Source organism: Salvia miltiorrhiza, chromosome 7 (assembly GCF_028751815.1).
Source record: "Salvia miltiorrhiza cultivar Shanhuang (shh) chromosome 7, IMPLAD_Smil_shh, whole genome shotgun sequence".
In the NCBI taxonomy this organism is placed as follows: Eukaryota; Viridiplantae; Streptophyta; class Magnoliopsida; order Lamiales; family Lamiaceae; genus Salvia; species Salvia miltiorrhiza.
In genome coordinates, this window is record NC_080393.1 from 60,137,736 (window position 1) to 60,278,228 (window position 140,493).

Consider the following 140,493-nt stretch of genomic DNA (forward strand, 5'->3'; position numbering starts at 1 on the left):
AGATGTCAAAACCGCTTTCCTCCATGGAGATTTGGAGGAAACCATTTATATGACCCAACCAGAAGGGTTCATGCTGCCTGAAAATGCTGATAAAGTTTGTTTACTAAAAAGATCCCTTTATGGATTAAAACAAGCTTCAAGGCAGTGGTATCTTAAGTTTGATAGTTATATGATGGAATTGGGATTTACAAGATCACAATATGATTCTTGTGTATACATCAGAAAAGCAGAAAATGGCAGCTACACATATTTACTCTTGTATGTGGATGATATGTTAGTAGCTGGGAAGGATCTTGCAGAGATAGAAAAGCTAAAACTGGAGTTAAATGATAAGTTTGAAATGAAGGATCTTGGATGTGCAAGGAGGATACTTGGTATGGATATCAAGAGAGACAGAAAAAGGGGCTATCTGTGGTTAAATCAGGAGGATTACATTCTGAAAATCTTGAGGAGATATCATCTACATGAATCCAGAGCAGTCTCAGTTCCTTTGGGCTCACATTTCAAATTGGAGAAGAAGCAAAGGCCATCAAACAATTCAGAGAAAGAAGAGATGAGCAGAATTCCATATGCTAATATGGTGGGGAGTGTAATGTATACTATGGTGTGCACTCGGCCTGATATTGCTCACTCAATCAGTGTAGTTAGCAGGTATATGGCTGATCCTGGTAAAGAACATTGGTTGGCTCTGAAATGGCTGTTCAAATATCTAAAAGGAAATGCAGCATTGGGGATTATGTTTAAAAAATCTACTTTTGAAAGGGATGATGTTTTGGTTGGCTTTGTTGACTCTGATTATGCAGGGAATATGGACTCCAGAAAATTACAATATGGATATGTTTTCAATTTATTTGGCACTGCTGTGAGTTGGAAGTCAAGTTTGCAGTCAGTTGTAGCCTTATCCACGACATGAGGCAGAATATATGGGGCTGACAGAAGCAGTGAAGGAAGCCATTTGGCTTAAAGGGATCGTTTCTGAATTTGGAGTAGAGCTGGGAAAGGTCAGTGTGCTCTGTGATAATCAGAGTGCTCTGCATTTAGCAAAGCACCAAGTTTTCCATGAACGATCAAAGCACATAGATGTGCGTTTGCATTTTATCAGAGACATCATAAACAAGAAGATTGTTGAGGTGTTGAAGGTGTCAACAGATGAGAACGCTGCAGACATGCTAACTAAAGCTTTATCTGGTGAAAAGTTCAGATATTGCTGCAAGTTAGTGAATTTACTCTCTTGTTAAGTTTTCTTTCAGGGGAGCTCTGTAGTGGGGCTCAAAGATTGAGGGGAATCTGGTTTTGGTGTATATTGTTTGTTGCATATTATTGTATGCAAGGTGGAGATTTGTGAATGGGGGTGCCTACACAAATATGCAAAGTCGAAGGTCTCACATGCAATTTGATTAAATGCATGCATGCAGCTGTTGTGTACGTTCAGTTGGATCCGTTATGATTCAGTTGAGAGCAGCATCTGTGCAGCGTAGCAGATTTTTCCCTTTTGTCATATTTGATGTGTATTTCTTTCCTCTTCACATATTCCAGTAGATAGAGTGAGAGCACGTTGTGTGCATGACTTGAGAGGAAAGAAAAGGAGAGTTACAAAAGAAGAGAGTTAGGGCTTGAAGCTTGGTTGTTGCTTCTTTGATTGATTCTCGTTTTTGTACTTGTATTCTTGATCTCGAGTTGAATAATATACATCGCCGTTAACCCTCCGTGGATGTAAGCCGTAAGGCTGAACCACGTAATTCTCCGTGTCTACTTTTCTTGGTTTCATTCTTGTGTGTTGATCGCGTTTGTCTTTGAGGATCGAGAAGCTGCGATTGCATCTTGTTCCTAACATATACCTCAAAAACTCGAAACTGCATAGAAAGATATATCTGAATTAGGTGGATTGCTCTGGGAAAATTGCTCACCCAGAAGCATGTTCAGTATAGAACTATAGATACATACAATACATACACATTTGTCACAACAGAGGCTGGCACACACAGTTTTCCAAAAGATATATATATATTCCTTTTGTTTCTTAATTATGAGCGTTTTTCTTGTATGAAGGCTGCAAATACTATGGAAAGTTGAAAAATAAATAAGTCAAATGATGGAGTTGATTGACGAAATTGGATGCATAGTAATTTATTTGACTTGTTGTTATGAGCGTTTTACTTGGATGAAGGCTGCAAATATTATAGAAAGTTTAAAAATAAATAAGCGAAATCGGATGCATAACATGAGTTGGGGATATATAATTCCTGGAGTTGCAAAAATGAATCATTAATATCTTTATATAATATTTAATACATCAAACCAAACATAAACTATATTTTTATTAATATTTTAATACATACTACCAAACTTAATATTAATATAACATATAATAAAAGACATTCTAATAAAATAAATCACACCTTATCACATATTGCGTATTAAACGAATCCAATGGTGAAATATTTTGTGTCTTCAACTTTCAATGTTTTTCAGATGATATCCTCAACTTTTGTTTTCCAATTCATTAAAATCCTGCAACTTAAAACGTTTTCTAAAAAAATGTGCTGTTATACAAAATTCAGCAACAAAATAATGAGTACTTTACTGGATTTTTAAGTTGAGTGATGTCGTTTTATTGGGCGAGGTTGAAAAAAAATCCACCTAAAATTCTTAAAGTTCAGCGAGATGACTCGTCATTTTTGTCTGTCAGATTTTATATGGCGCGATACTTTTTTTGCAAATGCTGAAAGTTTGAATTTTTTTGAATAGAGAGCAAAATTTGAGGACATCATTCTTAAAAACTTTGAAAGTTGGAGTTTTTTTTACCATGATTAACTCTATATAATTGTACATGGCTTACTTTAACGTGCAATGCGACACTAAGATCATAAAATTTCTCAAGAAAAGGCCTTGAGTCTTAGTATGGCGATGATGAACTATACTACAAGACTCCTTTGCTTCCTTGTGTTTGTTTGCCATGTTCAAAAAGGTACGACACACAAACACAAATATACAAATATAGTAGTATTAATTTTCAAATATGAGTTTATGTTGTTACATCTTAACTTCATAGTGGATAAGTTTCTCTGGACGAGGCTCCCCAGACGTAGGTGTTCTATTACTGAACTGAGTTATCATTTTTGGTGTTCATTTCGGATACTGTGTTTGTTACTATACTTGTTACCTGCTTCGTTACAGTATCTGCATAAATTCACATTGGTTATTACAACACATCTCACCACATGTTTTATGAACTAGTTATTCTTTCGCATAATTACAGGTTGCAGTCAGTCAGAGGATTGCCCTACGACGGCGTTGTTTGTGAATCAGACAGCAACGGGGAGAGAGATCGAGTTGAAGAAGGAATGCATGGAACGTCACCATCAGACACATCTGCGTTACATGCTTACTCTCCGAAGTGAATGTCACGTACGTGTCCGAATCTTGAGAAATCCCTTGCAAAGGTCAACACAGCCGTCATCTCCAAAACCGCAAATGGCCATTGTCAACTCATTGGCGGCAAACAGTTTGATACCTACGCCAACTTCGATTTTACGTATGTTTGGGACCGCATCGATTTTCAACCCCTTGAATTCTTCACAATCTGTTATTAGTGATTTTTTTCGATTACACACATCACATATGTTTGGTATTTGTTACCATGTCAAATAAAAATAAAAAATGTGGCTTAATAATTGGTTATTGCACAAAAAAAGAAGACAAATTTCGAATAAATGGTGCTATTATTGAACTGCTTATTGGGTATTATTAGAAAGTTATTGATTGGACGGAATTGAGATTGAGAAATTTAAAGTTGGATTTTTGGTCGGAATGAAACTTGGAAATTGGAATCCTCTATCTTATTTTTGATGTTCTATTTTCGATTTTTTATAGTTTTTAATTATTCTTTTCTTATGTTTTAGTAGTATAATATTTAGATAATTATAGTGGTTATAAAGTACTCCGTTTATAGTGGTTATATTTAGATAATTAATTTTTTCTTATGTTTATATATATATATATATATATAGGGAGTGGTTTAATTGAGAAGCTATATATTGTTGAGAAGTTGAGAAGCAATCTAATATATATATATATATATATATATATATATATATATATATATATATAGGGTTAGGTTCAATGAAAAAGGCCTAAATGTAAGAGAGAAGAGAGAAGAAATCTCATCCGTTGATCTTATATAATCTAACGGACATGATTTATTCACGCCATGTTCAACAGATGTTTTCGTTGAACACTCATGAACATATACAATATTTTTGGGGGTTCTGGGGTTCGACCCCCCATACGTTCAACAGAAAAATCCGTTGAACATGACGTGAATAAATCATGTCCGTTAGATTAGATAAGATCAACGGATGAGATTACTTCTCTCTTCTTTCTTACATTTAGGCCTTCTTCATTGAACCTTGGCCTATATATATATATATATATATATATATATATATATATATATAGGGTGCGGTTATTCAATAAACCACCCTTATTTTAAGAATTACGAACCAGAAAAAATGCATGAATTTTATGTATAACCCGCATGAATAAACTGTATAAAGGTATGAATATCAAAAAAATAATTTTTTGCTACCTTTGGGATTCGAACTCATGACCATGAATATATCCAACAAGGTAATGAATCAACCGTAGATCTTGATGATCTAAGGGCTGAAAATGGTTCTTAATTTATATTTTAATAAGCGTTCTTATTTTAGCCTTCCCCTATATATATATATATATATATATATATATATATATATATATATATATATACGAGAGCGCTCCAATTATACCCCTTATTTTTATTGAGACCTGAAACATGATCTCTTGTGTTTATTTCATCAATCATATGATTGATATTGTATCTAGTTCAATTTGTATCATCCCCTGTCCTAATTCACAAATATTTAAAAATTTGTATGGTAACACTCATAAATCATACGAGCTAAAATGCTTCCACGGGGAACCTTAGCTTTTCTATTTGGTTGGATAAGGATAATTCTCATACAAAAATGAAGATGCGTTCAAACGATAGAAATATGTATTGTAAAATTTGCACGATAAAAACACAAAATATGAAACCAAAAATAAAAGTTATGATCGTGGAAATTTATTCAAACCAAGAAAACGAAATGCCTAATTTGTATCAAATTGAACATTATTAAGTGTGAGGCCCTCTGCTTCCACCATTGCCATGAAGCACTCCACTTCATCATCATCATGTGTGTGGCAAATTTGGATTTGAAGGTCATCATTGCCCTGACACTCGAGCTGCTCCTCTTTTATTTTGATAGCTGAAATCGCGGCAGAGTTACTACAACAGACCACATCAATAAGTTTGAGTGTTGGTATGTCACCAATACCCCATGGGATCTCTTCCAACTCTTCTATGCCAAAAAGAATAAGCTTCTCCAGAATTGGGAAATGACAACTATCTGCATTCCAACATCTCAGCTCACAGCCATCAATTTTCAAGAACTTGAGGCGTTGAAATTGCCCATCAACAGGACTCCACGTGCTGCCATTCCGGTTAAATTTTATCTGGAGAACTTCCAGTATGGGCAGCGAACCAATCATTGTCAGATCATCCCATTCAAAATTGATCATTTCCAAAGCCAACTTGTTTAGAGATCTGGGAAACGAGAGCATCTCATTCAGCTGGCAAAACAAGGCGCATTCCAGTTTGAGTGATTCAAGTTTATGCAAGCGATCAATATTACACAAACACTCAATCAAACTATCATCCCATCCTTGCAAGTCATCATTATATTCAAGATTCAATTTCTTGATGTTGGGAATGATGTTGCACACATCCTCACTCAACCTCAAATTCACTGCTCTCCTAAGCGTCTGAAGATTATCCAAGATTAACAACTCATCTTGCCCGTCGGGATGAGGAAGATGAATTCGATAACACTGCATATGCCTAAGTTGTCGCATCTTCCAAATTTCAATTGGTGCAACAAATTGAAAACGGTAGGTGAAAGATATGTCAAAGATTAAAACATGCAGATTCCATACCAAGGATAATAAACTGGTAAGCTCCAACGCAGACAGGTAACCAAGTTCCCTCACAGCAAGGTAGCGCAAGTTAACACGCCCATTTAATGATTCTTCAACTGACCCGTCACTGTTTACATCCAAAACTCTCAGCAATCTATGTTTACGAAACTCCTCCTTCTGAAATTTAGAGTTCATGATAGAGCGTGCAAGTTGGGGTTTGGAAGTTTGCCTCCGCCGCCAGGAGACCTTCTGGGTATCATTGTGATATACGAGGCGACGTTCTGTGCCTACTACATGACCTTGAGAGATCACATGAAAAAACCCTTGTTGATCTGCTACTTTTAAGCATAGGTCTCTTAAAAGATCATGAATATCACAACGTTTCATCTTCCCATTTTTACTTCGCCTGCCGACCAATATCAGATTTCTATCAACAAGTTCCTTTACGTAATCCTCTGCAATCTCTTCCAAAACTTGGCCTCCTTTTGATTTCAAAAATCCCTCAGCAACCCAAAGTTGGATGATACTCAAGATATCGAGGTTTGCATAATTAATACTCTTAAGAACTCCAATATGAAGAAAGCAAGGCTTTAGATGAGGAGGCAAGTGGTTATAACTTGAAAACAATACATCTAAGCTTTCTTCTTTCTCTTTTGAATTGGGACTTGATTCTATATCTTTGGCAACACTCTTCCAATATCCAACTGTCCTAGGAGACTTTTGAAGACTCCCACTAATCACAACAATAGACAATGCTAGTCCTTTGCATAATCTAACAATCTCCTTTCCAACCTCCTCAAGTTCACTTGGGCAATCTTCATTTTGGAATGCCTTCTTACAGAATAATTCCCAACTTTCATTCTCATCTAGAAGATTCTTTGAAAAACAAGAAGAGCCACAATCGTTAGCCACATCTGACAACCTAGTAGTTAGAAGAATCCGGCTTCCATTTCCGTTTTCGGGAAAGAAACGCCTCACTTCATCCCAAGCTTCAACACTCCATATGTCATCTAATATGATCAAATATCTCCTACCAAATAAAGTTTTATGTAACTGTTCTCCTAATTTATCTACATCTTTATCGGAGGAGTTATCTTTGTCAGAAAGAAGTTGTTGAAGAATTTGTTTAGCATTGTAATGCTGAGATACGGTAGCCCAAGCATGAATATCAAAGCGTTCGATGATGAGTTGATGAGCATAAATATTTTTGGCAAGAGTAGTCTTACCCATGCCGCCCATACCCACGATTGAGATGGTATGCAGATTGGATCGTTGACCGGTGAGCTCGTCAAGAAGCTGAATCAACTCATCACGAAACCCCACCATAGCAGTTTCTTCTCCGGTCTGAGTATACTGAGGTGTTGAATGCGTGGGAGGTTGGTCCTCTCTCACTCTCTGTTTCTCCATCAACTCATTGGCCTTTCCGATGATAGCATCCATGTCTTCAATTATCTGCCGCAGATACTCCAAGCAGCTGAGGTCTGCTTGGTGCATTTTTCTCTCCAATTGCCCCTTTTTTCTCTCCAATTGATTCTTAATGAGCTGCATGAAATTGATCCAGCATCCATCTCCAGATACAGGTGTAATTTTCTCTTCAATTGCCCTTTTCTTCTGTAGATACAAGGAGAAACTCAAAGCTGCATCGCGATCATCAGCTGAAAGAGGAAGGAGTTGATTGACGATGTGAGATTCAATCATATCTTCGGCTGTATGAGCAGCAGATGTGATTAGGCTTTCGAGATCTTGTGCTTCTTCGCTAACTCCACCATAATTAAAGGTCTCTATGAAATCGAGCAACAAATCAGCCTTCTCCTGAAGGGATTGGATCTGATTAATGTTGTGGAAAGAAGTGGAAAGGGTAGGATGGGTCATCATCTGCTGAATGGTATTCAAGAGAGAAGCGAGAGCTGCATAAGCTGCCATCTCGATTAAACTACAGATTGCAAAATGAAAATTGGTCAACGGAAGTGTTGTTGGAGACGAAAGAGTGTGTTTGGTTGGTAGCAATATTATTAGGAAGATAGATTTCTTTTAGATATTTAATATTAAATAGAGGTTTTTTATAAAAGAAAAAGTAAAAAGAATCCCTTGAGAGCACAAAACGCAGACTAAGGGCACGAAACTCGAAAAGAGATCGTTAAACAAAGAAACCTGAAGACACTAGCGATCCCATAAATCAGGATAGTCGTCCATCTCATCTGACCAACATCTATGAACTATGTTATTCATTGCATTCATGCTATCACTATTGCTATAATCAACCACAAAGTTCCTCGGATTGTAGCCTATTTCCCCCGCACTCCTGAGGCGACCTTTTATGCTACCTTCCGGAACTGCTTGCATGGGCTCACTTCCCATTCCCTTTCCCGTGCCCTTTGGACGGCCACGTCCCCGCTTGGTCGTCTTGTCCGAGAGTAATTGCATCCCCTGACTAACCTGCTCATCTAACCGACTAATGCGACTAGTAATATTGTCCGGCCCAAGAGCGGACAAATCCTTGTTACCTTCATGCGAAACACCCCCGCTTTTGTCCAAAGTTGGGTCATGTTCGAGAGCAACAGCAGTTTCGTCAATAATCGGTTTGTTCAAACCCGTGCCATCCGGAGCCTCCATCTCCAAAGTTTCCTCCACATCAGAGTCCTCCTCGTTAATGACCAAGTCACTATCTTTAATCACATCTTTATTCCCCTGAATCGGAACCAGTATTTTGTCCAACAAATCCGGCTCAGATAAATGAACCCCGAAAGACGGTCCAGAAATAGGATCCACGCCCGTATCCAAACAAGTCTCCGCATTATTCTCCAAGTCCAGAGCCTGAAATGCATTTCGTGTCTCGACCGCCTCTTTCTGAAGAACCGGAACAACAATCTGTTTTTTTACCGCCTGTTCGGCAATCTTTGACCAAGCCGCAGCAGGTTTAGCTGCCGATTCCGTCGGAGCAACCTGCTGCTGCTTCTTCAAAGTGGCAGCCTCCTGCATATTTGCAGCCTGTTCATTTGAGGTAATCGCCGCCTGCCAATGCGGCCCATTGTTAGCCTTGTCATTGACAGTGTCATTCTGCTCACTCATCCCCCCAAACTTCGACTTGCGGCATCTATCGGGGGAGTGTCCCGTAATCTTGCAACGACCACAATAAAGAGGGAGATTTTCGAAAACAAACTCAATATGAAAAGAAAAATCCTCCATATCAATAAGAAGAGTATTAGGAAGAGGGTGAGACATATCTATTTCAACAAGAATACGGGCGAAATGTCCAAAATCTCTACCTGCCGAAGCACCATCGATCTTTAGAGGATGGCCCAAGTAACGACCAATTCCAGAGATAATTTGTGGATTCCAATACTCGATAGGAAGAAAATGAATTCGCACCCAAACATTAGCCAAGTGAGAGTTTTCTTTGAATGGATCAAAGTTGCGAGTCCACTCTCGGAGCCGAAGAAGACCCTTTGACAACTCCCAGATCACCTTTGCCTTTGCCGTAGCTTTATCAGTTGCTGTAGTAAAACGGAGCGTGTAAAATCCCTTTCCCAGCGGAATCAGTTGCCAGTCAGAATTTATACCCCAAATCTGTTGAAGCTCCGATTTCAACTCCATAGTTGAACGTGGCTTATCGCCTTTCCCCAGCAGAAGTCGTCCTGTTAGTGCATGCTCAAAAGCTTGGACCTCCTTTAAATATAAAGCCTTAGGAATTTTGAGAGAGAATTGATCTCCTTCCTTTGTTGGACGCAAATCATGAAAAACATGAGCAGCTAAATCTTGCCGTTTAACGGGCCGCTTAACAGTAGCACTGGCATAAGAAATCCTAGCGTTATCGGCCACGCTAGGATTTACAGAATTCATATCAACTGCCGTGCAATCGGCATCACAAGGTTTTGTGGCCGATGTCTTCCCAGCGGCATCCTGGGCCTCTGTAGTCTTCACCGCGCTGTTACCAACCGTGACAGATATAGATCGAGCAGAAGAAGATGAATGTTTAGGGTGTTCAAAATTCGCAGAAACAGAGGGGAGATTTAGGAATCCCTTATCTTGAGTTCCGGCTGACGAGGTGGCCCGAGTAGCCGAATGAGTCATGGAGTTAAAGCTTGATGGAGGAGTTCTTGAAGCTCCCTTATCATGAGCTCCGGCCGGCGAGGCTGCCGGAGCAGCAGGATGATGATCCAGTCCGGTGGCGGCTAGGGTCGGCGCTGATGCTCGTTGGCGGCGGAGCTCAAGGAGGTGCGCAGCCGCCTCGCTCAGGAGCAGCCCGTCGTCCGTACGTCGCTTCTCAGGATGGTGCGCGGCTGCCCCATCTGCTGCTGCTCGGTCCAACCGGCGAAGATGCTGAACGGCGAGCTCTCTCGGCGATGAGGCGGAGCGGCGACTGCTGCTGGATCGGCGAGCGGATCGGCGATGAATCTCGACTCTTCCACTACTGCTGCTGGATCTCTCTCCAGCCTCTCCGGCACGCCGATCTTGATGGAGGCGCTGTGGAGGAGCTGGAGGCGCTGCTCTCGTCAAGTCAGAGATGAACAGTGCAGATTGCGAATGAAAAAGATGGATGAACAGTAGAGCGCTGCTCTCGTCTGACTTTATTGGAGCGGGAGATTTCTTTTAGATATGAACAACCATTTCTCGACCCAAAATCTAAAGTGGTGGTGGGACACTGTTCGCTATTATTTTCACCACGCCGCAAGTATACGGTGTAGTTGCAACATAGGGAAGCAAGGTCGTATTCCACAAGGATTAGTAGTCAAATTCTAGTGATTACCTTAAGTCATTATGCTATAGCTATTTAGACTAAACGATGGAGTGATTGGTTTGATTATCTACTAATTACTTAACAAGTGCAAAGACAAATAAAACCAAATAAGCAAGTGGATTAATAAGATGATTAAGGCGATTTAGGGACTAGGCATCGATGATTAAGCAAAAGACTTCAATTATAGCTCAATATTAATCTTGACAATCCTAATTATCTAGAGTGATCTCCCAACTAGTTCTAGCCCCCTTCCGGACGACTAGAGCGGTAGATTACGGGTCATAGTTGCCGTCCCCGGTCAACTTCTAACCTATAACTCCCAAAAGCACACAAAGATCGACATACTCTCACCCAACTCTCAACCTCCCGGTTATCGAATTGATATGTTTCAAACACCTTATCTATTGCAATTATCCTCTCCCGATTCAAAGTGCAAATTAGAAATGCATAGAATGTGGCCAACAATCCATACAAGAAATAAATCAAGGGTTTGAAAAGATAATGTGCAAATGAACAAACAAGATTTATATTGAGCATAAATAATCAATCCATTACAATAATCATCTAGCCTAATCCCCAAATCAAAGAGAAATTTAGCCTAACATGTTCAAACACAACAAACCAAAATCAAAGAAATACATAAATGAAAGAGAGAGTAAGAAGTGACAAATCCTATTAATGAGCTTTCTTCAATCTTCTCTCCTCTTCAATGCCTTCAATCTTGGTAAAAGATGTGGTAATGGAGGCTAGGGTTTGGTGTGAATGAATTGGGGAAGATGGAAATGGGTGAGTATGAGGTTGGGGATGATGAATAATGTGAGGAAAAGGGGGAGAAATGGGTTTAAGGGCTGAAAAACGCGACTCCGCTCTTTTCCCGCGGTCATGGCCCGCGCCCGTGGTGCTCAAACGTGGGCAAAACTCAGGGAACCCGCGGTCCCGCCCCGCGGCCGCGGGTGGTGACCGCGGTACACCCCTGGAATTGGGAACAGCTGACCCGCGGTCCCACCCCGCGGCCGCGGGTGGTGACCGCGGGGTACTGGGCGTATTGCGCAGTCCGCTCGTTTTGCTCCGTTCTCCCTCGTCCGGACTCGGATTTGGTCGCCGTTTGCGCTCACGGATTCCTCTCGAGACGTACTTCAATCTCATATCTTCAAAATCCTCCAATGAATCATTGAGGTTTCCTGAAATTGCTCCAAAACTACACCAAGATATCAAATCTTTATAAAACTAAATATTCGGGCACAAACAAGCATTCACAAGCAAAACATGAAGGGAAATGACAACAAAACATGTGGAATTGAGGTACGAAAACCATGTTTGTCAACCCCCCAAACTTAAAGTGTTGTTTGTCCCCAAACGACGAAGAGAAGAGAAATAAAAGTAAACAAACATGTGAGCATGAATTGGTGTCATTTCAAGGGCTTCAAATTTTACAAAAAATCTTTCAAAAGTGCATCACAAGTAGAAATGCATTCCAAGAAGTCACAAGTGATAATGAGTTCAATATTATAACCTCCAAGCTTGAATCCTAACAAAGTGGATGTTTCAATGACGCACTCAACTCTCAAGTGTTTAGAATGGACGTGTTTGCACTCAAATTGAAACAAGTATGCAATCTACCATAAGCTTGCCATTTATCCTAACTCTCTATACTTCAATGTGTTATAAATAAAGATCAACAAGGGCTTTTCTTTAGGTTGCAATGAGAGCTCTTTGGTGAGGTGAGGTGTTTATAGGCAAAGTGACTCATATCCCATACAATTTCCAAATTGAATAAGTCATATTCACCATTGTTCTTTTCTAATCAATCAACCAATATCCCCACATTTCTTCTTTTTCACCCTATGAATACTTATCAAGACCATGATTCAAAAGGCAAATCAATCCCCTTTATACTTCTTTTATTCAACATTTCTTTTTGCTTTTCTTTTTCTTTTCTTTTCTTTTGGAGCTCATAGGGGACTAGTGATTTTCACTCAATCAAAGTTAGACAAGTAATTTCAATCATTTCTCATACATTTTCATCAAAGTAACCACTAACAATCTAAGTTCTACCCATCATTGGTTAATTCAAAGAAAGGCTATAAGGCACAAAGATGGTAAACTAGGATCGCATGAGAATTTGGACACAATTTAAGTCAAGTGGCTAACAAGGATGGCCTTAAATCACTTCAATATTAACAACACATCTACTTTTATTTTCAAGAGAGGACTCATGGCAAGTTCTAGAGATCAACACACATGCTCAAATGATTTACACTCAAGAACAAAATGAGATTGTAAATGTATGACAATCAAAGGCTCAATTCTCACAAGCTCATTTTCTTTTTCAAGTTCTTGGAGGTACAACATTTAGCTCACTTGTCACAAGTTCAAACTTTTCATGCATAATCCACAAGTGATACACACAATTTTTCCAAAAAACGATTCATATCATAAGCCCAATGACATTCAATCAGCATCACAAAGTTTGATACAATTATCCCAAGCAAAACAAAAACAAAAATATCAACCCAACTAACTCTCAAGCTTTCATTTATTCAACAATAACAAAAACAAGACAACAATACTAAAACAAACAAAAACAAGTAAAGCTTAAGATAGATGAGACAACTAATCCATCTCTCCCCTCCCCCCAAACTTATTTCACACAAAGTGAAAATGAGTTTGGAAGAAAAGAGAAGGAGAAGTTGTCTCGGACTCACAAAAAAAAACTAACATATAAAAAAAAAAAAAATAATAAACCATACAAAAATTAAAGGGTACCTTGTTGGGGTGCCTCCCAACTAGCGCTTAGTTTAACGTCATGAGCTAGACGTCTCCATGATGGTGTTATGGCTCGGGGGTGGTTCCAACGAACACTTCAACTTTTGGTTTCAAGGGCAAAAATGCCTTGATTCTTTCCTTCTCAACCACAAAGGTTCTTTCATCCTTCTTTCTCAATTCAATTGCTCCATTGTTGAAAACCTTGTTGATTTTGAAAGGACCCGTCCATTTTGATCTTGGCTTTTCCGGAGGTAGTGATTGACGGAAGGTGAGGAGAAGGACTTCATCATCGGGTGCAAACTCCCGTTTTTGCATCATTTCGTCATTAGCACTTGTTATCCTCTCCTTGTAGAGGCTTGACTTCTCAAATGCGTGATACTCATCTAACTCTTTGAGTTGGAGTACACGGTCTTGCCCCATTGGATGTATCTCATTCTCACCAAAGAATGCATACTTCAAGTGTGTGGGGAGAAGCTTCAACTCCAAGCCTTGGGCTTCCTCCTCTTTCCTTTCTCCCTTCAATTTTTCTTTCATGTTGATGCAAGGTTCAATCACTTGCATCAATTTGCATTCCTCCACTCTCATTCTTTCTTCCCCATCTTTGTGCTTGGGAGCTTTGTGGATTGAGAAGGTAACACTCTCATCATTCACTCTCAATGTGAGCTTGCCCTTTGCAACATCAATTAGGGCCCTCCCCGTCGCCAAGAATGGACGTCCAAGGATCAAAGGTACATCCTTGTCCTCAACCATATCCAACACCACAAAATCCACCGGAAAAATGAATTTGTCAACCCTCACCAAGACATCCTCCACTATCCCTTTTGGATATGAAACGGAACGGTCCGCCATTTGCAAAGCAATCGTGGTTGGCTTAATGGTTCCTATTTCAAGCTTGTTGAAGATGGAGAGAGGCATCAAATTTATGCTTGCTCCCAAATCACACAAGGCCTTTCCAAAACGACCATTTCCAACATCACATGGGATAGTAAAGCTCCCGGGATCCTTGATCTTGATGGGTAGCTTCTTTTGAAGAATGGCACAACATTCTTCGGTGAGGTTGACCGTCTCAAATTCTTCTAATTTCTTCTTCTTGGATAGAACTTCCTTGAGAAATTTTGCATACTTGGGCATTTGTTGCAAAGCTTCAACAAGGGGGATGTTGATGTGTACTTTCCGAAATATCTCAAGGAATTTAGAGAACTCACTCTCCACATTTTTCTTTTGAAGTCTTTGAGGGAATGGAATTGGTGGGCAATAAGGTGGTGGTGCCTTGTACACATCTTTCTCCTTCTCCTTATCGCCTTGCATTTTTGAGGAAATGTTCTCATCATTGTTCTTGACTTCCGGAGGTATCTTGGACTCTTCAAGTATCTTCCCACTTCTTATAGTGATAGCCTTGCAATGTTCTTTTGGATTCACAACGGTGTTACTCGGAAATTGCCCCTTTTGATGTTGGTTGCTTAAGGATTCAGCAATTTGTCCCACTTTCATCTCAAGCATTTTCAATTGGGTTGCTTGAGCCTCTAACCTTTCGTCGGTTCTTGTCATGTGGGCTTGAGTGGCCGTCATGAATTTCATTAAGATCTCTTCAAGGTTGAGCTTCTTCTCTTCCTTGATCATGCCATCACTCACCGCAAATCCGGGCGGTGGTTGCAAGAAGTTATTGGGATTACCATAGGCAAGATTTGGGTGGCGATTTGTTTGAAATCCTTGATTGTATTGCCCTTGCCCTTGGCCTTGATAACCACCTTGATGTGAAGGCCGGAAATTCCCTTGGCCTCGGTTGTTGTTGTTGTTGATGTAGTTCACATCCTCGAAGCTAGTTTGTTCTTCAACCACGGGCTCTACCCTTGATATTGACATAGCATCAATCTTGTTATTCATGGCGGTCAATTGAGCTGTCAAAAGAGCTATCGGATCCGAGCTTGTTGTAGCCGCCACCTTCTTCAAAATAGTCCTCTCCCCCGGAAATTGGTAGCTATTGGCGGCCAAGTTTTCTATGATGTGGGTGGCCTCCTCGTGGCTCTTCTCCAACAATGCTCCATTGGCCGATGCATTCATGTCTCTTTGCATCTCACCACTACACCCGGTATAGAATGAGCAAATAATGGTGTTTTGATCCAAACCATGGTTGGGACACTTCCTTATCATCTCTTTGAATCTCTCCCAAGCTTCATAGAAGGTCTCTCCATCGAATTGATGAAATTGGACAATGTCCTTCTTCATCTTCATTGTCTTACTTGGAGGGAAGAACTTGATAAGGAACCTTTGAGCCATTTTCTCCCATGTAGTGATGGAACCAATCTCTAAAGATTGATACCATGTCTTGGCCATGCCCCTTAGTGAGAAGGGAAAGAGTCGGAGTCGAATGGCATCCTCCGGAACTCCATTTATCTTGATAGTATCGCATATCTCCAAGAAATTGCCGAGATGTCCATTCGGGTCATCTTGAGAAAGACCGGCGAATTGATTTTGTTGCACCATGTTGATGAGGGCCGGCTTGAGCTCAAAATTATTGGCATTGATTCTCGGGGCATGCACTCCCACTTGTTGGACCACGGGTTGGAACATATTGCTAATAGGTGGTGGTGGTGGTGCATTCCTTTGAGCCTCTTGCTCATTGATTTGCCCTTGCATGTCCTCCAATTGCCTTTGGAGTTGACGGATTAAATCGAAATTTTCCGCCATAGCTTCCTCCAACTCTCTATCTCTTCTTGTTCTTGCTTTGTTGTGTCGGCAAAAAGCTTCAACCTCAAGGTCTATAGGTATAAGAGGTGCACCTTTAGACCTTGTATTCATACACTACCTATCAACCAACAAGAACAAAGAGTCAAATCACAATCTTAAAATAGAAAACAAAAATTAAAGCAAGTAAAATGTCTAAAGTAGTTAAGCACAATGAAGCAAAATATCACAAGCAAAGAAACTAAACTAATCCCCGGCAACGGCGCCAAAAACTTGTTCGCTATTATTTTCACCACGCCGCAAGTATACGGTGTAGTTGCAACATAGGGAAGCAAGGTCGTATTCCACAAGGATTAGTAGTCAAATTCTAGTGATTACCTTAAGTCATTATGCTATAGCTATTTAGACTAAACGATGGAGTGATTGGTTTGATTATCTACTAATTACTTAACAAGTGCAAAGACAAATAAAACCAAATAAGCAAGTGGATTAATAAGATGATTAAGGCGATTTAGGGACTAGGCATCGATGATTAAGCAAAAGACTTCAATTATAGCTCAATATTAATCTTGACAATCCTAATTATCTAGAGTGATCTCCCAACTAGTTCTAGCCCCCTTCCGGACGACTAGAGCGGTAGATTACGGGTCATAGTTGCCGTCCCCGGTCAACTTCTAACCTATAACTCCCAAAAGCACACAAAGATCGACATACTCTCACCCAACTCTCAACCTCCCGGTTATCGAATTGATATGTTTCAAACACCTTATCTATTGCAATTATCCTCTCCCGATTCAAAGTGCAAATTAGAAATGCATAGAATGTGGCCAACAATCCATACAAGAAATAAATCAAGGGTTTGAAAAGATAATGTGCAAATGAACAAACAAGATTTATATTGAGCATAAATAATCAATCCATTACAATAATCATCTAGCCTAATCCCCAAATCAAAGAGAAATTTAGCCTAACATGTTCAAACACAACAAACCAAAATCAAAGAAATACATAAATGAAAGAGAGAGTAAGAAGTGACAAATCCTATTAATGAGCTTTCTTCAATCTTCTCTCCTCTTCAATGCCTTCAATCTTGGTAAAAGATGTGGTAATGGAGGCTAGGGTTTGGTGTGAATGAATTGGGGAAGATGGAAATGGGTGAGTATGAGGTTGGGGATGATGAATAATGTGAGGAAAAGGGGGAGAAATGGGTTTAAGGGCTGAAAAACGCGACTCCGCTCTTTTCCCGCGGTCATGGCCCGCGCCCGTGGTGCTCAAACGTGGGCAAAACTCAGGGAACCCGCGGTCCCGCCCCGCGGCCGCGGGTGGTGACCGCGGTACACCCCTGGAATTGGGAACAGCTGACCCGCGGTCCCACCCCGCGGCCGCGGGTGGTGACCGCGGGGTACTGGGCGTATTGCGCAGTCCGCTCGTTTTGCTCCGTTCTCCCTCGTCCGGACTCGGATTTGGTCGCCGTTTGCGCTCACGGATTCCTCTCGAGACGTACTTCAATCTCATATCTTCAAAATCCTCCAATGAATCATTGAGGTTTCCTGAAATTGCTCCAAAACTACACCAAGATATCAAATCTTTATAAAACTAAATATTCGGGCACAAACAAGCATTCACAAGCAAAACATGAAGGGAAATGACAACAAAACATGTGGAATTGAGGTACGAAAACCATGTTTGTCAGACACCCAAAAAATCTATACATATATAAAACGAGAAGTAAATGTAAATAAATTCAATTGCAAGGATATAATTGGAAATTTTGAAAAACAAATCCTACAAAACCGCCGACATTTTGTTTCCTACAAAATTAGAATTGTTGTTTGATCTTAATCTCTAAACCAAATTAACTCATTATTAATAATTAACCGTTTAAGAAAATATTGACTAATAACAATATTAATGATGGTTAAAAAAAATTAATGATTGCCATTTTTTCCAAACAATATTAAAAGCCGTTTCTTTTAAAATTATTATATTGCAAAATATTTATTGATATTTTTAAAAAATGTAAATTATTTTATAACTTTTTTACCATTATTTTTAATTTATTATTTCCTCTCATTTATTGCATAATTTTTTCTTCCTTTCTGCAGTTGTGTAATTTTGTCTAGGAGACTAGGACAAAGTATACATTATGCATCTTATAAAACACGAGATCATATAGAGACCTTTAATTTGATACTTATATGATAAAAATAATGAATTTAGAATAACCAAGTTATGACAATTTAAATTTTATATATTTAATATTTTAATCTTTTATTGTATTTTTTATAGCTAAGACCATTGACATGCTTAACGTCTTTGTAATTTTTACTTTAGTTTCCCTTTCTCTATTTAATTAATGACATTTCGACTTTTAGGGGGGTGTATTCGTTGTGGATTTCCACAGACTTTAAAAAGTCTATGGATTTTAAATTCCATGGAATTCACATAGATTCCAGACGACTTTCAAAGAATTCGTGGTTGGATTTCACCCCGATTTTCACAGATTTTCGAAGAATTTGGGGGATAATTCTTGAATTGAAATCCATGATGCCAACGCACGCTGAAACCCAGCACCGCTGGAAACCCAGCGAGCGCTGGGACCAAATAAATGCTATATAAAGGGCCAGCGAGCGCTGATGCCCTAATTTCATTCTTCTCCTCTCCAGAGCCGCTCCAAAACCTCCCCCCCCAAAAATCACCTTCAACTACAATTTTTCCATACCAGTACCCTCTAAAATCACCTTCAACGATATAATGGTCCGAACGAAGAACGTAAACGTCGTAGAGGGGAGCTTACTTTGAGCCAAAGGTATGAATGTCCATTTGAATTGCAAAGCGAATTAGAGGGAGAAATATTTAAGAAATTTAACGAGAACTATATTACTCATCCGCATTACTTTGATTGGGAGTTGATTACTGATTTGAATCTTGAGGAGCAAGTTGAGTTGTATTTGCAAAATCTAGGGATGAAAGAATATACTAAAAATATTGATTTTTCTGGGTATGATCCTTTATGTTATGAGTTCATGACTACTGTGGAAATGGCTGGTGATATGAAATGGATTAAAGCTAGGATGTATGAGCGAGAGTATCGCATTAGTTTGGCTAGAATGAAAGCTGTTTTTGGTTTCAGTATTGGTGGATTATCTGATAAAACTCGGGGATGGAATGTTAATCAAGCGTGGAATCGATTGACTGACTGTGATAAACTCCTCTATGAGCGGACCTCTACTTTCATCAACTCCTATTGTCCTAGCATCAGTAGCACTGCCCACTCCAATTGCGTTTCTTCCTACAGCTACACCGTTTCCAACAGCAAGCCTCAATTCATCATAATCCGAAAAACTCCCAGTGCGTAAGTATGCATCTTTTGGGTGAGCCTAAAAACATAAATAAGAAAATTATTAATTAACTATATTATTTAAATTAAATTGTGTTTAAAAAATAATTGATAACAAATTTACCTCTATATACGCATCCCATACTTCATCTGGGGCCGTGAATTTTTTGGTGTCGTTGTCATAACCAAAACCAGAGTTAAACTTCAACAGTGTTGAATACGCATTCCAACGGCTCTTAAACCATTTGATACGACTTTGGTAGTGATTATAATTTTTATTGGACCTAAGTTTTTCATTGAGAACATGCAATATCCTTTCCTCTACTGTTGCTTTGCTAAATATACCACTATTATCGCGCCATCCCCTAATTGCAGATTCAGCCAGAATTCGTAACAAGGCATCACTTTGTTCCTGCGTCCATGCTTCATACACTGCCCTTTTTTTGGAATCTTGTGGTTGAGAGTCTCCCATAATAATATTACTAAACTCCGAACAGTACTATATGAATGAATAAAAATAAAAAATAAAAAACATCAACAAAAAACTAAAATCAACTCACATGCAATAGAAACACAGCATACAGTTGCTAACAATTTATGAAGATACAAGATTCATGCTATAGAAAAATTGCATAATTAAAATATTATGAAGATATAAAATTTAAGAAAAAAATACCTGGCTAAAAGCTAAAGTAGAACCCTGAACTTGTCTTCTGTTTTGAAGGGGTGGTAGGCGTCCGAATGTGAGAGTTTTGAAGGGGTGGTAGGCGTCCGAATGTGAGAGGCTAAAAAAATCGAAGAGGGGTATTTAAAGGCGTTGCTGGGCTGGGCTGCCTGGGCCCAACGACCGCTGCAACCCAGCGGCCGCTGGGAACCCAGCGCATGCTCAAACCCAGCGAGCGCTGGCCTTCTCAACGTATGCTGAGCTCAGGCGCTCGCTGGCTTCTTGGCCGCGGGCGCTGGAACTCAGCGCACGCTCAAAATTCCATGGATTTCAATTCTCGTGGTTCTTGGACGGATTTCGTCGTGTGTATTTTTTGGATGAAATCCATGAAAGTCATTCTGGATTTGAAGTCAATGGAATAACGAATACACCTAGATTTGTATGGATTTTAAAAAGTCTGAAACGAATACACCCAGATTTATATGAACTTTTAAAAGTCGGGAACGAATACACCCAGATTTCTGCAGACTTTTAAAAGTCTGGAACGAATACACCCAGACTTTTAAAATCCATAGAAATCTATTAAACTCCACAACTAATACACCCCCCTTAGATTATATAGTCCTATTTATTTTAAAAAGAAAATTACAAAATTGTCATGTTGCAAAAGGATGTTTTTCAACATTAATAATTTATCCATATTTATTAAATTGATTAATGATTTCTTAAAATCAATTAATATATGTATAAATAGAAGAATATGTAAATAGATTTATTTTCTTAAGAAAACAAATTTATTTAGAAGGATATAATTGAAAGTTTACAATAAAATGTGTAATTAGACGTTTTCAATTAAATTATCTAATGCACAAATAGCCAACAATTTTATATCATCACACGCGTAATACAAATACTTCAACTATCTAATGCTCAAACTAAATTTACGTTTATTTCCAAAAAAAAAAGAATAAAAGAATTCATTCGTCCAACTAATAATTAAGGCACATTGACTCATCATTTTTCTTTTTCTTTTTATTTGCATGGATCATTTTCTTCTTCGTGTGTAAATGAGTTCTAAATAAAATATGCAATATGTCTATTAAATGAAAATTTATAAAAAGAGGTTTAATTTAGGGTTAATAGCCAAAAAATACACGAACTTTCACCAAATTTGCAAATTGCACATGACCTTCAAAATTGGCCTCAGAATACATGACCTTTTAATTTAATCGCGCTTTCCCCCCGCGTTGACCAACACATGCTCCACTGTTGACGTGGCTCCCGGAATTTGCCTACGTGGTCGACCGGCGATGGTAAGAATACGACGTCGTTTATTACTTACAATTTAACACACTGAACGACGTCGTATTGTGACATTATGCGAATTAATATAAGAAATTAGGGTTCGAGCTCTTCCTCTCTACAATTAGGGTTCTTGCGCCTAAAATGGAAGCTCTCCCGATTTGTGAAATGGCATCGAATTGAAGGGATAAACGCGGATCGAGAAGAAAGAAGGCAGATCGATGAAGAATAATGAGTCATTCGCGAAGTTCTTCATCAATTGAGAGGTCGAGTAAAGGCGTTGAAAGGAGATGTTTTCATAAATTACCTGCGATTATGAAAACTTCTCACACTGAGAAGAATCCAGAGAGGAGGTACGTTGAATGTGGACAGAGAGATGGCGAGGATTGTCGTTATTGGGATTGGGTCGATCCGGAGCTAACACCATATTACAAGCTCTGTTTTAACAAATTGAGAAATGAAAGAGATGCTGCAATCGTCGAATTGGAGGGTATGATGTGTGAAAAATACAGTGGGTATGAAGGTGATGGAGTTGAAGCCCTTGAGTCCATGGTAAACAAGAAAGATATGCCAAGTTCAGTGGAAGCAAGGTTCAAAGCAATGGAATGTAGACTTAGAATTCTCACTTTTTCTTTGATTGTTGTGGTAATTATGTTTATGTATTCTAAGATGTAATTTTCCCTTTGTTAATGAATGAAGAAGCATGCCCTTGAATGTAGTTTATCTTTCATTCTTCATTGATTCATCCATTCAGAAGCTATTCAAAGACAATGAATTTACATAAAGATTGACAAAGATACACAAACTTAACCAAAAGTGTCATCTCCATTCATTCATCATTTCAGATTCAAAAGTTCCAAAAAAAGGTTATAATGTACAGAAAGATGGAATAGTTTTATGTTTATCCAACACTGACATTCAAAAGCCTAGATTCAAAAGCAAATCAAAAGTTGTTGTAGTCTTCAATCACTTGTTAATGCTCTCTTGTGTAGCTGAGCATTCCAACAATGTGCTTCCTGACGGTTGATTGCTTGCAACACTGTCGGCTGCACCACCTCGAGCGCTTCCTCTTGCACCACCCCGAGCTCTTCCTCTTGCACCACCCCTTGGTCTTCCTCTTCCTCTGCCACCTGATTCTCCTCCGTGGGTGGTATGGGTGACACCCCTTTGATCAGATGTCTGCAAGAATTAGTGTCAGCAAGAGTTAACATATCATCATACACATATGCTAAAATAATTGAAGAGTAATGACATAAAAGTACCCTAAAGTATTGGTTGCCACTGCCCTCACTGATATAGAGTCCAGCACCCCTAATTGCAATTGCCTTCTCCATGGCAATCTGCTTTTGCTCTGCCTTGGACATCACAGGCATCTTCCCCTTGTCCTTTGTTGTAGCCTCATTCTTCTTAGGCCTCCCCTTTGCTCCCTTTTCTTTTGTTGGCTTCTCGACCTTCTCCTTCTTACAGCCCCTTGTGTTATGACCACGCTCACCACAGTTACCACAAGTCATTACTAGCCCTTTTCTTTTCAGCCTATTAGGATTTTTGGGATCAACCTCATGGGGATCCCTAATCCTATTCTTCTTAGGCCGCCCAGTCATGTTCTTCACTGTTGGAGGCTTAATCACACTACCCTCACACTGTGGCCAACGCAATGGACCATTCAGTGGCTCCAATGCATATTTATAAGCCTGCAAATACTTGGAAACTGTGTAATACTCATGCACAAAGTTAGATGCATCATCATTCAAGTACTTAATGGCAACAATGTACATGTCCTCTGTATACCATGTGTGCAAGGTATACCAGTAAGCTCCCAGACTCTGCATGTACATGTCCTCTGTGGAATATTGACAACATATTTCTCACCCTCATCATCTACCTCAAACTTATCTCCAAGTGCAGGTATAGTGTTCATGTTCCTAGACTGAAACTTCATTTTCTCAAGTTTTTTGTTGATCATAGGACAAAGCCTATCAGAACCCACTACCATATCATGTAATTTTTTCACTTGCCTCATCATAAGGGCTGTTCTGATCTCTTCCATACAGTGTATCAAGTGTTTTCCCCTAGCACTAAGTATCCAGCCATTGAAAGTCTCACTTATATTATTGTCTACCATGTCCGAACAAGGTTTGCAAGATAGAAAGGCCTTACAGAATTTCGAAGTGTCCCTCTCAATGAAGCTCTGGTAAGCTCCAACACTCTCAGCCTTCATCTCCTCAAGCACCTTCTTGTATTGTTGTTCGGTTGTAGCTCTGACAGCCTTCCAAAATATTGTCTTCAAAGTTGCTCCTTTATTGTCTTTCTTCCAATTCATGTAGATGTGGCGGGCACAATTCCGATGCTCTGCCCTTGGAGCATAATTGCTCACAGCATTCATCAGCCCCTGTTATTTGAAAAATACAAGTGTGAATGCATATTACAAGTTGAATGCATAAGTTGTTAAAATAGGTTGAAAGATTGCTTACTTTCTGTTGATCACTGATGAAGGTGTAGTTTTCACCACTGCCGATCTCGAGATCATCTACTCGCTTGACAAACCAACTCCAATTCACCTCGTTCTCAACACTGACCACTCCCCATGCTATTGGGAACATCTGATTGTTCCCATCCTTTCCAATAGCACACATCAAGATCCCACCCAAGTAAGTCTTTAAAAAACATCCATCTAAGCCTATCAATGGTCTACAACTCTCTTTAAAACCTTTCCTCAATGCAGAATGACATATGTACAGGCCCTTGAATACCCCATCACTGCCCACAACAACATCAAATGTGCCCTCTCCATCAACTCTTTTCAGTTCAGCTATGTATCTCCTAAGAGATGCATAGTGCTCTTCAACCGACCCTTTGACAATCTTTAATGCATGTTTCATTGCTTTATATAACCTATCCCTGCCAACATCGACTGCAAATCTATCAGCTATGTCTCTCCTCAATTCACTAACATCCCAATTAGGTTTTACTCTGAACACTGGCAGGTACTTATTAGCTATCTATTTAGAACTTAATAACTTGTTCTTTGTAGCCCTCTTACAGGTATGTTCCCCCTTGTATGACTTAATCATGAATGCTGCATCCTTAGACACAACAGACGCATACACCCTCCACAGACATGGTGGCTTGCAGATAGCCTCACATTGGTCTTTAGACACTCTTCTAAATCTAATGAACCAACCATTAGCTATTGCCCAACTTGTTAAAGCTGCCTTACATTGCTTCCCATCTTCAAATCTAAGGCCTAGCTTAAGGTCTAGGTCTTTGTCATCTGCCTTTGGGTCATACCTATTTTTTTTTTCTTAGGCTGCCCTTCACCATCACTCTCAGAGGAAATAATCTCATCACCATATTCCTCATAATCTGACTTGTTCTCTTCCTCATTAACAGGATTACATGTCTTAAGCAAATCCCCTACCCATGAGCTAGGACCTGGACCTGTTTCCCTCTGCTTTTTCTTAACAGCCACATAGCCTTCATCCTCTAAACCCTCCATGTTATCATCATCTAAACCCTCCCTGTTATCATCATCTGCATCATCACTTTCTTCAGCATTAGAGGGCAGATACTCTTCCTCTGAGTCAGTTGTTAATCCTCCATCATACCTTTCAAGCACCCAATCCCCTCCACTTAAATCTATAGTAGGCAAGTTTGACAATAAGTCCTTAAGAGAAGGCTCATATGTCCCCTCTTCAGCATCTTCCCCTTCCCCAGCATCTCCCTGATCATCTTCCCCTTCCCCAGCATCTCCCTCAGCATCTTCCCCATCATCTCCCTGATCATCTTCCCCTTCCCCAGCATCTCCCTGATCAACTGCCCCAGCATCACCCTCATCAACTGCCCCAACATCACTTTTCCTAATCCCCCCCTCCACAAAAACGCTAACAACTCTATTAACATCTGTAAGAAAACCCAACATATCCATCACCTCTTTATCGGTTTTGATTACCCTAAATACATATGATTTAGGTTCGACATAGACTAACTTAGCCCATCCAGAATAACCCAAACTCTCCACTAAATTCTTCAAATAAAAAAAAAACCAAACTTATCTACATTAAGGTCATGAAACCCTACCTTTTTACCCCACCATAAGCATCAAAGCCCTGAACTTCACGAAACTCTCCACCATGATGAACGAATAGTGAGAAGTTATCACTGCAATGTAAAAGCGAAAAAAAATCATTTTCCAAACCCTAACCGATTGCGAAATACAACAATTAAGAACTATCTAATATCACACTTGAAATTCGCGATTTTACGAACATACCTTCCACCCATGTTATCACACTCTGAAATCCACCTTCTATCTTCCTTCGATTTCAGACGTGCTCTTCAAACGTATCTCTTTGCCTTCGTAGCTTGTTCGTTGTCGGAATAGTTGAAGAAATTGCTTCGATTTTTCTTGGATTTGCCTAAAACCCCTTCGACGTTCTATCTTCCCTCCAAATTCAACCGTAAGTGTAAAAGGTGGTGCATCAAAGGAGATGAAGGTTGTGTTAGAAAAAACGACGATGTTTTCTACTCTTTTTTTGCCAGCGTGTATAACTTAGCCACGTAATGTCCACATAATCACCGGTCAAACTTGGCTCTGATCGGAAATCTCGTCGGGGGAAAATCGCGATTAAATTAAAAGGTCATGTATTCTGAGGCCAATTTTGAAGGTCATGTGCAATTTGCAAATTTGGTGAAAGTTCGTGTATTTTTTGGCTATTAACCCTTTAATTTAATATATCATATGTATAAACTGAATTTAAAATGAATATGTTATAAAAGTTTAAATTTTCAGCATATTGGTTGAATGAAACAACTTTTTATTTTTATTTTTTAGAATTTTCTTTTTATAGGGTTAGGATCATGTGAGAACTCATCTTTTTGTGAAAACGAAAAATCATGAACAAATACATAAAATACTTGAACAAATTATGAACATTGTTGTTCACATGACACATGAACAACAATATTCATGTCTTACTGTTGAACAACAATTTGATCTTCCCAAATCAATGGCTGTGATTTTTTTTTTCGTTCTCACAAAAATATGTGGTTCTCACAGGATATTTTGAAAGTTGAGACTACTACAACACTTAACATTTTGTTGTTTTTCTCATTGTTATTTTTATTTATTTATGATATTCCAATTTTTCGTATTATGTAGTTTTATTTGTTTACATTGAAAATTTGTTAAAATAATACAATTTCACTATTATTATAAAAAAAAAGCAATATTATATTATATTATGTTATATGTGTAGCTCACGCAAGTCTAAAATCATAATCACCGCGCATCGCGCGGGAGATACACTAGTAGTATTAAATGCTTAATTTTATTTTTAAATTTGGGTTGGATCATTTAAAATGGGACAATCCAAAATAAAAATTGGATCATTTGAAATGGGACGGAGGAAGTAAATACTAGTATAATATTATTGACTTTACCACTTCAAAAATTATGCAATGAAGATGGAATTGTTTAATCCGAAAGCATATAAATCATATGTAATTCACAATTTGGGGGGCTATATCTTATACTAATATAAAAAGAGCTTTAGCACAACATATGAATTACCTATTTTATCTTATATTTTACTTTAAGTTTATTTTTTGTATATTATATATTGATGTTTCCAATCATACGAAATCAGCCGCCAATGAATTTTTCATATATATCGAAATTAGGAGCCAATGATTTAGTTTGGCTTAGTTGTAGTATATTTGATATATATCTAATTATTTTTATATTTGAGTTGAATTGGGAATCCCTTATAACTAATACAAATTTATATATAATATAAAAGAGGAGTTTTTTTACCTTTAATTTTTCTCTCTCCTCATAATTTTTTCCTCCAAATTTTCTATCTTATTTTTTCTATTTTAATTCTTTTCTATAAAGTAATTAATTTCGATTCATGAAAAAAATACTCAATATGGATGTTAAATTAAAGATTATGAAAAGATATTTAATTTGATGTAAAAATTATAAAAAAATAATTTTGAAATGAATAAGTTATGATAATTTGAAGTGTCAAAATTAATTTTTATTCGCTCTCATTTATCTCTAATATTGAACATCATACGCTTTTTTCATTTTGTTTCTGTTTATTGGTGAAAAAATAAGTAAATGACATTTTTTTCCTTTAAAAAAAATTTACACAATTGTTTAATTGTAATTATTTTAAATTTAAATATTTTTAAATAATAATAATTTTTAATGCAATTAAGGAGAAGAAAATTTGTATTAATTTTAATATAAATTTGTAAGTAAAAAATTTGTTATATATCTTAAACTTAGAATTTAATATATTATATAGATTTATTTAATTATGTGTAAAATTTATTTATTTATTTATATAAACATATTTTTGTTATATTTTATTTTTTTATAGTTTTTAATTATTTTTTTGCTTATGTTTTAGTAGTATAATATTTAGATAATTATAGTGGTTATAAAGTAGGTTATAGTGGTTATATTTAGATAATTAATTTTTTCTTATATATATATATATATATATATATATATATATATATATATATAGGGGAGCGCTCCAATGATACCCCTTATTTTTAGTGAAACGTGAGACATGATCTCGTGCGTTTATTTCATCAATCATATGATTGATATTGTATCTAGTTCAATTTGTATCATCCCCTTTTCTAATTCACAAAAAATTAAAAATTTGTATGGTAACACTCATAAATCATACGAGCTAAAATGCTTCCACGGGGAACCTTAGCTTTTCTATTTCGTTGGATAAGGATAATTCTCATACAAAAATGAAGATGCGTTCAAGCGATAGAAATATGTATTGTAAAATTTGCACGATAAAAGCACAAAATATGAAACCAAAAATAAAAGTTATCATCGTGGAAATTTATTCAAACCAAGAAAACGAAATGCCTAAATTGTACTATCAAATTGAACATTATTAAGTGTGAGGCCCTCTGCTTCCACCATTGCCATGAAGCACTCCAGTTTACGTGTGTGGACACTAATTTGGATTTGAAGGTCATCATTGCCCTGACTCTCGCGCTGCTCCTCTTTTATTTTGATAGCTGAAATCGCGGCAGAGTTACTACATTTCCTCAGATGAATAAGTTTGAGTGTTGGTATGTCACCAATACCCCATGGGATCTCTTCCAACTGAAATAGACATCTAAGAAGAAGCTTCTCCAGAATTGGGAAATGACAACTATATGCATTCCAACATCTCAGGTTACAGCCATCAATTTTCAAGAACTTGAGGCGTTGAAATTGCCCATCAACAGGACTCCACGTGCTGCCATTCCAGTTAAATTTTATCTGGAGAATTTCCAGTATGGGCAGCGAACCAATCATTGTCAGATCATCCCATTCAAAATTGATCGTATCCAAAGCCAACTTGTTTAGAGATCTGGGAAACGAGAGCATCTCATTCAGCTGGTAAGGCGTGACGCATCTCAGTTTGAGTGATTCAAGTTTATGCAAGCGATCAATATTACACAAACACTCAATCAAACTATCATTCCATCGTCGTTGCCAGTACCACTCATATTCAAGATGCAATTTCTTGATGTTGGGAATGATGTTGCACACATCCTCACTCAACATCAAATTCACTGCTCTCCCAAGTGTCTGAAGATTATCCAAGATTAACAACTCATCTTGCCCGTCGGGATGAGGAAGATAAATTCGATCACACTGGATATGCCTAAGTTGTCGCATCTTCCAAATTTCAATTGGTGCAACAACTTCCAGTGAATTATTATGAAAGATTAAAGCATGCAGATTCCATACCAAGGATAATGAACTAGGAAGCTCCAACTCAAACAGGTAACCAGGTTCCCTCGCAGCAAGGTAGCGCAAGTTAGCAAGCCCATTTAATGATTCTTCAACTGACCCGTCACTGTATATATCCAAAACTCTCAGCAATCTATGTTTATGAAACTCCTCCTCCTGAAAGTTAGAGTTCATGATAGAGCGAGCAAGTTGGGGTCTGGAAGTTTGGCTCCACCAATCATTGTGATGTACGAGGCGACGCTCTGTGCCTACTACATGACCTTGAGAGATCACATGAAAAAACCCTTGTTGATCTGCTACTTTTAAGCATAGGTCTCTTAAAAGATCATGAATATCACAACGTTTCATCTTCCCATTTTTACTTCGCCTGCCGACCAATATCAGATTTCTATCAACAAGTTCCTTCAAGTAATCCTCTGCAATCTCTTCCAAAACTTGGCCTCCATTTGATTTCAAAAATCCCTCAGCAACCCAAAGTTGGATGATACTCAAGATATCGAGGTTTGCATAATTAATACTCTTAAGAACTCCAATATGAAGAAAGCAAGGCTTTAAACGAGGAGGCAAGTGGTTATAACTTGAAAACAATACATCTAAGCTTTCTTGCTTCTCTTTTGAATTGGGACTTGATTCTATATCTTCGGCAACACTCTTCCAATATCCTACTGTCCTAGGAGACTTTAGAAGACTCCCACCAATCACAACAATGGACAATGCTAGTCCTTTGCATAATCTAACAATCTCCTTTCCAACCTCCTCAAGTTCACTTGGGCAATCTTCATTTTGGAATGCCTTCTTACAGAATAATTCCCAACTTTCATTCTCATCTAGAAGATTCTTTGAAAAACAAGAAGAGCCACAATCGTTAGCCACATCTGACAACCTAGTAGTTAGAAGAATCCGGCTTCCATTTCCGTTATCGGGAAAGAAACGCCTCACTTCATCCCAAGCTTCAACACTCCATATGTCATCTAATATGATCAAATATCTCCTACCAAATAAAGTTTTATGTAACTGTTCTCCTAATTTATCTACATCTTTATTGGAGGAGTTATCTTTGTCAGAAAGAAGTTGTTGAAGAATTTGTTTAGCATTGTAATGCTGAGATACGGTAGCCCAAGCACGAATATCAAAGCGTTCGATGATGAGTTGATGAGCATAAATATTTTTGGCAAGAGTAGTCTTACCCATGCCACCCATACCCACGATTGAGATGGTATGCAGATTGGATCGTTGACCGGTGAGCTCGTCAAGAAGCTGAATCAGCTCATCACGAAACCCCACCATAGCAGTTTCTTCTTTGTTCTGAGTAAGAGGTGTTGAATGCGTGGGTTGGTCCTCTCTCACTCTCTGTTTCTCCTTCAACTCATTGGCCTTTCCGATGATGGCATCCATGTCTTCAATTATCTGCCGCAGATACTCCAAGCAGCTGAGGTCTGCTTGGTGCATTTTTCTCTTCAATTGCCCCTTTTTTCTCTCCAATTGATTCTTAATGAGCTGCATGAAATTGATCCAGCATCCACCTCCAGCTACAGGTGTAATTTTCTTTTCAATTTCCCTTTTATTCTGTACATAGAGTGAGAAATTGAAAGTTGATTCCCTGTTATCAGCTGCATTTTTCTCTTCAATTGCCCTTTTTTCTGTAGATACAAGGAGAAACTCAAAGCTGCATCGCGATCATCAGCTGAAAGAGGAAGGAGTTGATTGACGATGTGAGATTCAATCATATCTTGGGCTGTATGAGCAGCAGATGTGATTAGGCTTTCGAGATCTTGTGCTTCTTCGCTAACTCCACCATAATTAAAGGTCTCTATGAAATCGAGCAACAAATCAGCCTTCTCCTTAAGAGATTGGATCTGATTGTTGTCGAAAGAAGTGGAAATAGGAGGATGGGTCATCATCTGCTCAATCGTATTCAAGAGAGAAGCGAGAGCTGCATAAGCTGCCATCTCAGATTAAACTGCAGATTGCAAAATGAAAATTGGTCAACGGAAGTGTTGTTGGAGACGAAAGAGTGTTTGGTTGGTAGCAATATTATTAGGAAGATATATTTCTTCTAGATATGAACAACCATTTCTCGATCCAAGATGTAAAAAAAATAGTGTTAAATGCCTAATTTTATTTTTAAAATTTGGGTTGAGTCATTTAAAATGAGACAATCTAAAATAAAAATTGAATCATTTGAAATGGGACGGAGGGAGTAAATACTAGTATGATATTATTGACTCTACCACTTCAAAAATTATGCAATGAAGATGGAATTGTTTAATCCGGAAGCATATAAATCATATGTAATTCACAATTTGGGGGGCTATATCTTATACTAATATAAAAAGAGCTTTAGCACAACATATGAATTACCTATTTTATCTTATATTTTATTTTAAGGTTATTTTTTGTATGTTATATATTGATGTTTCCAATCATACGAAATCAGCCGCCAATGAATTTTTCATATATATCGAAATTAGGAGCCAATGATTTAGTTTGGCTTAGTTGTAATATATTTGATATATATCTAATTATTTTTATATTTGAGTTGAATTGGCAATCCTTTATAACTAATACAAATCTATATATTATTATATTATATATATATATATATAAGTAAAATAAACTATATCCTACGTGGCGTCGTATAATTACTCTATTCTAATTTTCCTCAATTCTCATTCATTCTTCTTTTTTCTAAATTTTTAATCAACAAATTTCTATATATTTAATTTCGAACCTATCATCAACAAATTTATATATCTAATTTCGAACTACATCTTCATTATTAACAAATTGTTATAGATAACAAAAGCCAAAGATCTATCATAACTAATTTCGACTAATTTCGAACTATATCTTCTATCATCTTTATCACTTTCTCTTGATTTTAATTATTAACATGTATTTGATCAACATTACAATTATTAACAAATTATAGATAGACTCAAATTCTTATATAAATTCTATCAAATGTAGAATTCTTTGTCAAATTGACAATCTTATATTTCATCGTGTATAATTATTTTTATTTCTTATCGGTTCTACTTTCTTAAGTTTCGGTTCTCCTTTCTTAAGTTTCTGCTCTCTTTCTATCTAGAGGTATTTATTCAACCCTTAACTTTTTTTAGGCTATGTATGATTATGTATTATGCGTAGAATTGTGTGAGTCTCTTTTTCTTGCAATAATATTTTATTACGTGATCAATTGTAAATTAATATTTTGTGGATCAGTGTGTGTTTTTGTTGCCATTTTTTATGTATCATAATTTGTTGTTTCTCGTGTTCTGATGAGTAGAGATGTTGGATTTGGCAATTGCTTAAGAGGGGATGGGGATTTTCTTTTCCCATATAAGCATATGTTGAGAGGACAGCTCCGGCTATCTACTTTACTGATCAGACCATTATGAATTGATAATCTGCAGAAACTATTAGAATATGTGGTTTGCAGATTTAGAGGAGTCGAGCTTGAACTGTGAAAACTTTTAGTTGGTGGATTTTATATACTCATATTTGTTGAATTAAATTAAAAAAGTTCACACAACGCCAAAACCTATTTCACGGATGTCATGTATATATATATATATATATATATATATATATATATATATATATATATATAAGTTCTAAAGAAAAAATTAATTTTAAATGCTAAAGGTTTGGCAATTTTATGTATTGAAAATTAAGTTATAGAAAATTTAGTGTCTTGAGCTGATTTTGTAAGGTCTCAAGATTTTTTGGTTCGTTCCTAACTATTTCTTTCACTATAATGATTGCATTGCAAGTTCACTAAGAATGGAGAGTATTTTGTTTTAGATTATGTATCTTTTGTAACTCATGTGAATAATAGCATAATATTTTATAATTAATTTACTTATTCTAAATATAGGAAATGTCGATGAATGATGAAACTATTCGTTTGAATGCCATCAATCCAAAAATACGAAATAAATACGTGGTGGTCAGAATTTTGCGCTTATGTGTTCAAAAAGATAAATTGGGCAAGGAAGCACTTGAAATGATCATGATCGATGAATGGGTAAGTCTTATTACAATATTCTTATTGAATAAATAGTTTTGTAAAATTATTAATTTTCAATTTATACTATCTAATAACATATTTTTATTATGTAGGGCAACAAAATCCAAGCATCCATCTCAATAGGGTTCAAGAAAAAGTTTCATGAGTTACTTAAAGAGGGACAAATAACAACTATTAAAAACTTTCAAGTATAGGAAAACAAGCCTAACTTTCAGCATGCAAAAATCAATCATGAGTGAAAAATCGGTTTTAGATTTAGAACCATTGTTTCTGAATCAACTAAACGCCCAAATATTACTGAAAATGGATTTGATTTCATCCATTTTCGAAATATTCATTCACATGATCCGGAATTAGTATTGAGTAAATACAATATATTATAGAAAAAAATTATTTTATTCTATAATTTTCTAATATTAGTTTTGATTTTGTATTTAAATTACATTTTTTTTGTAGATATTCTTGGGGAGGTAAAAATCGAAGATATTACCATAGATTGTGTTGAAATGAATCATGGCAAAGCTAAGAAGTGTGACATAACATTGGCTGATGCAGAGTAAGTTTCTAAATTTTTCATTGAATAATGATTAATATTTCTAATTTTATATTAAATTATGTTTTTAATTATATATGCAACAGTGGCACACAAGTAATTTGCGTATTGTGGGAATCATGAACTCAAAATATTCATGGAAAGCAGATCAAGCGAGGATAAAGAACCAATAATGATAGCTTTACAATTTGCTATGCCTTTATTTTAATTTTCTTCAATTTTCATTCATTCTTATTTTTTTTCTAAATTTTTAATCAATTTCTATATCTAAAAAAGATTTATATTTTTATTGTATTTTATTATATAATATTAGTTTAAGTTTATCACATCATACTCACAAATTAATATGTGTATATATAATACGTTTATATATATATATATATGTATTTACTTAAATAATTAACTATATATATATATATATATATATATGATTAAATATGATTTCAAATTTGACGATGTTGTTTAAAGTTTGAGACGAGATTATTCTCATAACTTAATTATAGTTTCACAAATTCTAGACAAAATGATACTCACAAGTACGTTATAATCTTCAAGCTCCATACAAGATGATGCTCAAAATTCATATGTGGTGTTTCAAACTCCAAAGAATATGATTTTCAAAATTTTGACGTTCAAATGTCATATGTGGTCTTTAGAGCTTCATATGATTATCTGGTCTTATTAGGTCCATATGAGCTGATACTCAGATGACATATGTTTAGTTAAATTATTTCATATCCGTCAAATTTAAAGAATTTGAACAAACTTAATACTTCCTCCGTCCCCCATACATCTTCCTAAGAGAGGATGACACAAGTTTTAATAAAAGTTAGTTATGTATTTGATAAGTGGAGAATGTGTCCCACAAAAAGTGAAATTATAAGAGTGATAGTTAGTGAAAGTGGAGAACGAGTCACACAAAAAGTGAAATTGTAAGAATAATAATTAATATCGATATACGATTAACAGCAGATGCGACACATTAATCGTATAATACTTTAAATTTACATATTTTTTTCTTCTAAAATCTTCAATCCCACATCAACTTTTTATAAACTTCATCAAATGAATATTTATATAAAAATGTATTTCTATTATCACAACCTACATTTAATTGGCGAAAGTGATTAAGATTAATATTATTTCAAATATTGTATTACTAATTTAATTTGATCATATCAAATTAATTAAAGAAATAATTTATACATAAACTATTTCATATGCTATAGTAATAAAAATAACATAAAATAATTATAAATGATGACATAAAATAATTCCCGTCGAATTTCGACGGGTTAGACGCTAGTTTATATACATAATATAAAAGAGGAGTTTTTTTACCTTTAATTTTTCTCTCTCATAATTTTTTCCTCCAAATTTTCTATCTTCTTTTTTCTATTTTAATTATTTTCTATAAAATAATTAATTTTGATTCATGAAAAAAATACTCAATATGAATGTTAAATTAAAGATTATGAAAAGATATTTAATTTGATGTAAAAATTATAAAAAAATAATTTCGAAATGAATAAGTTATGATCATTTGAAGTGTCAAAATTAATTTTTATTCACTCTCATTTATATCTAATATTGAACATCATACTCTTTTTTCTCATTTATAGAATTGGAAAAATACCAAAATTCACTATAGTTTGTGGATTTACAGCCAATTAACGTCTCAAAAAATATGTTGTCAAATATTGATCTATAAAAATTAATTAAAAGTTTCAAAAACTCTTTCTACACTAATAGAAAATTTGAAAGAAAAAATATCTAGGTATTTTGGTGAAAACTTTAAAGAGATATATAATAGAGTTCATTAGATAAAAAAAAGTTTTGTCAAAGTCTTGATCATTCATTTGATAAGGCTCCAACTATAAATAATTTCATCTTCATTTTAATGCTATTATTTTTGTTAGAGCTATTTTAAATAATATATAAAACTTATAAAATTTTATTTTTTAAATATAATATTCTAAAAAATAAAAATTGTAATAGAATTTGGTTTGGGATAGTCCCGAACCCTCATACAAATTTAGCCCCCTCTAATGTAAATTTCTGACTCCACCACTGCCCCATGCATATTACGTGGGTGTTAGATTAGTGAACAACCCTACCTCTCATTCAAATAATCCAGTCGCAATGTGAGCCAAAAGAAACAAAAGAAACACTTTTGTAATGAAAGAAACAAAATATGTAGATTAGTGAACAAAAGAAACAAAAGGTCTGCGAGCCTAGCCAATGTGAGCCAAGGATAGTATGCCTTGCTCAGGGGCACCTGTGCAATGAAAGACGGTATTTATAAGATAATAATATACGAGTAATCGCCGAACAGAATGAACGAGCAATGAAAGACGGTATTTATAAGATAATAATATACGAGTAATCGCCGAACAGAATGAACGAAATCGCAACACTCTAGAGAGAGCCATTGATTGATGAAAAAAATGCGAGCGCAATAATTTTAACCTAGAATATATAGATTTTTGTTATAATAATATTTTTTATAATAACATTTAGAAATATTTTATTTTGATACTCAATATATAGATTTTGTAATTAAAATGGCACAAATTATAATTTTCGTTTTAAACGATTTTCGTAAATTGTATAGTTTTTAAGTGTATATATTTAATTTAACTTTCAATCTTTTGTTGTTAATTTATACAATTTATTATTAATAGTTGCTTTGCGAATTTTTGAATTTTATTGAGATGAATAATCAATTATTGTTATAAATTTTATTTGTTTATATGCATATTTTATACATTCAAACATGTGCAAGAAATTAGTGGGTATTACTATATGAGGTGATGAAAACAAGTACTAGTAAAATACTCCATCAGTTCTCCAAATAACTTAGTAGAGGGAGTGACATTAGTTTTAAGGCGAAAATGTTGAGTGTATTGGAATGGTGAAAAGTGTTAATTAGTATTGTAAGTGGTGAAAATGTGTTATAAATTGTATTGAAAGTGATGAAAAAGTAAAAAGTAAGAGTAAATGTGGTACTATTATTAGTGGTGTCGTAGTGTCCTCAAATGAAAATAGAAGTTATTTAAGGGACGACCCAAAAATGAAAGTTAAGAAGTTATTTGTGGGACGGAAAGAGTATATTTTTAATACTCCATCCGTCCACGAAATGTTGTCATAATTTGTCATTTTGGTCCGTCCACAAAAAATTGTCCTAATATATTTTAAGTAATAATTTGTGGGTTTCTTTCTCCTCTCACTAACATGTGGGTCTCATGCCCCACTCACAAACTTAATTATTTTTTTTCATTTTTCTTTATTTGTGGGCCCATTTATCCACTAATTAAATAAACAACACAATTTTTCTTAAAACTCGTGTCTTCCTCCCTTATGATAACATTTTATAAATGGATGGAGTACAATTTAGAACGAGTACGAGTATATAAATTTTAAAATAGTTTTAATAGTTAGACTTTGGTATTAATAAATTAGTTTGAAACGAGAACAAGTAGTAAATTAATCTTATTTGAGACAAAAAGACTAATTATATAGTATTTATTATTTATTATTAATATTTACTCCATAACATACTAATTATAACTAATGAAACGATCTTTATGTAAATAAATAATATGTTCATGATAGTCAAAATAATCTTCTCATAACTTTATATATCGATCTTTTAAGTTCTTCCAACAATCTCAGAGCTTATTGTTCAAAGTGCAGGTTATTCAAGTATTTAATCTCTGTAAGTTGTAGGACTTATTTTTAGTTGCAGATTTTGTATATATACACTACTACAAATTTGAATTTTCTCTACACTATATAAACTACAATTTATTAACAAAAATTGTAGTGTATGTGCATGTTTTTCGAAATTAAAGGCTACATACTCGTAGTATATCATAAGAATATATAGTCTTCGGTCTATATATAGTTGTGTTTTAATATCTAAAAATTGCTTTTCATATGAAAAATCCTGTTAGAAAACTGTCAGGGTCAGCCCGATTGACTAGTGCGCCGTTGCTCATTCCATATTCTGCCCATATTTCTTCAACTAGTCACCCCGGTTCATAGTGCGCCACGACTAGCAAAGTTTACACACCATCTTTTGTAACGTTGTGAGCTTACTTCACGATCTTCAAACGCTTTAACACCAACATTCTTCATTTAACACCTAAAGCATCACAATTAACACTAAGCTCAATTTAACACAAAATCGCCACTACTCTACACAACTTTCACAAGAAAATACGACTAAAGTAATAAAAGACAATGACACAAATAACGACAAAACAATCTTACTTGACTTTATTGTGCTTGTCATTGTTATCAAGACTAGGGCTGTCAAATCGTGCGGGTCGACCTGATATCGATCCGAAACCCGATCTGATAAGGGAATGCTCGAACCCAACCCGAACCCGACCTGATACACCTAAACCCGAACCCGACACGAACCCGATATCAACACGATTTGAACCGGGTTGACACGACACGATCTGATAACGACCTAATAACAACGATTTGAATCGGGTTGACACGATAAAATAACGACACGATTCGATTGTGACATGATAACAACACGAATTTGATTTGATTCATTCACAACAACAACAACAACAACAACAACAACAACAACAACAACAACAACAACAACAACAACAACAACAATAATAATAATAATAATAATAATAATAATAATAATAATACAAGATTCGTCACATATGCTCAACATATCCAATCGACGTAGGAGGAATTTAGAATGAGGCATAAAAGTATAATAAAAGAAACAATAGTTAAAAAATGGAAGATATTGAAACCCTAAACTGAAGTGAAGATAAAAAATTAGAAATCAAAAATTAAAAAATTAAAATAAATATTTAATAAAAATAATAATATCACTATCGGGTTACCTGAATCCGACCCGAACCCAACCCGAACTTATCAGGTCGACCCGATAATGACCCAAACCTTATCGTACGTGTTACTAATCCATTAATTTCGTGCGGTTTCGTGTCGTGTCAAAAATTGTCAGCCCTAATCAAAACATTGAAAGTGGCTAAGGGATTTGGGGGCCCCAAAATAATTAAGGGTATTCTATATGATGTGAATAACCACATTCTTTTGTGGTTAGGATAATCATGAGGAGGCTGATGAGGAATTGCCCAAGAAAGCAAAATTTTTCTTTAGCGCAGCAGTGCACATGTGGGATGCAGAGTTTTATATTAAAGTTGATGACAATGTTGATCTGCAACTTGGTAAATTCTGGAAATATTACTTAGTAAACAAGGGATTAGCATTACTATTTTTGTTTATCTAAGCTTATTTACTGCATTATAATTGTGTGTTATCAATAAAATTTGGTTTCTTATTTAAAAAAAAATAGAAAATGAAATGCAAATCACCTTTATAAACTTGAAAACGTTGTTTAATTTTCAGGGGAATGCAATGGTATGAGCCTGAATGGTGGAAATTGTTAGTCAAAAGTGGCAGCTTTCTTTTATGGCTGCCACCAACCACCTCTCACCAACCACATCTCACCTACCACCTCCAATTCCTTCACTATAAATAATCCCTTCCGCAGCACTTGCTAAATACAACACCAAAACAACAATCTAACTTTCAGCTAGAGAAAGAGAGAGAGAGAGAAAATTCTTGTGAGAGAAAACTTCAGTGTGGAAGTTATACACGAGTGATAAAAGTGAGTTGAGAGATAGCCTCTGCGTAGGCATATACAAAATACAGTGTGGTATTTTTGTTGTACTCCTCCTTTTGAGATTCTCTAATATATTGGTGTGGGTCCGTGGACGTAGGCAGTTTGGCCGAACCACGTTAAAAATATCGGTGTCATTTTTTATTCTCGTTTCATATCGGTCGATATCCACAATATTGAGTCACACTTGATCCCGGGCGGAATTAGTTGCGTCTAATTTCCTAACAACTGGTATCAGAGCCACGTTGGTGGCGAATTTTTTTTTTCTTGCGCTGGTACTATTCACGTGTTTCGTGCGCAACGGTAATTATTCTTTTAAAATTCTTAGTATGCTCTGTGGTTGCAGTGTAAACTGAACCTCCACATCAGAAACGAATTTTTTGAGAAAATTATCGTGTTTTTTGATCGAGTGGGAGCAATGTCGACAGACGATAAAATTTCCAAAATGGAGAAATTCAATGGTGTGAATTTTGGATTTTGGAAAATGCAAATGGAGGATTACTTGTACCAGAAGGACCTGTATAAGCCCTTGAAGGAAAAGCCAGTGGATATGAAGGACGACGAGTGGGAGGTGCTTGATCGAAAGGCACTCGGCGCAATCAGACTGACCTTGTCAAAGTCAGTCGCCTTCAACATAAAGCATGAGAAGACAACAGCGTCTCTCATGAAAGCTTTATCCAGCATGTACGAGCAGCCGTCTGCAGCAAATAAAGTTCATTTGATCAAGAAATTGTTCAATATGAAAATGACGGAAAGCGGAAGATTTGGAGAACATTTGAACGAGTTCAACGAAGTGACGGACCAACTTACCACGGTGGACATCAATTTTGATGATGAGGTCCGGGCTTTGTTAATACTTGGGCAGTTACCTGAGAGCTGGAATGGCACAGTTACGGCCATTAGCAGCTCTGCCGGTAAGTCCAAAATGAAGTTCGATGATGTCGTGAGCATGATCTTAACCGAGGAGATCAGGAGACAGTCAGATGTAACCTCCACTTCAGGTGCCGCCTTAAATGCAGAAAGCAGAGGCAGAAACTCAAACAGAAGTCAAAGGCGTGGACGGAGCAAGTCAAGGAATGGCAGGCAGAGCTCCAGGATCCACAAGAATTCCAACAAATCAAAGTCTGTTGAATGTTGGAACTGTGGTCAGGTCGGACACTACAGAACGCAGTGTAAATTACCTTCAAAGGAAAACGAGAAAAAGACCGAAGCCAATGTTATGGCTGAAGAAGAAGGCGATGCCTTGATATGTTCCATGGAGAAAATGGCCGAGTATTGGGTCATAGACTCTGGAGCATCTTTCCATGCCACCTCGAATCGAAATTCCTTCATAATTTACATGTCGGGAAATTTCGGAGAAGTATATCTCGGAGATGATCATCCATGCAGCGTGGTGGGCATAGGAGAAGTACAGATCAAACTCAATGGATCTGTATGGAAATTGAAGGACGTGAGACACATTCCAGAGTTGAGGAAGAACTTGATCTCCGTCAAGCAATTGTCAAGAGAAGGATGTGATACACACTTCTCTGGTGATTATTGGAAAATCACTAAGGGCGCAATGATTCTTGCACGTGGCAAGGATACTGGAAGCCTATACACAACGATGAATACGTGTGTGACAATTACAGTTGCTGATAGCAAGAAGAATGCAAATCTGTGGCACCAAAGACTTGGGCACATGAGCCAGAAAGGGCTCAAGTATATGCATTCGAAAGGGAAACTACCAGAGCTTCAGTCTGTTGATATAGACTTTTGCGAAAGTTGTATCTTCGGGAAGCAGAAGAGGGTGAGTTTCAATACCAGTGGTAGAACTCCGAAGCAAGTAAAGCTTGAGTTAGTCCACACAGATGTTTGGGGCCCAGCAACAGTTTCATCCATTGGCGGAAAGTCTTACTTTGTGACTTTCATCGATGACCACTCGAGAAAGGTGTGGGTTTACTTCTTGAGACACAAGTCAGAGGTGTTTGAGGCGTTCAAGAAGTGGAAGGCCATGGTGGAGAATGAAACTGGCTTACGGATAAAGAAGTTGAGATCCGATAATGGTGGAGAATACGAAGATATGGCGTTCAAGAAATTTTGTTACCAGGACGGCATCAAGTTAGAAAGGACGTTGCCAGGGACACCATAACAAAATGGAGTTGCAGAACGCATGAACCGGACGTTGACAGAAAGAGCTAGGAGCATGAGGATACATGCAGGACTGCCAACACAATTTTGGGCAGAAGCTGTCAACACAGCGGCATATCTCGTTAACCATGGGCCATCTGTACCATTGGAGTACAGAATACCTGAGGAAGTTTGGAGCGGCAAAGAAATTAAACTTTCTCACTTGAAAGTATTTGGTTGTGTCGCGTATGTACACATTAGTGATAATGCCAGGAGTAAGCTCGACTCCAAATCACTAAAATGTACTTTCATTGGATATGGTGGAGATGAGTTCGGGTACCGTTTTTGGGGTGACAAAAACAGGAAGGTCATTCGAAGCAGGAATGTCATATTCAATGAAAATGTGATGTACAAGGACAGGAATGCAGTGCAGTCCACCGACACAACAAGTGATGATCCAACATATGTTGATCCAGATGATACTACAGAGAGCAGTACATCAAAGCAAACAGATGAAGGTTTGCAGACGGAGGAGCCCAACTCTGAGGCTGATCCACCACAGTCTCCAGTTCCAGCTCCAACTCCTATACCCAGGAGGTCATCTCGACCTCATGTTCCAAACAGGAAGTACATGAATCAGATGTTACTGACCGATGCTGGTGAACCTGAATTTTATGAAGAAGCATGTCAAGTCGGAGATTCTGTCAAGTGGGAGCTTGCAATGAAAGAAGAGATAAAATCTCTTATCTCTAATATGACGTGGGAACTAGTTGAGTTGCCCAAAGGAAAGAAAGCTCTACACAACAAATGGGTGTACAGAATCAAAGAAGAGCATGATGGTTCAAAGCGATATAAGGCAAGATTGGTAGTCAAAGGTTTCCAACAGGAAGAAGGAATTGACTACACAGATATCTTTGCTCCGGTTGTAAAGTTGACAACAATCCGGTCGGTCCTGAGTATTGTCGCAACGGAGGACTTGCATCTAGAGCAGTTAGATGTGAAAACTGCTTTCCTCAATGGTGACTTAGAGGAGGAAATATACATGCAACAACCAGATGGATTCTCTGTCAAAGGAAAGGAGAAGCTGGTGTGCAAGTTGAAAAAGAGCCTGTATGGCTTGAAGCAAGCTCCGAAGCAATGGTACAAGAAGTTTGATGGATTCATGCAGAAAAATGGCTACATGAAGTGCAATGCTGACCATTGTTGTTACTTCAAGAGGTTCGAGTCCAGCTATATCATCTTGCTACTTTATGTTGATGACATGTTAGTAGCCGGCTCAGACTTGAACGAAATCAAGAAGTTGAAAAGACAGCTTTCAGCGGAGTTCGAGATGAAGGACTTAGGAGAAGCAAAGCAAATTCTCGGGATGAGAATTTACAGAGACAAGCAAAAAGGTGTTTTGCAGTTGTCTCAGGCCAACTACGTCAATCGAATCTTGCAAAGATTCAACATGAGCAGTGCTAAGCCGGTTAGCTCAGCATTAGCTAACCATTTCCGCCTATCCAAAGAGCACTCTCCAAAGACTAAGGAGGAAAGAGACTTCATGGCTAAAATTCCTTACGCCTCAGCCATTGGAAGTCTGATGTATGCCATGGTCTGTACTAGACCAGATATCGCTCATGCAGTGGGAGTTGTGAGCAGATTTATGGCAAATCCAGGAAAGCAGCATTGGGAAGCAGTAAAGTGGATATTGAGATATCTACGTGGATCTACTGATAGATGCTTATGCTTTCGACGACGTGATGTAGCACTACAAGGTTTTGTAGATGCAGATTTTGCCGGTGAGGTAGATCGCAGGAGAAGCACTACCGATTATGTCTTTACTGTTGGCACGACTGCTGTTAGTTGGATCTCGCAGATACAAAAGATTGTTGCTTTATCCACTACAGAAGCAGAGTACGTGGCAATCACCGAGGCTAGCAAAGAAATGATCTGGTTACAAGGGTTGTTGGCAGAATTGGGTTTTGATCAGACGAAGAATGTCTTGCACAGCGATAGTCAGAGTGCGATACATCTGGCAAAGAATTTAGCATTTCATTCTAGAACGAAACATATTGGACTTCGTTATCATTTCATCAGATCTCTGTTGGAGGATGAGGTGTTAATACTTGAAAAGATCCAAGGAGCTCAAAATCCAGCCGACATGCTTACAAAGGCAGTAACCATTGATAAATTGAAGTTGTGCTCAGCTTCAATTGGTTTGCTAGAATGACAAAGACAGAAAGGCTGCTGCGTTGATCGAGGTGTGAAGACAGATTGAAATCAGTCTTCAAGTGGGAGATTGTTAGTCAAAAGTGGCAGCTTTCTTTTATGGCTGCCACCAACCACCTCTCACCAACCACATCTCACCTACCACCTCCAATTCCTTCACTATAAATAATCCCCTCCGCAGCACTTGCTAAATACAACACCAAAACAACAATCTAACTTTCAGCTAGAGAGAGATAGAGAAAGAGAGAGAGAGAGAAAATTCTTGTGAGAGAAAACTTCAGTGTGGAAGTTATACACGAGTGATAAAAGTGAGTTGAGAGATAGCCTCTGCGTAGGCATATACAAAATACAGTGTGGTATTTTTGTTGTACTCCTCCTTTTGAGATTCTCTAATATATTGGTGTGGGTCCGTGGACGTAGGCAGTTTGGCCGAACCACGTTAAAAATATCGGTGTCATTTTTTATTCTCGTTTCATATCGGTCGATATCCACAATATTGAGTCACACTTGATCCCGGGCGGAATTAGTTGCGTCTAATTTCCTAACAGAAATTTGGTGATCAGAAATCGTAAGTAAAGCACTATGATATCAAGAGTAGCAGATATTGTTTAAAAGGCTAGTTTTGAATATTAGTTCCAAATTGTCGGTAGATGATCTGAGCTTATGTTTCAGGTATTTCTGTCATGCAGCTGATTCTATCTTCATACTCTTAAAAAATTTAGCTAAGTACATACATATCAACATGTGAGCTATCATAGCATGCATTGAACTGAAACTACGAGTTGATGTGAAAAAGTAGATATGACAATCTCATCCACTTCCATTCCACGCAGTGCATCCTTGAAGGTTTATGCTCACGAGGATGTATCCGTGGGGTCATGGATGATGGGTCTTCGCGCAACCTATATAGATGACAGCCGCATGTGCTGTAGTTACTCAAGCCAAGGTAGGTATGCATTGATAACATAATACATGACTATGCTCACTCTTATTGATTTGTTTCAAATGGTAACTCTACAGACAAGATCTGCTCGTTGGCTTGAAGTTACAGTGAGACGAGCCCTTTGCAGCAGCGCATGGGTGTTGGGATACATTTTGTGCAGAGAAACAGAGGAACTCATGGATCTTTAGTTAGTACCATTCTTATTTTTTGTTAGCTGCCGCAGCTGCCAAGAAGCATGTTCAGTATATCTGCATAGAAAGATATATCTGAATTAGGTGGATTGCTCTGGGAAAATTACTCATCACCCAGAAGCATGTTCAGTATAGAACTATAGATACATACAATACAATACATACATATTCTTGTTATTGTCACAAAAGAGGCTGGCACACACAGTTTTCCAAAAGATATATATATATATATATATTCATTTTGTTTCTTAATTATGAGTGTTTTTCTTGTATGAAAGTTGAAACATAAATAAGTCAAATGATGGAGTTGATTGACGAAATTGGATGCGTAGTATTAAGTAGTTTATTTGACTTGTGGTTATTATGAGCGGTTTCTTGGATGAAGGCTGCAAATATTATAGAAAGTTTAAAAATAAATAAGGGAAATGATGGAGTTGATTGGCGAAATCGGATGCATGACATGAGTTGGGGTACATAATTCCTGTGGAGTTACAAAAATGAATCATTAATATCTTTATATAATATTAATACATCATACCAAAAATGAATTATATTTTTATTAATATTGTAAACAAATCCAATGGTTAAATATTTTATGTCTCCAACTTTCCATGTTTTTCAGATGATATCCCCAACTTTTGTTTTACAATTCAAAAATCCTCCAACTTATAACTTTTTTTAAAAAATTGTGTTGCTACACGAAATTCGGCAACGAAAAAAGAGTACCTTATTTGATTTTTAAGTGTAACGACGTCGTTTTATTGGATGAAGTTGTAAAAAATCCACCCAAAATTCTTAAGAATCCGACGAGATGACTCATCATTTTGTCGTCAAATTTTGTATAGCGCGTCATTTTTTTGCAAAATGCTGAAAGTTTGAATTTTTTGAATAAAAAGCAAAAATTGAGGACGTCATTCTTAAAAACTTTGAAAGTTGGAGTTTTTTTTACCATGATTAACTCTATATAATAGTACATGGCTTACTTTTAAGTTGCAATGCGACACTAAATTCAGAAAGTTTCTCAAGAAAAGGCCTCGAGTCTTAATATGGCGATGATGAACTATACCACAAGACTCCTTTGCTTCCTTGTATTTATTTGGCATGTTCAAAAAGGTACTATACACAATCATGGTATATATATATATTAATTTTCAAATATGAGATTATGTTCTTACATAATTAATTACACAGGTTGCAGTCAGTCAGAGGATTGCCCTACGTCGGCGTTATTTATGATTCAAACAGCGACGGGGAGAGAAATCGGGTTGAAGAAGGAATGGAACGTCACCATCAGACACATTTGCGTTACATGCTTACTCTCCGAAGTGAATGTCACGTGTCCGAATCTTGAGAAGTCCCTGGCTAAGGTCAACGCAGCCGTCATCTCCAAAACCGCAAACGGCAATTGTCAACTCGTTGGCGGCAAACAGTTTGATACCTACGCCAATTTCGATTTTACGTATGTTTGGGACCGTATCGATTTTCAACCGCTTGAATTCTTCACAAACTGTTATTAGTGATTTTTTCGATTACACATATCACATATGTTTGGTGTCAAAGTAAAATAAAAATGTGGCTTTAATAATTGGTCGTTGCACAGAAAAAAAAAAAAAAAAAAAAAGAGAGAGAGAGAGAGTCAAATTTTGGAATAAATGGTGCTATTATTGAACTGCTTATTGGGTACTATTAGAAAGTCAAATCATCATGAGCATTTTTAATTTATAGATTGGAAATTTGGAGAAAGAACTAATTAGATTGAGATTGAGAAATTTGAAGTTGGATTTTTGGTCGGAATGACACTTGATATGTTTTATTCTCGATTTTTTATAGTTTTTAATTATTTTTTTTTTCTTATGTTTTAGTATAAGTATTTAGGTAATTAATTAGGGTTTACTGATCCAATTAGAATTTATATCTATTTTTTATTTTTTTAACTTAATAATTTATTATTAAAAATTAAATAATTCAAAGTTAAGGTATATATTTTTTTAAAATTTTCAATTTTTTTGTTATAATTATTTATTATAATATTATATATATATATATATATATATTTTATATTTTTTATAAAATAATAAAATCCATAAGAGACAAATGATCTCATTCAAAAATTCATGACTAGTGAAAAGATGAGATTACTCCATATATTGTTTCTATTAGTTGATAACTCCAAAAAATTAAATAAATTTTGATGATCATAATTTTTTTTTTTGAAAGAGCATTGATATCTGCAGATAATTTTTAAAATTTATTTTAATATATCCTTAAATAAATAAAAAATACTAAAAGATAAATTAAAGAATAATAAAGAAGGGAAGCAAGACGCAGATTTCCGCCAAGATCAATCGTCGTCTCCCGAAAAAATGGACTCGTCGGCGCAACCAGAAAACCACGATCCGCCGTCTGAGAGCGACGGCGCACCGACGCTCCTGGATCTGAGCAGCTGCCAGCTGCGCGATCTCAGCTCCGTCGACCTGCCGTCCACTATCGTCGAAGTAGACCTCACGGCGAACCGGCTGACGGCGTTAGACCCCCGTCTCTCGCAGCTCTCCAATCTCAAGAAGCTCTCTCTGCGCCAAAACCTCCTTAACGACGACGCCGTCCTCCCCTTATCGTCCTGGCACTCCATCTCCGCTCTCCAAGTACTCCTTTTTTTTCCCCTTCTTTATTTCTGTTGATTTAATTTCTGTTTTATGTTAACTTGATTTCCCCCTTTCTGGTTGTTCGTATGAGATTGTTTATTGCTTTAATTCGATTCCGAAATACTCTAGCAAAATCCTAACTGTGTCCAGTGTCATATTTTGATTGAGAAAATCAGGGTTTTGTTTTCAATTAACAAGATTGAGTTACATTTCCTGTTATGGTCTTGTATATTACTGCAATTCTCCAACCACAGCGGATGTAACGAAAATCATTAGTTCCTATGTTGCATTATGATAGTTTCTGTACGATGTTATGCCATTGAGTTTGCATTATGATAGCTCTAATGGACCTCATTGAGTTTGCAGTTTGCTTATGACGTTCACGAACCGGTCTTTGCCATCGTGGAGCATGAATTAATATCAACTTCAACTACATTGACATAGTTGTGCTTTTCTGACTTTCTGTATCTAATATTTTGAGGTGTTTATTCATGTATGTATTGATTTAATGAGATGGCACTATTTTTGCAATTCAACTTATATGGTACAGATTTAGTTTGAGAGTGGAGTGGAGTTGTATGCCATGATATGATGGCTTATAATATGTGAGCGACAACTTTGATAAAAAAAATGCAGTTTTGTTATCAAGGGGGAAAAGATGTACTATGAGAGCTCTTTGTGACATTGAAAATTCAAAGAAAGATTATTAGTTGTTTTTATCTCGACTCATGATTAGCATAAACGGCTTTTCTATTTCCATTCAGAACAATAATTTCTTCACTTTAGGCATGTGCTGTTTACATATTTACAGAGAACGTGTTCTTTCTCTTTTTAGGAGCATGTGTTTCTACTAATGCATGCATTGGATTGGGATGGATGTGCAAATAAGATTAAACTATGGATTGATTTATTTTATATTTCAGGGTAGTCTTCTTGCATTAAAGATGCTGATTCAAATCACGTATGATGAATTACGTAACATTTAGAGATAACAGAAGTGCTTATTTACCTTTTTGACTAAATGACATTTTAGTTGAGGCAACCTGGAATTTGTTTGTTTATAAAACCCAAATGCTACATTCTTCATTAAAAAAACTACACACAAACCGGTCTGTGAATGGGTATATTGATGTCATTGTTATTCTGCAGGAGCTGGTGCTGAGGGATAATCAAATGAAGAAAATTCCAGATGTCACCATATTCAAAATGCTTCTGGTCTTTGATGTTTCATTTAATGAAATTACTTCGCTCAGTGGATTATCCAAGGTCTCAAACACACTCAAAGAACTATATGTGTCCAAAAATGAAGTGACAAAGATAGAGGAGATTGAGCACTTCCATGAGCTCCAAATTCTTGAGCTCGGGTCCAACAGACTACGGGTTAGGTCCATTTCTTTCAGGATATGTTCTATAGCTCTTTCTTCATGTTTAGAAAAGTCTGCATTGTCTGCTCATGGATCAAACAAGTGTTGCCCCATGAGTTGGAAGTATACTAATTTGGATCCTTATGTGAGAAGGTCTGATAAATTGGAATCATGAAATTTGAAACACGCGGCAACCTGATGCATCCAGATGTTGATTTTACTGTCCAACCATTAGCATTTGGCAAACCCTTTGTTCCTGATTTGGTTAGATTGGAAAAGAATGAAATATTTGCTTCGCCTGAATTATTGATGGACAGTAGGTAGTTGATTTGTTTGGCTATTGAACTGAGTCTGGTTATCAGGTAATGGAGAACCTTCAAAATTTGTCATCCTTGCTAGAGCTATGGCTCGGGCGCAATCGTATTCGTGTCATTGACCTTTGTGGACTAAAATGCATTAAGAAGATCAGCCTTCAAAGCAATCGCTTAACATCTATGGCAGGGCTTGAGGTAGCTTCATGCACTTAATAATGCTACATTTACAGAAATTCCTTAAATTCAACTTCTTTTGAGAAGAGTTCTGCGTAGCAGCAGATTAATTCACATCTTATTTTGCCATGATGTGCAGGACTGCGTTGCACTGGAAGAGTTGTACTTGAGCCATAACGGTATTGCGAAAATGGAAGGCTTATCAACTCTAGTCAACCTCCGGGTCTTGGATGTGGCATCAAATAAGCTCACAGAAATAAATGACATTGCCAACTTGACAAAGTGTGAAAATAAATCCAAAATAGCCATGCATTATTTTTCATTTTCTTAGGCACCACACCAGTTTGTTACCTTTCTGATGTTTGGTTACCAGGTTGGAGGATCTGTGGCTTAATGACAACCAAATAACATCGCTGGATAGCCTAGCTGAAGGTGTTGCCGGTTTCAGGGAGAATCTCACAACCATCTACCTTGAGCGCAATCCTTGTGTACGTGCTTATATATCTTTACTCTCCTTATTCAATTCAATACGCTGCATCTTTGTTACCAGACAAGCTATTGTTCTTGTTTTTGCTAGTGATAGTGTAATAATGATTGGCATTGCAGGCAAGTTCTCCCAACTACATGTCTAGGATGAGAGAAATATTCCCCAAAATTGAGCAAGTTGACTCTGAAATGTTTGCATAGTTTTGGCTCTGCTTCTGCCGTTTTTGTTTTGGTTCGAGGACAGGCTAGTTTTGGCAGGTGTTGATGAATTTTGGCTCATTTAATTTGGATTCTTATTCTCCAAATATAATTTAAGAGTGAAACAGTAGATTGTGTGCAGTTTTGTTATTGTTTCTGCTTGTAAAACGGCTACTTACACATAAAGATTGAAGAGTTGTAATGTTGAAGAACTGCACCATTTGACGAGGGAGCGAAAATCCAACCATTTTAACTGCAATGAATTTTGCATGTGCGCGTGTTGATCTAACGACATTGTTGTTAATGTTTGAGGTTAAAGGTCTCAGTGGTCGAAGGTTATAAGCCTTGAGTCCACGATCAGATGCTCTCTAAACTTATTTTATTCTTTCAGTAATAAATTTTGCATGCAACGAAATGTTTGAGAAACAAAGGGAGTAAAGATATAATATCTTTAAAAGTCATCTACTTCGAGTTACGTTTTTTCCAAAAGAAAATGTCATTATCTAAAGAAAAAAAGACATACTCACACTCTAACTCTCTAGGTAACACGAACCTCCGACCTATTTGTTGTTTACTTTGAGTTATAACTTGAGTAAATGCGAATTTTTTGATTTTCTATTTTCTCCGTCCATTATTTTTTTAATATAATTTCACTATCTCACATCCACTCACCAATTATAACTAATTTTTCTTAAAATTTATATCCACTTTCCGAGAAAGATATTTCATGGACGAACGGAGTATTATTAATTCTCATGGCTTAGAGTGAGATGGGCCAGTAATCCAACTATAAAGGAATGGATTCTATTGGGTTTGGGCCAATTAAGATAAAGGCCCAGTGAATTAAGGTAGTGAGGCCCGTAAATGAGCAGTTACAGAAGTGAGCGAAAATGCTAAATATTTAATTCAACGCTGTTGCACAGTCGCTTCTGCAACTGCTTTGAAAATTAATCTTCACTTTCTTCCCAAATCTCACTCCTTCACTGAATCACTGCTGCTGCTCTCTCTCTCCCCTTCTCTTTTCCCCAAAAACAGCGTTGCTTAGTCAATGCGCTTTACCTAATCTGCCTTTATTAACAGAGGTAACTTCACTTTCATTCTTTATCGCTTTTTCTTGTAATTCAATTTTTGTCAGCAGTTATGTTTATCTTTGCTATGTCTATGATTGTTTGGCGTTTGTGTGCATATCTCATAATTAATTCGCCAATTTCTGAGTGAATTTCTTTGTTGTGTGCGAATGCGGTCAACAATGAAATTGTTGGAGGAAGAAGGCTATCCTTCCCATAAATAAGCTAACTTAGATTGTTCTTTTCTGCTTTGTGCTTAGCTCGTGTTTCTTTTTCGATGTGGATGTCGTTTCTGATGTGCTTTGTTTGATTTTAGACAGTGAAATGTGTTCTGCTGAAGGTGATGAAAAATAGAATACTGAATGTTTGTCTGCTATAAGTCAATTGCGCCACAAAATCTCCGGTGATTGCTCTTATGGTATCTAATCAACATCTAGGCTCCAATTGTCTTAGGGTTATGCCTTAAATCAAGTAGGTCAAGTGTGCATTGAAGAGATCAGTCTGGGAAAAGTCCATCTTGGACTGCCTTGTTTGTTTCTCCTCAAAAGACGAAACATAGGAGAAAAAGGTACAAGAGATGCATCTTACTATCCTTCAGCATTTCTTTGAAGGTGTCAAAATGGATTTTAGGCATGTAATCTTGTTGGTGATATCAATAAATTAGCTCAAACACTTAGCTTGTTTGGCTACTTGGTGGGCTGGAGAACATTTCATGTTGGATTCCAAGCGGAATCTCACTTTCATTACACTATTTTTCCTATTGTACTTGTCTTCTCTTTAGTTACTCTTTTTGGTATGTCATCGTAGCTGTCAGTTTCTAAATTCAGTTTGATTTCTTCTTTTGTAGGATGGTTTTCTCCTGTGTGATTCATAGACCTGTTGGAATTGATTTTTGATGAAACATTTGTAAAGAAAAAAGTAGGGGATTTCGCCATTCATGAAACCAAAAGAGGATGAAGAGTAAATACATCCCAAAACGTTATGTGATTGTTATCTTGACCTTCATCTGCACTTCTGTGTGCTACATAGAACGAGTCGGCTTCTCTATTGCATATACTGCAGCTGCTGATGCTGCAGGAATAGATCAATCAAGCAAGGGCATGATACTCTCAACATTTTATTATGGTTATGCCTGTTCACAAATTCCTGGTGGTTGGGTGGCTCAAAAAATTGGAGGAAGGCGCGTTCTTCTATTTTCATTTCTTTTGTGGTCCATGACTTGTGCTTTTGTACCACTGGACCCAAATCGAGTTGTAATCTTGGTTGTAGCCCGGTTGCTTGTTGGGGTGGCCCAGGGCTTCATCTTCCCCTCCATTCACACTGTACTAGCACAATGGGTGCCCCCACATGAAAGGTCTAGATCTGTATCTCTCACAACTTCAGGAATGTATTTTGGTGCAGCTGCAGGAATGCTTATCCTACCTAGCCTTGTAAGATTGAAAGGTCCGCAGTCAGTATTTCTTGTTGAAGCGGCTTTAGGCATCATGTGGTCTCTACTTTGGTTGAAGTACGCCAGTGATCCACCTCGCTCTGATCATCCAAAGGCTACAGCTGCTGGTTTTGGTGAGTCGTCGTCCTTGCTTCCGATCAAAGGAATTCAAAAGGCGAAGGTAGAAAATGGAGTACATTCCATGAGAACACCAAAAATCCCATGGAAGAGAATAATTTTCAGCTTGCCAGTCTGGGCAATAGTGGCAAATAATTTTACTTTCCACTATGCTCTTTATGTACTCATGAATTGGCTTCCTACTTACTTTGAGTTAGGCCTCAATCGTAGTCTTCAAGAAATGGGCTCCTCTAAGATGATCCCTTATCTAAACATGTTTCTGTTCTCAAATATCGGCGGGATTATCGCGGATCACTTGATTACCAGGAGAATTATGTCTGTGACTAAAACAAGAAAGCTTTTAAACACACTGGGATTCATGGTGGCTTCCTGCGCGTTGATGTCTCTTCCCTTGTTTAGAACGCCTAATGGGGTTGTGTTCTGTTCTTCGGTGGCTCTTGGTTTCTTGGCACTTGGAAGAGCTGGATTCGCTGTTAACCATATGGACGTTGCTCCAAGATACGCAGGAATCGTAATGGGGGTCTCTAATACAGCTGGTACCTTAGCCGGCATAGTTGGGGTCGATCTTACAGGTCGACTTCTGGAAGCTGCCAAGGCCGCGCAGTTGGACCTGACGAGTCCAGAGAGCTGGAGAGCAGTTTTCCTTATCCCGGGTTTCCTCTGTATCTTCAGCTCAATAGTGTTCCTTGTATTATCAACTGGGGAGAGAATTTTTGACTGAGCCTATTTAGTATGAGCAGTCATTAAAGAAGGTATAGTTTTTTAGTGGAAATCATTGGTTGGCTGGATGCTAGTTATTTAGAACAACTGGCACTGGCAGAGTTGATATATCCTTATAGCTGCTGCATGACTTTGTAACATTGAATATACACATCATGGATTTGAATTTGCCCCATCCATCATTCAGACATGGCATATCATATTTATTTCTCTTTTTTGTACCTTAGTTTTCTCCCTTTTTTTGTCCTTATCATTAATGGGAAATTCATTTGGATACATACATGCCTATGATTAAATCTGGAGTTAAGAAACACTTGCAGTTTGGTGTATCTAAGACAGTGGAAGTGTCATTGTGGGATACAGAGTTTTTGTACTAATTCAAAATCCAGCATAGTTAACGACTACAAGTTTCTCATCTTAACAAGAAAAAGAAGAGATTAACTGCAAATCAAGAACAAGTTTATCTTAAAGAAGAAGAAAGTGAGCACTATTTGTGCTTATCTCCATCTTTGGCATACACAAAACCTCTTGGGTTATCCCCTTTGCTGCCTCTGGCGTGGCTGTGGTGGCGGCGGCGGCGGTGGCGGTGGCGCCTCTCTCTTGCATATATCACCCAAAACACTAGCGAGAGCATCGCTGCAGTGGCCACCATCACCAGCCCAACATACACCCGTTGGCTGTATTTTTCGAGCCCGGGACAGTAGCCGGTCTCGACATCCATGAACGTCTGCCTCGCATAACTGCAATCTTCGAGTTGGATGAGGAAGGGACTGTACTGGTACAAGCCGTTGCACACATCCACGGTTGCAGAAAATTGAGAGTAGAGATTCGGGCTCAGACGCCCCGTCGTTAAACAGATGCCACTGGGCGATGCACGACACACGTAGCCACTCCACGCCTTCATTAGAGGAGCTGATGAGTTAGTCATACTAAGCTTATCTTGGGGAGGAGAGGAGTTGGGTGTCTCGTACCTGAGTGGCGTTGTGGAGGTCGACTTCAGCGGGGGAGCAAGGGCGGTCGGAGAGGTCGGGACGGAAGGGATTGCAGAGGGTTGGGAGAAGAGGGCCGGACTGGTTGAAGTAGAGTTGCACGAAGTTGGAGGCGAAGTTGATGTTAGAGACATTGGTAATGACAGTGTTGATCAAGTCCACTAACTGAGACGTTACTTGCTTGCTCTTGGCTAAGGTTTGTTGGGCAGTGGCGCTGTCGACGCAGGGCAGGACGTCGTCTAGAGCCGTGTGAGCAGTCGGATTTTGGATCCACTGCATCATCGCTCTGCAACTGTCTCCTGTTGCACTGATCATCACCAACATTAACATGTTTGAATTCATACAAAGATTTAACCAAAGTGTAGTTGTGTTTTGTGCATACTTGTGGAGAAGTAGGAAAATGCCGCAGAGAATGAAAGTTGCTGTCACAAGAATCCACCCTGCTGTCACCACTCTGCAACAACAACAACAAATTCAAGAATTGCATTTTCACTATTCAATTCAAGAAATGCAACAACAACAACACACACTACACTTACATGTATACAGGAACTGTCATGCCGAGCGTTGAAAACACTGAAACAAGACATTTGCAGCAGAGTTAGAACACACAGAGCTAGGCAATTTATCCATCAAAATGAATGTGATCATACCAAATCCGAGGAGGATTAGAAGCAGCATGGAAGCTGTGAGTAGGATAAGAGCCAGTCTCCTGCAACCATGGTGTGTGTGTGTGTCAATGTCTATTAGTAGTTAATTTCTTGATGGAGAGGTGAGCAAGGAAGAAACACCTACACTGAATCCATTAGTTTCTTCACGTCTCGTGAATTTTCTTCCGTTTTAGTGGCTAGCGTTGTAGCTGAAGCCTCGAGCATGCCCTGAAGTTGATCGATGTCTGTTTGGACAGTAGGCGGCAGAGAAACTTGAACAACGGTGGTTTGCTTGGCTGCAACAAGATGTTGGGACACATTCCTTAGAGTATCAGATGTTTCATCTGCCTCACTCACCACATAATTCAAAGTGTCAATGATGCTGCTGTACATCTTCTCCTGCCCCGTGTACAACACAACGCATCCGATTCTGAAAATGCACATCACAGACTACAGTTCCAGTATTAACCATGAATATGAACATCAAGAGAGAAAGAGAGAGAGAGGGGGAGTACACTGCAGCAATGGAAAGCAGTAGGATGAAGATGAGAGAGAGAACATAAGCAATTGGAGAATAAGCAAAGGGCTCCTTTCGACGGCGGATACAGTAGCAGAGACAGATGAGAGATAAGCATATCCCAAAGGTAACAAACCAGATTGCAGCAATAGCAAAAAAGGGGGCAGCAGTGTAACTCACAGACTGCAAATCAAGAACATGGTTTCAACATGAATGATACACAATATATGAAACAAATTAGGGAGTTTGATTAAAGAGTACTGACAGCCCAGTAATGGCGATTAGTGAGGTTCCAGCCAGCAGTGTACATTTGAAAGTGATCAAGAGGGTCTTTTCTGTAAGTTCTCCTTGGAGCTAACACAAGTGTTGGGTCCAAATCTTGTCCATCCAAGTTGTTGGGTGCGAGCGACGTCTCCGGAGATGGCTGGAACGCGTCGTAGAAAGCCGGAGAGGAGGGAACCCCCTCCTCTCCGGCTCCGACTGATGAAGAAAATGGCAGCAGAGAAGTGGTGGTGACAGTCACAAGGGAGAAATACAGTAATAATGGCTTCATCAAGAATGGTGACATTGTTATACTACTATATTTGAACTAGGGTCTGTTTTCTCTACATATTCTTGAATCTTGATGAAGAAAAGAAATGGGAATTATGGAGGTTGCAACAAAAGTGATGACTATATTTTCTTCACTTATTCTGACAGACAGCTCTAAAGCCAGCAGCAGGTTTCACACATAAGAGTCATGGCATGTGTAGATGCCAATGCAATACACAAAATTATAGAAATACTAGTATCTTTTATGAATGGAGTTCAAATCACAGATTAGCCAACTCTAGCTTCACCAGTTTTGTAAATGCTGAGTTTTGTCAAGAAATGCAATGCTAAACAACAGTAAACTGACATCATTTGACTAACTAGTTTTTCATCCAATGCTAAATGCTTCTTTCACTACAACACATAGTCCCACAATTAGGGTAAAAGTTGCAGTCTACACACCCATCGAAGCGGTCTGTCTATGTGTGTCTGCCTTAGCTTTTCTATAAGACAAAGTTAATGATCGGCTACAGCTATAATTCCATGATTTTAGTTTCACTTTTTTGACTTTTACAACCCCTTTTCTTTCTCTTCTTTTTGAAATTTGGGTTCACCAACATTGTAGCGCCATAATTTCCTTTCCTCCTCCATATGTAGAGGGGAGTATTTATTTTTCATAATTGATACTAGTATTTTTATCCTCATTATTAAATTATTTAAATCTTACATTTTTAATGAGAAATGAATTTAAACAAAATTAGCTTAAATGATAGATGGGAAACGCCCCTTTAATGTTTTTTCTTTATCAATCAACAGGTGATTGGAAGCTTTTGGTTCAGCCATTCTAAGCAACGCCGGATTTTTTTTTTTTTGGATGCTGTAATCGTGCAAAAGAAACCAGCCATTGATCAAGTCCATGAGAATATAGTTTTAGAAAATCATTTTATAACGTTAAGGGGAAAATGGCTTTAGAAGTAGAATGAACAATTTATATATAAAGGAAAGTGTAAATTTTACGCTCAGAACTTAAAATACCATTTACAACGTAAACACAAAAAACTTGTGTACAATCGGGTGTACCATATAATACCCGTACAATTGGGTGTTATTTATACAGTTCGGATCAGGATATGAATTCAGATCAAAATACGAATTAGGGTTTAATTGAGAGTGCAATCCGATTGTACGATATTACTCAATTGTACCCAAGATCACCTCAAAAAAGAAATAAACCAATTAAAATCTCATGTGATGAAAGTGCCTCCAGAATGTGTGCGAAAACCACCAATTTAAAGGCTTGACTAACTATTGTTAAAACAATTTAACTGAATTGATCGTTTTGACAAATTTTGCAATAAAATTTTCTTTCAACCTTTATTCTTTTAATTGATTCAACAAAACCCAAGACTAATCATAAATTAAGCTCAGTTTGAGAGCCCTAAGAAAGATGATCAACTGACTATACCACTAACCAAATAAAATTATACAAAGCATATCAGATTTCTACAAAAGAATTGCACACTAAATTCAGGAAAATTTGAAAGCAAAACTGGTATAGAATAAAAAATGGGCAGGCTCAAAATTTTAAAGCCTCCAGGAAAATCCACAACTCACATTTCATCCGAAACAAAAAAAAAAAAAAAAAAAAAAAAAAAAAAAAACTAAACTCATGTTTCTAAAAACACTAACATAAAAAAAAATGCAATTTCTTAGCTCACATCCCTGTAAAGGCCTTCTTCCCAAGACCTGAAGAACCAGCTGGGATAACCTTAAGAACATTAAACCTCACAGTTTTGGACAAAGGTCTGCATAATAATAGAGAAATGCATCAGAAACTCCTCACTCCTAAAGCCAAAACTACAGAAACATGTTGAATACTAACCTGCACTGGCCGATGATGACGTGATCACCTTCTTTCACACGAAAGCATGGGGAAATGTGGGCTGGAATATTCGAATGTCTCTTCTCGTATCTAAAAGAATAAACAGGCAGGCCAATCAGAAAGATGAAACCACCAGCAGCAGCAGTAGCTACATTACCAGAACAGAAGTTATACCTTTGGTATTTCTTCACCCAATGAAGGTAATTCCTTCGAACGATGATAGTTCTCATCATCTTAGCACTGTGACAAGTTCCGGCCAGAATACGGCCTCTAATGGAGACATCACCAGTGAAAGGGCATTTCTTGTCAATGTATGTGCCTGAGAAGTTTAGAAAATAACAAGACTAAGCACAGTATAGCCTAAATCATGAATCCAAGATAATAAGCATATGAAACAAGTAAATTTTCTCAAACATAAAACAACAGCAGCAAAACGACCACATCAATGACAAACAACAACGATCAAAACATAAGAATCAAAGATGAAATTTAGGGCTCAATAAAGACCAAATAGTGATGTCACAGTGGTGATAAAACGAAAAAAATCCCCAATGTGTCGCAACAATAGAATCTTTACACGAACTATGTATAATCGGAGGTAGCAGAAATAAAAGAAAGCAACATCTGAAATCAATAACCAGACCTTCAGTAGCCTCGCGAGGCGTCTTGAAACCCAATCCGATGCTCTTCCAAAAACGGTTGCCCCCTTTCCCTGGCCGCTTACCCTTCCCCGTCTTCTTCGAGCTGGAAAAATAAGGTTTGACGGATCAGACTGACGAAATAACTTCATCAACACTGATTAAGCATAATATTCATACCATAGGAACACCTTGGGCTGCTTCAGGAACGCCTTTTCAGTCTGAATAAACAATAAAAACTCTCAATTAGTCCGAAATTTTGCAGAATATCAAAGGGTGGCGAAACCAGGTTTACCTGCTCAGCCATTGTAGCTCTCTCCGGTGTTCAGCTGAAAATGCGGGAAGCGGCAGCGACGGCGGCGGATAAAACCCTAGCGACGAGAGAGCTCAGACGTCAAATGTTGTCTTTTTATATATGCAGTTCATAGTTGAAACTCTATTTTGCCCCTCTTCAACTCCACCAGCCCCAACTTTTGCCAAAATTAGATGGCGCCCCCTGAACTATTGCCTATTTATGGAACTGGCCCATCCAACCAATTAAAATCGATTTAAAATCAATAGCGCAACGCCGCGCCGCTACTCTTCACAAAAATTTCTCCCTCAAGCTGCTTCTTCTTCTTCTTCTTTATTTCTCGTCGGCGCTTTTGATCGTTAAACACACTACGTCATGTCCGCCGCCGCTAGAACAGTCTTCCGTTCCGTCTCTACGTCCGCTCGCAGTGCCACGGCGAGACTATCCGCCTCCATTTTCAGGTTCCTCTCTACTCGCTTAGCCTTACATCCGTATTTCCTAAAATAATGGCACTTTCATTCCCAGATCTGAGAAATTGACACCTAAATCATTACACGGATCAGGTCTCCTGTAGAGACGAGCAGTTTTAGCGATGCTTCGATTTCGCCGCACCGCGGTCAATTCGGGAATGTAGATGGAAGAAACTTCTCAACGAAGACGAGGAGATTTCGATTTGAGCGCAGAATCGATCTGAAACGAAGCACTTCGGCCACTGGAATCGTGGAAAGGATAGAGTACGATCCTAATCGAACTTCTCGGATTGCTCTAGTACGATGGGAAGGTGGAGAACTCCAGAGAAAATCCAACGCGGCGGAGGATTTCACGCTGCCAGCGAAGAGTCTCGAATCCACTGCCGCCCCCGCCAGCGGCGCGTTCGCCTTCTCCTCCCTGCCGGGGTTGGTGGATGACAGAAGCGCAGATTACTCTTCTATTGGAGAAAAGAAGCAAACTACGAAGTCTAAATATGTAACGGTTGGAGTGCCTTCTTCGTCGAAGAGCCGCTTCACTATTGAAGGTTCAGGGAGCAAAATAACTAGTGCAAAGGATGTTTTCGTCTCTGCTTTCTCCACAAAGGCCAAGGGAGAGAATGCAGGTAGCTCTGATGGTTTCCCAAGGATAGCGGTAGCTGGGTCAAGGCCGGCTTTCTTCGTCTTAGGAGAGAAAGAGGAAGTAGGAGGGAAGGACACGTTCTCTCTTGGAGAGGTGCAGAAGTGGAAGAAGGATAGCAGTCGATGGATGCATAGGATCAAGCGTAAAGGGGCAGTTTCTTGGTCTAGTATGATGAGTCAAGAGAAATTAGGGCTTAAGGGGTTGAAGAATGGTGGCAAGGCGGCGAAGAATGGGAAGCTCGGTGATGATCGTGTTCCTGTCACTTACATCATAGCCAGTCATCAATTGGCAGAGGGCAACTTGGTGATGAATTGGTCCGGAGCTGCGACTAGCAGCTCTTCTCAATATGCCCAGTATGGTAATAGATACTAACTTTGATTGCAGATTGAGAGCTGAGTAGAAGAATAACAAATCCAAATTCTATTTGTGCTTTGACCTTAGTGTTCTGGTTGAACCTATCTTTATATGCTGGTTATATTTGGTATGCAGTTGTATTGCAAGTGGTATTAAAACTAGTGTTCCTATTTTTGCTTCTTCTTTCCTTATGTTCTGTGACTTCTGTCCCTTTAACGTGTACAATAGACTGTGGAACTATCTTTGCACCACAGCTTCTTATATTTTCAAAATCATTTACAGTTCATGTTCCTCTTGTTTGTTTTTGTTTGTCATCCTATTAGCATAATGAGACCTGTGGCTTCATCTTTTGTTTCCTTTTTCTGCCACATTGATCTCAATTTCTGGTCTTCCTTTTTTGTCTTTTTCTTTTTTTCCTTTTCTTTTTGGCCTTTGTGATTGACTGTTATGCTGTTTATAACCCTTAACAATGATTTGCTTTACATGCTAAGTACTCGAAAGTGAAATTCTTCTTTCAGGTTTCTCCACACAGGAGGGGTATTAGAAATGGACCAAAGGCTTTGAAACCTGTCCCAGTAATAATCAAGTGCAAGTAAGTTGTTTCTTTCCATCATTGTGGTTGTCTATGTTTTCGTAGAGGTTTCTTCTTACTGAACTGAAATTCAGTATTCCCAAGGTCAATTATGAATAGTTGAATTCACGAAGTGGCTAGTAGGTTCAAACAAGATATCAATTGCTCTATATTCATATAGTAAGACGATATATTTTATTTGTGAATTTGTGAAGTGTCTATTTATGGCTTTATATTTGAGAGGCTATTGAAGGTCTTCGAGTTGCTTACTTGATTATCATTTGTTTTTGTAGGTTTTGATTATTGTTAATTTGGGATGTTGTGTGATTTTGAATTTGTGGAATTTTGAGCTGAGTTGACTTACTTTAGGTTTTTGGTGAGGTTTATTGAGCTGATACACTACTTCTCTCTCAATCTCAATCTGCCACTTTTATGTTCCTTTTGTTTTCCACTGTTTTTTGCTTTGTGTTTGATTATATTTGTAAGGTAAAACAGCCGTTGTTTAGACCAATAATAGAGCTTGCGGAGCATTCTCTCACAACCCTAATTTCCGTTCCAGTGTCATTTGTTAGATGATTTTGTTGTGTGCCACCATTTATCCTCTATATATTGCTTCCTCGTAGCTATTGAACGTTAAAATCTTGGCAGGGTATGCGGCCGTGTCAAGCTACCTCACTTCTTTTGTTGCGGTGGGATCAAGCCAAATCCTGAAGAAAATAACAATTAGAACTGCCTTATGTATTCTTGATATGCAAGAGGAAATCTGATCTACCGTGCAGGTTATCGCTTAGATTTGGCTGTCATCATTTTTATCAATTGGGAGAGATTATGTCTTCTGGCCTGTGATTTCTACTGCTGTTAGTAGACAACTCTGCAGTTGTTGATTAGGATGAGGTTCTCTGCTCAGTGCTGAATAATAATGCTTATGTTAAATTTTGGGCTCTCTGTTCTGATTTATAAAGCGATATTTTCTTGCTGCTGATAAATTTTGGAGGATTATTGTATTTTAATTTTGGTTTTAATTTTCATATTATCATGTCGTGTGTGCTATAAACTTATTTACCAAATGCCTATTATTGGGTGCGACCGTCGCATGTTACGGTCCGCATTTGTCACCAGAGCTGACAGAACCAGTATTTTGGCTTTTTTTTATCTTTTGAATTATTATATAAAAATGCTATTTTAAATTTATTTACGTTTTATTTTCTTCCCTTTCGATAGTTAGAAGAGAATGCGACACCGTTTCTATCTCACTCTCTTTCTCCCATATCCCCCTCGCTCAAAGCCCTATTTCCTAAACCCTCCTAATATCTCATCTCCTTCCTATTTCACTACAGTCCGTCTCGATGCTAAGATACGCCGGCAGAAAAGCGGACTCAGCCGTTGGAGGCTTCCGGCGGCTGGTGCACTCACTGGCCCAACCTGCGCCGTTGGCGACCGCTATCAACCACCATTTCAGTACCACATTGCCGCCGTTTGTTTTGCCGGAAAATCATGACGACAATAATAGGGGCTCTCATCTTCTCGATTTTCCTTTCTTTGGCGGGGCTATGGAATTGATGGCAGTCCCCAAGAGGAAGGTGAATTTGTCTCTAGTATTTTAGAGTTTAGCGTTTAAAGATATACTTGCTTGATTGATTTGATTTTCTTCGTTGAACGTTTTCCATGAATGTTGAGAAAATGAAGATATTGGTTTTTTTCATCATCAATGTTACTATCTCCTTGTGATTTTTCTAATAGATATTATAAAAATTAGAGTAAATATCATTTTAAAACCTCAAATTATTTGTGCATTATCAATTATATTTTAAATTATTAAAAATATTTTTTAATTTAAAATCATTAATTTTGTATTAATTGTATCATTTGTCCATTTTTTTACTTCTAAAATTTGACGTGGCTCGCCAAATGCCACGATCTATTTATAATTATTCCTTTTAAACGTACATTGTACAAAACGACGTCATTATATGCCTTACTAATTGAAATTTAAAGAGTGCAAAATGAATATTGAAGGATACAATTGATACAAAATTGATAGTTTAAGGTTTAAAAAAATATTTTCGATAGTTCAAGATATAATTGATGGTGCGAAAATAGTTTGAGGTTTAAAGTGATATTTACCTTAAAAATTAAATTCAGTATTTTTTTATTTGCTTTCTTAATTTGAAGAATGGGGCAGCATAATTTATTTGAATTTAAAAGAGTAAATATCACTTGAAATTTGAAATTATTTTTGCACTATCAATTACTCCATATTCTTAATTATCAAAAATACTTTTTTAAACCTTGAACTAACAATTAATTTTTTTTTATCAATTGTATCATTCATTAAATTTTCATCCTTTAAATTTTTAATTAGTAAGGCATATAATGATTTCGTTTTTTACGATCTATAATCTATAATATATTAAAAACACAATTTTCAATTTGAAATTAATAGCAAATCAATTTTCAAATTGAGTAATAATTTTTAAATTATAATTAATTTTATGGTTTATTTGTAAACTATATATTTGTTTTTATTTCGTTTTCCTTTATCTTCTTATTTTTGTTTTTTTTATTTCTTTTCTAAAATTGTGAAATTCGGCTAATTCTAAAATACTCCCTCCATCCACAATATCGCTTCCACTTTTGTTATTTTGATCCATCCACAATATTGTTTCCACTTTCATTAATAGCATTAGAGTCTACAAACTTCTACTCACAATAATAGTGGGACCCAAACTCACTAACAACAATACGCACTACTATCCAACACTTTCTTAAAACTAAAGCAAAATTGAAAATAGTATTTTAGTTTGAAAATTGTAAAAAATCGGGTGAAAGACACAACTAACCAAAATTATATAGCAAAATTAGTCAATAAAACTAAAGCAAAATTGAAATAGTATTTGACTTAAAAAAATTGTAATAAAAAAAAAAAAAAAAAAATCAAAGTTTGACTTAAGAATTAAAAAAAAGGCCGATTCATTCCCCCCATTTTAGCTTTCTTCTTCCCCATTTCAAAACTATTGAACCGTCCCCTTCCCCATTTCAAAAATTTCGGTTGTTTTTTCCCATTTTCATTTCTTCACGGAGACCGTCGACTGTCGACTTTCGTTTTCGACGATTCTTCACGGCGCAACCTCCAGCACATAATCCTAAACATGCTCTTCTAGAACGCAACATGTAAAACATGCTCGCAGAATTCTAAAACATGCTTAAGAAAACGATAAACCTACTATCATGATTGTCTAAGCGCAGTTAACAAAAACATATTAACAAGCAAAGACACAGAAAAGCAGGTAACGAGCATAAGGGATTAACACCACGACATGCAAAGAACATAATAAAAGAAATAAAGTTCTTCGTGACCCATTCGTGGAATCCCAAAACTATTCTATTACAATAAAAAATAGGGTTTGGAACCCCTACTTCCTCTGTAGCTGCAAACAAACTTAGATGGATTGAAACTTTGGAATATCCCAATGCCCTTGATTATTCTATCATTTAAGCTAGTTTGCTTGATTCATATCCCATTGAAAGGGTGAGAATGGAGAAATCTTGATTCATATCCCATTGAAAGGGTGGGATTGGAGAAATCTTACTCTTCAGGATAAAAATACTCAAATCATGCATCTTATCAATAATCCAAAGTAAACGCCCCCTTAGAGATAATACTTTTAAGAAAGGAGCAATCATTACATATCATTTACATGGCATGCATACATAACAAATAGAAGTAAACTGCACCAACGCCCTAGGGTTTACTATGTCACACCTTCAAGTTTTAACTATTCAAAACTTTGTTTTGCGCGCAATATATGACTGTGAATGTATAATATACATACATGTACATGTGGCACTATACTTATGTCTTTACAGCATCTGGCATCATTAATAATAAATATGATTTATATCTATCTACAACTCTAGAATGAACCACCAGCTAGATGAACCACCATGATTAGAACATTAAGGTGTGTCAAGGCAATTCACATATTGATATTCATCTTGTTATGTTTCAACCTTTAGTAAATATCCAAACACTCTTCAAAAGGATCTCAAAAGAAGAAAAAGAAAAACAAAACCAAAACCAAAACCAAAAACAAAAACAAAAACAAAAACAAAAACAAAGACAAAGGCTCTTCAAACTATCCTGGGGGCAGAATACGTTACTGATTAACCATGGCTGTTAGCCTAGCCTGGGGGCCACTTCTCAAACTATCTAGACATAACTAAATCCGAGGGAGTGATCGATTAATTACATAGCAATCGCATAATTCATGAATTAGATTATGAAATAGTAATAAAATTGTTCGATTCTTCAGTTATAAAAATACTTACAAGTTGTTCTATATACTGAGATTTGCAATATTACGTGTATTTTGCGAGTTGAGAACCCACTACCAGTGAAACAAGATAGAGAGAGATCTGCCAAAAAATAAAACGTCAATGAACCCTCTCAAACAACAATAATAATAATGATAATATGAAAAACGTGGAAGCAACAAACCTATTTCAAGATTACTCGATTGGGATACAAGGTGGTGGGCTCGAACATCTTATACGGAATGCTAAGCTCAAATTCATAACTCCAACTCTTGATTAAATTCATTATTGGTTCCGTGCAAATGATTTCACCATGTCGTCCACTACCAGATCCACTGACACTACCACATCGGCCACCACCCCTACTGGTGACTCTGCGACCACGAGATATTGTGGCATCACGATCGATATAGTGAACGTCAATGTAAACACGAGGACAGAATGGAGTTCTCTTATGCTCCCAATCAAAATCCGCGTATAGAATGCAAATTTTTTGTAATTGATAGAAATTCGTGATGAAAACTCATCTACATTGGGATTATTGCGACATTTTTCTTTCCAAATCATGTCATACACTCCAAACTTAGACACCCCTAAATCACCACCAATTACTTGAACAACCTCAGCACCAAACAAACGAGTATTGTCATTCATAATCACTAGAGTTGTCAAATGGCCCGGGTCGGGCCAGCCTGACACAGTCCACTGGACTTTCGAATTATACAGGGTTGGGCCGGGCCGAATCGAAATATGATCGGGCCTCAAAATAGCAAGCCCAACCCGACCTTATTGGGCCACCGGCCGGTCGGGCCAAACCGGCCCAATAATTTTTTCTCTTAAAATTTATTTTTTTGCTATAAAAATGATAAAAAAAAATAAATTAATTAAAGTAAATCAACTAACAACAAATCAAATCATCAATCCACAGAAGTAACAGTGTGAATGATAAAAGTGGTGTCATTGATGAAGTAGTATGTAGTAATATCAAAAAATAGTCGACTCACAAGATGATCGGGTATATGGGGCAGTTCTTCTGAGGTTCCATTCAAATAATCGTATATTTCAAAATCAACATATCCCTTTGTACAAGTCGTTTGCATAATTCTTGGGCTCGAACATCTTATACGGAATGCTAAGCTCAAATTCATAACTTCAACTCTTGATTATATTCACTGTTGATTCCGTGCAAACGATTTCACCATGTCGTCCACCACCGCATCCCCTGACACTGCCACATCGTCCACCACCGCCGCTGGTGACTCTGCGACTTTGAGATATTGCGGCAGGACGATCGATCTGGTGAACGTCAATGTAAACACGAGAACACAATCGAGTTCTCTTATGCTACCAATCAAAATCCGCATATAGAATGCAAATTTTTTGTAATTACTTAGGATCTGCGTCTACGAGAGTCATCAACTTACAAATTCGTGATGAAAACTCATCTACATTGGGATTATTGCGACATTTTTTTTTCCTAATCATGTCATACACTCCAACCTTAGACACCCCTAAATCTCCACCAATGACTTGAACAACCTCAGCACCAAACAAACGAGTATTGTCATTCATAATCACTAGAGTTGTCAAATGGACCGGGTCGGGCCAGCCCGACCCAGTCCACTGGACTTTCGAATTATACCGAGTTGGGCCGGACCGACCCAAAATATGATCGGGCCTCAAAATAGCAAGCCCAACCCGACCCTATTTGGCCACCGGACGGTCGGGCCAAATCGGCCCAATATTTTTTTCTCTTAAATTTTTTTTTTGCTATAAAAATGATAAAAATAAATAAATAAATTAAATTAAATCCACTAACAACAAATCAAATCACCAATCCACAGAAGTAACAGTGTGAAGGATAAAGGTAGTGTCGTTGATGAAGTAGTACGTAGTAATATCAAAAAATAGTCGACTCACAAGATAATGGGGTATAGGGGGCAATTCTTCTGAGGTTCCATTCAAATAATCGTATATTTCAAAATCAACATATCCCTTAGTACGAGTCGTTTGCATAATTCTTGGGCTCAAACATCTTATACGGAACGCTAATTAAGCTCAAATTCATAACTCCAACTCTTGATTATATTCACTGTTGATTTCGTGCAAACGATTTCACCATGTCGTTCACCACCGCATCCCCTGACACTACCACGTCGTCCACCACCGCCGCTGGTGACTTTGCGACTATGAGATATTACGGCAGGACGATCGATCTGGTGAACGTCAATGTAAACACGAGAACACAAAAAATTTGCATTCTATATGCGGATTTTGATTAGGAGCATAAGAGAACTCCATTCTGTACTCGTGTTTACATTGACGTTCACCAGATCGATCGTGCTTCCGCAATATCTCATGGTCGCAGAGTCACCAGCGGCGAGCGGTGGTGGTAGATGACGTGGTAGTGTCAGGGGATGCGATGGTGGACGACATGGTGAAATCGTTTGCACAGAATCAACAGTGAATATAATCAAGAGTTGAAGTTATTAATTTGAGCTTAGCATTCCGTATAAGATGTTCGAGCCCAAGAATTATGCAAACGACTCGTACAAAGGGATATGTTGATTTTGAAATATACAATTATTTGAATGGAACCTTAGAAGAACTGCCCCCTGTACCCGATCATCTTGTGAGTCGACTATTTTTTTATATTACTACGTACTACTTCATCAACGACACTACCTTTATCCTTCACACTGTTACTAGAGTTGTCAAATGGGCTGGGTCGGGCCAGCCCGGCCCAGTCCACTGGACTTTCGAATTATATCGGGTTGGGCCGAGCCAGCCCAAAATATGATCTGGCCTAAAAAAGCAAGCCCAACCCGACCCTATTAGGCCATCGGGCGGTCGGGCCAAACCGGCCCAATAATTTTTTCTCTTAAATTTATTTTTTTGATATAAAAAATGATAAAAAAAAATAAATTAAATTAAACTAAATCGACTAACAACAAATCAAATCATCAATTCACAAATATAATTAAAGATAAAATAAAAATATTAAATCATACTATTGTAAGTCAAAACACAATAAAAAATAAATGAAAATCATATAATAGAAAGTTTATTAAATAATACTTCAAAGTATTTAAACAAATTTAAAGTCATAATAGTAAATATATTAAGCTAACTCAAAATTAATATACTGGCATTCAAATCAAGAAAGCATCCATTTTAAACTAATCCCTCTGTCCGCAATATCGTTTCCACATTTGTCATTTCGGTCCGTCCGCGATATCGTTTCCACTTCCATTTATAGAAGTAGGGTCCACAAACTTCCACTCACAACAATAGTGGGACTCAAACTCCACTCACTACATATCCACTACTTTTCTTAAAACCCGTGCCGTCCACAGTGTGAAAACGATATCGCGGACGGAGGGAGTATAATTGCAAAGCAGATGTTATACGAGATGATTGAGTACATGGGGCAGATTTCCTGAGGTTCCATTCAAATAATCGTATATTTCAAAATCAACATATCCTTTTGTACGAGTCGTCTGCATAATTCTTGGGCTCGAACATTTTATACGGAATGTCAACTCTACCCACTCTTGGCAGCTCAGCTCTACCCACTCTTGGCAGCTCAGCTCTGCCATACTCAACTCCAAGACAAAAGCCAGTGCAATAAGGCTTGGCCCAATTTATCCTGATGGGCCTTTAAAACTAGGGTTTATTTGTAAATTATAAATAACATCTTCACTTGTAAATTATGGGACTCTCTTTGGAATGACTCTTTCTCTCTTTTCACTAGAAAAAGAACTTGTAAATGTAATCCTCACAAAATATAGTGAAAACTCGGGCAATCTCCCGTGGACGTAGATCTTGTGATTGAACCACGTAAATCCTCATGTTTTTTATCATTTTATTTTAGGGTGTTAATCCTCACAAAGTATCGAAATTAAATAATATATTTAAATAAATAAATATAAATATTAAATAGAATCAAATATAAGTAAATATAAAATATATTTTTAAAAATACAATAAAATAAGCCACATCAGTTACTGAATAAAATTCTGAATTTGAAAACGTAAATTTTTAACTTTGTATAAATAATTGAAATTTGATAATGAAAATTAGCATCATACATAGTAATTATAAAATTGAGAATATGCAGTCATATAGCCATATTGGGGATTAGAACTCAATATTTGGCCCTCCATTTTAAAAACACAAATTTTGGCTATTTTTGGTAATTTCGGACTGTATTCCCCTTAATTTGGGCCGATCAAATCGGGTTGGGCGCGGGTTCACGTGATACTTTTGGCACTAATGTTATAATTTGATACTTTTTTTATATCAAATTAGAGATTTTATACCGGTGGAACCCATGAGTTGGGTTGGCATACAACACCCCTATGTTGTTCATAGAATTCGTGCGTAGGGGCGGTATGCGACAACCTTGTGCTGTTCATGGGACTCGTGAGTTGAGGGGCCACGTGACAGCCTTGTTTCTTATTTGGGGAAATCTTGAATTGATGGGAGTCAACGTTGTAATAGAGTCTTCCAACATGGACGACAAGGGCCAGGTCTGGACATTGCGAAAAGGGAAAATTGGAAGTCGGGGCGTGCGGGTTGCTATGTCATTATTTGTGGCTCTATAGCAGGCCTACACAGCCCTGATATAGCTTATGCCATCTCAGAGTTGGATGCGGCTAAAAGCTTCTAAGCATGACGAATAAAATCAGAGTTGAGCATCAATCTGAATAACTTTTATGGAAACCTATGAGCAGACAACGTCAGAGATGACGGTACGTTGTGGACAAGCTGGAGTCGAGCATGATATTCCTATACAAGATTTTATTTCCGCCACTTGTTCGGATTGGCTGAGAAATTGTGGGACTTGTATGATATTCCAAATATTAAAGAGGGAGTAGGGTATATACCCCAAAATATTAAAAATTCGTATACTCAAATCATGACATGGCTAACACGACTAATCGAGATAAAATTGACATATGTCTCACCCAAAGGTGAGTGATTTTTTGGATTGCCCAATGGCAAGTCCGGCTCTGCCTCACCAAAAGGTGAGTGATTTTTTAGATTGGCCAATGGCAACTCTGTCTCTGAATCATCCAAATGTGATATTACCTATGGGATTGCTCAATGGCAGGTCCGGCTCTGCATTATCCAAAGGAGATGTTATTTATTGGATTGTCCAATGGCAACTCCATCTCTAGGTTACCCAATGATAAATCTCAAAATTATCCTCCGTGATATGTTTAGCTCTGAAATCATCCGATAGCGAATCTTGAGGCTGCCTTCATGACATGCTCTGTCAGCGATAGAATCGAGCTGGAGGACCGAGAGAACGCGTCCGACCTACTCGAGGCGCTAGAGAACATAGGGAAAGCCGCCTTGGATGGGAAATGGGATGAAAAGATGGAACGAGAACACGTACGACAGCGTGTGCGATCTGCTACTGTGATTTGGAACAAGTTGAATCACTTCATACAACTTCCCAAGGAGATTCAAGCAATTTTAGGGTCGGTTCCTGAAGAATTCAACTCGTATTTCTCAACTAGATTTAATTTGACATATAAATATGTATATGGAGAAATAGATTTAAGATTTAAAAACTATAAATTTGAAACTAAATTATTTTCTCTATGCTCTCTTTTGCAAAAAAAATTGTGTTCGATTTTTTCGTAAAATAATTATGTAATTTTATAGTAGCGCGTAATTTAAATTTATTAAAACCATCAATATTTTATTTGAAAAGTGAACGACATTTGTGTAATGTTTAACCTCTTTCTTCCACTAGCCCACTAATAAAAATAGACATCGGTAAAAAAACATTGCAAATCTATATTATATTAAAAAGGGTTAAAGGTGTGGATACACCCTTGTTTTATTTCTTTTCAAAATTGTGATATTTGATTAATTATAAAATATCTAATATGCATATCAAATTAAATATTTACTTACCATCATATCTTTATTTATTTTTCTAATTACACTCTAATTATGCATTTGCTAATTATGGAACTGGCCCATCCAACCAATTAAAATCGATTTAATTTCGGATTATAGATGCATATTCCTTGCCAAAAAAAAGATTATCATAAACATAATGGATATCTAAATCCTTGCTCTCATGCAGTTCTCAGCTTATGTAATTTTGTTTTGTTCAACTTTCCACGATTTTAGCTTAAGAAATCAATCCACTTATACACCAAAAGATATATCATTATGAAAGTTATCGATTATGTCCCAAACTTTGATAAGTTCTTTTAAGAAGTTTAACCAATACAACGTGCCATCTCGCTCTTTTGGTACTGAATCATTTGACTGAACATAGATTCATCAGAAAATGAAAAATTGGGCTTCTTTTGAATATATGTACGAGGTTGGAACATTTTATGATATGTGCTTTATATTATGCAAAAGAAGAGAATAAAGGAAAGTGACTGACAACGAAATGCAACTCAATTTGTAAGTAAATATATAAATAACGAAAAGTGGTTGTCTAGGCAGCATAGCCTTGGGCACTCATATAAATAACAAGATAAGAAGGATTGTCAACTTGTACATTATTTGCAACCATGACCATCAGAATACCATCTTCACTTCTCCATGCCCTCTCTCTCCATCTCTCTCTCTCTATCTCTACGCTAATGAATAAAGAATAGCATTACTTAACGAAGTCGAGGAGGATCACCCAATAATAGAAAAATGATATTCAGCCAAAAAGAAAACCCAAAAAAAAAGGAAATTATGTACGCCTCTGTTCGACTCTCTTATCATATAACGTTAGCTGCCAGCAGAAGTCGTTTTCGCTGGAGTAAACTCAGCCATCATGAGGACTCTTCCGCTAACAGATTCAATGTTACTCTGCAGAGCTCACTCCCTCTGCGCAAAACCACCAAAAAGAAAGAAAGATTCATCATTGTGCTCATCAAACAAGATATATCTAGACATCATATCTAATCTAAGTAACTCCGGCCACCGTTACCAGCAACCAAGCATCCCAGACTATGTTACTACTTAACCGCTCCTCAAACTATGACGTCTGCTAAAATTTAGTGAGTCTAGCAGCAGGATTTACTATTCAAGACTTACTGCAATCATCTAAAACGGGTTGGATTTTCTTCGAACGAGGTCAATGTGTATATGCAGTGTAGAAGCAAGATAGGAAGGAGAAAACTAAAGGTTATAATGAATGACATACCCTCTGACGTTTTGGATTTGCTTGCGACTGAGAGCCTCTCCTGCGACGAGAAGAACCCTGATCTCTGTTGTCATCAACCTGCATGTGCCATAAACACAGAATATCTCTTAGAAACACAAGGAACCTAGTCTTTATCTAGGTTGAGCTACAACCATCTAAAATCAGTCCTTCCAAGAAGGCCCACTTTACCTGTGTTTCATCTGAATTTGCTCCTTCAGTGGATGTCCTGTTATCCTCAGCTCCGGTGTTCTCGGAGAGCATCGGCATTATCTGGCGTAGAATATTAGATAAAAGTACCCCTTCTTCACTCACAGCTGATGCTGATTCCTGAGAATTGTGAGTACCTTGAGCAGCTTCAGCATGACTTGGAGCAGAAGCTGAATGTGGGAGCTCGGTACTTTCACTGAGGATCTGACCCCCTGGAAATATACTACTTAGCAGTTGCTCGAGTCCTCTGACCTGGGCAGAGAATCCTTGATCATTAAGTGCTTCAGAAGGTAAACTGTCGCTGCCTGAAAAAGGTGTCTGGAATTAGCCTAAAACGATCACAGATTTGGTTATCACTGCTTTCACTTACTTATTAAGAAAAATGAGCTGATTATCTTTCATCAAACAATCAGAATAATAGATTATCAAATGTTGGACTTTAAGAAAAAAACAAAAAAAAAATGGATTTATTTACTTTGGTGCTTAACGGTTTGTTTCTATCATATGTGCACTGCATAGTCGGATTTGTCATGAGTTAGCTCATACTTCAGTCAGTTTTATCTACATGTGACAAAATCAAGAAGCATCTCAGTGCATACAAATTATCTTCACAGAAAACACATTTCATGGCTGCCAGTCAATCTTATCACAAAGAAACCAACAAATCAATAATTCAAGACTAACCAACAATAAGAATCAAATTTAAATGGTTGCAAAATTACCATTTCCTCCCAGGACCGGAACATGTTGCTGTTGTGTTGAAGAACCAGGAACAGGTAGTTCGGTATTACCATTATGATCATGATTTTGATCTGATGCTTGAGAAGATCTTGCATTATTTGAGCTTCCTGAAGATAGATGTTGAACTCTAGCCAAAACTGGATATAGGATCCCTATTGAACCACGAGATGAATCTGCACTACGCCCAACAGAGGCAGGAACTGCAGCAACTACAGTTCTAATGGGAACGGCCCTCAGTTGTGGTTCCCTATTGCGTGAGCTTGGTTCAACCGTTGCAGCATCTTGTTGTTGACTGGGACTTGCACTATTAGATGATGGTGTACCAGTTTGCCCTTGAGACGGCGAAGCAGCAGGCTCTCTTCGAGGAAATAATGATCCTGATTATGGAAACAAGAGAAAAAGAATTAAGATACTGTTAGAGAGCCAGTTCATAGTAGTAGGAAGAAGCAGGGCGTGCAGCAGCAGAAGTATATAGGTCAGAGATTCAGAATCCTATTCTGTTAAGGAAAGGATTTAGTAGCATAAATAGGAGTTCTCTCCTTACGAGAGGGCTATCTAGGATTGATTTTTGGATAAATAGGAGTTCTCTCCTTACGAGAGGGGCTATCTAGGATTGATTTTTGGTCTAGCACAAGTTGCTTTGGAATAGCGAGTTCCTCTCTCATTTGGATTTCTCTTTGTTCTGCTATTCCCCTTTACTCTAAAAAATTGGTCCGACCTGCCGGATCGGTCTATGCCCGAAACTCGTGCACAGTTTCGAATTGTGATGGATAGTCGGGTGAAAACGTTGGAGAAGGGGAACGAAACCCTTAAGAAGGAGATGGAAGAGCTACGGGCATTGCACGAATCAACACATCATCAGACGTTGACTGATTTGCAGCGCATGATGAAAACAATGATGAAGGACAAAGGGGGGGTTAAGGGCAACGGCACAAAAGTCGCGGCAACAGCAGCCAGCAGGTGATTCCAGTGCCAATGCCAACTCGGAAAAGTTGGGGAAAACAACCACCAAGTAGGGCCTTTGCTGGACAAGTGGGGGAGAACAACCCACCCGGCGGACTCTTATCAATTCGGGATGCCACCTGAATTCGGATTCAGAATGCCAACCAGCCGTGCTTCCGGAGAATCCAACGGCGTCCAAGCCAAGATTCCGCCGGGGTTCGGTCTGGTCCCCTACGTTAGCACCAACTTAGGCGTAGGTCGAGGTTCAGCAATTGGAACATCAACTATTCCCCAACTAGGAGCATACTTTAACGCCAACTCAACTGATGGTGGTGTGCCGCCAGGTTCTTTTACTACGCCAGGGTTTAACAGCAACACACGGACTGTAATCTCGACTGACACATGCGCAGCAGCGGCGCGCGTTAATCTGCCCATGTTTGGGGGCTCCAACCCCGAAGCTTGGGTTTCCATAGCGGAGCAATATTTTCAAATTCATGGGACGCCAGAAGCAAACAAGTTAGAGGTAGCCCTGATTGCAATGGAGGGTGATGCATTATAATGGTTCTAGTGGGTTCGAGCAAATGCTCCTAATCTCACATGGATTCACTTCAAGTTGGAGATGTTACGAATGTTCAGCAGCAGTAACCCGATGGCCAATCCAATCGAGAAAATGATTTAAACTCATCAAACGGGTGCCGTAAGTGAATTTGTGACTACTTCTATATCTACGAGGGTTTGTTGGGCCTCAGACGATGAAATTGACCTGTGAGATACAAGGACATAAAATTCTCGTGATGATAGACAGTGGTGCAAGTCATTGCTTTATATCTAAGTACACAACAAAGGAGCTCGGACTGAAAGTGAATAGGTCAGGTCGCTCATCTGTGAGTCTAGGCGATGGCCCAAAAGCGGCGGAGTGGATTTAATATTAGGCATCTCATGGTTAGCTACCCTTGGAGAAGTGCAAGCGAATTGGCAACAATTAACAATGAAATTTCAAAATCATGGAAAAGAGTTAGAGCTCAGAGGAGAGTCAACCTCAATACGCAAGGAGATGATGTTTGACCAAATCAGCAAATTGGAAGATGTTGGGGCGAAGTGGTTTATTTGGGTTCAATGTAAGAATTTCGGAACTGAATTAAATGTAGCTGATGTGGAAGGAACTAATGTTGCAGTTTGATCCACTGAGGCTAGTGATTGGTTGAAAGGGGAGATGATGACAGTTTCCTAGCGTAATGTGTCCTCCAACAGGGCTTCCTCCTCGTAGGGGGGGTTGACCACCATATTCCCCTAAAGCTTGGACCTCTGCCAGTGTCAATGAGACCATACTGCTATAGCCATGCCGCGAAGGGTGAGATGGAGAGATTGATTCACGAGATGCTTGAGGCAGGCATTATTCAACCAAGCTCGAGGCCATACTCGAGTCTGGTTCTCTTTGTTCAAAAAAAGATGGTAGTTGGCGATTTTGTGTAGATTAATAAATTGAAAATACCAGATAAATATCTGATTCATGTTATACAAGAAATGTTAGATGAGTTGCATGGTGCGCAGTAGTTTACTAAGTTAGACTTAGGGTCGGGATATCATCAGATTCATATTGCACCAAAGGATATTGGGAAAACAACTTTTCATACACATTCGGGTCATTATGAATTTTTGGTCATGCCGTTTGGGTTAACAAATGCTCCAATCACGTTCCAGTCTGCTATGAATAACTTTTTCCGATCCCACCTTTGTAAGTTTATTCTATTGTTGTTTTTTTTTGACATTTTGATCTATAATTCTAATTGGCGGCACCATTTGTGCCACTTGCGCACTGTTATGACTTTATTGCAGAAAGATTCCTATGTGGTAAATCCTAAAAGGTGTGCATGGGGTCAGTCTGAATATTTGGGACATATTGTGTCAGTTGTCGGGGTACAAATGGATCCGGGAAAGGTGTCGGTTATTCTTCGCTGGCCGATTCCAACTTTTATTTGAGGTGTTCGTGGATTTTTAGGATTGACAGTGCATTACCATCGCTTTATTGAAGGCAATGTTATCGATGGCGGATGGCGGTCCATGGCGGTCAGGCCCGAAAACCGCCATAAGGCTATGGAGGGTGCCATGGCGGGTTATGGCGGACGTTTGGCGGATTACTAAAATAATAATATATATAATATAATTATATATATACAAATTATGAAATTAAAGGATGCAAAATACATAATAGCATAGAAAACTTGATATCCAGTTCAAACATAACACAAAATTCTAAGTTCAAACATAACAAAATGCAATAATAAGTTCAAGGCTTCAAGCATAAAACATAAATAGATAGTAATGTCTAATAAGAAATAAAATGCTAGTCCTCCTCAGTCCTCATCAACATCCACATAGTCATCTTCAGATTCCTCATCAATCTCATCGAGTTCATTTTCAAATTCTTCATCTTCAAGCACCATCTCTAACCCTTTCCCTTTTGATCTTGAGGATGTGGAAGTGATTGTCATTTCTTAGAAGATCTAACACTACTAGCTCTAGAATTAGCACCAAGTGAAGTTGATGACTTTTTTCTTTTCCCCATGGTGGTACACCTAGTATAAGTTATAGGCTCTCTAACCGCCGAAGCCTCATAAACGGTGTCCCAATTAGGTGAATCATTAACATGTAAAAAAAAAAAAAAAACAATCTGCCATTCTAAATTGGAAAAAAAAAAAAAAAGTAAAAAATCAATCTGCAGATTCTGCACTGAAGTATTTTATACTGAGTATGAAATTAAAAAAAAAAAAAAAAGACATCTGCAGTTGTAAATTTATTCAAAATATACAGTAAACATTTCAAAAGTAATACATATTTTAGAAGAAATAAAGAATAAAAGGAGTTCTGTTCTAAATGAGCTGAGGATGTAAGTGTCCTGCTTATAAAGTGTAAGGAAGTTTTCCTTGTTTTTTCAAGAATTGGTGAATATTACTTTCCTGATGGTCAAGGGATCCTCATCCCGAATGTGTGTATGGGATATCCCATGGGAAGAATGTAGCATGGCCTCAAAGTCAGCACCTGCCGGAGGTCACCGGTGGTTGCTAGTGCTATGGGAGCTCTTGAGGGTTTCCAGAAAGAGGCACCTAGGTAATGAGGGCTGCTATGATTTTTTTCTACTCCTAAAAAGCCTAATTTTAATTGGTCAACGGGTCAATGGGTCGGGTTAACGGGTTTACTGACCCATAAAACAAGTTGTGGATTAAAAATCCGCCATATCCCGCCATAACCGCCATGGCGCCATGGATATGGCGGCCGCCATAATCCACCATGGCAAAACTGCCATGCCATAGGATTTTCATGGCGGTTTACTCTGAAACCGCCACCGCCATCCGCCATATCCCCGCCATGGCGGAAATTTGACAACACTGATTGAAGGTTATGGACAAATTGCCCATCCTCTTACCGAGCTATTTAAGAAAGATAATGTTGGGCGTTTCCAATGGCCGGCCGCAGCTCACAATGCTTTTGCACGGCTGCAAGAGGCCATCATCAGTGTTGGCTACTCCGGATTTCTCTATACCTTTTGTTGTTGAGAGTGATGCTTCTAGGACAGGTTTAGGGGTTGTTTTAATGAAAAAAGGCAGGCCTTACAACAATGGCGTCCGTATTTGGTAGGACGTCAATTCATGGTGCGTACTGATCAACGCAGTTTGCATTTCCTTCTGCATCAAACAGTTTCTACGCCTGCTCAACAATTTTGGGTCCCAATCTATTAGGGTATGATTAGAGTAACTAATAAGGTAGTTGACGCTTCATCTCGTCAGCATGAGGACGCGGAGTATTCCGCTTTATCGATGCCGATTTGAGTAGGTTGGCAAGAGATTGGGAAGGAGATCAGAAGCGATCCGAGGATGATGGAAATTCGACGACGGTTGGAAAATGGGAGTGGGGGTATATGCTGGTCAACAAGGTTTTGTATTACCATGGTCGTTTGGTATTGGCTCAAGGATCTGCCTTTATACCACGTCTTTTGGCTGAGTTCCATTCTACACCGCAAGGGGGTCATTTTGGTGCTTTGCGTACTTATCGAAGATTAGCAGTAAATGTCTACTAGCCGGAAATGATGAAAGATGTTACCCGTTATATAGCAGAATGTCTCATTTGTCAGAAGTAAAAGTATGAGACCTGCGTACCAGCTGGACTCTTACAGCCATTGCTGATTCCAGTGCGGGTGTGGAAAGATGTTAGTCGGGGTCAGTGGATTGTATTCTGGTTGTCGTCCATCGTTTGTCATAATATAGTCATTTTATTGGACTACGACATCCATTCACAGCTCGAGAGATGGCTGAAGTGATTGTATTCTAGCACGCAATGAGGCTTTGCAACATTTGAAGGAGCATATTTTGCGGGCTCAAGATTATATGGTTCGAGCAGCTAATAAACGGCGGAGAGACGTCCAATTTGAGGTGGGTCAGCAGGTGTTTCTGAAGTTCACACCCTATCGGCAGCAAACAATCCCTGTTTCAGCGCACAAATGCCAAACTTGCTGCTAAGTATTATGGGCCTTAGAAGTTCTAGGACGTCTCGGTGCTGCTGTGTATCGTTTGAAGTTGCCGGATGGGTCGAGGTTGCATCCTGTTTTTCATGTGTCTCAACTGAAAGCTGTTATTGGTGATCATTCTGCTGAAGCCACTTTGCCCAATGAGCTTTGGACGACTAATCCAGAATATGTTCCAGAATGGGCTCTGCATGATCGTTGGGTTTGGCAAGATGGTGATCAAGTTCGTCAGATTTTAGTTTAATGGAAGGGAAAGAGTGAAGATGATGCTACTACTTGGGTTGATGAGGCTGACTTTGTTGGGCAGTTTCCTAACTTCAGCCTTGAGGACAAGACTGTTTGGAAGGGGGGAGGAATTGTTAAAGAGCAGGTTTACAGCAGTAGATTTAATTATATATCAGTATTATTTCATGTTAATTTTATTTAAATAAGTTAGGTTTATTTCTTTCCCTATTAGAGTCCTTTTCCGATAAGAAAAAGTATATAGGTCAGAATCCTATTCTGTTAAGGAAAGGATTTAGTAGCATAAATAGGGCTTCTCTCCTTACGAGAGGGGCTGTCTAGGATTTGATTTTTAGCCTAGCACAAGTAGCTTTGGAATAGCGAGAGTTCATCTCTCGTTTGGATTTCTCTTTGTTTTGCGAATTACCATCATTTAGTTTTGATATCTGAATACTATTCCCTTAGGCCTTTACTCTAACAGATACCATGCCTTCAAACACAAAGGCTGCAATTTAATATGCAATCATCATTAAGTTTATCCTTATATTGGATGGAAACATCAGCATGAAGGAATTAAAGCTTGAAGCATGTCATCATGTTGAGCGCCATATAAGCAGAATTTCTAAAGCACCTGCTCGTATTCTGATGTCAATATTTCTGGGCAGGAAACCTGTAGCAGCAGAACTTCCAGCTACACCAGAGCCATGTTGAACAGTACCCACAGGAACTGAGCCAAAACTTGCCCCTGGTTGGAAAGGCAGAGGCTGAATACATAAACAGCATAGAGTAAGTATGCATATCTGGTTGAACAAAGTGAGGAAAGTTCATTGAAAGATATGACCTGAACCATGATAGGATTCGGCCCAGTTGAAGATATGAAGACCGATGGTCCAGCATTCACCAATGCATCAGCCTAAATAATAGAAGCATTGATAAACTGCTTACAAAACTACATTAAGCAATATGGTATTTAGGACATCTGAAAGTGAATGAACATACCACCGACTGACCCATTCGCAGGGTCATCATAGCCCTACCAAGCTCTAGCAGCAAAGCACCCAAATTTTGAAAAAGAGCTCCTGATCTTATAGCATTAGATTGAATTCTTGACCGCTCCAACGAATCCGTCACACTCGAATGAGATTCAAGTTGTCCTGAAAGTTGCTGCAGTGAAATACAGAATTTTATTCCCACACAGCACTCAAATTGCAAGAACTTCATGTTTGATAATGTGATCTCCTATGTAAATATATTGGGACTGTAGGCTTCTCCCAGCCATGCAATTTTATGTCAGAGCACTGATAAGATACGTAGCAAGTTTATGATAGTCTTCATCACTATATATCAACTATCTGAACAAACAGTAAATCAACCTTCTTATTGCTAATATAGTTTGAGAACGTACCAACAAGCACTCAGCGGCTTGTTCAAGGAGAAGTTGTCTGGCAGATGACATCACCTCGGCCAATGATTCAGGATTCAGAAGCCCTCTTGTCTCACTAGAATGCACAGCAGATTCTAAATCTTGCCCATCCCTCCCACTTTGAGCATTTGCACTTTGGCCTGAAATTGGCAATTCAGAAACAATTTAAAACTCAGCAGACTATAATAGAAACGACAGATCTAGTCAAAGAGAAAGGTATCCAATCCAACCGTATGCAGGAAATTCTTGTCTCAAATGGCTCAAGTACTGTAACAAAGTTGTCAATGAATCGGGTATAACCTGCAGTGAAAAAAACTAATTACAGACTGACATCTTAAAGGACAGAAAAATTTAGGGCAACAAAATAAAATACTATCAAGGGATATTAACATTCTATGGGGCAGAAGACTCAAATAATGTTACTGATGTTCATCCATATTTCATACAGAGAAGCTCATAGCTATGAATTGAAAAACAAAAATAAACTCTAAAGCTACCGGTGGCTGCAGAGGTTCCACAGGAATAGCAACTGAAGCTGCTTGGTCAGATTGTGGTCTGCTAGAATTTCTGGTACCACTGAGTCCAGATGCAGTTGAGAGACGTTCCAATGGAGGTTGCTGGCCAAGAAAACCATAAAGGGATGAAAATGACCTAGAAGAAATTAAGCTGTCCACTATATGAGCAAGCATACAAATACGGGTCACTTCGCTCCACCTTTAGAAACTTACATTTAGATCAATTCCTTCAGCGCCACTTCCAAATCTTGTAACACCAAAAGAATTAAGAACAGCAGAAACAATCTGCAAAACAAATGTCATAAACATAAATTTCTAAGTTCTAACCAAGCTCACAGACAGTTGTGACAAGTCATATCCTTACCCGATTTAGATCAGGGAAAGCTCCATCTCCCTGCTCTGATATATTGAAGGTTCCGACCACCATCCCAGGGCTTATCCGACCACCTGCGTTTTGCCCTGTACTTGAAGTTGGATCGGTTGCTGCAGATAGAAGAAGCTTTTTAGCACAATCTTCAAATATTGCATTAAGAAAGTACAAAAAGAACAAAGTTGCATATACAGTCAGCAGACAAGACGGAAATCTAAAGCATCACAGAACACTTGGTTTAAAATATTTATCTTATTTAAATATATTTATATATAAGGATCTATCTTCCAAAATGAAAGCACATCCATGATGCAGAGAGGCAAAGGTAAAAGTATCAAGTCCAAGAGCACTTTCAATTACCTAAAAGCGAGTTCGGTATGGAAGTGGCCTAATTTATTGATTAATAAAATTTAATGTGTATGTGTTTATCCATTAATAAAGTTTTTAAAGATTATCAGGGAAAAGAATCTCTATGCATGTGAAATGGTGCCTCTTTCAGACTATGAAATGAGCTGCATGCAGAATTCAATCTATAAGGTACTCATCAACATGTTTGAAATGTTTGTGATTCAGATTACTTCAAATAGCTTGACCGAACTACTTAAGCCATTATTTTTATCAATTTTCCTATAATCAATTGAAGAAATATATTTTTCATAATCTAGCAGCCACATGTGTCTTTACACTTATCCAGCCATCACATGCATGAGAGCATTGCACCTCAAATGGATTATTATTATGATGCAGAAATCCAGAAAAAGAAAGAATGAAAGGGGATATAAGTGTGCCAATTTCTTTCAAGAGAGATTTTTGGCGGTATTACTTAAACTAAACCATTCAGAACAGAATTGAAAGCTCAAAGCAATCCAAAAACAAATCAGACCTTGCTGATCTGATTGCTCTGCTGAGGTAGCAATGGGTTGTCTCACAACAAGATGCAGAGTGTGCCCATCTTCCACATCTACAAACATAAGGATTAAGGAACACGATGACATAAACAGCTTAAAATTAGCATTTTGACATTACTAGTCATACCATTAACAACAGCTTTACTCCTTTAACAAATGCATTCATAAACTTAACAGGCAGAAGTAAAATTGACATCATTAAAGGACATATATATATATATATATATATATATATATATATATATATATATATATATATTTAACATATAGGATTAAAAACTGCAATAACCATTTATCTAACTTCAAAATAAAAGGTAAAAGATAAAAACAAATGAAGAACAATTGGAAACTAATGCTTAGATCAAAAGTATAAAAGAAATCAAATCTAGGGCATAAAAATCAAACGTTTATTGGGTTTCTTATAATTTGGATATGCTATTTTGGAGTAAATCTATTAGGAATAGGGTTACATAGTTATGGTTCATTTACATTAACATCTAATTTCCGTGATAGAACCAATTCCTATAATTATAAAACCCATATGGGAAGGATACGATAAGCTGAGAGGAGCTGGTCATCCTTCAAAACTTTTCCACGGCATATAAGGCGTTGTTGCTCCGACAGGACACCAGTTACAGAAGCAATCTGTTCCTTCAGTTCTGGAACAGGCACCTGCATTATGAAAACCAATAATCTTATATTATTTTTAAACGAAGAGTACTACTAGAGTGCAACTGGGAGCTCATCAAAAGTTGGATATTATTGTCAATAACTCTTCCCTGTAAACCAAATGTTCCAGTGGAAAATTCAACAGAGAAAATTGGCTTGCACCTCCGCTCCCTAACTATTTCCTTCTCTTGATGGAACATAAACAGCCAGTGGAAAAAGATGTTCTCCGGCCAGCGATGAAGCTACAGCAGTTGCAACCTGGCTTCTAATTTTAGACCACTATTCCTAAGATAAATTTTATGCTGCCAATCCTCCTAAACTCCCATTACAGCCAACCCTACTCTTTCATTGAGTCCACCTTCATATGAACCCGCCACTAATATCCCATTGATGTGGACATAATTAGATAAAAAGAAGTAGCATGGCATCTAGAATGGAAGTTTTTAATAAGTATATTTCTGATCAATTTATAAGGATATTATTGAAAATAAAAGGTTTTCAATATTGGAGAGAGAGTAACACATTCTTCAGTAGTAGCTCCAGTGTTTTAAGTTTAACTGAGCTTGCAATGCAAACAAGTACGAACTTCTTAGATAAGAGACTGGTCACATAAAACTAATATTAGACATAATATTTTTCAATATGTAACCTGGGCTAGCAAAGAGTCAAAAGAGAAATAAATATTACGCATTTATCCACTCGCAGAGTGAAAGTTTGAGAATCTAATGTCTTGATCTTGATCAGAACAGTGGTTTGAGAACATTCAGCTGCATCCCTTCCAGAAATCTTTATGTGCTCTCCACCATTACTTCCCATCTTATCCAAGATTGTCAAAGACTGAAATGGAGATAGAACTAGAGCATTACCAGCTGGAAAAGGTATTTGAGCATTAAAGATTTCAAAATGACCAAGTCTATAATATAATTTTCATATTTATAGATCACAGATAAACATTTGACAATGTGTTATATCAAGAAGGTGAGATCCAGCTCTCAGGCGATAGTAGCATATAAATTAAGTGTGAAAGGCAAGTTCTGCCATTGACGAGAAAATGACAGTCCCATGAGGAAGCCAAGACGATCAATCGTTGCCAACACACGTCATTCCCACATTAATGAATAAGAGCATAAAGAAAAACAAAAACCCTTGAGTTGCCAACAAATGCCTTATACTCTGACACAAAAAGAAGCTCATTTCTTGACTAGTGCATCTATGCGAAAAAAACACTAAAACTAAAAAATCAACTCGTGTACAACTGTCAGAAGCAGTTTTAGAAATAATTTTCAGCTTGAAATTGAAGTAAACTTAAATCCCAAGTGGCCATCAAGAATCAAGACTCAAGCCCTCACTTTCATTCCTCCAAATACTCCGCCCACGTAGCCTTAAAAGTGACAACAAAGAAAACGCAGAAACGAGAAAAGGACTATTCTCGAACACTGGCTATCATTTCAAGAATCTGAAGGGCAAAAGTAAAACCCCTAAAACTGAATCAAAGAAATATGTAGGGATCCATCCTTATTTTTCTGAACGCGCGACAAGCAAGAAATCATCTTTAACAATCCATAAACCAAGCCGACCGATAAGCACTAGGGCATTTCACATATGCAAGGAACAAAAGAGAAATAAAGAATTTTCCCAAATACATACACAGGCATGAGGCTTCAGATTCGTAGATAAAGAGAAAGAAAACCTGGGTCGATCGAGGAGAGCGATTCTTGAAAGAGAAAATAAAAACCCAAGTGAGGGAGAGAGAGAGTAGTCAGCAGCAGATATGAAACTTGAAAGAGAGAAGGGGCAGCGCTACGCTATTGCTGATGTGTGTGCGTTTCTTCACTAATTTCTTGAAATTCTTTTCCCTTTTTTCGTATAAGTATTGTGTGTGTAATTTTAGTGGTTGCCTTTCGACGTAGAGATATATATGATGGGGAAATGGATTTGGAATTCTTCACTATTCTTGAATCCGCTGCCTCTTTTCATTTTCATCCAAAGTTATACGGCACAATCATCGAATTTCCTTTATTTCTTATTTAACTCTGCGGAATTATATTCCTTACATCTGGCTATTTAACGTACAACTTAAGAAAAATGACATTTTTGTCTATTAATACTTAAATTAAAAGGTAAATTAATAGTGATTTAGAGCATCTGCAACGGGCTACTCGATGCCCCTTACTCGAGCAGCCCAAGCATCGAGTAGCCCAATGCAGGCCCTCACTACTCGAGGGCTACTCGATCCTTCGAGTATACCCGATGCCTTTATAAAAAAAAAATTGAAATTTGAAATTGGTGACTATTTTAGTAAAATTCAATTTTTTTTTTTCGGCCAAAATGACTGTTTGAGCATTTAACTTTTTTTCTTTTTTCTCTTCTTTAAATCAATACTTGTCTTCCATCTTCTTCCATACTCCTCCAAATTCTTCCATACTCTTTAATTATGTTTTTAGGATTTAAGTAATTTTTAATTTATGTCTTTAGATTTTTTTAAGATCTTTATTTTAATGAAATTTTAATTATTAGTAAAATGTGTTTTTAAATATGAGCAATTAAAATTAAATGAAAAACGTAAAAATCAAAACTAATGGTATCAAGTAGGCTATCAAGTAACCTCAATGCAGCACTACCTACTCAATAACACAATCATTATCAAGTAGGCTATCAAGTAAGCACATTGCGGATGCTCTTATGTCCTAAACTTGTTATACAAAATTCGGTAACAAAAAATTGACTTATCTCGCCGAATGAAATATTTTGAGTATGGTCATTATTGGAAAATCATATTAGGATGAAAATGCTGAAAGGTTGGATTTTTTTTATCATCTTTTTCGTCATTAGATTTTGTATAGCGAAACATTTTATGAAAAAATTGAAAATTCAGAATTTTTAAGGAGAAAATGAAAGTTTAGAACATAAAATACTATTAATCCTTAAAAAGTTGCACCACAATCCACATAATAGGAACAAAACAATATTAATTATTTCCTAATAAATCTTAATTTTAATTGTCAACAACGAAGCAATAAAATTAATTTATATCAATTATTACAATCACATTAACTCGAAAGAAAATCTATTAAAATCTGCTTGATTATGCATGCTAGACGTTTATTCCATAAGTTAAATTTATTTATCTAATTAATTAATTAGGATATTAATCAAATCGTGACAAACTTCAGGTAGAACAAAACAAAGAAAATATATAGCAAAATTCATCAAAACTATAAGTCTGAAACAAAATACTGTACTAAAACTAACTAAACTAACAAAAACAAAAAAACAATGTAAATCTAGCAACTAAAACTGGATAAATAAATAAAGAAACAGAGAGCCCAGTTATTCAGCTAGCTGGGGCTACTGAATGTTGATCAGATTGTGGTAGTTTACCCATCCATGAAGGTGGAAGCATCCCGGTTTGCTCATGCACCGTCTTCATCAACGGCGGCAACATCTTGTACATCCCAGCAACTTCTTTCATCGCATCGCTGCCGCCGCTGCTGCCGTCGCCGCCGTTTGTCCAGATGCTGAGGCGAGGCTGGAGGCCGCGCACGGCCTCAGCGTTGGTCTTGGCAATTGTTGGAAATATGGTTTTATGCCATATCTGAAAATTATTATTTAATTAAATATTTATTATTTAATTAAAATAATAATTGGATGTTAATCTACATCTCGAGTAGATCAACGTGATATACTTGAAGTCTCAAAACCAATTTCCGGTGAGTGAGATATTGTATGTCAAAGTTTGGATGTTGAAGAGGAAAAATCAGTTTCTACTTCTGCGTTCAACGATTGCGGCCACCTACCGCAGCCGACGGAGTTGACCACCGGCCGTTCACACCGGCCGTTCACACTTGGTTTAACACCTATAAATATGGGTGTGTTATGAGCTTCATAACTCACAACTTACGAATCATAATTCACAACTCACAACTCATAACTCACAACATATTCTGCATTCCACCTCAACCTCTAGCTCAGTTCTTGATCCTTATTCAGTTCGCCGGAGCTCGTCGGATTGTGGTGCTACATCCGACGAGACGAAGTCGTTTTACCTTTGGGGAAGATACGCCTAAACCGAAGAGCACTACCGGGGCGATAATCTTCTTGCGGGAAGAGATTCATCTCGATTCGACTTATTTTATACGTATAATTTATTTATACTGTATATTTCAGTTGTATAAAATTATTTGAGTTGTAATTTCTCAAATTATTTTCTTTGTAATATTTTCAATTATTTTGAGTTGTAATATCTCAAAATATTTATTTTGTAATATCTCGATCGTGTACCCGGTTCTAACAATCGCAAGAAGATTATTTCTCTGCCGTTGATACACGTTCGAGAAATGGCTCACACCGACGTCAATATGGACGGCTCCACCACCTCTGCAACCATCGGTTCAACCACGTCGTCAATATTTTCCTCGTTTGCATCAACGGGGGCTTCATCGTCAACATCTAGAACTATTGGTCTTGCCGAGAAACCATCAACGTTCTCAGGCAAGAACTTCAAATATTGGCAAGAGAAGATGCTATTCTACCTCACAACCGTGGGGTTTGCCGGATTCTTAATGGAGGATAAACCTCCAACCCCGAGTGAAGGGGAAGGGGAGACAAGCCAAGAAATTCGTGCCGGATATTTGAACTGGTGCCGCGGCGACTACTTGTGCCGTAACATCGTTCTCATGTCTCTGGACGAACGGCTCTACAGTGTTTTCAAGGTTCATGAAACCGCGAAACAATTGTGGGAGGCCCTTGATTTGAAATATCAAGTGGACAAGGCAAATACTACCAAGTATATTGTCGCCAAATGGTTGGAATACAAAATGGTCGACTCCCAGCCATTGATGGACCAAGTGGAAGAATTCCAAAATCTTTCACATGAGGTTCAAGCCGAAGGGATGCCCTTGGCGGATGCATTGCTCGTTGCAATCATCATAGAGAAATTACCTCCTAGTTGGAGAAAATTTCAAAACCTTTTGAAGCATGAGCGCTCGGAGATGTCCGTGCCGATATTAATATCCAAGCTTCAAATGGAGGATCACGTGAGAAGTCGTGATCAAAAGGGAAAAGCTCCGATGGAGGCAAAGGCCAATCTCACCGAGAAAGGTGGTCCCTCCAATAAACGTGGTCGCCCTAACCCTAATAATAAGGGTAAAGGGAAACAAGGCGGTAGTCAACCATCAAAGTTTGATGGTGTATGTTTTAATTATGACAAACAAGGTCACATGGCTAAAGATTGCCGCAAGCCGAAGCGGAAGAAGGCAAAGAGCAACGTGAACAACGTCGAGAAGGACTTCGACGATTGGAACCACGATGACTTTGCTGCCATGATCTCCGAGGTGAATCATGTGGACAACCCGAACGCTTGGTTCGTGGATACCGGCGCTACCGTCCATATATGCATAAATCGTGAGTTGTTCCACAACTATAAGGAAGTGGAAAACAAAACGATAATGGAGGCTAGCGAACGGACATCCCAAGTCCTTGGCATGGGAGATGTGATTCTTCAACTCACGTCGGGCGTGGAGATCACATTGAAAGACGTATTACACGTTCCAACTGTCCGAAAGAATTTAATTTCGGGCTTTAGGCTTACGAATAAGGATTTTGAATTGTTTTTCAAATCTGACTATGTTGTAATACGCAAGTGGGGAAAGTTCCTAGGGAAAGGCTATGCCTCCGAAGGACTTTTCAAACTTGGTGTAAGAGCTTGTAAGCCTGCCAAGGCTAAAATCAATAAAGATGCATCAACCTCTTCTGCTTACTTGATTGAGTGTTCTGATTTATGGCATTGTAGACTTGGACATGTTAATCTAAATGCTATAAAGAGATTAGTAAAAATGAATTTACTAAAAGTTGATGAATACAACTCACAAGAAAAATGTGAAGTTTGTATTGAAGCCAAAATGGCTAAGTTACCGTTTAAATCGGTAAAAAGGAGCACTCAACCTTTGGAACTTATTCACACCGATGTTTGTGATTTAAAGTTCGTGCAAACTAGAGGTGGCAAGAAGTACTTTATCACCTTTATAGACGATTGCACAAAGTATTGTTACCTTTACTTATTGAAAAGTAAAGATGAGGCTATTGAAGCTTTTATAAACTTCAAAAATGAAGCCGAGAATCAACTTGAATGTCGAATTAAGATGGTTCGAAGTGATAGAGGTGGAGAATATGTAGCTCCGTTTGCTGAATTATGCAACGAAAGTGGTATAATCCATCAAACGACGGCTCCTTATTCACCACAATCTAACGGCGTTGCTGAACGCAAGAATCGAACTCTTAAGGAGATGATGAATGCCTTGTTGATTAGTTCAGGATTACCCCAGAACATGTGGGGGGAAGCTGTCTTAACGGCCAACTATATCTTGAACAAGATTCCACTCAAAGGGAAAGATGTAACTCCCTATGAGCTATGGAAAGGAAGGAAACCTTCGTATAAATACCTCAAAGTGTGGGGGTGTTTAGCCAAGGTAGAAGTGCCTTTACCAAAGCAAGTTACAATAGGACCTAAAACGGTGGATTGTATCTTCATTGGTTATGCACTTAATAGCAGTGCCTATCGTTTTATAGTGCACAGATCGGAGATACCTGATATACATGTTGGGACAACGATAGAATCAAGGAATGCTATATTCTTTGAAAATATCTATCCTAACAAGGATAAAGGTACATCGAACTCTAATGATGGAGTTGATGGTGATGCTACAGGTTCTAAACCTATGGAAGTAGCTAGTAATTCTACTCAAGTAGATGATGCCACGGGTTCTAATCATGTACCACCTAATAGGAAAAGACCAAGGTCTAAACCTATGGATGTAGAACCGAGACGTGGGGAACGAGTTAGAAAAGCTAATGTCTATGGACCGGATTATGTTGTCTTGATGCTAGATGGCGAACCGGTGACGATTAAAGAAGCTATGTCTGGCTCAGATGCAGCTCTCTGGAAAGAAGCCATCGATATTGAGATTGATTCCATTATGCAGAATCATACTTGGGTGTTAGTGGATCTACCACCTGGAAGTAAAGCTTTAGGATGCAAATGGATCCTAAAGAAGAAGTACAAATCTGATGGTACTATAGATAAGTACAAAGCCCGACTTGTCGTTCAAGGTTTCAGGCAGAAAGAAGGGTACGATTTCTTCGATACCTATTCTCCTGTGACCAGACTAACATCTATTCGGATGCTTCTCGCTATTGCTGCCTTGCACAATCTCGAGATTCACCAAATGGATGTGAAAACTGCGTTCTTGTATGGCGAGTTGGAAGATGAAATATATGGGCTTAGCTGATGTTATCCTTGGAATTAAAATTCTAAGAAGACCTGATGGTATTGTTATAACACAATCTCACTACGTTGAGAAAGTGTTAAATAAATTCAACGCTTTTGACAAGCCAATAGCTAAGACACCATGGGAACCTAGTGTGCATTTGAGTGTACACAAGGGAGAACCTGTTGACGCGATGGAATATGCGAAGATTATTGGGAGCTTGTTGTATCTAACAAATTGCACTCGTCCCGATATAGCATGCTCGGTCAACAAGTTGAGCAGCTTTACAGCTAACCCTAGTAATGAACATTGGAAAGCTCTTGAAAGGGTTTTGAGATATTTGAAATATACTCAAAACTATGCGATTCATTATACTAGGGAACCCTCTGTACTTGAAGGGTACTGTGATGCAAATTGGATATCTGATGCCAAAGACTCGTTTTCAACGAGCGGTTATGTATTCACTGTGGGGGTTGGTGTTGTGTCTTGGAAATCCAAGAAGCAAACATGTATTGCTAGATCGACCATGGAATCAGAATTCATAGCTTTGGATAAAGCTGGTGAAGAAGTCGAGTGGCTTAAAAATTTCCTCGAGGATATTCCATGTTGGTCGAAACCTGTGTCGTCCGTAATAATTCATTGTGATAGTCAAGCTGCTATCGGACGAGCACAAAATCATTTGTATAACGGTAAGTCGAGACATATTCGTCGACGTCATAATACCGTGAGACATTTGATCACTAGTGGAGTTATCACAATTGATTATATAAGATCAATTGATAACATAGCGGATCCTTTGACAAAAAGTATCCATCGAGATCAGATGTATAAACTGTTAGGGGGAATGGGTTTGAAGTCCACAAATTAAGGATAATCATAGTGGCAACCCAACCATGATGACTGGAGGATCCCAAGAACTTGGTTCAATGGGACAACTAAGCTATGAAAATCCGTGTGTTGAACACTCGAATTGCCTATTCCTTGTAGAACAGTGAGTGTTCGGAAACCTGCACGTGGTGAGGTTAAGTCTTTGACTTTTAATGACTCTAGAACTCCTCGAAGAGGACAAGTATAGCAGGATACTTGAGTTAAGAGTCACCTATGTAAGTGTGAAGTGGGGCCGCTTCGATTGAAACACTTATGAATCCAAAGAGGTGTTCCAAGGCCTGTAATGGACACAAACGTGAGAACGAATAAGGATTGAAACAATATTGTGTCAATATTGTTGACTCAGTATACACCGAGGAGGACTAGTTCAAGGAACCATATCCACTAGGCCGCCGGTATACTCGATAATATTGACTATGGCAGGTTCAAAGCCACAAGCTACCTTTCCAAATGCAATGTTGTTACTTAAGAGAACTGAGCTAAATGTCTGCATACATTCGCATACTGATTTCTCACTCATGTGGGGGATTGTTGGAAATATGGTTTTATGCCATATCTGAAAATTATTATTTAATTAAATATTTATTATTTAATTAAAATAATAATTGGATGTTAATCTACATCTCGAGTAGATCAACGTGATATACTTGAAGTCTCAAAACCAATTTCCGGTGAGTGAGATATTGTATGTCAAAGTTTGGATGTTGAAGAGGAAAAATCAGTTTCTACTTCTGCGTTCAACGATTGCGGCCACCTACCGCAGCCGACGGAGTTGACCACCGGCCGTTCACACCGGCCGTTCACACTTGGTTTAACACCTATAAATATGGGTGTGTTATGAGCTTCATAACTCACAACTTACGAATCATAATTCACAACTCACAACTCATAACTCACAACATATTCTGCATTCCACCTCAACCTCTAGCTCAGTTCTTGATCCTTATTCAGTTCGCCGGAGCTCGTCGGATTGTGGTGCTACATCCGACGAGACGAAGTCGTTTTACCTTTGGGGAAGATACGCCTAAACCGAAGAGCACTACCGGGGCGATAATCTTCTTGCGGGAAGAGATTCATCTCGATTCGACTTATTTTATACGTATAATTTATTTATACTGTATATTTCAGTTGTATAAAATTATTTGAGTTGTAATTTCTCAAATTATTTTCTTTGTAATATTTTCAATTATTTTGAGTTGTAATATCTCAAAATATTTATTTTGTAATATCTCGATCGTGTACCCGGTTCTAACAGCAATATCTTGAAACACTCCTCCATTGATCATCAAATAATCCCTCATGGCCGCGTAGTTCCCTCCGAATGCGCCGAGAAGGCTGCGTATGTACGTCCCTTGCGCCTCCGCCATCGCCATCAGCCCTTCCGCTTCCTTCCTCTTGGCGTAGAGATCGCCGTCGACCTTCTGCTTGCGCCCGTAGAATTCAGCCTCCGCCGCCGCCTTCACCGCCTCCGCCTCCTTCTGCTTCTGGTAGAGGTACGCCTCCGCGAGCTTCTGCTTCTTGTAGAAATCAGAATTGGCTTCCTGCGCCTTGGTCTCGTAGTCGACGTTGGCCTTGGTGAGAAAATCGGCCTTGAGCTTCTCCGTGGTGGTGAGCGCGTTCATCCTCTCCACCTCCCGCTGCAGCTCGGCTTCGCGGATGGCCACGGCCTTCCGCGACTCCACCTGCGCCACCTCGGCCTCCTTAGCCCACCCGGCCTTTTTTTTTGCCAGGTGGGCGGAGGCCTCGGCCGCGACGGCCTCCTGTTGATTCTGATACACCTTGACTTCGGTGTCGACCTTGATTTCCTGTTTCTTCCCCTCGCCGTGCCTCTGCGTGGACACGATCTTAGTCTCGGCGTCGATCTTGGCGGCGTTCTGTTTAGTCTGGCCGTCTCTCTGCTTGGCGCCGACCTCGCCCTTCATCCTGGCCTCGGCGACGTCGATCTTGGCCTGGTTGGCGGCCTCCATCTGGACCTTCTGGCCGAGGTAGGAGAAGTACTCGTGGCCGGCGACGTCGACGAGCTGCTTGACGTTGGCGTTGTAGATGAGGAGGCCGAACTGGTTGAGCTCGAGCTGGACCTTGTCGAAGACCTCCTGCTTGAACTGCTTGGTGCCGCGGAAGATCTCCTCCATGGTCATGGACGCCGCGAGGACCCGCGTCTCGCCCTCGATCACGCCCTGCACGAGCTCGTTCACGTGGTTGGACGTCGTGTCGTGGTTCGACATCAGCTTCGCGTACTTGAGGAGGCTGTCCCGATCGTCTGCACGCGGCCCGATGGTGAAGACGGCCGGGAGGATGAAGGGGAGCTTCTCGGCGCTCATGGCCTGCACCTCGAAGGTGTAGTTGACCGGGGAGAGGTCGATGCGGGTGCAAGTCTGCCCCGGAAGCACCCACGACTTCCGGGTCAGCTTCATGTCCTTGATCCATCCTCCCGTTATCACGAGGTATTCCGACGCTCGAGCTACTTTATACATATCTCTCAACTCTAATTCGATCTTGAGATGTTTGTTTGTTTATTTGTGTGATGGTATGATCCTAACCAATTGGCCGATTACTAGCTCCTTTTATAAGCATGCTATCTCACAATCCTACGCTAATTAGGATTATTCTTGGGAGTTTCGATCTCAACTAGGAGCCTAATTAGCTACAAGAAGCCGAATATATCTGAGTAAGTTGCCTATCTCAAGCAATAATTATCTATATTGCAGGAAAATTCCCTATGTCAAAGGATATGATCTTTTGGGAGTTTCCTCTCAACTACAAGCCGGATTTTTCTGAGAAAGTCAATTCCCTATCTCATTAAGAATTATCTTATTATATTACATGAATTTCCTAAGTTAAATAGAATATAGTATATGATTAATATTCTCCATAGTTTCGAATATATCTCCAGTATCAATCAATTACTATAAATTACAGAATATGTAAATTTTAATGTAGATATGTATACATCATATCTAGTTAATTTAGCTAATTAGCACAATCGTTTAGAATCTTTGTAAATAAATTAACTTAAAAATTTAAACTTACTGTTAATTAATTTAAGATATATTTGATGAGGATCTCTATTAAATTGAATGATCAAAAAGATTAATTAATTTTTTATGTTATTAATTTTTAATATTTTTTTCGTCAATTTAATGTCATTTTTCCAATTATACATTATACATTATTTTAAATTAAATATTAATATTAAAATGAACATAATAATGTTTTTGTTACCAATTAATTTACCATATGAGTAATGATATTTTTATATACTCTATTTTTTTAAATGATAGAAGACAACTAGGAGGACATACTAGTTTTAGTACTAATTAAAAGTTATGAATTGCACCTAGCTAGAGCAATTTTGCTCTAAAATATTGACGAGTCATCAATTGATATATATATGTGTAAATATATATATATATATATATAATTAAATTAAATTAAATTAATTAATTATACACTTGAATTCGGTTCTAATACCGAACGGTTAAACGATCGGAAATTAATCATTGTATACGTTGGAGAAGTAATTACTAGTGAGATACGTATATATATTCCAATTTAACTAGTAATTAATAGCAAGTGTGTATTGAAAAATATATACAAGAGATCGACGATAAAAGTGAGGAGCGCGATATGTTGTTAATTAAGTAGAAGAAGGTTGTTAATAGTAATAAGCAGCAGCGCCCCAATTTGGTAGATTGGCAGTGGCTTCGTTCACCATTTTCACCAAAGTAACCTGCATGCATGATGCATGTATATAGGAAAAAGTGGAGTAACAATATATAGATCCATAGTTGAGAAAATAAAGCTCAATTTCGTTATCATACCACAGTTTGTGGGACCCCGGGAGGCGGCAGAGAGATTTCTTGGGGGCCACTTATTTCCATACATTCTTTTATCAAATCTCCATACTAAGTCAACCTACCCTGAAATTAAATCAAATATATATATGCAATTTCGATCTAACAATAAAGTAGCTTTTTCAAATCTAAAAAATAAATCTCGCATCATGACTTACATAAAATTACAATGTAAAATAATTCAAGTCCTCGGAGATAAATTTCATATTTTTACTATTTTTCACAACATATTTATAAAATTACAAAAATACTCCTGCATTTTTAGAAAATTTCAAATGCCCGTTCACATAGCATTGGAATTAAAATAAAACCTGCAAATCGTAGTCGCATCCTTAAGTATAATGAATGATGTAAGCGTTCCCAATTGTTGTATCCCAAGGAGGCTGCAGTGAGTGAATTAAATGATTAATGGTGATAAAAATAAATAAAAAATTATTCAATCAACGTACCTGAATCATGAACTCCTTGTGCAAGACATTGGGCACAGCATGCATGGCGGAAGCTACAGCATAAGCATACATCTCAAGAACCCATCCAAAAGCTTTCTCCGCTTCAGAATCCTTCTTCATAGCGATTGAAATATTCATCCAAGTGGGAACAATCCTTTTAAGAGCCTCCTTGCCGAGAATCAAAGGGGAGTTACCAATGGAGTCGATGTTAGTAATGGGCCCCATATGGCGAGGGAAGAATTTCCTTAGAACAGGTTCGTGTGCGGTGGGATCAATGTAGAAGAAAGGGAACGCAGCTCCGTGGCGGCGGTCTTGAGTTAGGTTCGGAATGGGGCTGAGAATGAGGTGGTCGGGCTCACACATGAGTATGTAAGAGCATCCGCAGCGGTGGGTGCGATGGCCGGATCGAACCCGGCCTATCGCACCCACTGTCGTTGCTGCACCCGGGTGTGAAGGGGGGGGGGGCGATGCTTCGCACTCGGCGGAGACGGGAGCGAAGGAGGGGGCGTGTAAACACGCGCCCCTTTTCGGCCCAAAAAAAAAAAAATTAAAAAACAAAATTTAAAATGCATGCAGTAGCCGTTTTTTTTCCCGTTGCCCTTTTTTCTTTTTTTTTCTTTTTTATTTCTATACCCCCTCTATATATACATATACAACCTCATTTTCTTCTTCATCCTCAATCATTCATCCATTCTCCTTATTCATCCATTCTCCTCATCTTCTAAATTATTTCAACAAATAGCAATGGAAGGCGATTGGAGCAACTATTGGCGTGAACATCCTCAAAATCCATCCCCCGGCGAATCAAATGCTTCCAGGCAAGGATTCTCGCCGTTCACGCAAGAATTGAATGCCTTTGAAGCGGCGGCCACCAATTTGAACCTCTGCTTTGCCGCCGTTGCCGAGCCCGAGCCCGACGTGGAGGAGATTGCTTCTATGCCGGCGGCCACCAAACGTAGCAACTATTATCCGCCAGAAACGGTGCTAATTTGCCGTTTGTATTGCGAGCACACTCACGACTCTGTGGTGGGTGTCGACCAAAAAGGGGCGAAGTTTTGGGGCTCCCTCTGCACCGAATACAACGCTAAAAGGCCCCAAGGATCTATTTCACGCGACGTCACGCAAATCAAATCTCACTTTCAACGGGTGTCGAAGGATGCGAAGAGATTGGAGGCCATGCACAAAAAATGCCACGATCAATGGAAATCAGGCATGAGTGATATTCAAATCCTGGAGCAAGCAGAGGCAATGTGGCTAGCCGAGTACCGTGTTCCGTTCCGGTATCCGCATGCATGGAAGATCTTGCGCGAGTCCAAGAAATTTGCAAGTCTCGGCGAGGATGTTCACTCCGATGTCCATTCGGACAAACGATCAAAGGGGTCCGACGGTCTTCCCACAACGACTTCTAGTGACGCGAGTATCTCCACCCGGCCCCAAGGCCAAAAGGCGGCCAAGAGAGACAAGCGGAAAGGCAAGAAAAAGGCCTAAGAGACGTCGGAGGATAACCAAAAAGCTCTCGGGTACATGGCGAATATGGTGAATGCAATGGAAACGTTCTCCCAAGTTCAACGTGACCTAGCCGATAGCATGTTGATGAGCCGGGACACCTCTCAAATGAATCCCGACGAATTGGCGCATGTGCAAGGTGGCGGAGATCAAGCAACGACACAACCTCCCGTAGATTTTTAGGATTTTTTATTTTATGTTTGTTTTAATTTAAGTAATTTATGATTTTAATTTCTTGTATTTCTATCAATGTAGGATTTGAATTTTAATTCAATGAAATTTTAATTTCTTAATTATTGTAAAATGGAAACTAGAATAAAACTAATTCAAAAATAAAATAAAATCTATTGCACCCAAGTGGGTGCAATACCATTGTTGGAGTGGGTGCAATAGAAGTGGGACTCATTCTATTGCACTCACTATGGGTGCAAGCATTGTGGATGCTCTAATCCTCTCGAATTTGCGCTTGGTTGAGCCACTGCAGCAGCGCCCAGGGTCGGTTGAGGGAGAGGCTGGGCGACGAAGGTGGGGATCTCCTGCATCAGCGAATCGGGTCGACCCGAATGCAGGATCCGCGTGAACCCGCCCATCTCGTTGCTGTTCCGGTTGTGTTTCTGGAACCATATTGCCACGTGTTGTACACGGAGTCCGACGACGTCACCGCAGTGTGGAACAATATTCTAGAATTCTTCTTCTTCGTCGTCTTCTTCATGGATGGAAGTTGGTCGTTTCTTGATAGGAGAATCGCAGTAGTGCTCAATGTGATGAGTAGCGCCACCACCAGTGTTAACAACAATTTCCCGCGCCCCATCCTCCACTCACCAACCTCCAAACTAGCTATATTATTTTATAAGCATTTCATTCAATTAATGCATGCATCTCAATTATTTCCTCATTCTAATATTCAACACTCATTAACTTCTTCTGTATATTATTCTACTCGAGTTTAAATTAAATTAGTAATAGCTAGGTAGGTAGGCACTCCTAGGATCGATCACTTTAAAATCAAATTAATTCTGGTAGGGGATGTAAAGTCGGTGATTTGAGGTGGTTTCGTCGTCGTTGCGGCTGTAATCCACATCACTTCTGCTTCTACTGTAACACAAGATTCCCCTTTTCTGTGGAAAAGGCCCGTATCAATAATTATGATTTTACGTATGGACAATTCCTCAATATTCATTTGCAACAAAATATTTTCTTTGTGCGTCGGTAAAAAAAAAACATGCTTTTGAGGGAAGAGATACTATTATATATATATATATATATATCTTTTAATAATTAAAATTAATTTTAATTTATTTAAATATGAGTAATTAAAAATAAACTTTTTTTTTGTAATTTTTAATTTTTAGATCAATAGGTTTTATTATTATTTTAAAATAGATATGTTATAATTTTTAAAAATTAAATTAATTAAAAAATTGAAAAAAAAATGAAATAAAAAATGATGCCAAAAACATAACAGTTTTCCGTAACGGTAGAAATAACCATTATAATAGACGCAATATATAACGCTTTTCTTAACTCTTGAACAAATCGTTATAAAAGATACACTATAGATAACACATTTCATAACGGTTTAGGAGTATCGTTATCTTTGTGACTAATAGATAACGCTAATACATAACGCATTGCTTCAAACCGTTATCTATGCATATACATAAGACAACATAGATAACGGTTTTTTCTCGAACAGTTATCTATTATTAAAAAGACGCTCATATATAACGATTTTTGAAAAAAATCGTTATCTATGTTGTGTTATGTATGTGCATTTTTGGCATAGTGACAGTAAAATAAAAAAAATCAGAAAAAAATTAAAATATTGGTAAGGGTATTTTTTATTTTAAGAGAATCTTTAAATTAGTGGAAACAAATCAATAGTATAATTATTTGAAACAAATAAAAGTAAAATAAATTTCAAAAAATAAAATAATTTCAAATTATTAATTTTCAAATTCAAATTTAAAATCTGTGACAGAAAAATCACAAAAAAATAGGAAAAAAATATAACTAAAAAATCTGTAAGGGTATTTTAGATATATCACAAAATTGAGAAAAACCGTTAAATGCCACCAAGTATTAAAAACCGGGTTTCCACTAGTTGTCTATAGACAACCGATGGCTAAAAATCTTTTCCCTTGTTGAATATGAGCTTTGATGATAAACTTAATTAAAATTGATGTGATTGAAATAGATTTTATAAGTGTTAAAAGATGAAATACAATCGATAAAATAAATAAGGAATTCAATCATTAACCATTTTTATAATGAGGTGGTCTTGGGTACATTCGGGTGTACCGTACACCCGGATTGATCCGTACTCAGATCCTAACCCGCATTCTGGCTCAAATCGTATAAATGACACTATTCGGTTATATAAATGATATTGCATGTAATTGACACTATTTTGCTACACAAATGACACTTCGTATAAATGACACTATAACATTATTGACACTATTCTGAAATATAAATGACACTTCTTGTAATTGACACTATAAGATTGTAAATGACACTATAATATTTTAAATGACACTATAACATTTTAAAATGTTACAGTGTCATTTATATAATTGAATATTTTCAATTATTTTATTTAGGAGGCGTTTACTTTACATAATTTATATAATTGAATAGTGTCAATTATTTTATTTAGGAGGCGTTTACTTTACATAATTAATAGGATGTATATGATTGAGTGATTTTATTCTCATAATAGAAAACATGATATACTAATACATATGTAATAAATTAAGAAAAATTGATGAAAATTAATTATATGGTGGTGGATTGGCAGTATACCATAGAGGTGGTGGGTGAATGGTTTGGAAAGTTGAAGTGTCGCGGTGATAATAGCAAGAAGAGGTGGTGGGTGAATGGTTTGGAAAGTTGAAGTGTCGCGGTGATAATAGCAAGAAGAAAAACTCTTGCGACGGTAATCAAAAATGCCAAGATCGTGACCGCCAGACGTATCACGTGTGTAGTAAATGGAATCCGGCTGCAGCTGCGGGAACTCCGACGCCGCCACCGCAAACGACTCGTTGACTCCGACAAACATCACCAGCCCATCCAAGCTCCCCTTCATCTTCATGAAGCCCTTGTCGATTCTATACACATCAAATCCAACCGTTTTCTCATATTCGAACCAGGCGATATAGCGCACGACGACGTAGATGCGGCCGCGGCGGTCGTCGGCGACCAGGTATCTGGTGTAATGCACTACGGGCTCGTAGCAAGCACCAACCTCTCTCACTTGCTTATGAAAAAGCTCAGAATCCAACGACTTGGTCATCCATTCGAGGTCGATGGTTGGTTCCGGTTCTTGTACAACACTCCAGCACTCCAAGTCCCAGGGCTCAAACTCCTCCTCATCATCAAAATCAATCATAACTTGCTCACTCAGCAAGCACAGAAATCGTTTCCGTGCGGCGGAGTAGACGAAATCTTCGTAACCAAATTTGCCCAAGAGAGTCCATGCGTTGCGGCCGGGACGGCAGACATAGAAACATGTCTGCATGGAAAACATCATCAAGGCGCGGCAGTCATCGTCTTCGTCGGGAGAGGACGACACGATCACCTTGTGAATGGGTTCCAAAAAGTCGGGCGGCTGCGGAAGATCTATGCGGCGGCCGGAGAGGGGATTCGAAAGGAAAAAGGCCCTGCGGCGGGGGTTGTACAGAGCTAGCCAGCCGTGCGACGACCCCACCAACTTAGTTGCGGGGTCCTGCATTACCTCTACCGTCTTATCGTTGTCGTTGATGTTGAAAAAGCTCACTACTTGTCCCTTCACGGGGGAGTATAACTTGTACGCCGCCATCTTCCCCGACCGCGCCGGTGGAAGCATCAACCACGGCCCTCCTCCGCCGCTGCTGCTGGAGAGTGATGGGTGTGTTTTAGTTATCTATTTTCGTGTCGTTTTGCCGTTGATTTTTCCTTGATATTACCCGTGGTGTGCACTTTTGATGTAGGAATTGCATGGAGGAGAGTCGAGGCTCGTAGATGGAAGAGATGGTGGAAATTCGAGAATGCATGAAGAATTGGCGAAATTGTGGAGAGAATTAGAGATTTGGGCTTTGGGAATAATTATCTTGTAATTTATTTAAGTTTAATACTCTTTTAATTAAGCTTTTTGGGCTTTAGTTTTGAAAGGGCCGAAACCCATGTTGATTATGGGTATTCGGCCACTTAGGTTTAATTGCTAGAGTTTTGATAAAAGTAGGACTCTTAATTGTTTTGCAAGAGCCGCAACTTAGACTAGTATTAGATGTTTGACTTTGATTAGAATTAGGTTAGCATCTTATTTTAATTAGCACTAGGCGTTTTATTTTAATTTTTCGGAGATACAGCCGCAAGTTTTGAATGTGAATTAGGAGTTGACTTTTTCTTTCCCATGCATTCCTTTACTTTTCATGCAATTGATTTCATACGTCCTCTTTAGCAATTAAGTACTTGTTTTAATTTCATGCGAATTAGTCATTAAGTTTCATAGTTCAGATTGTTTTAATTCTTGCTTGGAGATTGAGAAGATTGCGGCTGGACTGGAATCAACTTTGGAGCAGACGAGTTCGTGGATTGGTTCAAGGGTTTATTTAATTTCTTGCGATTTATTTGTTAGCTTTTGTTCTATTAATTATTTATGTTTAATTTTATTTATTTGATTGTTTTTATTCTAAGCATGAGTAGCTAATTCTTTTAATTCGGCGAGAATAATGAAACTCTAATTTAATGATCTGTGAGACCTAATTGGTTTAAAATTGATTCCTATTGATTCCGATTAATTCCTAGGTTCCAAGATAATTCTGATTTTATTTAAGCCTGATCAACTTAAGTTTAATTGGATTACAGTCAATTAGTTCCTGCCAATCCGTAATTGTTGGAATTGGACTAATTAGTGATACAACTACCGTGTTCGTAGGGGGAATTAATTGGTATATTAATTATTACTAGCGTCTCTAGGATAATTGATATAAATTGGGTTCCTTCATCGTAAAGCTGTTAGAATATTAAATCTAGGTCTGGCGTCTCCAGCTAGGTTATATTTTAATAAGGGAAATAAGCAGGTCTGGCGTCTCCAGCTGTTTATCGACACAGTAAGTAGGAATTGGGGTACGTCCGTTGCGTTTCACGGTATCCTATAACTGGTTGGTTGATAGGGATTGATTAATTATTGCGTCGAGGATCAGAGTTGAATTAGAGTGGATTTATTTGAGCCGAATTACCCTTTTTATTGATTATCTTCAAAAGTATTTTATTTGATTTAATTCTGCGTTCTTAGTTTAATTAGCTCCTCTTAAATTTAAGGCGTGGTGGCATCACCGTTTTTATAGATTTAGGGATTTGAATGAATTTTAACTGCTCTCTGTGGGATCGACCCTGCTTGCCATTGTATTAATTTATTTTGGTAATTCTGCAGGAATTATTTGGTGGTATACGACGTCCACCAGAGAGCCTTCGAGATTGGTGGTGGGAGAGGGAGGAGATCACACGCTTCCACATTTTGACCTAATTTCAAGATGTATGTTTGTGCAATATATATAAGCTAAGGAAGAGCCCACCTATAATAATGTTAATTATAGTATTATGTTTGCTTCGAATATTCATTTGGATTAATTAATTCTTGTGAAACAAGAAAAGTAATCACAAATCACAATCCTATCCTATGAGGAAACTAATTAATGAAATATCTCATAATTCTCTCATCAACTCGATTTATCTTAGATTTTATTTTTCCTATTTTCAAGATTCTTACTCTAATTACATATTTAATATTTTTATTTTATTAAAATCGCATCCTAGTGTTTACATTTATTATTATTATTGTTATGTTCTCAATTAATGAGCATGCACTTCAACAAGAAGTACATCGAAAGCTTATATAGACCTACTTCTATAAATTTATTTAAAACATTATTTTATCTTCTAATTTTACTTTAACTTGAGGACAGACTCATTTCAACATTATTAGCCTAAATATAACAAATTAATATAAAATGTTAAGCAATTAATAATGAATACTATAGATATTAAAATTTTGTTTTATAATTTGCATTATTACTATATTTATTTTTTTTAAAAATAGGAGGGGCTTCAGCCCCCCTTGCCCTGGATCCGCCAGTAGCCGGAACACCCGTCGTCTTATACATAGATATATATATACACTTGAATTCAATTCAATCAATCATTATAATATTTTGGAGAAGTAATTAATAGTGAGATAGATAGATTTCAATTTAACTAAATAGCAAGTGTGTATTGAAAAATATATATAAGATACAAGAGATGGACGATAAAAATGAGGAGCGCATGTAAGTAAAAAGTTTGTTAATAAGCAGCAGCGCCCCAATTTGGTAGATTGGCAGTGGCTTCGTTAACCATTTTCACCAAAGTAACCTGCATGCATGTATATATTATAGGAAAATTAATACATTATATATAGTGTCATATTATATGGTTGAGAAAATAAAGCCTAATTTCGTCATCATACCACACTTTGTGGGACCCCACGAGGTGGCATAGAAAGATTTCTTGGGGGCCACCTATTTCCATACATTCTTTTATCAAATCTCCATTCTCCTATCTTTCCATAAGTCAACCTACCCTGAAAGCAAATCAAATATATATACGCAATTTCGATTTAAAGGGTTCAAAGTTTTTCCAATAAAATTAATAATTAAATTAAAAATAATAAAAGAAAATTAACACAATTATAATTATAATGTCATTTAAATTACATAACAAGTAAAAAAAATAAAATGAAAAATGTTTCATAAATCACAGTATTTTCTCTATTGTTTTTCATGTTTAAAAACCTTTATAATGCTTCAATAGTAACATTTACAAAATACATCTTTTCCAATAGTAAAACTTTATAAGATAAAGTAGCTTTTGAACATCAAATTCAAATCTAGAAAATAAATCTCTAGGATCATAGCATCATGACATACATAAAATTACAATGTAAAATAATTCAATTTATTGGAGATAAATTTCATATTTCTATTATTTTTATATCATATTTATAAAATTACGAAAATACACGTACACTTTTAAAAAATTTCAAATGTTCTGATAAAACCCCCACTAACTCCGCCACAATGTTCACGTAAGGTACGTAGCATTGGAATTAAAAAGAAAACCTGCAAATCATAGTCGCATCCATAAGTATAATGAATGATGTAAGCGTTTCCGATTGTTGTATCCCAAGGAGGCTGCAACGAGCGAAAACAAATGAATTAGATAAATAAGAGGCGTCTCTCTATGTAGTCATTTTTTTTGGGTTGTAGGGAATTTTAGTCATATAAATAAAAATATAAAAATAATAATATTTCTGACTAAATTATTCTTTTAGTGTGTAACAATGTATAATATATTTTACACTCTTTTTCGATAGGGTATTTTGGACTATATATTAAACACTTTTTACAATTACACATTTTTACTTAATATGAAAAAATTAATGTGTAGCAGTATAGAATACACTGTTACATAATTTTCGCGATTATTATGTATTTTACACTATTACACACTTTTTGCAAAAGTATGTAATAGTCCTCATTTTGGACATTTTTTTAAATTATTAAAACTTAAGAATATATTTGTACATTTACATAAAAAAAGCTAATTTTTCCAATTAAATCTGAAGGATAAATAAATAAAAAATGATTCAATCAACGTACCTGAATCATGAACTCTTTGTGCAAGACATTGGGCACATCATGCATGGCGGATGCTACAGCATAAGCATACATCTCAAGAACCCATCCAAAAGCTTTATCCGCTTCAGAATCCTTCTTCATGGCGATCGAAACGTTCATCCAAGTGGGAACGATCCTTTTAAGAGCCTCCTTGCCGAGAATCAAAGGGGAGTTACCAATGGAGTCGATGTTAGTAATGGGCCCCATATGGCGAGGGAAGAATTTCCTCAGAACAGGCTCGTGCGCGGTGGGGTCGATGTAGAAGAAAGGGAACGCAGCTCCGTGGCGGCGGTCTTGAGTTAGGTTCGGAATGGGGCTGAGAATGAGGTGGTCGGGTTCACACATGAGTATATAATCTTCTCGAATTTGCGCTTGGTTGAGCCACTGCAGCAGCGCCCAGGGTCGGTTGAGGACTAGGTAGCCCCGGTGCAGCGACGCCGGGAGAGGCTGGGCGACGAAGGTGGGGATCTCCTGCATCAGCGAATCGGGTCGACCCGAATGCAGGATCCGCGTGAACCCGCCCATCTCGTTGCTGTTTGGGTTGTGTTTCTGGAACCAGTAGTACATCACCCTGCACTGCCACGTGTTGTACACGGAGTCCGACGACGTCACCGCGGTGTGGAACATTCTAGAATTCTTCTTCTTCATGGATGGCAGTTCATCTTTTTCTGATAGGAGAATCGCAGTAGTGATGAGTAGAGCTGGGCACGCCAACACCAATGTTAAGAACAATTTCCTGCGCCCCATCCTCCGCCTACCAACCTCCAAACTCTATTATTTTATATCCATGCATCAATTATTTTCTCATTCTAATATTCAACACTTATTAACTTCTAGCTTCTGTATATTATTCTACTCGAGTTTAAATTAAATTAGTAATAGCTAGGTAGGTAGGCACTCCTAGTTTAAAGTCAAATTAGACCTAGTAAGAGATTTAAGTATGCCCAGGTGTAAACACAATTTTATATATTTCAATTTTACAAGGATAAATTTTGTAGATTGATATGGATTTATGCGGGTTGCATCATTTGATTCATTTAAACCATTTGTTTCTTAATCAATATGGAATTTTTTTTTGGCATGATTTGATTTCATAATGTTTATTCAAATGACTCAAGTACGATTTTGGATCGAACGTTGAATTTGATTTGAATTGATGAAGAACATTCTTAAAACTTGTAAGAATATATTGAAGATCTTCAAACCTCAGACACTAATGCGGAGGGTTTTCACTTCTGATATCGTCTTTCTTTATTGCTTGTTACATTGATACTTTAAATTTCTCATAGGTTTTATGACTCTTATGATGGAATAATATTACTTTACTTTTAGTATTTTATACTCTTACCCTCCATTTAATATCTTCGTCAATTTCTCGGCACGAGTTTTAAGAAAATTTAATGCTATATTTGAAGTGTGTTATATCTTTATGATGCATGTTATAAAAAATTTAAACTATTTTGACAAAATTAAATGATCTATTAATATTGATTTTGTTTATATATATAATACCTATACTAAAATATATACTTAAATATTCAAATGATCTATCAACATTATAAATTTTTTACATATGTAAACATTGTACCAGTTGAAGAAAAATTAACTTTTACACATATTTTAAAATATTTTTCATATTATTTATATGTTTATTCAATCAAAAAACACGTACTAAAATAGATTACAATAAATCTATGTAGCCACATTGTGGCCACCCACACACTACTATAATAAGAAATTTTTTGATTTATTTAATTTATTTTTTAAAATAAAAATAGGATTTAGTTATTTTATTATATTCTCTACATTGTACAATTTTTTTAAAATTTTTTTTTGCATTTTTATTTTTAATTTATTTTTTAATAAAAATAAAAAAGTTATCAAAAAATTACAAAAAAATAACTACAATGTAGAGAATATAATAAAATAACTAAATCTTATTTTTATTTTAAAAAATAAGTTAAATAAATTAAATTATTTTCTATTTAGGTAAATTGTGGGTGCCCACAATGTGGCTGTTTAGCCTCACTCAATAGATTAATATATACTCCTTCCGTCCTAGTAATAATGTCTCAAGTGTTGGGACGTCCCACTAGTAATATCTCATACCTTTTGTAGTAAAAAATTAACTATTTAAAATATTATTAATGATAGACCTAACTCACTTTGTATACCAATTCACTTAAAATAATTCTTAAATATCTTCCAACAAAAGAAATCCATCAGTTTAGTATTTTTCATTGAGTCGGTTTAGCAATTTTTTATGAAAATTTTGAATTTTAATAGAATGATAAATGTTTTTTTTTTTAATCTTTACACTTTTCTATCCTTTTCAATATTTTTTCCGAACCGCCTGCACTTTATTTTATTTACACTACTTATGTGCTCAACTCATCAATTTTTGAAGTTAAAATGTCAGAAATCAGAATACATTTGAGTTGATTCCATATACTTATAAAATTTCATAAGCTCAAACAGAGCATATTTTTTTTTTCGAGTTGTTAATATTAATAATTAATATAAACAAAGATTATTAACCAAAACCCTCTAAAAAAAAGAGATTATTAACCAAAAGCCAAAATTCAGGTAACACTTTTACAAATCACACAACAGATATAAATTCATATTTTATTGACAGAAAAGTGACCAAAACATGACTGCTTAGTATTAGTAGTAAATAAAGAAATAAATTCCTCCCTGGCCCTCCCTCTGCAGAATCGTCTCGGTCTCGATCTCTCTCCAATTCCGGCTTCTCAAAATTTCCGGCGAAATTCACCAATCTACCAGCTCAGCCCCTTTCTCCCTTATTCTGGTGTGCCTTACTTGATTTCTTCTGTGGTTTGATTGATGAGTTAGGGTTTGAATTTACTAGGATTTTCTGTAGAAGGGGATTCGCTGAGTGTTTTATTTTTCCCCTACGATTTGGCGTTTCTTGAATTGGTTATGTGGATTTTGAAGCTGCAAATTATGTAAGCATCGAATTTACTCCATTGTAAATTCGTTGATTCAATATGAACACCGAAAACCGACTCGAGTGTCATGACTTATGTAGAAGCTAACTACCTCACTTCGCCAACAATTCCGATATATCATTGCCATTAGATGCTTTAGAGCTTTGGATAGCGAAATTAGGTCGAGCAATTACATAACCGAAATAGGAATTTTGAATATTAGGCAGTTGAAAGAGCTTGAGCTTTCCCTTCAAAAAAAGAAAGAGCTTGAGCTTTATCTAGATCGATACATTGTCTTCCTAGTTGCTATTTACACCTGATTTTGTTCTGTAGCTTGACTTAAGAGGCTTCTTCTTGCAACTTCTGATGGTATTACACACAGCTCAGTGCACATCTCCACCTTATTTGTCATTTGGAACCCGTTATATACTTGCCCGGTAGTTTATTGTTCATCTGGTGACACACTCCCCTGGAATGCAGATTTACTTGTCTTTGTTGGAGACCTATTATTAGCACAATCAAATTTTGGCCTCTTGCTAGGTTCAACTGATTTGGAACAGGTTAGAATCAATGCCCTGTCGGCATGGTTGTTTTCTCTCTCTCTCTCTCTGGGCTATTGATTCACGTAATGCAGAAGGTTTCTGTGATAAGACAAAGTTGGCCAAGTTCTGAACTGACAACAAGAATCATGTATGATTCTTTTAAAAGTCGACCAAATTATATAACTGGTTAGCATTTCTACTAGTAGTATGAAATTTTACCATGAACATATCTAGCTTCAGTGGAAAAGAATGTTTGCTTTAGTTCTAAACTACAGAAATGTCACAGATAACTAGTTTGGAGCATGACATGGACTGTTTATGGACTTATTCCACAAATTATGTCGTCATGGTCTGTATTGCCTTGGACACATCACTAGAACTTTATAAACCAACAATATGATTGGGCTCAAGCTCTAGCAGCTTCATACAAATCAAGAAAAATTCTTTCAGATTAGGCCTCTCGTATAATGGTGTGAAAGAATTTTTCTTGATTTGTATGAAGCTGCTTATTAGTGTTGTGATGGTTGGTTTTTAAGTTGAATTATTGTGTTTTCGATTTGTTTCAGGCTTTGAGGCTTGGCAGTTTGAAGAGCAGCTTGAAATTAGAACAGAAAATGTCAAAGTACGGGTTGCAGCTTAGAGTTAAACCACAGCAGAAACAGCCCACAAGACCCCCGCCTCCAAAGGTGCTCGGCTTTGATGATGACGACGATGATAACGTTGAGAGGGATATTTTGCGCCAAGCTTATAAGAAAAAGACCCACAAAGATGTGAGTCTTCTTCTATTGTAAAAGTTTGGCTACTCACAAATATTATGGTTCATTGAATTGTATTTTTGGGTTTGACAGATTTATTTGATTGTACTTCTTTTCTGTTTTCATTTTGAATTCTCAATAGGTTGAAGAGCAGCATAAAAAGGTTCTTGAAGAAGATCCTTTGGCATTTGACTATGATGGAGTATATGATCAAATGAAGGAGAAACAAGTTCGTCCTAAAGAGCAAGATCGGCAAGATAGAAAGGTATTGTTGGATACATTGCTTTTCTCACTAGAAAATGGCAAATTCATATTGAACTGTCTGGGAGTGTGTTTTAAGTGGTTTCTGATACTTGCACTGATTAAATTTAGTTTCTAGTAATTTTATCATTGGCGTAGTGCAAAAAAATGAAAAGGGAATTCGTAACTTCATCTTTGGCTGCAAATGGAGTTACCTCTATAGTCTATATTGATCTATATGCCCTGCAAAGTCTTTTGATTATGGAGGTGCTAGATGTTTGGTTTTTAAATGATTAATGAATTCTTTATTTTCATTTGCAGCCAAGATATATTCAAGGACTGATAGACAAGGCAAAACAACGAGAGAGGGAACACGAGATAGTTTATGAGAGAAAACTTGCCAAAGAGAGAAGCCAAGACGAACATCTGTACGCGGATAAAGATAAGTTTGTGACTAGTGCTTACAAGAAGAAACTGGCAGAGCAAGCCAAATGGGTGGAGGAAGAGCGGCTTCGTGAGTTGCGTGAGCAGAAGGATGATGTAAGTTGGACTCACTTCTTCTCCCTGATGATAATGTGTCCTTTCTGAACTAGAATCTCCTAATTATGCACAGCTAAAAGTTCGAAACTGGAGCATACGAGAGGATACTAATGAGATCATAAATTTATTTTTCGGGCTGCCATACACTTAAATATCGTATACACAGTGGGCCTGCCAAGTATATATAGGTTAACAAAGTAAGCTTAGTTTATTGCTTGAACTCATGAATTTTAGGTGCATGCTACATTTTCATGCATCTTACACACACCAACCATGCTTCTAAGAAACTAGACACATCTAATCTATATTATTATATGGTAATGTAATGCCACTAACTGGATTTGTATCATAGATCTAGACTGCCAGTGTAGAGAAATTGTTGTCTGGTATGGCATAGTTTACCTGTCTGGTTTTCGTAGCTTGTTTGGCCCTTTGCTTGTCGGCTAATATTCAGTAATTAACTGGATTATTATTATATAATGGAATTTCTTCCTTGTTTTGCTCTTTTTATTTGGCTCCTTGGTGGTGTCATTAGCTTATTATAGTGAGAACTGTATTACAGTGCTATTAGGTTCTGCTTGTAGTAGATGTTTTACATTGTAGTTTTGTTCTTTGTTTTTATAGGTTACCACTAAGGCAGATCTCAGTGATTTTTATTTCAACCTTTCCAAAAACGTAGCATTTGGTTCTGGAGATGCTGACAAGGGGAAGTCTGCTGAAGTGGTGGCTCTGCCACCCCGTCAGGTCTCTCCTACGACAACTGGTACTAGTTCGGATTTATCAAGGATGGCGAAGAGGCATCAGGATGAGATATCCGAGAACCATTCTCCCAAGGAAAAGTCTGGCCGACCTTATAGAGAGCCCAGTTCTGATTCTTCCATCAAAGATCAGGTCGCAGCTGAACAATCAGCTCGTGACCTATCAAGACCCGACAGTCAAAAAAGAAGCGAGGACGCGGTGTCTGCTGCAGGGGACCAAAAGGGACTTGATGATCAAAAAGGAAGTCAGGATGCAGTATCTGCTGCTGCTGCAAAGGACCATCACAAAAGAAGCCAGGATGCGCTGGCTGCAGCGAAGGAACGATTTTTGGCCAGAAAGAAAGCGAAAGCACAAACAAATTTTTGATAGATATCAACAGCTGTTTCTACTTGTTTTCAAGTGCCTACGCGACTTTCGAGTAATTTCTGAATCGGGCAGCTTATCATTGTAAATTAAAAACCAAAACTAAGCCTGGGGATATTACTCTGTTTTTTCTTTGGGTGTAAAGAACATTTCTCGTAGTCTTATGATTCATTGTTGAAGTCTGCTGGTGGATGTAAAAATGGTTGCTTCCGTATAATGGCAGCGCGGTTCACTGCACACGGAGGGCCCCTCGGAGCGAGTGGAGCAAACAGTCAGGTACGTGCAGGGGTGGATTCTGGTTGGTTTTTCTGTCTGCCAATTCTCCACCACCGTAACGGCTCACTGCATAGACTGCCGGCAGAGCTTCTCCCGGTATCCTGAGTGGTGGAATTGCGGTAGAGGGAGGAGAGAGCGTCGGGGAACTTCCGGAGTTGAGGGATTTTTGCTTGATTTGCAGGGCATTGTGATGTACTAGTTAGTACTAATTAAATACTGGTATTACTTGTGTTCTTGCAAGTGATGTAGAAGGTTTATTGAACAGGTGGCTGATGAGCTGTTGGGTTCACTGTTTGTATGTTTGTTGGTCTAGTGTTTTATATATTGGTATAACTGGATTCATTTGGCAAAAAATCTGACATTAGGAGCACAGACAAAAAAAGAAAATGCCACTGGCTCATTCAATCATATAAAATTCCCAAGTACAATGTATTATATAGCTCCTGCTCTTTTTCTTAAGATCTACACAGTCAAAAAAGGAAGATGAATTGTGGGTAATATTGAACAAACATCTTTTTTGAGAATCTAAAATTGAAAATGGAGCAAAAGTTACAACTGCAAGATGCAAGTTACCCGCAGATGCTTTGCTGTACAAAGAAAGATCAAGATGGCGCATCAAAGGAATAACAATATCTACTCTTTCAAGCTTTACCAACACGAATTTAATCAAAAATCCTCCTAATAATAAATGTGGGAGTAGTAATTCCATTTTCTGTGATATTCTTGTTGCCTCAAAATATAAACTACCCTTTTTGTACCAGATAGACACATCTAAACAACTTTCACATTATATTATATCATAACATTTACAGCGTCCAATAGAAACCCCATGAGAGAAAGTACATTTGAATAGAGTCTACAACCACTCATATAATATACTATATTCCATCTTTTGTTTAATTACATTACATATATTCAGGCCACTTAGAGGTGGCTTCTGATAATGAAGAAAAACTGCGCTGCGACAAAGAATGGCTGCTTTGGCGTCTGCCGCTTCTTGTTGCAGAACCTGAAGATGGCGTATTAGCGGATGGGTTAGGATCGGAAGCAGACACATACCTACTCAGATGACTTGTCAGCTTTTTCTTCTCCGACTCTGAGTTTTTTTCTCCACCTCTAACATGCCCAACTTTTGCCTCATTCAGACCGGCTGGCAGAACACAGTTGCAGAACAAACCTTCGAATATAACAAAATCAGTCAAGATACTTGAAATCTAGTCCAACTTAGGGGCTTACTACATCGGATCTCACGCATTTCATAACTTGCCTCCTTGGATAATGAGAACCAATCATATAATCTGCAATGAGAACCCTGTTTTAATCTCATCCCCACTCCCTATGTTTATAAGTTTATTTATGAATACATTTTCTCAATGTAGCAGAAGCACATCTACAAATGACTTAAAGAAGAAAGAACAGTCCAGAATGCATTAGAGGCTCAGTTATATTCACAAGAGTCACGATTGATTTGTCCCTTACAAATACGACAGAGTTGTAAAGAAGCAAACAAGCACATTAAGGCGTAGTAGGCAGTTGATATCAAAGCATATGAAGCTAGGAATGCAAAGCACAAAGAAACAAGAGCAGCCAAGATGTATGTGGTAAAGGTGCATACCAAGTCGAGCAAGGCGATTCACCCATCTAGGAATCTGTTTACCAGTCAAGCGAAGACACACATCATTGCAGAAATGGTTGCAGTTCTTGGAAATGAGATTATAGGCATTTCCAGGGTATTCTTGAGCCAGGTTTTCCATGAGTGCACGGACCTCCTTGGGACCCAAATCTGATCTTGCAATCAAGATTGATTTTCTAAATGTGAAACCAGGACAATGCTTTGGTTCTACCTCAAAAATCCCAGTTGTTGAATGTTCATGAGCACCAAATGCATACTCAACTCCATGAACTACACACACAACAGCCAATAGGAGAAAAAACATCAACACTCATGCTTAAATAAAGCCTAATTTTAAGAAAACCTAGCTAGGTCCAACCAGGAAGGAATATACTATTAAATCATAAAACTTCCATGAAATGAACCTAAGAAAACTTCAATTTATATATGATACGAGGAAAAGATAAGATTGAAGGTAGAGTTACCTTGAACCCCGGAATGATAGATACCGAGGCCGAGCCAGTAAGCATAGCCGTTGATGGGGGTGAGATCGTATACATTGAGGTACACCGGAATAGTGCCCGTCTTCCCCTTCTTCCCCATCATTCTGCGCAGCATCGATCTTTCTTTCTTTCTTTCTCAACACATACGCCCACTTTTATTCAAATTTCAGAGCCTCAAAATCCCAATCCTCGATATATGAATATGATGATGCCAATTCATCCGGATTTGGAATTGGGATTGAAGATTTTGATAACGGAAAACCCAATTCGCTTTTGCCTTGTGAATTGTGATTATTAAGCTCCTAGTCCTAGTAAGGATGTGGAGAGAAGAATACAAGGGAAACAAACGCCTACATTTTTTTTTCTATACCAATATTATTATACAATTTCGGTGCATTTTCTTTTTTCAATTGAGGTTTCCAAAATAAAATCCTCACTTAATGCGTGATGAGATTTTTTTCCTTTAATTTTGAGCATATTAGTACAATCACGTGTTACATGTAAATATTTAATTAATTTGATAATATAAACAGTAAAATAAAATGTATTTTTAAACGTTATTTGCGGACGGTAAAAAATTATACACTTTTTATTTTAAGACATAATCTCACATCTTTTCTTCAATTTTTATTCTTACAAATACCATTTATTTACAAAAATATCATCCTTAATTTAATCTACCTCTCATTTCTTATAGATATGACTTCTTTTTTTAAAAAAATTGTGTCTACCAAAAAAATATGTGTAGCTCGAGCGAGTCTAGAATTATAATCACCGTGCATCGCGCATGAGATGCACTCTTACAATATAGAACCACTATAAAAATTGTGATTATCCCTATATCTTCAATAAAATTGAGACACGATAATTTATGAGGTATATTAAATCGAACATCATAAAACGACTATCATCACTATATTCAATAGATCGATTTGAGAAAGCAATATAATGCATTTCAAGAAAAAATATTAATTCTTGATTAATTAATCACCAATACTTTGATGTAATAGGGATTACCTCTCAACTAAAATCACAGTTGAGTACTACTTAGTACGGTACCTTTTCAAGAAAAACGTATTAAATCTAGCATTACATAAATTTCTTCAACTAAAAAAAAGGACGATATGACAATTTCTTATGATTCATTTTAAAGAAAAAAAAAATATTTTAAATGGCGCCAATTCACAGTTACATTTTAAATGGCAAATCACATTATATATTTCACATTTTAATGTGAAATATATATTTCACAGTTAGATGCTGCGTTTCACCTTATAATTGGGCCACGTTAAACATGTAAGTAATAAATTCTTTGTGAACATGTAAGGAATAAGTTCTTTGTAAATTCTTTGTAAATATGTAATTGAGTCACGTTAAACATGTAAGGAATAAATTCTTTGGCAACACGTAGGTGCTGCGTTTCGCCTTATAATTGGGCCACGTTAAACATGTAAGGAATAAATTCTTTGTAAATATGTTCCATGTAAATAAGATTCATATGTTTGAATTCAAATAATATTTTTTTGTTCATTTTTTTTGGAGTGAATCTTTTAATAATATTTTTAAGTGTTTACTTTTCATTTGGAATAAATAATGGAAAAAGCTTTCTTTGCACAGCTTGAAACATGCCTTCACCAAAGTGAAGAAAGTTTTCGTCGATTGTTGGACGGTACCGTTGGTGCTTGAAGGCAGAGGCTTGAATTCCATCGGTATTGTTTAATGTAGGCTTCGTCTCCAAAAGTGGATGTTTGAAGGTAGATGGTTGATTTTCGGCACGCTTAGTTTCCGGTACTTCTGCAACAGTATAGGTAATGTCTGAAACTTTCTACCTTTCCTACGAAAATCATGGTCTCTTTTTGGAGATTTATGTAGTTTATACAAGATGTTATTTTTTGGGTGGGTGGGTGTTCTATAATCGGTTATGTTAAAATGCTGAAGATTTGAATCATTGGAAATTCTTTAGATAATTTTTTGGGGTTTTTGACTTATTTGATTGGAGTTTAAAATTATTTAGGACCATTATCTTAGGGCTATTTGCAAAAATAGGCCATTATTTTTCGGACTTGCAAAAATAGGCCAATTATTTTAGTTTTTGGCATTTTTAGGCCACATTTGAGTTCAATTCAGCATTTAGAGGCCACTTTTTGGGGCCAAAATGTGGCCCAAAATAGCCTGATTGGGTACACATGTGGCCTAAAACTACCCAAAACTAAAATAATTGACCTATTTTTGCAAGTCCGAAAAATAGTGGCCTATTTTTGCAAATAGCCCTAAGATAATGACCTTAAATAATTATTTGTGAGTAATTAATTATAACCACTTTGTAAATGTTGACGAGAATCTCGATATTTTTGAAGTTATGAAGTCAATAATATTTTTATTGATGATGATGTCATCTTTCTTGATTTTAGCACATTTCAATATTGCTTTCGCTCGACGTTCAATCTAGTTTTCTGTTTAGTCGTATCGATACCCAGTCTACGCTATCACTGGCTAGGCGTCGGACTGCGACAGAATTGGACACCCACTGGGAGACGATGCACAAAGATGATATCCAGAAGGCTACATGCACATGTCGAAAATGTGAAACAATTTGTTTCACCAAACATGTGTTGTATCATCATATGATTGACACTAACACTTACTGCAGGTGTCCCGCGCTACCATACGAGCGGAAGGATCGCATGGTGGCGCGGAGGAAGGCTGAAAAAATGTGGGCTTTGAACTTCAAACGCAAATAAGATCTGTTGGGTGATTTGATTGGGCAGTTGTTAATTGTTGTGAATATCATACTTTGGTTAGATATTATTGGGCATACCTAGGTGTAAATAAAGATACCTGATTACTTTGACCTATTCTTTTGGCAGTTGTTACCTGTTTACCGATTGGGCATGCTTAGGATTATGACACATCGCTTTTACACTCCAATTGAACCAGAACCGATTTCCTTTTAACTAATACTCCACGCTACCCCCGATTATATTTGACAAATGGTTTTGACCTATTGACACACATTATGTAAGTAATTTTTTGGCAACACGTAGGTACTACGTTTCGCCTTATAATTGGGCCACATTAAACATGTAAGGAATAAATTCTTTGTAAATATGTTCTATGTAAATAAGATTCATATGTTTGAATTCAAATAATATTTTTTTGTTCAATTTTTTTTGGAGTGAATCTTTTAATAATATTTTTTATGGGCCAATTTGGCCCGAAAGCACGGCGGTTGGCGGGCTCTTTTGGCCCTGGGCCGCGTGACCCGAAGGGCCGTCCCAATTTTTTTGGGCCTTAGAAATCCTAGCCCGGCTCGGCCAAAACTACGGGCGGGTTGGGCTGGGCCATTTTCGGCCCATTTTAACAGCTCTACCCCTCGTGCAGAATAACCAACAAAAAAAGCCTCTTTTGTTCAATACCAAGGCAGAATTGGACACCCAGTGGGAGACGATGCACAAAGATGATATCCAGAAGGGCTACATGCACATGTCGAAAATGTGAAACAATTTGTTTCACCAAACATGTTGTATCATCATATGATTGACACTAACACTTACTGCAGGTGTCCCGCGCTACCATACGAGCGGAAGGACCGCATGGTATAGCGCGGATGAAGGCTGAAAAAACGTGGGCTTTGAACTTCAAACGCAAATAAGATCTGTTGGGTGATTTGATTGGACAGTTGTTAATTGTTGTGAATTTCATACTTTGGTTAGATATTATTGGGCATACTTAGGTGCAAATAAAGATACCTGATTACTTTGACCTATTCTTTTGGCAGTTGTTACCTGTTTACCGATTGGGCATGCTTAGGATTATGACACATCGCTTTACTTAAAATTTCGACTTTTACACTCCAATTGAACCATAACCGATTTCCTTTTAACTAATACTCCCGATTCTATTTGATAAATGGTTTTGACCTACTGACACACATTATGTAAACAATTTTTTGGCAACACGTAGGTACTACGTTCCGCCTTATAATTGGGCCACGTTAAACATGTAAGGAATAAATTCTTTGTAAATATGTTCTATGTAAATAAGATTCATATGTTTAAATTCAAATATTCAAATAATATTTTTTTGTTCATTTTTTATTTGGAGTGAAACTTTTAATAATATTTTTTATGTGTTTACTTTTCATTTGGAATAAACAGTGCAAAAAGCTTTCTTTGCACAGCTCGAAACACGCCTTCACCAAAGTGAAGAGAGCTTTCGTCGATTGTTGGACGATACTGTTAGTGCTTGAAGGCAGAGGCTTGAATTCCATCGGTATTGTTTAATGTAGGCTTCGTCTCCAAAAGTGGATGTTTGAAGGCAGAGGGTTGATTTCCAACACACCTAGTTTTCGGTACTTCTGCAACAGTATATGTAATGTCTGAAACTTTCTGTCTTTCCTACGAAAATCATGGTCTCTTTTTTGGAGATTTATGTAGTTTATACAAGATGTTATTTTTTGGGTGGGTGGGTGTTCTATAATCGGTTCTGTAAAAATGTCGAAGATTTGAATCATTGGATATTCTTTAGTTAATTTTTGGGATTTTTGACTTATTTGATTGCGAAATTCTTTTTCATCAAGTGTTGAAATAGACGAAGTGTATTTGATTTTGTTGGGTTGCGAATTATTAATTGACCATACCTCTTTTTTTTTTTTTTTTTTTTTTTTTTTTTTTTTTATAAACGTTGGGTCGTCATATATATTGTGAATTTTGAAAAAATTTAAATGGGTTTCTAATATAAATTTTCATTTATTAAAGACTAAGGGACATTGGCTCGTGTTGTCAAATCCAGTATTGAGAAATGAACAATAGTCTGCTTCTGAAGCCTAAGTAGTTGTACTCCTTGACCCAACTCATCACTATTAATGAACAGTACAATTAATTAAGCTCTAAATAGTAAATACAAATGAAAGAAATGACTTAAAAAAATTAAGATTTCGATTCCCGCTGCGAGGCAATTGGCACATTAGCGGAACATTTTAAAATTTTGGAAATTTTGAAATTAAGGTCGAAAATTCAACACTACAATCGAAAATACATCTAATGACAAGCTTAATAATTAGTATGACCATTTAATTAAGGAAATATAAATTCACGGCTCCTATGGAATGTAACTCTTTCGAAGTACCAATCATGCTCAAATGAGATCCTCTGTCTCAGAATATAAGTATGTATCACGTGTACCACTCTTTATTTTTTTATTGGGAAAATTTCACCTAAATACACAAACTTTGCCAAAAATCCATATTTGACGCGAAGTTAGGATTTTACATTTCAATACACCAACTTTCGTTGTTGTCCAAATTTGACACGACCTAATTCTTAAAAATTCAAAAAACAACCCCTTTTTGTAAATAATTATACAAAGACCCGCTTATGTTATAATTTGGGACATTTAAACCAAAACAAGATATTTCCTTATGATGTTTTCTTTTAAACCATTTTAGGCGTGGATCAAAGATTAAAAGAAAACATCATAAGGAAATATCTTGTTTTGGTTTAAATGTCCCAAATAATAACATAAGTGGGTCTTTGTATAATTATTTACAAAAAAGGGTTGTTTTTTGAATTTTTAAGAATTAAGTCGTGTCAAATTTGGACAACAACGAAAGTTGGTGTATTAAAATGTAAAATCCTAACTTCACGTCAAATATGAATTTTTGGCAAAGTTTGTGTATTTTCACGCAATTATCCCTTTTTTATTTTATAAATTATCTTTCATAAAAATAAAAATTATTATTATATTATAAACTTTAATTAATTTTCATCATTGAAAAATTAAAATTTTAAAAAATTATATACCCTAACTTTGAATTAAATGAACCCAAATAATCTATTATTAATACAAATAAATATATAAAAAAATAATTATAAACCTTAAATGGATGAGTGAACTCTTGTTAATTATTTTTATATTATATAAAAGCATAACAAATTAATAAGTAAATAAAATTAATTAAATATTAATATATAATAAGACTGAGGGACGGGAGACGAAATATGTGAATAGCAGATAAAATTATCTTTCATAAAAATAAAAGTTACTACTATGAATTATATTTATTTTTTATTTCCAAAAATTAAATTGTTTACGAAGTATATATAACATGACTTTCAATTAATAAACATATTTTTAGCTAAAGAACGTGGAATTTCATGATAAAAAATAATTATATACCCTAAATTGATGAATAAACCTTAGTTAATTATCACAAAATTAAACTAAAGCATTATATGTTAAAATAAAAGGTGGGACATGAAGTGCAACATCTAAATGTGGTACAAATGAATCTCATTCTGAAAACAATAGGATTAGTAATTTGTAATGTTTAACCGTATAAGTTACGTAGCTACTGTCCCCAAGAGGACATCAAGCGATGCGACCTCCTATTTGTGAACAGTGATGTCTCGGGTTGAAACCCCACTGCTGCCGCTAGGGTTGTAAATGAATCGAATATTTTTGCTCGATTCGAGATTCGATTCGAAATTGTGTTATTCGTATTCGAAATTATTCGATTCGTATTCGATAATAAATATTCGATTCGATTCGATTAGTATTCAAATACTTATATGAAATTATGATATTCGATTCGATTCGATTCGATATTCGTATAGATGCATGATTAAATATTTAAATATTATATATATGTATATATGTGTGCGTGTGGAGGGGCTAAAATAAATTATGAACTAATTTTCACCATTTGATTGTAAATTTTATGGTGGATTCATCACTTTATTGGATGAATTTAATTTTATATTCATCAATATCTAATTATATATATAAGAATTATAATATTATATAATAATTGACAATTTTAAAAAGGGAAAATGCAAAGAATCATAATATACATGCATTAAAGTAATTCTCCACAATTTAAAAAGTAAAACTTTACAATTTATAAAATCAAAATTTTAAATTGAAGTCATTCTTCCATCACAAGTCGCGCACGCGCTTCATCATTGCGATTGTGAACTAATCAAATAATTCGTATTCGATTCGATATTCGAATTTTGATATTCGTATTCGATAAATATTCGATTCGAAATATAAATATTCGATTCGATTCGATTCGGTTAGTATTCAAATACGAATACGAAATTATGATATTCGACTCGATTCGATTCGTTTACAACCCTAGCTGCCGCTCCCCGACTCTCCCAAGTAAAAAAAAAGTTATGCAGCTACCGCAGGAAAATATATTTGATCAACATTCACAAAGTGACAAATATAATTATTTATTTAACCACCGTATCGCTGTTTGGATCTGATGATTATAATAAATGCCATCAAAATGAAGATGAATAAATAAGTATACCAACGTGGAATTATATACCATCTTCGAATTTGGATCGAAATAAATCATTTAGCTTTGTCAAGTTTCACTAACAAAATTTACGTTGAAGGAATATAAGCTATAATACTTATTCAAAAAAGACAATATATCTTCATATGTGGTAAAAAAATAGTTTATACCTTTGGCTCACTGTTGCGTTCACCGGAGCGGGTGTATTTTGAAGGCGTCAAGATATATAGGAGGAAATTAAACGCAAGCACAGGTACGTGCATGGGAAATTGCTGCTCCTACTCACACAATACCTTAATCAATAATACTACATACTGCATTGAATGTCGTAATGGCCAAACCTGGCTGCGCAGAAGCACTCTTACATCATCAACTTCTCCCGGAATCTATCAATTTGTATTTCGAGCTTACTTTAATCTTTGGTCTGTCATGGTTGTTGTAAATATAGCTTTGAACTGCCCAAAGATATAAACATCCAAGATGCAACTTCATGACAAAAAGGGTTTGCTACTTCCCTGAAGCACGATCGTGTTACCCAAAACAGTTGCTTCACGTGAAAGTGGGAAAGTAATGGAATCTATTATTGTGGTTGTGGACAGCATTAAAATAAATATCAACATAATTTCGTTCTGGGATCTCAAATATACACATGCATGGTCAATATTTTATTTAAAAAATAAGCTAATAAATCCATGCAATCACCATGCACCAATCAAACCTTAATTTTTAAAAATCAACATAATAGTGTTGTCATAAATGACTAGTTAGCTCAAATGTAACACAACAACAACAACATTCAATGGCATTTAAAAATGCACAACCACTTTTCGTAACTATAAAAATAGGGCTTCATATGGCCCCCAAGAATTGCTCCAGCTAAACTTCACCACCCTCAAACACCGATGGATAGAGACGATCCACCATTTGACGATTATTTTGATTTTTCTGTAAAGCTTGAATCTCACGGTTTCATGGGAGCAATATCGATATTCCTCCTGTCGACGAGGGGATAAAGTAAGACACACCAGAGCTGCATGTCGAGAGGGAAGAACAGAATTACGAAGGTTAACATAAAGTGTTTCTTCTGTTCAGCTTGGACACACCAAATTAGGTATGCACCTCAACCTAATTTTTCTTTGTAAATGTTAGGCCATTAAGCATGCCCCTCCAATGCCAAAATATAATAAATTCTTTTTAGTATTTACCCATGTGGCTTAGTCTGCTGCGATTTCATGAATATACCGGAAGTCGAGGTGGGTCAAGTATTTTCAATTTCCTCGACCTGACTAATATTTGGAAAAAGATACTAAATTTCTTAAAATGTTTGGCAACGATTAACATTCTTGCAGAATTTTCCAAAGTGTGGACTGAACCACTTCGACATAGAGGTCACAAAACTTGACATTACTCCAGTCCAGAGCAACTGAATTCGGATAGGTAAAAAAATCAAAGTAAATGTTTCAAACATTAAATATGCGCAGATTTTTCTCAATGGACAGATCAATGTTTCTTTGCAAAGAGATTGAAATCGACTGCCATACTTGTTTCCATGTCACGTTATCTTTTCTACTCGCAAGACTAAGAGCCAATGCATATACATAGTGTGTTTACCCTGATATTTTATGTATATTTTATACAATGTGTATAAGAAATATAAGCTCATTAAGAATAATAAAATATAGACAAAATTTTATTCGAAAACCGAATGTTTAGGATTAAGGTTAAAAAATTTCACTTTGATTAGTTCGTAACCGATTAACCCGATAGAGCTGACCCAAATTCGAGTGAGTTGGCCATCGTTATCATCTCAATGAACAACATATATCTCATGCGGTCTTCGCAGCAAGAACTATTTGATTTCAGGAATTTATCTATCCTAAGCCTTATTGATTACAATTAACAAGCCTTACATATGTATATGATTATCCTTGGTCAATTACAAGAAATAATGGTTAATAATTATATTTCAATCATCATAGAAGCAATTGTGAACAAAATAAATGAAAAAAGAAGAAGCAATGAAGGTCAGACATTCAAGTGTTGGTCTCTAGTTGCGTTAAACTTGTACATAGAAGTAAGAATAAATCTAACATGGTAATAATAAATGCTCTTAATTAATTAAACATTCGTGTACATTTTTTTTTTGAATTTGTTTTCCTCTTTGGGATTAGTCCCTTGTCCGAGTAGATTTGTTCTGCTTCTGCCGATGATAAGCTGCACTCCTGTACCAGCAAAATAACACCTACATAAGCATAGCATGCTTGATTCTTGATGACAATATTGCAAAATAAAACAGCACCTTTTATATTGAGGTTCAGTTGGGTCCGGAGCATAGTGTGCAGAGGTAAACAAAGCTGAAAAGTGCGTCTTGATAATCGACTGCTGGTATCTTTCCCTCATCGTTCCCTTTCTTCCCTTTGCACTACTTAAGTTTTATGTTGTAGCCCTTAAAATTGGTATCATCAGCAGTTAACAACTTCAGTTCTGCTATGCTCACTTCTTCGCTTTTATTCACCCTCTTCGTTGTCACACCACTGCCCTTATTTGCTTCAGCTGAAGTATCTTCAACAAACAAGTCATCTGCTTCTTCATCAGTGTCACTACTCTCATCATCTGAAGCATATTTTGACCCTTTCTGAGGTACGTCTCCCAAACGAATTCGGATTTCTTCTTCTTTTCTGAAATGCGTTTGCTTATTTCTTCTAATCCAGAACCAACCGTAACCTCCATGTCCTGCCCATTATCATCTTCTTCATCTTCATCAGAGCCATCCCTTGTCTGGATTAGGGCACGGTACTTATCTCGCTTCTTTTCAGACTTGTCTTCATTGTTATCATCATCGGATTCACTCTCATGGGATGCCAAATACTCTTTTTAGTTCCAACCTATCTGCAAGGGATGAAAAGATTACAACTATTGTTCATGACACGTAAAGCTGGGGATTTGACAACTTATATAAAAGTCTAAAAACCAACAATTATATTTCAAAAATATAATTTAATAGACCATCACCTAACTCCGTAGAGTAAGACAGTTAAAAAGGTGCAACTGCCCCCATCAACTCATTCCAACACCACTTTGCCTGGAGCTTAACCATAAATACATACTTAAAAAAAATTATCAACAAGAAATAGGATAAAAACAACTTGGTCATTCATCATTTTGGTAATAACTCATGCACTTGAGTCCAAACTCGGATGGATATACAGATACAAACAAATCTTCGATCCCCTTTAGGAAGAAATGAAGTTAACAAGACATACAAATCAACAGCCTGCAATGAAGGATTCTGGTCGTGAGATTCATATTATAAGTGTCCAAATAGAGAAATGGAGAGTGCATTTAATTTACCAAAATTCGTAACTACTCTGAAAGATAAACTAATGAGATATTAAGTGTTGTGATCGGGTCATGTGACGGACATCAAAGCAGCACCTGCCTAGGGGAATAAAAAGGTGTACCTTTGAATCTAATTCATTTCCAATTCTATATAAAAATGTATACTACGTAACCAGCATGTACCCACAAGTCCAAACCTCTTGTTTATATTGAGGATTATTCTAATTCCAATGCAATTCGACAAAATGAAATTAAGTGTTATTACACCCCTTGAAGACATCTTCTCTAACTATTCTTGTGTGATAATTATAACTTGTGTCGTACAATGTGCTTTCAAAGTTACTTGAAAAGAAGATGAAAAGGTAAAACAGATGAGACATCGCACCCTGACTTGACTCCAGTAGAGATTGACAACAGCTAGCCGTCGTGTTTCACTGTCAATTTTGGGTACATTATCCTCCTGCAAACAAATAAAACGGAAACAATTACAACATTAAATCATGTTATTTAGTTCAGGGCATAGAAGGAAGCAGTCTCAAGTTCTCAACCTGCAGCATAAGGGTATCTTCTTATTCCTCCACTTCGTCCACATAATTGTCATCATCTGAGTCAGTAGCAGTGGTGGTGGTTGAAGACTCATCCACACTCTGCCCATCATCATCGTCATCGTCATCATCATCATCGTCCTCGTCCTCAAGGGTCCTCAGATTTTCAGTTTCACTCTTACTGTCTCCTCAAGTGGGAGTGTTCCACTTCTCAACATATTCTGCACACAACTCTCTATTTTCTTCATCTTTTACCTTTCTTCTTGGTTGTAGATGGAAATCAAACGAGTATTCACAAACACACACATTTTCTCTATTCAGAAATTATTTTTCTTCTATACAAACTTCTATGATTGTCCTTGCATCGCGTGCTGTCTGAGTTAGTACCACTCAACAAATAACCAGAAACACAAACAAAAACCTTTTCCACCTAATATCATGGAAATAACACCTAACTAAACATATATATAAAAGGCGGATAAGAAGATTACAACTTTGTTGGTTACAATATTCAATAGCAATCCAGTATTCATTGAAAAGATTTAAGAGTGATTTGGTTTATTGAGAGCTAGTTAATGAGTCAAACCCCGTACAATTTTATACTAGAAGAATTATACATTTCTTAAATCAACTGAAATGTAAAGCATGGTTACTGTGAAAAGAATAATAATGTGGTTTGACTAGGTTAACGAATCTATTGAGTGTACATAAAACATGAGAGGAGAGGATAATGCTATAGCCTATAAACAACATTGATCTCTATAGATTTCAAAAACAATGCATCAGCTTATCTGTTCAACGCTTCTAACTGAACCTCACCAGATTCTTTCTCTTTTGCTGGCTCGCTTTGGTTGAGGAGGTCTCTAGACTCTTCTTCACCATTACCCAAAACCCAAGCGCTTCTTCCGGCTGTTCTGTCTCGTTTTCTACCCATCTCACGATACTCCAAATATATTACCATCAAAGCACCCAATAAGAACCAAAGTATCAGAGCCCAGCTCAGGCCGTTAGCGTTTTCATCACCATACCTCTCTCCCAAATGTTTCATCCCACTGATAAGAGCAGCTATTCCAACAAGTATACCACACCTCCCAATTATAACGTGAGTGTATTCCCATATGAGTCTCTGCGAAGGCGTCTCCTCTCCAACATCAGGCTTCTTAGGTCTCAAGTACGCATTTATCGGCTGTGCTACGGCCAGCAGTATTGCCAGCATTCCAAACTTGACATGCACGGACTGGAGTGTCAAACCACGAAGTTCAGCAACAGCAAACAGAAACCCAAGGAAAACTATAGCTAATCCTGAATATTGCAGGTAAACATGTATCCTAAACCAACTGTCATCCTTCACATGCTTCAGGTATCTAGCAGCCAGAATGCCACCAGGAAGCAAAATGCCCCATGCAAGAAACATCATAAACCCATGTACAGCTAAGACAGGTCGCAAGTCCTCCTCTGCTTCTGCAGAACCATGCATCAGCAGTACACTCACTGCCCTCTTGCTTGTTACAAAATGCATGTTTCTCACGCTCAAGTGGTCATCAGACCATTGAGCACCCATAGCCCAAATTACTTTTAGAGGAGTTGAGGGGTCAATAATATTGTTGCACTCGTGCCTTGCATTCCGATCACAAGATGGATTCAGGGGACGGGTGAATTCCAATGTGATGATGCCATTTTCAGATTTGCATCTCACATATGTCAAATTCTCCTCTGTTGGATGGACACTTGAAGCATCGTTCCCATCAATCCAATATGTGTTCACCCTTCCTCTACCACTGTCATCAATCCAACCCACATAAGCATAGCTGTTGGCCATCTCACGACCAAACCCAACAGCCAGATAACCACTTTTTTTCTCCCCCCTAGCTGCAATAGATATAGAGTTCTCAGCTAGCGTCCAGAAAAGCATAACTTGCTGATCATCCAAAGAGACACTGTTGTTATACATGTCTGGCAAACCTCCATCAACCACTTGAACTTTCCAGCCCATCTTTGGTACATAAAGAGAGTGATAATAAACAAGATCTGGGGTATTTCTGTCAGGTGACCACACCAACTCTGTCGGACTGGCCTGTACACCTTCAGCTTCTGGACCCCCAAAATATATTGTCTCTGTCGTGTTTCTTAAAGTTGCATTCCCACCAATAGGATCAGATGTAACATATAAAGCCACATCATGTCCAGCCTGTATCGAGAACTTCACCGGCACCCCCCTCTCTACCCTCAACAGAGGAGATTCCTTTTTGTTGATATAAAGAACTTTAGAAGGATTTGGGGGATTTGGGTAATGCAATGCTGGACCAGTCGACACAACAAGTGGCTCCTTCTTATCTGCGATTACAAGATCTTGGTCCTCCTTATCTTCAGCATCCAGGGGTCCTAAACAGTCATTTACATGCTCAGAAAGGTTCAGCTTCAAGTGACCATAACTCCCACCGTGATTTTGAGGAAGATAGAAAGGGCGTAAACTATCAGGAGGCTTAATCAGCCCTACTGCCCATATCACATTCATGTCTGCCTTGGGGTCAATTTTATGATCATACTTGCTATCATTAGACTGCAAAGGTCTGCTGTATCTGATGAATGAAACACCATCCTTCCTGTGCCCATAAATGATCTTTGTATTATTCACCATCACAACAGGATCAGTAGGCTTATACAGAGTATCCGGGCAAACCCCCTTTACGTTCCCATCCTCAGCAATCATACACTCACTATACTTAGTTATATAATAATCGTGAGCAAAGGGCAACCCATCCTCCTCAAACCCCGTGATGGCCACATCCCCGCCCAGCATAAGCGAGCCAGAAGCACTCTCATTGGCCCACCCGAACGCCATGTAATCCTCAACTCCAATGGCAGCTTCCAAACCGATCTCAATCTCATTTTCCGCCTCCTTGAGACTCCACCTAATCCTATAGCTATCAGACAGCACTTTGCAATTATCAAAGACAGTAGGCTGCTCCTTGCCATTTCCAGAACCATTCAACAACACGTATCCAAAATCAGAAGCAGTGGGAACATCCCAAATCGCAAGAAGTTTCATTTGATCCCAAGTTACATTCTTCCGCAGACGAACGGTGAAGGTGTCATTTTTATAGGTTTGATTGAGGGTGGAATCGGAAACGGGGAAACCATTAGTTAGGTTTTGAAAATCGTCGCCGACGGCGCCCCACCAGTGGACGTCGGCGCCGGCGAGCATGTCAAATTGGGAAACCTGAAAGGAGCAATCGTTGATGATGGAGAAGATACCGCGGAGCTGGTGCTGCTCCAAGGCGAAGTGAGAGGTGAAGTTGAGAAGGGAGGTATTGGTGCGGGGGCAGTCCAAAGTCGGATCGGAATACGAGAAGTTAATCAAAAACATAAAATTGAAAAATAGCCCCAAATGAGAGAGTGCGATTGGGGCCATGGGGAGAGATCACGGATCTGGTTTTATGCAGGGATCCGATACGCAAATTTGTATGTGAATGATTGGATTCGGATGTAACCAAGCGTATAGGCAGGGACTACATGCATATATAGATAGATATATGTAAGGATACCGAGATCACATCAGAGAGTGAGAGAAACCAACCTGTAGCAGAGTTCGAGAGAGGTGAGTTGGAATGTTGCGGAGGGTTGACGAAGAAGACGAGAAGCAGCTAAACTTGAATCAGGGGTTTTGAGAATACAAATTTCTCAAACTCGTCTCTCCATTAAGTTGCAACCTTTTTAAGGGTTGCGCAGCTTATGCCTTAAGCAACCGTTGTAATTGTAAATCTCTAATTAGGTCAAAGGCAAAGATTAAATTTTGTTTCTTTTTCTTTGCAATTTCAACTGGAGTGTTGGAAGAATAGATTAGTTAGATTGATATTTCAAATTCACCCATCACAAGAATCATATGGATTAGAATTTGATGTAAGTTTTCCACTTTCTCAATTATATCATATTTTATTTGGTACATGCCATTACTTAAATGAATTATGTGATTCTTGAAGTTCATTTGCAACATCTTAAGTTAGATTATGTGTTGGAGTATTTGTGGTTGAATCTATTACCTCTAATGTTTATAAAGTTTCTTACTATCGTAATTATATATTCCAATTAAGACCATTTATTTATTTATTTTAGTCTTATTTACCTCAGCTGAATAGTGGTTGACAATTGAAATTTGTAGGAGTAGGATCTATTAAAGGAAATTTTACAATTCAAATCTATCTGAATTGTTAGGCAGAAGAGCCAATAATGCAATTACTCACAAAATTGCTTGGTTTTCACAAACAAACCAACCAACAAATCATACATGAATTTCATTCCAACCAACTATCATTCTCCATGGTTCAAAGTCAAGCCAAAAACTAGTAGTGATCTCTTCCACATATACAAGGAAACATCTTAAGAATACAATGCAGGAACCAACAACAAATATGTATATATGATGTTTTATCTGCAGAATCAAGATTCAAAAGTAAGATGGAAAGAAGCATGACGCTGTTATTGCAACATGTATGACGTACTTTACAAAAGCTCAAGCTACAACACCCTCCAGTGACACAATAAGATGAGAAGGAGTTAAAAAGGCAGGCAATCAAGAGAACTAACAACAACTTTGCAAGTGTAATATCCACATGGGATTTCCATGGCTTACAAGTCTACACTAACGCACAAGATGCGGCCTTATTTCTCAGATCCATTCTCAACGCCAAGACCATAGAGAACACCAGAGTACTTCTCAGTGAGGCCGTTGAAGAAGGTGTCTTTCAACTTCTTGAAGGCACAAGAGGTGAGTAAGCTGTCAGAGCCCGCTTGATGACAAATACCAACCCTCTCGAGTTCTAAGAGCTCAGCCAGCTTATTCAATCCGCCGTGAAGGCTATTGCAGAACTTCATCAAATGTTTGATGTCATACACCACGGGGAAGTACGTGTTGAGCAAATTGAAGAATCCGGCAGGAGTCTCGGGTAAGTTTCTACAAGTCAATAACTTGAGCAAGTAACCAAAATCATAACCACTGTGAAATGTGACCCAATTCACATCAGCATTCAGAACAATCCCAGATGAAATCAAGAGCTCAGCAAAACGGTTAACATCAATGCCCTGCTCATTATTCTTCTTGAAATCAATGCCGGATTGCCTCAACAACTCAATCGAATCATTTGCAAAGATATCCTGACTGATATTGAACTCGCGGAAATTGAACTGCCAAATGCAGCAAGTGTTAGCCTCACATGTGGGAAGATTCCCATCTTCATCAGAAAACGTAAGACCCAACTGAATCAACTTGAGCATGTCGACATTGTCCTTCAAGGTCTGATAATTGTATTCGTGGATGTGATTGAAGTTGCCCACGGGGCGAAGAACAACACCGGGGAACTCAGTATCCATGGCAACATAGGGATAGTTATCGACTATATCACGAATAAGAGAAAACTCTTGCTCAAGATTATCATTCCAAACCTCCCTAATTTGAACGGAATCATTCTTTGGCAACTCAGACTCAGACATGTCCTAATTCTTTAACTTTTACTGGGAACAGTTTGCAGCAAAAAAAACTTGGAAAAGCGAATCAACCAAATCTGCAGAAAATCATATAAAGAAACAACCCCAGAAACAATTTCAGCAGAAAGATCGAATTTTGAAGAGAAAACAATCAGATCAGGAGCAAGTAGAAGCAAGCAAACAAGAGATCCGACCTTGAACATGTGAAATGGAAGCGGATTCGCAGCAGTGATCCAAGAGCAAGAGTGTCAACGCGGAGATGGAGAACGAGGGTTCCTCGAGAAAAAAGTGGGTTTGGTTTATGGGTATTTATTTGTCTGTAATAATCCCAATCTCACTTACCACTTCCTCCACTGTGTGTAAAATTATGTTATATAGACTTACTACTTTTTTTTTTTGATCAGAAAACAGAGAAAATTTTATAAAAAGCGGTACCAGTAGTACCAAGGCAAAGCCTTAAAACATTTTACAGATCATGTCGTTGGAGCACCAAGAGTCAAGATCAATCTCCTCCCCAACAATATTAAAGATCCTATTCCAACACCACATTTTAATCTTAATCTCTAAAACAAGGTTTTTGCACTCCCATTCTTTGCCTTCGAAACATTTCTCATTTCTCTTCTTCCATCTCATCCAAATCGTTCCCACCCAAATTGCTAAAAGGAGAGCTTTAATCTTCTTTTTGTTCCCCAGATTAATGAACATACCGTAGTGTCCCTCGATACGATTCGGTCGTGCCAAAGGGATGCCCAACCACTTCTGAATTTCGTTCCAAACCTCTTCCATCTTCGGGCACAAAAGAAACACATGGTTTGATGATTCTTCCACCATCCCGCAGTCGCTGCATTTGCACTCATCCGCGGTCGAAAGAATCCTCCTTTTTTTCAAGTTGTCCCGGGTTGGGAGCCTGTTGAGTAGCATTCTCCAAGTTGTCATGGTTGCTTTATGTGGTGTCTTTGCCTTCCACATTGAGTGAAGGAGCGACGCATCAATTTTCAATCTGGGAACGTCGTTGCCACTAGCTTTGATACAAGAGTAAGCCGATTTCGTGGAGAAAAATCCATCAGGAGAAGCCAACCAAGTCCAGCTATCTTCGAAATCTGCGCAAGGTGAAAATTGAGCAATAAAATTTGTTAGTTGCTGCACTGCCTCCTTCTCACATTCCCTGATCTCCCTTCGCCATTGAATCTCCCACTTCCACTCCTCTTCAACCCAACGTCCCGATTCTCCCACCGTCGCCTCTTTATTTGCAGCGAGCTGAAACAACCTAGGGAAGGAAATCCGCAGTGTACTCGATCCCGCCCAGATGTGATCCCAGAATTTAATCGAGAGACCGTTCCCCAGTTTTCTTCTGACATTATCCACGAACCATTTCCCCGATGGCCCCCTTCCAACAGCAACAACCTTTGCCCACCAGCCAACTTTCATTCTTGAAGTTCCCTTCAAACCAAAGCCCTGTTCGTCCCACTCCACCTCACCATATAATGATCTGACCACTCTAGCCCATAAGGAATCTCTCCCCTCCCAATATCTCCATACCCATTTTGTGACCAAAGCTGCATTAAACCACTCGATGTTAGTCAATCCCAGCCCTCCCTCCTTCTTGCTGTAACAAAGATCGCGCCACCTAATCCATGGGATCGCTGAAGAGTTATCATTCCCTCCCCATAAAAATTTTCCAAACAGAGAGTTCAAGGCTTTCACAGTGGCTTTTGGAATAAAAGAAAATGACAACTGATAGACCGGAATAGCTTGTAAGACTGCTTTCACCAACGTGACCCTCCCCGCCAAAGATAACTTCAAGTTTTTCCAACTTTCAATCCGCTTCTTCACTTTTTCTACCAGGTAGTTCCAGTTTGCAATATTTTTAAACTTGCCGCCGACCTTTATACCCAGAAATTTGAACGGAACCGTTCCGATCGGACTTTGCAGAACCGTTGCCATCCTCTCGAGGCTTCCCTCTTCGATCTTCACACCCATCAGGCTGCTTTTCTGGAAATTAACTTTGAGGCCCGAAAGAAGTTCAAAGAACTTTAAAATGTTCTTGATAGACTCGGCGTTTTCCTCAAGATCAGAGAGAACGAAAATGGTGTCGTCGGCGTATTGCAAGTGAGAGATCACCACTTTATTCCTGCCTACCGTGGCCGGCTGGAGAAGCTTAGTATTCACCGCTTTGTTCACCAGCGCGTTGAGTCCTTCGGCAACCACAAGAAAAAGGAAAGGAGATAGAGGGTCTCCTTGCCGGAGGCCACGTTCCAAGTTAAACTCGCCCGAAGGCGACCCGTTGATAAGAACATTTGCTGAAGCCGAAGAAAGACACCCTTTAATCCACTTCCTCCATGTTACATCAAAGTTGAGCAGATCAAGCAGCGCATCCAAGTAATCCCACTCCACTGAATCGTACGCTTTAGCAAAATCGATTTTGAAGAAGACTCGGCTTTTCCCCGTCCTTTTCGCTTCTTGAATGGTCTCATTCAGCACAATGACTCCATCCAAGATGTATCGACTACTCAAGAACGCGCTCTGATTTTCAGAGATGATAGAGCTGAGAACCGATCGCATCCTTCCTGCCAAAGTCTTTGCAATGACCTTATAGAGGCTACCAATCAAGGAAATCGGTCTAAAATCATCCCAACAGCTGCTCTCCTCCTTTTTTGGGATTAGAACGATAAAGGAGGAATTGCACCCCATAGGAATTTTGCCGTTGGTGTGGAACTCGTTCATCAATCTCATCAAGTCCCCTTTGATCACTTCCCACGATGCTTTCCAAAAGCTGAGGTTGAAACCGTCCGGTCCTGGACTCTTGTTGCCTTCGCAGCTCCATACCGCGTCTTTTACTTCTTCCTCAGAAAAAGGCACAATCAAGCTCATTTTCTCCTCCTGTGACAGCTTTTGGCTAACAAAATCTGGTGGAAATTCTGGCAAAATTCTCTTCCTTTTCTGGAAGAAACTCCTAAAGAACTCAGTGGCCTTAGCCTTGATGGTGTTTGGCTCGTCCACCCACATATTGTCGAGGACCAGTCCTGAGATCTCATTCTTTTTCCTTCGGCTAACAATCACTTTGTGGTAGAATCTGGTGTTGAAGTCTCCTTCTCTAATCCAACTCGATTTTGCTTTTTGCTCCAGCAAATTATTTTTGTTCTTAGAGGATAAAATCAGATTTGCTTTTGCCTCATTTCGCCTAATCACTTCCTGTGTATCGAGCCCTCGATCCTCATCAGCCAAATCCAATCGTTGTAATTCCTCTTTCCAGAACTTAATTGAGGAGTCCATATTTCCAAAGGAAGAACGATTCCATCCCTTCAAGGCGATCTTGAGAGCCTTCAGTTTTTCTTTGAAAACATAACATCCCCAGCCAGAGATCCTCGTCTCACTCCACACCTTTTGAACCAGTGGTTTGAACTCCGGGTGGAGCACCCAAGCATTTATAAAACGGAAAGGCTTAGGTCCCCAGTCTATGGTCTTTGTTGAAAGGATAATAGGGCAATGATCAGAGACTGTTCTTTGAAGACACCGTCCGTGAGAAGAAGGCCACGTATTGAGCCAAAGATCATTTACCAAAAATCTGTCTAATTTGCTCTTGCATCTACCATTAGTCTTGTACCACGTGAAGTTCCTTCCTTGGGTTCTAATTTCCACCAATTCACTCTCACGGATAAAAGAGTCGAATTGTCTCATTTCCTTTACAAGTCATCCTATTTTCTTCTTGTAAACCAAAATCATATTTTTATTAATTTTGATTTTGAGAGTTTAAACCCAAAACCTTTCTTTACACTCTTTTACTTTTTTGGAATATATCTTATTCCTATGCATAGTGATAGTTGATGATTTTAGAAATAAATTTAAAAGAAAAAGGGAAAAAGCCAAAGGGGCCGGCATGGGTTGGGCCTATTAGAGAAGCCCATATTGAAGCTGAACCTCTGCTGTTGATGGGATGCGGTTATTTGCTATGTTGGCTTTACTACCGTAGCAGATCTCTCTGTCTCTCTCTCTCTCTCTACCTCTGCTAATCGGAAAACATGGAGCCCGACGCCAGCATCGAAACGAACAGCATGATCCGGGTGGCGGTGATCCCCATCTCCGACGTTACCCCGCTTCTCTTCCGCGACTACGCCGCGATGCTCCTCCGCCACCACACCGTCTCCCTCAACTCCATCAGCTCCTTCTACACCGAGCACCAGAAATCCCCCTTTGCTCACCAACCCTGGGAATCTGGAAGCCTCCGTTTCAAGTTCATTCTCGGCGGATCGCCGCCTTCTCCCTGGGAGGATTTCCAGTCCAACCGCAAGATCCTCGCCGTTATCGGCATTTGTCACTGCCCTTCTGCCCCCGATCTCCGCTCCGTCGCCGATCAATTCACCGCCGCTTGTAAGAGTTATTCTTCCTCACTCGTTCAGCGATGCTTCGCCTTCTGCCCGGGGGATTCGCAGGTTAGCGGGAAATCAGCTAATTCTGATTGTTTCCTTCAGTTTATGGAATTAGAATTCTCGAGAGTGGAAATGATATCTGCGGTTGGGTGTCTATCTGTCACATCCCTACTCCCAGAAGTACCTTTAGTACAGTTTCTGCTTACTTGCATATGAACTCGTTTTGTTTCTGTAACGCTTCAAACCTTCCGTGATGTTCAATGCCATTTTTTCATAAGCATTAGGCACAACTTAATTTTGTATTAAAATCCATCTCTTTGTGACCTTTTGGGATTTCGACCCTTCATTGATGGATCCTAACATGTCGCTATTGGTTTTACTTGAATGCTTTGGCAGCTTGAAGACGAGAGTGTTAAGGGAAGTAACTTGATATTGTTTCCACCTGCTGATAGGCAAACTCAGGAATTCCACTTGCAAACCATGGTCCAAGATATTGCTGCCTCTTTGTTAATGGAATTTGAGAAATGGGTTCTCCAGGGTGAATCCGGTGGGACCATTTTTAAGACGCCTCTTGACTCTCAAGCCAGTCTCAGCTCAGAGGAGGTTTAAACTTTAGGTGTCCCAAATATTTTTTAAAATTCTTTTACGTTTATGCCTACTGATGCAATCTTTCCCTAATAATTCTTTTCACGCAGCGCAACTTGACCTCTCTCATTCAAAAAATTCACAGGTGATTAAGGCAAAAAAGAGGAGGCTTGGTCGCGCACAGAAAACTATAGGCGATTACTGCTTGCTGGCTGGATCACCAGTTGATGCCAATGCTCATTATTCTACTGCTCTGGAACTTACCAGATTGACAGCAGATTTTTTCTGGTATGCTGGGGCTATGGAAGGCAGCGTTTGTGCATTGCTGGTAAGTGTGCAGCTTTTTTGACAACAACCTTGATTCTAGTTCACTATGGTAATTTTTTTTTTTTCTTTTGTATTGTTGCTTCTCTCCTTGTATAATATGCAGCTCCTATGATAGTTCAATTTTTTTTTTTTTTTTCGACATTAGAATTAGTTCTTTGGTTCAGTCATTGTACTAATCTTCATTTCAGTGCGTGAATTTAATAGGTACTTGAACCAATCTTGTTAGTGGACTGTTAGATGATGCAATTGAGCCTGTTGGATTTTCACTTTATGTAATGTAGCTTATTATCAGCTTTATCATAACACTGGTTAATCGATTTTGTATTTTTTATTTTTGTTATTGCTACAAGTGGAAATAGATAACAAGGTAAACACTATTTGGAAATTCCTGAATATTCTGGTTCTTAATATTTGTTCACCTAACTCCTGCGATCGTGAAATGTTTACCTTGAACTTATGATTGGCCGTATCCTGTTTCTAGCGAAAACATGACATTTTCCCCCTTACTTTTACATTGTTACTTGTTAGATGGATCGTATGGGTCAGAAGGACCCAGTTTTAGAGGATGAGGTTAAGTATCGCTACAACAGTGTCATTCTGCACTACAGAAAATCATTTATACAAGACAATGCTCAGAGGTATTTTTGCTCCAATATAATTCCTTTTAAAAGTCTACTGTTGATTTTGCAAATATTGTAGTGTGATTCCTTTTTAAATGTCTATAAACTAATAGAACCCCATTCTCCACAACTGTTTCATTAGCTAAAGATTTAGCTAATCATCTCTAGTTGCTTAGCTCTGGATCACAGAGAAGTTACCCTGTCCATATAACTGAATTACACGGTTCATTCAGTTATAAACTGTTATAGTTTGCTTAATAGTACTATTTGATAACTCTTGTGCAATTTTTATGTCTGAGAACCCAGTCGCTGGGCTCCGCATTTTCAGTGGTTCTTATACAAATTGATGCTGGATTATCACTAGTTTTCTTAGTTTCTCTTGGCAATTATCTCTGAACAGGGTTTCACCCTTAAGCTTTGAACTTGAAGCCACACTGAAGTTGGCAAGATTCCTCTGCAGGTACTCCATTATAATTATCCTTTGTTGCAATTGATGAAGGACTTTCATCTTACATGAGATGGTGTACTTTCATCGATTTAAATTTCTCTGTTTAATAAAATGAAAAATTTCCCCATGTGTGATGTATTCCTATGCATGTATCTTCATAAGGCGGGAACTTGCTAAAGATGTCGTGGAGTTGTTGACAGCAACTGCTGATGGAGCAACATCTCTGATTGATGCCAGTGACAAACTAGTAGTATATGTTGAAATAGCAAGGCTCTTTGGTGAACTTGGTTATCACCGAAAAGCTGCTTTTTTCTCAAGGCAGGTGGCTCAGTTGTACTTGCAACAGGATAATAAACTTGCTGCTATCAGTGCTATGCAAGTCTTGGCAATGACAACAAAAGCTTATCGTGTCCAAAGTAGAGCTTCTATTGGACCCTCTAATGTGAGTACTTTTAACCATCCAGTGTATCATAAAATAGGAGTTATTAGGCTTGCCTCTTGGAATATGATGCTTGAAGGCCTAGGAAACGCTGTAAAGTTGGAGAGTGTCAATTACTGGTTTAACTTTGGTGTAAAGATAATGAAAGATCATTGGATTTGGAAATGTAATTTTGAACATGTTGTAGATGTGTTTTGAGTGAAAGTGGATGTATCTATGTGGTTAAACGTGACAAATGAAAAGAAAAATCCATTTAGACTCTTGCCATCTCATACTTATTCCAACAGTATTTTGTATGTGAACCAATTTTCTTCTTTGGATGGACACATTTTCTTTTTGAATATGATACTATTAATGAGAAATGAATTATGATATAAAAAGCTACTAGGTATCGAAAAGCATTGAGAAGCATCTTTGATGCATATGCATATGGAGATTTGCATTTTTTACAAGATGCTTTCAGATCTTTGGCCACTTTTGTCCTCCTTTCTGGTGTAGAACTGCTGTTTGACATAGTTACAGAATTGATCCCTATGTGCACTGATATTTGTGCTTCTTAAGATATAGTCATCATATGACACTGACTTTAAGAAGTCAGACATGGTACATTTCTCTTTCAAACTTGAATTAGATTCTCTGAATGTCATTCTTTATTTTTCTAAAAGGACGTTGGGCAAACTCATGCTGATGGAGGAAAAGTGCATCACTACTCAATAGTCTCCTTGTTTGAGTCGCAGTGGAGCACACTACAGATGGTTGTCCTTAGAGAAATTCTTCTATCTGCTGTTCGTGCAGGGGATCCTCTTGCCGCTTGGAGTGCAGCTGCACGCCTGCTTAGGTCTTATTATCCACTAATTACTCCTGCTGGGCAAAATGGTCTGTTCAATGCACTTGTGAATTCAGCTGAGAGGCTCCCTTTAGGAACTCGGTGCGGTGATCCAGCTTTGCCCTTCGTCAGGTAACTTATATTAGTGTTCCTTCTTCCTGGTTGTGGTGTCATATATATTTCCTGACAAGCTGCTAAAACTTAACATTTCTTAATGAATTTGTTCTTATATGGACATGCATAAGGATGGGATTTGGGCAGCTTTATGTTACACTGAAAAGTATGTCTTATGAGATAATGACCATTTATAAATATATATATGACCAAGATATACCTAGTCTTCTTTCTCCTCATGTCCCTTTGTATATAATGATCATATCATGGGTATGTACTTTGCATTTTCATGCACTAATTCATGGTTCTGGTTATCCTTTAGTGCTTGTCATCATGAAGTAGTCTCTTCTAACTTGAAACTTCTTCAGGTTACATTCATTTCCTTTACATTCATCACAAATGGACATTGTTAAACGCAATCTAGCTAGAGAAGATTGGTGGGCAGGCTCTGCTCCATCAGGTCCATTCATTTATACACCATTCAGCAAAGGAGAGCCGAATCATAGCAATAAGCAGGAGCTAACCTGGGTTGTCGGTGAACCGGTCCAAGTGCTAGTAGAATTAGCGAATCCGTGCGGCTTTGAAGTTATGGTTGAAAGCATATACCTATCAGTGCATTCTGGAAACCTTGATGCCTTTCCTGTAAGTGTGAGTCTTCCTCCCAATTCCTCAAAAGTGATCACTTTATCTGGGATTCCGACCAAAGAAGGCCTGGTTTCAATCCCCGGATGCATCGTTCACTGTTTTGGAGTCATTACTGAACATTTTTTCAAGGAGGTCGATAATTTACTTATTGGGGCAACTCAAGGGCTTGTGCTTTCTGACCCTTTCCGGAGCTGTGGGGCAGCTAAGTTAAAAAATGTACTTCTACCTAGTATTACAGTGGTACCTCCATTGCCATTGTTAGTTTCTCATATCGCAGGTGGGGATGGATCTGTCATGCTATATGAAGGTGAGATACGTGATGTATGGATTAGTTTGGCGAATGCTGGCACTGTTCCTGTTGAGCAAGCGCACATTTCATTATCAGGAAAGAATCAGGACTCTGTTGTATCAGTTGCATCTGAAACTCTGAGGTCAGCCCTCCCCTTGAAACCTGGTGCAGAGGTTACAATACGTGTAACCTTGAAAGCCTGGCAGCTTAGCAAGACAGATTCTGATGCTGCTGCCAGCAAGGGTATCACTGGAGCCTCAGCAAGACAAGCTAAAGATGGAAGCAGTCCATTGCTGTTGATCCACTATGCAGGTATGTACTATTTCTTTAAGGATATATAAGGGCCATTTCTGGTGTTGTTGGTGTTGTTATTGTGGCTGGCAGTATATCCTATATCATAGTGTTTTCATTACTACTTCTAATGTGACCACCTTAGACTGTGCTGATGTCAAGCGAAACAAGAACTTATGCTTAGCGCATGGATGTGGAATCCTAGATTTTGATTTGATGGGGAAGTTGGTTTATATTATTTGTGATATGTTTTATGTTCTTTATTTAGGTCCATTGACAACTCCTGGAGAATCAGAAGCAATGTCTGCTCCACCTCCTGGAAGACGTCTGGTCATCCCGCTAAATATCTGTGTATTGCAGGGCTTGTCTTTTGTAAAAGCCCGTTTACTATCAATGGAAATTCCAGCACGCATTGGGTGTAACATGCGCCATGCTAGCACAATTAGAAAGTGGCAGTACTGAGCAGGTCAATAGTTCTGAAAGACAGGCTGATAGGTTCATGAAGATTGATCCCTATAGGGGAAGCTGGGGTCTGCGCTTACTTGAGTTGGAGTTGTTTAATCCGACTGATGTAGTTTTCGAAGCCAGTGTTTCAGTTGACATGGAGAAAACTAGCAACAAAGAAAGCCTGTCTCATCATATCTCTGCTGAATTTGGTGAACCAAAAACAAGAATCGACAGGGATTATACTGCTAGAGTGTTGATACCACTTGAAAATTTTAAATTACCTGTTCTCGATGGCGCCTTCCTTGTAAACAGTTCTCAAGTTAAGGGGACTTCGGGCAGGAGAAATTCTAGCTTCTCCGAAAAGAATATTAAGGCGGAGTTGAATGCATCCATTAAGAATTTGATTTCCAAAATTAAAGTCAGGTGGCAATCTGGGCGCAACAGTTCAGGAGAACTAGATATCAAGGATGCAATACAGGCTGCCCTCCAGGCATCTGTTATGGATGTGCTACTGCCCGACCCACTGACATTTGGCTTTAGGCTGACTAAAAGTAGTTTAGACAATTCTGCAGATACAAATTCGCCAGGAAAAGTTGATAGTGAGGTCAACTCTTGCGTATCTGGAGACTCTATCATTGCACATGAAATGACAGAAATGGAGGTGCTGGTGCGGAACAATACTAAGGAAGCTATTAGGATTAATCTTAGCATTGCATGCAAAGATGTGGCCGGTGAGAACTGCATCGAAGGCGACAAGGCAACTGTTCTGTGGGAAGGTGCTAGCACAAGCAAATTATTTTTCCATAAACTCTCCTTTTCCACATAGTATTTGTATGGCCCAAGGTTCCATGTAATGTTGATTCTATGCTGCTAGCTCATGGAAAAGGAATCTCTGTTTCATCTTACGTAAGACTGACATATTAATGTTAAATATAATAGTCCTGCTTTTTGCTCCATTGTTCCTTTTCAGGTGTTTTGACTGGTATTACCATGGAGGTTCCTCCTCTTCAAGAAGTGAAGCATATATTCTCCCTCTATTTCCTGATTCCAGGAGAGTACACAATGCTGGCCGCAGCCATGATCGATGATGCTAATGAAGTTCTTAGAGCTCGAGCCAGAACTAATGCATCAGATGAGCCAATCTTTTGTCGTGGACCAC

General features: G+C 37.8%; 16 protein-coding genes, 1 non-coding gene and 1 pseudogene across 33 annotated transcripts in view; 6 read left to right on the plus strand and 12 right to left on the minus strand.

The window, feature by feature from the left end:
- Positions 1-15,626: 15,626 nt before the first annotated feature.
- Positions 15,627-15,733, plus strand: LOC130996327 (small nucleolar RNA R71). Its single transcript, XR_009092511.1, has one exon. It is a non-coding gene; the product is annotated as a small nucleolar RNA R71 (small nucleolar RNA).
- A 3,599-nt stretch (positions 15,734-19,332) lies between these two features.
- LOC130994550 (uncharacterized protein At2g29880-like) lies at positions 19,333-20,001 on the minus strand. The gene is made up of 2 exons (XM_057919593.1): positions 19,654-20,001; positions 19,333-19,569 (listed from the first exon to the last, which is right to left on the minus strand). The coding sequence occupies exons 1-2, from the start codon at positions 19,999-20,001 to the stop codon at positions 19,333-19,335; spliced, it is 585 nt and encodes a 194-aa protein (XP_057775576.1).
- An 8,392-nt stretch (positions 20,002-28,393) lies between these two features.
- On the minus strand, positions 28,394-30,721 carry LOC130994551 (putative late blight resistance protein homolog R1A-10). The gene has a single exon (XM_057919594.1). The coding sequence runs from the start codon at positions 30,719-30,721 to the stop codon at positions 28,394-28,396; it is 2,328 nt and encodes a 775-aa protein (XP_057775577.1).
- Positions 30,722-47,231: 16,510 nt separating this feature from the next.
- Positions 47,232-50,432, plus strand: LOC130995292 (protein phosphatase 1 regulatory inhibitor subunit PPP1R7 homolog). Of its 2 annotated transcripts, XM_057920528.1 has the most exons (6): positions 47,232-47,637; positions 48,787-49,017; positions 49,364-49,510; positions 49,629-49,771; positions 49,863-49,977; positions 50,096-50,432. In XM_057920528.1, the coding sequence occupies exons 1-6, from the start codon at positions 47,359-47,361 to the stop codon at positions 50,174-50,176; spliced, it is 996 nt and encodes a 331-aa protein (XP_057776511.1). In that variant the 5' UTR covers positions 47,232-47,358; the 3' UTR covers positions 50,177-50,432. The 2 variants fall into 2 exon arrangements, with proteins under 2 accessions (XP_057776511.1, XP_057776510.1); XM_057920527.1 differs by having other exon boundaries at positions 47,285-47,637; positions 49,863-50,432.
- Positions 50,433-51,069: 637 nt separating this feature from the next.
- LOC130995294 (probable anion transporter 5) lies at positions 51,070-53,753 on the plus strand. 4 transcript variants are annotated; one of them, XM_057920531.1, is made up of 3 exons: positions 51,082-51,255; positions 51,557-51,808; positions 52,088-53,753. In XM_057920531.1, exon 3 carries the CDS (start codon positions 52,194-52,196, stop codon positions 53,526-53,528), a length of 1,335 nt encoding a protein of 444 aa, XP_057776514.1. In that variant the 5' UTR covers positions 51,082-51,255; positions 51,557-51,808; positions 52,088-52,193; the 3' UTR covers positions 53,529-53,753. The 4 variants fall into 4 exon arrangements, with proteins under 4 accessions (XP_057776513.1, XP_057776514.1, XP_057776515.1 ...); XM_057920532.1 differs by having other exon boundaries at positions 51,561-51,808; XM_057920533.1 differs by having other exon boundaries at positions 51,694-51,808.
- A 119-nt stretch (positions 53,754-53,872) lies between these two features.
- On the minus strand, positions 53,873-57,322 carry LOC130995293 (uncharacterized). Its single transcript, XM_057920529.1, has 8 exons — positions 55,949-57,322; positions 55,682-55,866; positions 55,312-55,596; positions 55,170-55,228; positions 55,056-55,092; positions 54,899-54,970; positions 54,499-54,823; positions 53,873-54,425 (listed from the first exon to the last, which is right to left on the minus strand). Exons 1-8 carry the CDS (start codon positions 56,249-56,251, stop codon positions 54,015-54,017), a joined length of 1,677 nt encoding a protein of 558 aa, XP_057776512.1. The 5' UTR covers positions 56,252-57,322; the 3' UTR covers positions 53,873-54,014.
- Positions 57,323-57,740: 418 nt separating this feature from the next.
- Positions 57,741-59,210, minus strand: LOC130995297 (40S ribosomal protein S11). The gene is made up of 6 exons (XM_057920535.1): positions 59,030-59,210; positions 58,915-58,955; positions 58,740-58,840; positions 58,271-58,415; positions 58,097-58,186; positions 57,741-58,019 (listed from the first exon to the last, which is right to left on the minus strand). The coding sequence occupies exons 1-6, from the start codon at positions 59,039-59,041 to the stop codon at positions 57,929-57,931; spliced, it is 480 nt and encodes a 159-aa protein (XP_057776518.1). The 5' UTR covers positions 59,042-59,210; the 3' UTR covers positions 57,741-57,928.
- Positions 59,211-59,280: 70 nt separating this feature from the next.
- LOC130995295 (60S ribosomal protein L2, mitochondrial-like) lies at positions 59,281-62,089 on the plus strand. The gene is made up of 4 exons (XM_057920534.1): positions 59,281-59,487; positions 59,590-60,494; positions 61,009-61,082; positions 61,710-62,089. The coding sequence occupies exons 1-3, from the start codon at positions 59,402-59,404 to the stop codon at positions 61,032-61,034; spliced, it is 1,017 nt and encodes a 338-aa protein (XP_057776517.1). The 5' UTR covers positions 59,281-59,401; the 3' UTR covers positions 61,035-61,082; positions 61,710-62,089.
- A 9,711-nt stretch (positions 62,090-71,800) lies between these two features.
- Positions 71,801-85,080, minus strand: LOC130993103 (ubiquitin-like domain-containing protein CIP73). Of its 3 annotated transcripts, none has more exons than XM_057917834.1 (16): positions 84,756-85,080; positions 83,753-83,902; positions 82,951-83,068; positions 82,372-82,449; positions 81,483-81,601; positions 81,332-81,403; positions 81,101-81,220; positions 80,834-80,903; positions 80,586-80,743; positions 80,180-80,344; positions 80,022-80,093; positions 79,812-79,944; positions 73,479-73,874; positions 72,739-73,061; positions 72,550-72,627; positions 71,801-72,230 (listed from the first exon to the last, which is right to left on the minus strand). In XM_057917834.1, the coding sequence occupies exons 2-16, from the start codon at positions 83,879-83,881 to the stop codon at positions 72,222-72,224; spliced, it is 2,040 nt and encodes a 679-aa protein (XP_057773817.1). In that variant the 5' UTR covers positions 83,882-83,902; positions 84,756-85,080; the 3' UTR covers positions 71,801-72,221. The 3 variants fall into 3 exon arrangements, 2 of the variants coding, with proteins under 2 accessions (XP_057773817.1, XP_057773816.1); XM_057917833.1 differs by having other exon boundaries at positions 84,713-84,903; XR_009091579.1 differs by lacking the exons at positions 71,801-72,230; positions 72,550-72,627 and adding an exon at positions 73,232-73,317 and having other exon boundaries at positions 72,831-73,061; positions 84,756-85,045.
- Positions 85,081-86,239: 1,159 nt separating this feature from the next.
- Positions 86,240-93,846, minus strand: LOC130996286 (flotillin-like protein 3). Its single transcript, XM_057921791.1, has 2 exons — positions 92,479-93,846; positions 86,240-86,634 (listed from the first exon to the last, which is right to left on the minus strand). The coding sequence occupies exons 1-2, from the start codon at positions 93,690-93,692 to the stop codon at positions 86,400-86,402; spliced, it is 1,449 nt and encodes a 482-aa protein (XP_057777774.1). The 5' UTR covers positions 93,693-93,846; the 3' UTR covers positions 86,240-86,399.
- A 1,027-nt stretch (positions 93,847-94,873) lies between these two features.
- Positions 94,874-97,838, minus strand: LOC130994552 (hydroxyproline O-arabinosyltransferase 1-like; annotated as a pseudogene).
- Positions 97,839-99,487: 1,649 nt separating this feature from the next.
- On the minus strand, positions 99,488-100,893 carry LOC130994553 (uncharacterized). The gene is made up of 2 exons (XM_057919595.1): positions 99,833-100,893; positions 99,488-99,492 (listed from the first exon to the last, which is right to left on the minus strand). The coding sequence occupies exons 1-2, from the start codon at positions 100,872-100,874 to the stop codon at positions 99,488-99,490; spliced, it is 1,047 nt and encodes a 348-aa protein (XP_057775578.1). The 5' UTR covers positions 100,875-100,893.
- Positions 100,894-103,219: 2,326 nt separating this feature from the next.
- Positions 103,220-105,532, minus strand: LOC130994555 (hydroxyproline O-arabinosyltransferase 1-like). Its single transcript, XM_057919597.1, has 4 exons — positions 104,707-105,532; positions 104,167-104,238; positions 103,515-103,628; positions 103,220-103,420 (listed from the first exon to the last, which is right to left on the minus strand). Exons 1-4 carry the CDS (start codon positions 105,469-105,471, stop codon positions 103,352-103,354), a joined length of 1,020 nt encoding a protein of 339 aa, XP_057775580.1. The 5' UTR covers positions 105,472-105,532; the 3' UTR covers positions 103,220-103,351.
- Positions 105,533-107,371: 1,839 nt separating this feature from the next.
- LOC130993063 (uncharacterized) lies at positions 107,372-111,053 on the plus strand. 4 transcript variants are annotated; one of them, XM_057917781.1, is made up of 7 exons: positions 107,372-107,536; positions 108,156-108,403; positions 108,504-108,566; positions 108,784-108,987; positions 109,115-109,237; positions 109,534-109,752; positions 110,377-111,053. In XM_057917781.1, exons 3-7 carry the CDS (start codon positions 108,525-108,527, stop codon positions 110,875-110,877), a joined length of 1,089 nt encoding a protein of 362 aa, XP_057773764.1. In that variant the 5' UTR covers positions 107,372-107,536; positions 108,156-108,403; positions 108,504-108,524; the 3' UTR covers positions 110,878-111,053. The 4 variants fall into 4 exon arrangements, with proteins under 4 accessions (XP_057773764.1, XP_057773766.1, XP_057773765.1 ...); XM_057917782.1 differs by lacking the exon at positions 108,504-108,566 and having other exon boundaries at positions 107,373-107,536; positions 108,156-108,235; XM_057917783.1 differs by lacking the exons at positions 108,156-108,403; positions 108,504-108,566.
- An 869-nt stretch (positions 111,054-111,922) lies between these two features.
- On the minus strand, positions 111,923-113,700 carry LOC130993064 (deSI-like protein At4g17486). The gene is made up of 3 exons (XM_057917786.1): positions 113,248-113,700; positions 112,766-113,053; positions 111,923-112,327 (listed from the first exon to the last, which is right to left on the minus strand). The coding sequence occupies exons 1-3, from the start codon at positions 113,378-113,380 to the stop codon at positions 112,056-112,058; spliced, it is 693 nt and encodes a 230-aa protein (XP_057773769.1). The 5' UTR covers positions 113,381-113,700; the 3' UTR covers positions 111,923-112,055.
- An 8,851-nt stretch (positions 113,701-122,551) lies between these two features.
- On the minus strand, positions 122,552-128,227 carry LOC130993106 (cytochrome b561, DM13 and DOMON domain-containing protein At5g54830). 8 transcript variants are annotated; one of them, XM_057917848.1, is made up of 6 exons: positions 125,275-128,227; positions 124,459-124,676; positions 124,296-124,370; positions 123,584-123,845; positions 122,871-123,460; positions 122,552-122,793 (listed from the first exon to the last, which is right to left on the minus strand). In XM_057917848.1, the coding sequence occupies exons 1-2, from the start codon at positions 127,865-127,867 to the stop codon at positions 124,645-124,647; spliced, it is 2,625 nt and encodes an 874-aa protein (XP_057773831.1). In that variant the 5' UTR covers positions 127,868-128,227; the 3' UTR covers positions 122,552-122,793; positions 122,871-123,460; positions 123,584-123,845; positions 124,296-124,370; positions 124,459-124,644. The 8 variants fall into 8 exon arrangements, with proteins under 8 accessions (XP_057773831.1, XP_057773825.1, XP_057773826.1 ...); XM_057917842.1 differs by lacking the exon at positions 123,584-123,845; XM_057917843.1 differs by having other exon boundaries at positions 122,552-123,460.
- Positions 128,228-128,906: 679 nt separating this feature from the next.
- On the minus strand, positions 128,907-130,319 carry LOC130992750 (probable CCR4-associated factor 1 homolog 7). The gene is made up of 2 exons (XM_057917497.1): positions 130,131-130,319; positions 128,907-130,013 (listed from the first exon to the last, which is right to left on the minus strand). Exon 2 carries the CDS (start codon positions 129,940-129,942, stop codon positions 129,115-129,117), a length of 828 nt encoding a protein of 275 aa, XP_057773480.1. The 5' UTR covers positions 129,943-130,013; positions 130,131-130,319; the 3' UTR covers positions 128,907-129,114.
- A 3,497-nt stretch (positions 130,320-133,816) lies between these two features.
- The window catches only part of LOC130992752 (trafficking protein particle complex II-specific subunit 120 homolog), a 7,139-nt gene continuing 462 nt past the window's right edge, over positions 133,817-140,493 (plus strand). Inside the window, 11 exon segments of the mRNA XM_057917498.1 lie at positions 133,817-134,366; positions 134,700-134,906; positions 135,034-135,216; positions 135,744-135,853; positions 136,236-136,295; positions 136,446-136,725; positions 137,388-137,680; positions 138,031-138,908; positions 139,156-139,301; positions 139,303-140,110; positions 140,305-140,493. The exon segment at positions 140,305-140,493 is cut by the window's right edge and continues 462 nt beyond it. Coding sequence (XP_057773481.1) covers positions 133,956-134,366; positions 134,700-134,906; positions 135,034-135,216; positions 135,744-135,853; positions 136,236-136,295; positions 136,446-136,725; positions 137,388-137,680; positions 138,031-138,908; positions 139,156-139,301; positions 139,303-140,110; positions 140,305-140,493 — 3,565 coding nt within the window. The 5' untranslated portion in view covers positions 133,817-133,955.

What these genes read in the sequence shown, in the direction of transcription:
- LOC130994550 (XM_057919593.1), bottom strand. Translation starts at nt 20,001, where the DNA reads ATGGGAGACTCTCAACCACAAGATTCCAAAAAAAGGGCAGTGTATGAA. An exon ending in TATGGGATGCGTATATAGAG is followed by an intron (nt 19,570 to 19,653) that starts GTAAATTTGTTA and finishes TTATGTTTTTAG; the next exon opens with GCTCACCCAAAAGATGCATA.
- LOC130995293 (XM_057920529.1), bottom strand. Translation starts at nt 56,251, where the DNA reads ATGTCACCATTCTTGATGAAGCCATTATTACTGTATTTCTCCCTTGTG. An exon ending in ATGACAGTTCCTGTATACAT is followed by an intron (nt 54,971 to 55,055) that starts GTAAGTGTAGTG and finishes TTGTTGTTGCAG; the next exon opens with AGTGGTGACAGCAGGGTGGA. An exon ending in ACCTCCACAACGCCACTCAG is followed by an intron (nt 54,426 to 54,498) that starts GTACGAGACACC and finishes CCTCTAATGAAG; the next exon opens with GCGTGGAGTGGCTACGTGTG.
- LOC130996286 (XM_057921791.1), bottom strand. Translation starts at nt 93,692, where the DNA reads ATGTATAAAGTAGCTCGAGCGTCGGAATACCTCGTGATAACGGGAGGA. An exon ending in AATGGAGGAGTGTTTCAAGA is followed by an intron (nt 86,635 to 92,478) that starts TATTGCTGTTAG and finishes CATATTTCCAAC; the next exon opens with AATTGCCAAGACCAACGCTG.
- LOC130995297 (XM_057920535.1), bottom strand. An exon ending in CAGCCCAAGGTGTTCCTATG is followed by an intron (nt 58,841 to 58,914) that starts GTATGAATATTA and finishes TTATTTTTCCAG; the next exon opens with CTCGAAGAAGACGGGGAAGG. An exon ending in GTCATCATCGGCCAGTGCAG is followed by an intron (nt 58,020 to 58,096) that starts GTTAGTATTCAA and finishes ATTATTATGCAG; the next exon opens with ACCTTTGTCCAAAACTGTGA.
- LOC130994551 (XM_057919594.1), bottom strand. Translation starts at nt 30,721, where the DNA reads ATGCACCAAGCAGACCTCAGCTGCTTGGAGTATCTGCGGCAGATAATT.
- LOC130993063 (XM_057917781.1), top strand. Translation starts at nt 108,525, where the DNA reads ATGGACTGTTTATGGACTTATTCCACAAATTATGTCGTCATG. An exon ending in AGAAAAAGACCCACAAAGAT is followed by an intron (nt 108,988 to 109,114) that starts GTGAGTCTTCTT and finishes AATTCTCAATAG; the next exon opens with GTTGAAGAGCAGCATAAAAA. An exon ending in TGCGTGAGCAGAAGGATGAT is followed by an intron (nt 109,753 to 110,376) that starts GTAAGTTGGACT and finishes TTGTTTTTATAG; the next exon opens with GTTACCACTAAGGCAGATCT.
- LOC130993103 (XM_057917834.1), bottom strand. Translation starts at nt 83,881, where the DNA reads ATGGGAAGTAATGGTGGAGAGCACATAAAGATTTCTGGAAGGGATGCA. An exon ending in CCAGCTCCTCTCAGCTTATC is followed by an intron (nt 82,450 to 82,950) that starts GTATCCTTCCCA and finishes TTATGTTTGTAG; the next exon opens with ATGTGGAAGATGGGCACACT. An exon ending in AGAGCAATCAGATCAGCAAG is followed by an intron (nt 81,602 to 82,371) that starts GTCTGATTTGTT and finishes TTCTATCTGCAG; the next exon opens with CAACCGATCCAACTTCAAGT.
- LOC130994555 (XM_057919597.1), bottom strand. Translation starts at nt 105,471, where the DNA reads ATGGGGCGCAGGAAATTGTTCTTAACATTGGTGTTGGCGTGCCCAGCT. An exon ending in GATGCGACTATGATTTGCAG is followed by an intron (nt 103,629 to 104,166) that starts GTTTTCTTTTTA and finishes ATTTGCTTTCAG; the next exon opens with GGTAGGTTGACTTATGGAAA. An exon ending in GTGGGGTCCCACAAAGTGTG is followed by an intron (nt 103,421 to 103,514) that starts GTATGATGACGA and finishes ACATGCATGCAG; the next exon opens with GTTACTTTGGTGAAAATGGT.
- LOC130994553 (XM_057919595.1), bottom strand. Translation starts at nt 100,874, where the DNA reads ATGCTTCCACCGGCGCGGTCGGGGAAGATGGCGGCGTACAAGTTATAC.
- LOC130993106 (XM_057917842.1), bottom strand. Translation starts at nt 127,867, where the DNA reads ATGGCCCCAATCGCACTCTCTCATTTGGGGCTATTTTTCAATTTTATG. An exon ending in AGCAAAAGAGAAAGAATCTG is followed by an intron (nt 124,677 to 125,274) that starts GTGAGGTTCAGT and finishes AGTTGTGTGCAG; the next exon opens with AATATGTTGAGAAGTGGAAC.
- LOC130995295 (XM_057920534.1), top strand. Translation starts at nt 59,402, where the DNA reads ATGTCCGCCGCCGCTAGAACAGTCTTCCGTTCCGTCTCTACGTCCGCT. An exon ending in CTATCCGCCTCCATTTTCAG is followed by an intron (nt 59,488 to 59,589) that starts GTTCCTCTCTAC and finishes TACACGGATCAG; the next exon opens with GTCTCCTGTAGAGACGAGCA. An exon ending in TTCTCAATATGCCCAGTATG is followed by an intron (nt 60,495 to 61,008) that starts GTAATAGATACT and finishes TTCTTCTTTCAG; the next exon opens with GTTTCTCCACACAGGAGGGG.
- LOC130993064 (XM_057917786.1), bottom strand. Translation starts at nt 113,380, where the DNA reads ATGCTGCGCAGAATGATGGGGAAGAAGGGGAAGACGGGCACTATTCCG. An exon ending in CTATCATTCCGGGGTTCAAG is followed by an intron (nt 113,054 to 113,247) that starts GTAACTCTACCT and finishes TTGTGTGTGTAG; the next exon opens with TTCATGGAGTTGAGTATGCA. An exon ending in GAATCGCCTTGCTCGACTTG is followed by an intron (nt 112,328 to 112,765) that starts GTATGCACCTTT and finishes TTATATTCGAAG; the next exon opens with GTTTGTTCTGCAACTGTGTT.
- LOC130992750 (XM_057917497.1), bottom strand. Translation starts at nt 129,942, where the DNA reads ATGTCTGAGTCTGAGTTGCCAAAGAATGATTCCGTTCAAATTAGGGAG.
- LOC130995294 (XM_057920530.1), top strand. Translation starts at nt 52,194, where the DNA reads ATGAAGAGTAAATACATCCCAAAACGTTATGTGATTGTTATCTTGACC.
- LOC130995292 (XM_057920527.1), top strand. Translation starts at nt 47,359, where the DNA reads ATGGACTCGTCGGCGCAACCAGAAAACCACGATCCGCCGTCTGAGAGC. An exon ending in ACTCCATCTCCGCTCTCCAA is followed by an intron (nt 47,638 to 48,786) that starts GTACTCCTTTTT and finishes GTTATTCTGCAG; the next exon opens with GAGCTGGTGCTGAGGGATAA. An exon ending in TCGGGTCCAACAGACTACGG is followed by an intron (nt 49,018 to 49,363) that starts GTTAGGTCCATT and finishes TCTGGTTATCAG; the next exon opens with GTAATGGAGAACCTTCAAAA.